Source organism: Equus przewalskii, chromosome 10 (genome assembly GCF_037783145.1).
Source record: "Equus przewalskii isolate Varuska chromosome 10, EquPr2, whole genome shotgun sequence".
Lineage (NCBI taxonomy): Eukaryota > Metazoa > Chordata > Mammalia > Perissodactyla > Equidae > Equus > Equus przewalskii.
In genome coordinates this window covers 21,954,855-22,069,544 of record NC_091840.1, presented here as the reverse complement: position 1 = coordinate 22,069,544, position 114,690 = coordinate 21,954,855, and the positions used below count along the sequence as shown (strand labels likewise).

Sequence of the window (114,690 nt, the reverse complement as noted above, 5' to 3'; positions counted from 1 at the left end):
AAAAAGATCAAAACAAGGATCATACTGTGTATGGCTTTCTCTTGCACCTTGTTTTTTTACTCAAAAAATCCATAATGGACATCCTTTCTTGTCTTGATTCCTAATGTACCTATTCCCCTTGTTATGGGTTGAATTGTGTGTCTCCGAAAGATATGTCGAAGCCCTAATCTCTGGTACCTGGGAATGTGACCTTTTTGGCAATAGAATTTTCGAGATGTAATCAAGTTCAGATGAGGTCATTTTTGATTAAGAGGAGCCCTCATCAATATGACTGGTGTCCTTATAAGAAGACAAGAGACAGAGACACAGGGAGGAGCCCACGTGATGGAAGAGGCAGAGACAAGCCAAGGAACGCCAGGGATTGACGGCCACCACTGGAAGCTAGGAAGAGGCAAGGAAGGATGCTACCCGGGGCCTCAGAGCCAGCGTGGCCCTGCTGACACCTTGGTTTTGGACTTCTAGCCTCCAGGATTGTGAGACAATGAGTGTCTGTTGTTTTAAGCCCCTCAGTCTGCAGTATTGGTTACAGCAGCCCTAGGAAACGAACACACTCCTCTTGAAGGATGTTTGGGTGGCGTCCAATGTTGAGTTATTATAACAGTGATGACTCCTGCCGTTTTCTGAGCAGTACGGCTGGGGCCTGGCCTGTTTGGAGGGGGAGCCCTAGGATGTGTTCTTTCTCTAGAAACCCCTTGGAGCAATCATGGACCCCAGCCTTGCTGCCTCAGCCTCAACTCACACCTTGGCAGGGTTGCCAGGTTAAATACAAGATGCCCGTGTCATACATGGAACCTATCTATTCTAAAAAATTATTTGTTGCTTATCTCAAATTCAAATTTAACAGCTGTATTTTTATTTGTAGGCATCTGTATTTTTATTTGCTAAATCTGGCAACCCTAAACCTCAGGCTTCCCAGTTGTCATCCCAAACAGTGGGGCTAAGGACAACCCACCTGAAGGAGCCCAGAGATCCTGGTTTTCTGCAGGAGCTTTGGAAGATCTCTCCTAGTTCTGGATCTCTGACTCTCCCCAGCATCCTGATTGTTCTCAGTGGAACCTGGATGTCCTGTAGCCTCTGCCTCCTCCAGAACCAAGCTGAGCCTCTTGCCCACCTACACCAGAAGCAATGTGCTCATTTGCTCAGCCCCACCTTTACACCAGCAGTTCATGTCCGTCTCTCTTCAGCCTGCCCTCTCCCTTCCCCACTCACCTCCACTGGGCTTGGACGAGACAGATGTGGACCCAGCCATTAGGGAGGTAACTAATCAGTTCCAGGTGTGCCCAGTGAGACGGGAGAATGAAGAGTGCTGTGAGAGCCCCGGGCAGCGGTGTGCAGAGTCTTCCAAACTTCTACTTTTTAAAAAATCACTTGGGGGCTTGTTGGAAATGCTACTCCTGGCCGAAATCAGAAATCTCCAGGGAGGGGACCTGGCCTAGTCTGGAGGCTCAGGGAAGGCCTCTGCAAGGAGGTGGGGTCCATGCTGAGGCTGAAGGCTCAGTAGGAGTTAGGCAGGTGAAGCTTTGGGGGCAGAGCTGAGGGTCCAGCAGAGGAAAGAGCACAGCCAAATACAATGAGGAGAGAAAGGCCGCGGTGGGGTGTGGTTGAGTGTGGACAGCTGAGAAGAAAGCCTTGAATGAGCCTGGAGAGAGTAAATGAGCCACATCTGGCTAGGCCTTGTTGGTCCGGTTAAGAAAAAAAAGCAATGAGAATGAAAAGAAAAAGCAATGAGAGTGCCCTTGAGGCAGGGACCATGTGAGCCTTTTTAATAGGTGGGTGATGGGTTCCCTCCCTCCTCTGACACTTGGCTTCTGGAAGTGTCTATGTTGCGCTCATGCTCAAACAGCTGCTCCCTCCCCACAGTCTGGCACTCACTCACCTAGCTGGGGCTTTCTGCTAAGTCTGGTGGGAATGAGATGCCATGATGCCGTAGATGTTAGCTTCACGGGCGGAGGGGACAGGGGGACTGTGGCTTGTGAGAAATGGGTGTGGGAGTTCCCCAACCGATTTAGAAAATCTCCATATTAGACAAGTAACATTCTAAAATGCTGTTTCTGTTATTGAAAAGACACTCTAAGTGTTCAAGTATGTAGTAGGCATACCATGTGTTCTCGTGTGGTCCCTTCCCTCTGAGTGTGGGCTGGACCCAGTGACTTGCTTCTAATGAACAAAATATGGCAAAAGTGAGAGAATGTTACTTTTGTGATTGGGCTATTAAAGGCTGTGACTTTCATCTTGCTTGCACTCCCTGTCCATGACTTGTTTCTCTTATTTGCTCTGATGAAGCCAGCGGCCGTGTTGGGAGCTGCCCTATGGAGAAGCCCATGTGCCAAGGCACGGAGGGTGGCCTCTGGCCAGTGGGCAGTGAGGAGGAAATCGAGGCTTTCAGTCCAACAGCTCACGAGGAACTGAATCTGCCAACAACCACCTGAGGGAGCTTGGAAGTGAATCCTTCCTCAGTCAGGCCTTGAGATGACTACAGCCACGGACAATGCCTTGATTGCAGCCTGTGAAAGAGCCTGAAATAGAGGACTCAGCTAAGTTGCACCTGGATCCATGACCTTCAGAAACTGTGAGATAATAAAAGTTGTTTTAAAACGCTTAAACTTTAGGGTAATTTGCAGCAATAGGTAACTAACACAAAGTATAATTTGGAAAAGGCCAGTCCCGCCTGTCACCATCAGAACATATATATTCACTAATTTGGATGTCTTCTTTTGTCACTATTGGTATGGGGGAGATACCATACATCAGGGTCCATGGTCTGTGTCTGTCAGAGTCTAGCGAGAAAACAGAAACCACACCGGTTATCTTCACAGAATTTAATATCAAGAATTGTATCACTTAACGGTCAGTATAGTGTGAAAAGTGAAAATCACCAAGAACCAATAAAAAAAATCACTCTCAGAAAATCCTATAGATCATCAGGACCTGGGCCTTGGAAACTCAAAAGCCAAGAATTATTTAGTTTGATATTGTTTTTGCAGCATTTCAGCTTCTCTTCCATTTCTTTGGGGCGGTGGAGGCTAAGAACCTATTTTGAACATGAACAGAGAGATTTCTCTCTCTCTCTGTCTTTGATCATCATGATTAATTGAATTAGCTAGTTGGGTGGGAGTATGATGGTTACACATTGTGTAGTGAAAGCATTTTCCCCATTCCCGACAGTCATACAGCTGTGGTTTTTCCAGGCCTGACTGCCCATTGTGTTGATGTCCCAGTTACTAAACCACTTCCCTAGTCTGGTTCCCAGTTTTTGACCTTTAAAGAAAGACCAGTGTACGCATTTATGCAGATAATTCTTGGCTTCCATTTGAATTATTTCCTTACAGTAAACTCCCAGGAATTAGATTATTGGGTCAAAGAGAGAGGAGCAGCTTTATGGGTGTTGCTAGGAATTGCTTTATTGCTTTTAAAGGAGCTATGCCAACCCAACCTCAATGATTTAGAGGGGAGCGGGTAGCTTCAGGGCAACAAGTTATTCACTCCTAGGAGATCAGCTTCTAGGCCCTTCAAAAACTACCTGAAAGGACTGAGACAAGGGGAGTAGAGTCCAGTGCAGGTCCTGGGCTGAGAAGTTGGAGGTCTGAAGGTCTAATGGCAAGGGGGCAGAGTGAGCAGTTGAAAGCATCAAATATGGACAACAGGTCCTTAGTTCAAATTCTGGCTTTGTTTATCAATCTTTCTGAGACATTTGTTTTGTCCTCTGTAAAGCAGGAGCTATAGTAATACTGAACCTCACAGAGGTGAGATGAGGAGTAGATGGATTACTACATGTTAAGTGATTAGATCAGCGCATAGGACCAGCACAGGGTAAAACATTGAACGCAAATTGAAAGCGATCATTATTACTTTTTCTACTATTTAGTGATTGAGCCCCAGTTTCAGTCTCTTGGTTCTGTTTCCCCTGTGGCTGACCATCTCTTCCTCTTGGCTTCTGCACAAGACCCCATCCAGGCTCCCCAGTTTGGTCTCTCTGAGGCCAAATCAGTAGTTGTCTTGGCTTTGAGGCCTTGAGTCGGATGGTCTCTGGATGCCCCCTTGTGGACAGCTGGCTTTCTTTTGCTCTCCTGCTAAAGGTGAAAAACAGTGTTGTACTTGTGAGAGACCAGGTATGTTTGTGTGTTTTGGGGTTGGGGAGTCCTTGTTTCTGCAGATAAAACAGGAAATAGCACATCATGCCATCCTCCTCACTGGCTAGGAAGGGGATGGATCTACATGTCTATATACACTTACACACGCGCACGTGCACGGATGGGAGCTGCGTGTGCTGGTCTGCATGTGTGTGCACATGCGTGTGTGTACACTTGATGCGGCTCTTCTTATCACAGGGGTCTCATGGAGTTCAGCTGAGACTATGTGGTTTGAGAAATAAAGCACTGTGCTGATGTGAGGCCGTTATTGTGTATAATAGCATTATAATCACTCGGTTTATCCTCACTCTTTTGCACATTCAGTTCCATAGATATTTATCGTGTGTACTATGTGTCAGGGCTCTGAGGTCTGGGGAGGCAGCAGTGATAAAGACAGAATCTGTTTCTGTCCTCTCCCAGTCACCTGGGTGAGACAGATATGGGGGCCTGGAATTGGCCCCCAAGATATGTCTCTTTGGCATGAGGATTTAGGGCTGGTTACTTTGCAGACAGGAAAACAACTGAAAAGTAGAATTTACTTGCCCTTTGTTAGGAGACATTTACACAGTAAAGGAAATCTCCATCTGTAAAGATGCTTCCCTCTCTGTACCAGGAAGAATGAGGATGACCTTATCTTTAGAAACTCCTATCAATACAGAATGCAAGGACTTAAATCTGCATACTAATCTTATTCCTGTTTCTGGTAACCTCCTGTAACTGACTTCCCCCACCCCCAACATCCTCCTTTGTCTTTAGCTGGGTATGATATTTAAGGTGGGGGCTTCAGCCATTTTGGCGAGTTGCTCAGCTTGCCTGGGCCTCTCCCATGTATACATCTTATAAAGCTTTGTTTAATTTTCTCCTGCTATTCTGTCTCATGAGTTTTTTAATTCGTTCTCCGGCCAGAAGAACCCAGAGAGGGTAGAGGAAATGTCTTCCTCCCCTACACAGACAAGTGAGGAAACCATTGCAGTACAGGGGAGAGGTAGAGATGCTGAGGAAGGCTGCCTGGAGGAGGTGACACCTGAGCTGATCCATGAAACTGGGTACTCTAGCCTCCCTCAACTTTGGGCAGACGGGTTGGTATAAAGAGCACTGGTGGGGTTTCAGAAGTGCAGGTTTAGGGGCTGGCCCGGTGGCGCAGTGGTTAAATGCACATGTTCTGCTTCGGTGGCCTGGGGTTCACCAGTTCGGATCCTAGGTGTGGACATGGCACCACTTGGCAAGCCGTGCTGTGGTAGGCATCCCACATAGAAAGTAGAGGAAGATGGGCACGGACGTTAGCTCAGGGCCAGGCTTCCTCAGCAAAAAGAGGAGGATTGGCAATAGTTAGCTCAGGGCTAATCTTCCTAAAAAAAAAAAAAAGTGCAGGTTTTAACCCCAACACTGAGCAAGTCCCTTTCTTTGGGCCTGTTTCCTCCTGGGTCAAGCCAGTGGGTTGGCCGTGTTACCTACAGTTGATGTTTTCTGACCTTTTATTCCCTCAGCCTGAGGAATGCTCTTTCCCTGCACTCTTTTGTCATACTCCACCCCCTTCCCTGAAGAAATGAAAACCAGACTGAGTGATGAAAAGCAGTGAAACATTGATATACTCACGTGGGACACGTGTGTGCGTGTGTGCACACCCACCCACACCCACAGGCTCATGCACGTGCACACACACACATGTGCTCCTCCATTCCCACACTGCCCTGCTAGAAACCCCAGCTACCTTCCGGCTCACCAGTGAGCTGACAAGGGAGGGTGGAAGGGAGGGGAGACATTCTCCCTGGGGCTGAAGGAGGTGAGGGCTCCACAGACCCAGCTCCTTCCACATGGGGCTGCTTGGGCAGGTCACCTTGCTTTCCAGAGCCTGCTCCAGGTCAGCAAAGTAAACACCCATCTGGCAGGGTTTCTGTGAGGATTAAAACAGACAGATGTACAGTGACCCCCACTCTGTGTAGGACCTAGAAGGCTTTCAGAAAATGGGAGCTAAAAAGCAATTACGTTAAAAAACATCTACGAGGTCAGACACTTGTCCCTGCAGGAGGGACAGATGTGACAAGAACACCACTCTGACCTTCCCAGTGACGATCTGGGGAAGGACATCAGACGCGCATCAGACTCACCATAGGTGGCTCTGCACTCTGCTTCTGGGAATGCAGCTTATTAACTGGGTAACTTCGGCCAAGTTGCTTAACCTTTCTAAGCCTCAGTTTTCTCATCTCTAAAATGGGGACGTAGTAGCTCCCTCATGGAAGTGCTGTGAGGATCAACTGAGATAGTGCATGTAAAAGCACTGAATATGGTTTCTGGCATACGGTGAACACTCAGGAAATTGGTAGCTCCTTGTATTGGTCAGGATAGGTTAACTGGTTAACAAATAGGCCCAAGAATGTGTAACGGCTTAGAGACAACAGAAGTGTGTTTCTTGCTCCTGTAATGGTCTCAGGAAACACCGGGTGAAAGCACAGTGGGAGCCCAGGAAAGGGTGTGATGTATTCTGACCAGGGTCGGAGAGTGGGATCTGAGGGGACCTTGAAGGAGAGGCAGGACTTCCACAGGGTGAGACGGAGAGAGCAGGGCGGGAAGGTCACTGCAGGCTGAGGGAATCACATGAACAGTCAAGAGGCGGGAAAGCTCAGGGAGGGGGAGAGTCAGAGGCGGGAAGGGTGGAGAGGTGTGCTGGCAGCCCACAGGGAAGGTCTGGAATGTCAAGATAAGGGGCTGGAAATTCAGAGTCATAAGTCATGTATGGTCTTTCTGCAATGGAGTCTGGGGAGGAGGTGGTCCTGGAGATAAAGGAGGGAAAGAAGCGGGAGGAGGAGGTGAGGAAGGAGAGAGAGAAAGGAGGTGGGGAGGAAAGTCTGGGCTTCACAGTGGAGAGGAGAAGGGGGAAGGGAAGGGATCTTTGACCCCTCCCCCCATCCTTCTCCCCGGGGCCCCCAGGACTCCCAGTTGTCACCTGGCAGCCTCCTTTCTCGGAGGTCTGCCCACTGGGGGCCAGTCCTCCATGCTCTCCATGTAGGGAGAGGTTTTATCTCCTCTTTCCACTTTGTTCTCCTTCCAGGAAGGAAGCGGCTCCAGATGCTGTGGGTGGGACATTCCTTGGCTCTGCTTGCCGTTCCCACATTTCTCATGATTCCTGGTGACAGAGCTGGCACCTCTAACTTCCCTCGAAGAGGGGCAGAGTCTTGCTCAAGAACACCCTGTACCCTAGGAAATCCGAGCCTTGTTTTGAGCCACCCCAGCCCTCTACGTGCAAGACCTGCTTCCAGAGACGTGCTGTGGCAATTCAACTCACACCCAGGCCTGCAGGGCACCTGCCATATGCTCAGCACGGTGCCGGGTACCTGGGATGATACACTGAGAAACAAGACAAGACTCTGCACCAGGAGCTCATAATAGACTGGGGGAACGAGATATTCTTTTTTTTGGGGGGGGGGCTGAGGAAGATTCGGCCTGAGCTAACATCTGTTGCCAATCTTCTTTTTGCTTGAGGAAGATTCACCCTCAGCTAACACCTGTGCCAATCTTCCTCTACTTTGTATGTGGGATGCCACCACAGCATGGCCGCCGGCGAGTTGTGTAGGTCTATGCCTGGGATCCATATCCAGGCTGCTGAAGTGGCGTGTGCAGTATTTAACCACTAGGCCATGGGGCTGGTCCCAAGATATTCTTTAGATAACCATAAACCCTGTGAAGTAGACCCCCAGGGAACTGAAAGAAGGAGAGTTCCCCTTAAAACATTACTTGGAGGAGGTGGCTTTGGTAATGGGTCACCAAAGGAGACATAGGATTCTGACAGGTGAAGATGGCTGGGCGAGATTTCAGGGGGGAAGAAAGAACATGTGCAAAGGAAGAGAGGAAGGGAAATGCAGGCCTCATCGGGGGACATAGACCAGTCCAGTTTAGCTGAAACAAAAGGAGTGTCGGGAAGTCATGGGGGTGCTGAGGCTGGGAGGTAGTTGGGGTTAGTTGGAGGAGGGCTTGTATGGGAAGTTTGTGTTTCATTGAGCTGGCAATCGGGAGCCTTGCAAGGTTTCTGAGCAGAGGAAGGATAATAAGGTAACTGGCAGCCTATGCTTTATGGGGAACACACCTTCTCAGCTGCCTTTGCCCTGTTGTGACATCTTCCAGCCCTCAGTGCGGAAGTCAGGCCCAGAGCAGCACTGACCACACTCACGGGGCCGAGGACTTGGGATCAGCAGGCTGTGTTTCTGGTGTCAAGAATTGTCAGGCTCACTTTTAAAGGACTGCTGTTCTGGAGGAAGTATCAGGCCAGAGAGGAAAGAGAACCAGAGAGGCCTGGGCTTGCCTCTCAGCCTCAGCACTACCAGCTGAGGGACTTTGGGTACATTGGTAAACCCCTCTGGGCCTCAGTTTCCTCAAAGTGACATGGGATAATAGTACCTATTACTCACGGGAAAATGAGACAACCACCCTGGCTTACTTCAATAAATATTAGTTTCATAAATATTGGGATTGGCATGGGTGGGGCAGGGGGAGAGGATCAGATATTCAGTGCTGCTGACAGCTCAGCCTGGAGAGGCCGTCCTTGTTCCTTTTCCTCTTGTGCCTGCCCTGGCTGGGGAAAGCAGTTCGCAGCTGTAAGCCCAGCCCTCTTCCCAAGCTTAGTTGTCTCCTTCACCTGCCCTCCTGCCTACCTGGTAGGATGGTTAGGGCCCTGGGGTCTGTGCCATTCTGGCCATAGTCACATCAGGCCAGTAGGAGCTCCACAGCACCGGAGCTTGTGGTCTCCCGGGAATGAGACTGCATGTGGGGCCAGGGTCTTTGGGCCCTATGCCCATGCTGGCACAGCCACTGGATCCAAGAAAGGGGCAGAAATCCAGGTCCCAGCAGGAGCTAGATGGGCTGGCTTGCCATCTCCCTTTCCTTTTGTTAATTTTCTCCAGGAGGAGAGAGACTGTGGATGAGCCTTCAGGACGGGGGCTCATTTTGCCAGTTTTTTTCCGAAGTCCATGAGGGGGGAGGCATTTGAACTGCCCACCTCCTTTGGCTGGTCTCAGAGTGAGAGCAAATGGTCTCGTGGCCTCACCTCTCTGGACCTGGCCGGTAGTGGGGAAATCAGACAGATCTTGGTTCTAATCCTGGCTCTGCCACTTATTAGCTGTGACTTTGTGTGCATTATTAACCTCTTACGGCCTCAGTTTCCTTGACTGTAAAATGGGAATAATAACAGTACCAACTCACAGTGTAGTTGTGACAAGTGAGCTAACGGTTACACAGAACAGTGATCAACACATATTAGGAGCCTCTTAAATGTCAGTTTCCTGCTCCCTTCCTTCCTTCCATACTGGGGAATATGATGGCTGCCTTGCAGGCAGAGCTCTGTGATGGGACACCCTTGAGTAGGTGGAGGCAGCCCCCTTCCTCATGGAACCCCTCAAAATCCCAGTCCAGGACACAGGGAAAAACAGGAAACTGGTGATTTCACTCCCAGCCGCAGACCTCTGGGGTGGAGTCTCCTGCCTCCCTTGCTCTAGGATCCAAGTGAAGCCGAGAGATAAGCGGGAGTGGCTAGCTGGAGTAGGGCCGGAATGGTGGAAACCAGCTGGACCTGTGCTTTCCCCTCTCTGAGGCCAGCATCTTCTATCAAAACTTAGCAGTCCGCATGTCCCATCCCGCTCTCTGCCAGCCAAGTGAAAAAGAGCCAGTAGCTAATTCACATGATGTTAATAGCAAGAAATGAATCAATGATATTCACACCCTAGGGGTGTTGATAGCTGTTAATGGCTTCCTGGTTCAGCCAAACTGCCTTCTTACCAACACAACTCGCCTCCCTGAAGCTGGCTGGGGCTCATCTGGAGTGCTGCTTGCCTGTGGGCAGTGGAGGCCCAAGTTTTGACTTTAGTCTGGGGCTGGGGAGCCAACTGGGAGGATCTGGAATAGGGCTAACAGGGGTACACAATCCAAAGGTCAAGGGCAGACACAACTGGAGAAATGGGTCACCTTTGTGACTATCAGCTGCTGAAGAGTGGGTGAGCCAAAAGGCCTTAAAAGTTTAGGTCAGACTAGATGAGACCTTGCATGTGGCCCACTGCTACCACTGCCCCTAACTTCAAGAAGGGAAATGTCTGGAAGGTAGAGAGGAGGTAGAGTGGGAGGCAGGGTAGGACATGGAGCTTCTTCATGCCCAGGAGGAGACTGGCCATCTTCAAAGCAGGCAGCTAGGACCCTCTGTGGTTATGACCATGTCAACCTCATCTGAGTCTTTTGGCTGGAGAAGGAAGGCAGTGGTGGCTGAGGTGGGCTGGCTGCAGCCTCTCTTGGGTGTAGCTGAGTAGCTCTTTGGGTAGAATATAGCTCCCAGGAGGCCTAGGCCTGGGCTGAGCTCAGTGTGGGGGAGCAGCACCTCTCAACCTTATTGGGCTCAGAGTCAATTGGGATCTGGTCAAAATGCAGATTCTCATTCCAAAGGTCTGGGGCCCGAGCCTCTGCATTTCTCATAATCTCTCAGGTGCTGTGGTGCTGCTGGTTCAGAACCACGCTTGAGTAGCAAGGGTGGATAACTGGGAGCTGAGGACTTTCCGGGCCTCAGGCATGTCCCTCATGGGCTGGCCTGTGACCTCTGGTGTTCCTTCCCACTCTGACACTGTCCGTCTCTAAGACCACATGTTGATAGGTGGCCAGAGTGCTGAGTTCATCCAGTCAGCTGCTCCTCTGGGTGCTTTCCCAGGTGGGCAAAGGAAGGTGGCTGCCCTTCGATGGTGATTAATAAGAATAGTTAACCACTGGTAAGAACTCACAGGGATGAAACCTAATCACTTATGAGTGGTAGAATCTGGCCCCAGGATATTTTTGAGGCCTACGGGACCCTAGGTTTAGGGAGAGTGCAGCGATGGGAGCCATTTGTTTGTTTGGCAAACATTTCCAGCCAGGACCTCTCAGGCCCTTTTAGGGGTTGAAGGTCTTATGAATTCTTTTGTCGGGGCCTAGCACAATGCCAGAGCTGTGGCATCTGCAGAGGCTTGGCACACAGCCCCACCTGCTGGAGCATATGGCCCCAGCGGGAAAGCAGACACCTCAAGACCCTCAGATGGTGTTGGAGGCCCTGTCCCCCAGCAGGGGAGGCAAGTCAAACTGGCCGTGCTCATGCAGGAGGGCTCCAGGAACTCAGGCCTCTCACGGCAGGTAAACACCGAGCTTTGTACCCCAGGAAGCTCCTTGTGCAGAAGCTTCAGCCTCCCCCTCTCTCTCAGGGCTGGGTTCCTGTCAAGGAGTTAGAGAAAGTTTCTAATATGCATGTGTGTGTGTGCACATGACTGTGTGTGCCTGTGTGCATACGTGTGTCTGTGTGTGTACTTGTGCCTGTGTGTGTGCCTGTGTCACCACCCATGTGCAAGTGCTCTATTATCTTTTCCTTTTTGCAGAAAATCAGGTCAGTGGTTTGACTGTTGTCGTTAACCACATGGTGCAGTGGGGAGGGGGCCTGAGCTGCTGTGACCTCCAAGCACTGACTGGTGGAGGGCAGGAGGCTGAGGGCTGGGGTCTGGGGCCACTGGGTTTCCACCGCTTGGCTCCGCAGGCCATGGGGTCCCCGGAAAGCAGCAGCAATAGCTGCCAATCTGGAGAGAGGACATCGCCGGCCACATCCTGTTTCCCTTTTGCATTCCTCTGCCTTTCCTTGAGGCCTAGGCTGCCTGCCTGGGGCTGAAGCCTCCCTGGTGGACGCTGTTGAGTAATCTGGGAACCGGGAACCGGGCCTGAGGAGAGGCAGTGGCCCTGTCTCACGGCTGGGGGCTCCGCAGGAGGGGTAGGAAGTGCAGAGAACCCGGGGTTAAACCAGGGTGGAGTGGAACTCTCCCCGCAGGTAATAATAACAACAACACCAAGGCTCCAGGCACCGAACACTTTCACACCAGTCTCCTCACCTCGCCCACAAGGCCCTTGGAAGGGGAGAGAGTGGGCGGTATTGTTACGCCCCATGTTGCTGACAAAGGTGCTCTGAGAGAGAGAGTGAGGTCAAGGACCTAGTTCAAAGGCATCCAAACTCCAGCCCCGGCCTCAGACTCCCCTTCTGGGGCCCCTGAGGGTGCCTGGCCCATTGTGCCCTGAGGGCCTGGAGAGGGAACTTTCCCTGTTGCTGCTGTGGGTGGTAGGAGGCTGAGGCCGCAGCTGCCATGAGCCAGGGATCCCGGCAGGCTTAGCTGGGCCCTTTGGCTGTGGGTCTTTTGCAGGCTGCAGTCAGGTGCTGGCCAGGCTGCAGTCATCTCAGGGCTTGACCGGGAAAGGACCTGCCTCCCCAGGCCCTAAGCTTGAATGGGATGGGGGACAGAAAGCAGAGCATCCTCTGGCAAGGACAGCCCCTCTACCGTCTTCTCATCCTGTCCTTGAAGTTCACCATTGCCATGTCCACCAATCGGCCCCACCCCCCCCAGCTCCCCAAGTCCATCACCACTCTGCTTTTGCTTCTGTGGCTGTTTCCTCGAGGCTCAGACAATAGAGGCTGATGATCCAACTGCTGAGAGCCCAATTTCCCCTCCCCCTGCAGCCAGAAATCATCTGTTACCCATCGCTGGGGCCCAGGCTGCCAGACTGAGACCTTTTCTTTCCCTCCCACTTCTTACTGGAAATGAGCCCCCGTCCACCCCCCGCTACTCCCCCCAACCCCCTAGGCCTCCCTCAGGGAGGTTCAAGGACTCATCTCTGGCTCCACCCCTCTGCTGGGCACCCCTTTGCAGCAGGAAAGCGGGTAGGGGCTGGTGCCCAGGGCCTCGGGAGGCCCTTCTGGGAGGGGAGCCTTGTTGTGACCTCTCCCGGTCAGCTGAGTTGCCCTGCGCTGGACGCAGACTCGGAGGAGCAGCTCGCCTCGAGGTTCTGATGCTGACGTTGCATAGACTGTGCTGGAAATTACAGAGTGCCTCAGAGGGAAAAACAAACTGGGGTTTCAGTTCCCATGGAAACGGCATCTGTTTGCTGAGGGCACGCGTCAGAGTCTGGATCTCGTGCTTGGAGGGGGCGGGGGGTGCACATGGGAGGGCAAGGTTGTCTTTTTACTGTCTGGGCCTCTTCCAGGATGGCATGTCTGGAAGGTGCCCATACCTTTAGTCTTGACTAGCAGCTCTTCCCACAGAGAGGCGTGTCTGCCTGGGCAAATTTCCGCAATGCAGGGGTTTTTGGGTAGATTTTAAATTTATGAGTCAAAGGCCTGGGAAGACCCTAAACTCAGCATTCATACACTTATTCCGCAAACGTTTTCTGACCTGTTCTGTGACAGGCACTGGGCTGGGCCAGCCAATCAGGAGTTGGTCTGTACCTGCTAAGTTTGGTGTGAAGCTTCCCTTCCTGGAAGGAGCTGTGGTCCGAAAGAGGCCTAATGGGGACCTGGTGGGGATCATATGATATGGGAGCACACAGGTGCAGCCATGCCCTCCCTTCATTCTGCCACTAAGCAAGTGACTTTTGTTCTCCTGTGTCAAGGGAGCAAATTCCTACATCTCCTGGGAAAATGACCCCTAAAAATTTGGTCAAGGCAGGTGCCCACACGAGAGGGGATTTTTCCGGTGACCGTTGTGGGAAGGGTGTCTACCTTTGCCCTTTCAACAGACTGTTGTCTAGGCTGGAGCTTTTCTGGTCTGGTCAACACCAAAGTGACAGAGGTCTTTGTTCTCTGTTAATTTCTCAGATATTAAGCAAGCCCATAAGCAGAGTGTTTATTTTCGCATCACTTTGGAGTCACAAAGAGCTCCTACATCCGCTATTGCATTTAACGGAATTGTCCCGACAGCTCTAGGAAAGTTGTTGAAACAACATCACGCCTGTTTTCAGGTGGGGAAACTGAGGCTGGAGAAGACAGGGCACCTGTCAAGGTTACACAGATGGTAAGTGGTGAAGCTGGTGAGGGAGTCTGGCGCCGGATCCTCTTCCTCCTCGTCAAGGGGCACCTGGTGACCAGAGCTCCCGCCCCGGCTGAACTCCAACCCGCCTGGGGAATGGGAAGCAGCTGTGTGCTGGACAGACGGGGCGGTGGGGAAGGACCGCCCTGTATCTGGTCTCACAGGGGCTGCATATCAGAAGGACCACAGGCCCCACCTTTCACCCAAGTCAATTCGCTCTTCAGTGCCTCAGTTTCCTTCTCAGTTAATCGAGGGAGTGTGTGTGGGGATCTGAGGGATCTATGTCCTTGTGAGAATTCCAGTGAAATCAAGGGTCCTGTTGGTGGCCACTTTGGTGGCCGTTTCTCTCTCCACGTGGGTGACTGTAATGGGCACAGGGCATGACGGTGAGGTAGACACCTCTTAGAGCTGGTTTGTTTCCCAATTAACTCCTTGGTGTCTGGCACCACCTCACCAGATTGTTGGGCCCTCAGGGAAGGGCCAGAGCCTGGAACAGTTTTAAACAGGGAAGGTTAGGGTTGGGGTGGAAAGCAGAGGAGGAAGAAAAAATCCCAGGCCTTGAGGTCCTGCTTGGTTTGAGGGGGGATGTGGTGGGGTCAAAAAGGCCCTAGGGACGTGAAGGTTCTGAAAGGATGGTGGGCGATGGATGGTGTCCACCTCCTATATTTGCATCTGGCTAGGAAGGAGGGGAGGAGAAGACGAGAAATAAACACGTCTGAACATCTGCTGTTAAGGAGGGAGTCTGGAGTTTCTGAACCAAGGATCAGATTGCAAGGCCTGGCCTGACCAGGAGACAAGATGTTAAACGTCGGGGAGAATCCAGGAGGCAAGGCCACAGAATCCATGCATCCCTCACAGCCCTGCAACACGGCCATTGTTATCCCCGTCCCACGGAGAAGGAGGCTGAGGCTGGGAAGTTAAGTGGTTTGCCTGAGAAGGAGAGGTGGGGCTCTGGTGACTGTCCCTCCAGGGCTGATGGAGGGGTGTGTTTTTGGGGGAGGACAGGGCCATTGTTCTTACTTCTTTGGGTCTAAGATCTTCTAAACTCTTATAGGACCATTGCTCAGGCTAACTTGCCTGGAGACTCGGTTCCTGCCTTTCTCCATTTTTCTTGCTGTCTCTCTCCCTCTCCACCTCACCATGCCCTCCCCCTGTGCTTTGTTCTGCTCTTCCCCAACGTTAAGTCAATCAAACTGTGCCAATGGGCTGTAGGTGTCTGAGTGTTACTTGTGAGTGTCCATGGCCTCTGGGTCATGTGTGTGCTACAGTGAGTGTGCATGAGGGATGAAGGGACTTTTGCTGTCTGTGGGGTATGTGTGCACATATTTGTACTTCTGTGTGTATGTACTCTTGTCTATAAATGTCTGTGTGCTTCTTAAGCATACTGTGAATGTATGTATTTATGAATGGATGCCAGCAGGACTGGCTACAGAACTTGCTGGACTGGCACAAAATGAAAATGCTGGACCTCATATTCAAAAGTTATGAAGAGTTTCAAGATGGAGATAGCCAGGAGTTAAACCAAGCGTGGGCCTTCTGGGTGCAGGGCTCCACGTGACTGCGCAGGTCTCAGGCCCGTGAAGTGGTCGTGTATGTGAGTGAGTGTGCTACGTTGTGTGTGTGTGTGTGTGCTGATTGTGTGACTGGTGTGTGTGTGTGTGTGTGTGCGCGCCCCCGCGCTGGGGCACGAAATCTGAGCCATTTCCTCACAAGCCCCGGGCCAGGTCCCCGGCAGCTGCTGGTGCCCATCAAAGGAAAGGTGTGTTTTATTTTTGGCGCCTATGCCGCCTGCTCCCATGGTGCCCCGGGAGGCTTTTGTTTTACTGCCTTTGTTGGAAGGGTGACAAACACTTCCCTCCACCTGCTGCCACGGTGGCCCCACCAGAAACCACAGCTGGGGGTGGGGCAGCTTCCTCAGCCCCTCACCCACTCACCCTGCACCCCTTCCAGGCATCAATATGCCCAGAGCCCTGCCTGGCTGACCCCACCCAGACAAGGTACCTGTAGTACATCAGAGCTGGAAAGGAGGGGGAAATGACTGGGTCCAGCGCCCTCATCTCACAGCTAAGGAGATGCAGGCCCAGAGAGGGAAAGTCACCCACCCGTGTTACCCAGTGAGCCTGTGGCAGAGCCAGGATGCCTGCCTCCGGTGCATACAGCCCTGCAGGGCTGGCCTTGGGAGGAAGCCCAGCCAAGAAGCAGAGCCCAGAGGAGAGAAGAGGAGATCAAGCTCCTGGGGAGCAGGAAAGACCTGGTTGCTGCCTGGGGTAGGGTCACCTCCCTGTGGCAGGTGGGGGCTGTGTCGTTGTTATTTGATTCTCCTCCCCTCAGGTCGGAACTGTGCATCCAGCAGGTTTTGAGAAATGTTGGCTGGCACATTTTGAAGATCTTGACACAATGCCTGGCACAAAGTAGGGCTGCATATATACTTGGTCATGAATAAACAGCTATTTAGCTGGCCTGTGGAGTGGTGGGGCAAGAGCATGGGCTTTGGAGGCCACCTAGAACTGGTTGAAATCACCAAGTAGCTTTATCACGTAGTAGCTGTGTGACTTTGGCAATGTAACTCAGCCTCTCTGAGCCTCAGTTTCCTCACCTGTAAAATGGGGCTCTACTAGGGTTGTTGTGAGGATTAAATGGAGTAAGATATGATGCTTAGTACGATGTGTAGTACATGATAAAATCCTAATAAGGTTGTAGTTATTCTTGCTAGCTGTGTGACCTCTGATAAGTTATACAACTCCCTAAACCTCAGTTTCCTCACCGGTTGTCCTAAGAATTCAGCGGGAGGCGCTGTACCTGGCACATCATAGGCGCTCGGGAAATGTGAGCACCTCTCTCCTGCTAGGTTAGCCCCCTCCACTTCCTCAAGGCCTCTTCCATTCTGAGGCTCTGTGATTCCTGCCACCCCTTCCATGACACCGAACCCCCCACCCCACTGTCACCTCGCCTCTGTCTGACTATCCCAGCGATGAAAGTTCACGAGCTCTAGGCAGTCCACGGTCTCCCCAAGTTTGGGGGGTAGGGGGCATGGGTTGGGGTAGGGTAACTGAGAAGGAGGCTGGGGGCGGGGCAGGTGTAGTTTTTGGACCAAAATCCAAGTCCTGCCTTCGGCGAGGGATCGAAGGATTCCAGGTGGGTCTAGGCTGCGTCTTGCTCTGAAGATGAAGACGAAGGCAGAGCGATGTCTCCCTGAAACAGCCAGGTTCAGAGCTACCCACCGTTCTCCCTGCTCCCGTTTCCCTGGACTCTCAAACTTGGAGGTTGCCAGCCCCAGCCCTCCCCAGCTGGGCCTCCCTGGAACGAGGGCGTGCAGGGACAGCGGTGGCGGGAAGAGGAGTTGGTGTGGGCAAGACGGCGGTGTCCAGGGAGTCAGCTGCGGGGGAGGAGGCAGAGCCGGTGCCGTCGTAGGTGACTCTTGGCTCCTGGCTTGACACAGGCCTCCGACCACGCCACAGAAAACTCCCCCCAGGCCTGGGAAGAATGCACCACTTGTTCTTTGCACGTGATCATGTTTCTGCTTCAGTCGCTCAAGTGCAGTTTGCATAAACCATACAAGAGAAATGTGCATGCATTTCCAGGCCTTGTTTTAAACACTGGGAAGAGGTTGGGGGCATTTCATCTGCAGCATCTGTTAAACCTCACAGTGTCAGATATTTACTTAGAACAAATATAAACTGTTCTGTCCTAAGCAAGCTGACACACGCATGAGAGGACTCCGGGCCAAGATGTGTTTCCTCACCGGCCCTCTTGCTAGCGGGCACGCATGTCTGACCTCGGGACATGTTGCACCACGAGGGAATAGAGCCGGTCAGAACCAGCAAAGCCTGACCTCTCCCTGCCCGTGCAGGGAGATGTTCTTTACCCGGAGACGAGAACCTGGAGGCCAAACCGTGTAGTGATTACTGTGACACATGGAATAACCTAGTGAGTGAATTCCCTGGGGTTACTGAACAATAGACAAAAATTAGGTTATATCCATCTTCAAGGGGAGTGGGGAGGGAAAGAACTCACAGCAGCAGAGAAGTCTGAACCGGGCTGGCCACACACACACACACAGAGGAGCCCATGGGAGAATTCATGTCCCCTCGTTTCTGATTTCAGACGAGATCAGTTGAGATTCATTAGTCTAGAGCTGCTCTGCCTGGTGAGCGAGGGGCTGCGTAGCCTTTTCTGCAGCAGACTCCTTGTCTGTGCCTCTTTCTGGGCCTGAGACAAGACAATGCGGGTGTGGGGCGTGAGGGGCGGGTATGAGTTTCTCCTCCCTGCGCGGCCTCTTGACATCTGCTCCCACGGGGGGAGGGCTGGGAGGGCCGACGGCGCTGCTCTTTAGCGTTGAGGGAGAGGCTCTCTCTCATTCTCTCCCTGGGGTTTTTCTAGGGGCTCAGATCAGGGAAACTGGGCCATTTCTAACCCGCTCCTGGCAAAGAAGGCCATGGGCCCACCTGTCTCTAAGACTAATATAGCTTATTTCTTCCCACCTGAGATTGGGAGGCCTGGGGGAGCTGTGTGTGTGTGTGTGTGTGTGTGTGTGTGCGTGCGTGCGTGTGTGTAGGTGTGTGTGTATAGGTGGGGCATCTTTCTCCCCACTGACAGTACTCTCCAAGTCTGGCCCTGAGCGGTTCAGTCCCTAGAAACCGCCCCTGCCCCACCTCCCTCCCCTCTGCCTTCTGCTCCCCACTCACAATTGCTCCTTTTCTCTCCCCATCTCGTTTGCCTTAACCCCCAGCCCCACACGCCTGTTTTTTCTCCCTCCAACTGTTCGCTCTCAACACAGAAATGCAACTGAGAACCTAACTCCTGAGAGATCCTTTCTTAGGATCAGTTGCCTGATTTCCTTTGGGCCTGCTGCCATATTTCTTTTGCACTTTATTCTCCTGGACAGAATGGCAAGGATGAGAATCATCTAAAGGGGAGAGGAGAAGTTTTCCTTAGACAAGAGGATAGTGCCTGCCAGAGAAAAGCTAGACGGTCTGGGATGAAGGTGGCATATGCCAGGGTGGATGTGTGGGGGTGTGCAAGCAAGTGCAGGAGTTCTGGGGGAAGAGCTCTGGAACCCAGATTCAAGTACTAGTGTTGCCAAGAGCTCCTGAGAGACCTCAGGTGAGTAATTTCCCTCTCTGAGCCTCAGTTGACTCACCTGCACAGTTGGTGGGAGGACAGACTAGCTAATCTCCAAGTCGCCCTCCAGTTTGATTTATAAATTGTATAGGCATGGAAATGGGGCTAAGGAATTGAATTTCGCTTCCTTGCAGTTAGCTACCATTTATTAAACATCTCTTAATGGTTACCAACAACTCTTTTCCAAGGATTTCTAAACATTTTACAGATGGGGATTTACTTTCTCCTCACAACAACCCTGGGAGGTAGGTCCTACGATTATCCCCATTACACAGATTAGGAAACCAAGGCACAAAGAGACTAAATAACCAGCCCAAGTGGTGCAGCTGAGATTCAAATCAGGCAGTCTGGCTGCAGAGTCCGTGCGCCTCACCACCACATCAACATTCCAGGCACTGTGCTCAATGTTTGCCAAATCCTCTCCATTTTGCAGTTGAGAAATCTGAGACTCAGAGCAGTTGAGCAACACTGAAGGTCACACAGCTGGGAAGCACTAGAGATGAGAGTCAAAACTGGCTGGCCTCCAGAGCCTCTGCTCTCTCCACCCCCCTCCCGAAATCCTGCCAGATCCTCAGGCCCCCAAAGCAAGTTTACCCAATATCCCTACATTGCAATGTCTCCTTAAGCAAGTCAGTTCCTCCCTCTGGGTCTCAGTTTCCCCATCTAGAGAATGAAGGGGCGTTGGACCAGCTGATCTTTGAGGTCTCTTGCAGCTCTGCGAGTCCCTGATTTGAGAGGTGTGCTGCTTTTGGCTGAAACGGCAGATCTGTGGCCTGAGGATGCAGCTGGGGTGGATGAGTGGACAGGCAGCTGGTGGTGGAAAGAGGGGACAGGGGCCATGAACCCAGGAAGATGGACAGTTGTATGAAGCAGGCGAGAAAGAGAGAGAGAGAGAGAGAGAGACCCTGGGGGGCCCGTGAGTCCCTTCCTTCTTCCCAGGGGACCCCCAAAAATCAGGGTAGGCACGTGAGAGTGTTGGGCCAGGGAGCAGGGGCCAGGCCCACAAGGAACCGAGGTCAAAACTTCTGAGATACAGCAGTTTGGGGAATTGACATTACTGGGGGTTTTGTTGTCTTTGTAAATACTTGGAGATGTCCAGTTATTTTAGAAAAATTTATTTGAAGCCGAGGTGGCGTGTTTGTGCGGTTGGCTGAGCTTCCTGTTCACGACCGCTCTGTTACATTCCTCCCCTTCAGGATCTGAGGATCGTGTTCCCATCTGCAACCTCATTAGGATGTACACACCAGGGGGGCTCCACACCCACCTGCACCCGGGCACGTTCCCCGCAGGGCCACACACGCATGCTGGGATGGCCCCGCTCAGCCCACGCTTGCACACACACAGCTGCAGCTGCACTTTTTAATATTTGATGCCGCTTCTGTGAATGCCAGGCTCATTCTTCTCAGGGTGCCGGTTCCTGGTTTGGAGGCCAGCTGACAAATGCCCAAGGCATCCTGCAGAGGAGGGTAATGTAATGTGCTTATGAGAATAGGGAATGGGAATAGGGAATGGAATCATTACCAGGCAGGCTCTATTTCCATCGAGGCTCTTTTCACTTTGGAAAATTGTTGAAACTACCTTTTGCATGGGTGTCTCAGCCCTCCCCGTCTGTGCCCTGCCCCAGTCCCCAGGCTATTGCAGTGCAGGGCCCTTCGGACACCTCCTCATACATCACAGGTTGGACTAACCTTCTCTTTGGCTTGGAGAAATCACGGTTCTGGGCAGGCATCAGGGCACCCTGTGATATGGATACTTCGCCTGGTGGGGGGGCAGTGGCTATTCCTTGATCCCTGCCCCTCCACGATGGGTATCCACACCATGAAAGGCCATTGTGGCAACAGTGAGGGTCATGGGTGGTCCTGGTTCTCAGGCATCCAGCAAAGAGTGCAGCCTATCACATGGGTCTCATCGTAAACCCCTTTAATCCAGCATGCAGTGGTCTCTGAGCCCTGGGAGAGGCCCTCCCTCTCAACACCAGTTCTGAGAACCTGAGGAGACTGACAAAGGGCCAGGGGCTCTAGTTCCAGACTGAGTTGGGACAGATGAGCAGACCAGCGTGTAAATGTTGTGAAGGGTCAGGGAGAGTTCCTAGCCATAAAGGTTACAGGGATGACTTGGTTCTTTCCAAAGCTTGGCTCAGACCTGTGTCTCTGCGTCACTGCTGACTGCACAGGCTGGGGTCCTATCCCATGAGCTCTGGTAGGGTATTTGCAAGATGGACACCCTGTACTTCCCCTCTTTCTAACCCCTTCAGCTTCTTGGGCCTGCGTCATTGGATGTGCTCAGAGCATAGCTCAGCAGACCTCGTGGCTCTGAGCGTCTCTGAGAAACGAAGACTGGGGAGAGGGGGGGTAGGTGGGGGTGGCTGGGTGGGGCGTGGGGGTTTGCAAAATAGGAACACACTCATTTGCCATTTACCAGAGATCTTTTTCCTTTCTTTTAAAGCTGTTGTTTCCACAAGGGAAAACTTTTATTTGTGTATGAGTAAAATGTGCTCTCTTAATGAACTGAAAGCAGAATAGGATGAGAGATTTTTGTCCCGTGACAGAGAACAAAGAAGCAGCTCATGGGCTTTCAGCAGCCAGCGTTGTCACCCACCCCTGGGCCCCTAACCTTTCTCCCTGGCCTCTCCTCCCATCCCAGCAGAGCTGAGACCTGAGAAGGGCTGGCCACACGTCATCCCTGCTCCAGAGCGCTGGCTGGGAACACAGTTTTGGCGGGGCTGAGGCAGCTGGCCTGGCCTGCAGGAAACACCACACCCCTTCGCTGTGGAGCGCCTGGGAGGGCAGCAGCCTGAGGAGAGGTGGCAGGCGGGGGCAAGTGTGCTTTTAGGAAGGCTTGGAGGCTGTCATTTCTTGTTGGCTCTGACGACAGTGGAAAAAGAGAGATGGAGGGAGGGATTCAGAGTTAGTTTGACCCATTGGCGTCCTCCTTTCCCCGCCGAGCCAAGAAGTCTCCCCATCACCTCTGTTCTTGGAGTCAAAGCCTTGTTTTCTGGAAGACCTTGCCTTAGCCCTTGAGTCTCAGAGAGGACTTCTTTCTAGGTGGGAAGAAGCTTCATCGAGAGGACTCGCCAGGCTCCTTCCACCACCCTAGCTCTCGACACCTGTTCCCTCACTCCAGGAGGTGTGAACTGTCTCTGGACTTTCACTTTTGGGTTTTGGTTAGAGGGACAACAACCTTGGTTTTGGAGCATTGCCGGATCTGGGGTAGCTTATCAGCCATGTCTGTTGGCAAGTTTGATTGAGGTAGCTGGGGTTGGGGTTAGCCTTGTCTGTGGCATGTATTTTCACCTTGAGATAAACCTTAATGGCTAGAATTGCCTTTCCATCTGCCGTGCTTGGGTCCTGAGTCATTGCATCTGCTCCCCATCCCCAATCCAGGGGCCCTGGGAGAGGTCCTTCTAGTCCAGACAGAGGAGCCTTCTATGGGGAGAAGGTGGTGGTGGTCTCAGCCTCCATACTCATCGAGGAACGCCGGGTGTGCCGGCAGGAAGACCACTGGCGGAGCCGCTCCTGGCTGAGGCAGCCCAAGTCCTTGAAGAGCTTGAAGAGGTCGTTGCGGAACTTGACGCCGATGAACGCGTACAAGAAAGGGTTGACGCAGCAGCGGACGCAGGCCAGGCTGTAGGTGACATCGTAGGCAATGTTGAGCTGCTTGCTGAGCTCACAGCTGCCGCTGTTGGTGATATTGAAGTTGGCCACTGTCTGGGCCAGGACCACCCCATTGTAGGGCAGCTGGAAGGCAATGAAGACCACCACCACAGCGATGATCACCTTGATGGCCTTGTTGCGTTCGAAGTTGCGTGCCTGGAGCAGCGTGCGTATGATGACAAGGTAGCAGAAGCTCATGGCCACCAGGGGGATCAGAAAGCCTACCACCATCTGAGCTACCTGGATGGTGATCAGGGCCTCCACATGCTCGGTGATGAGAGAGCACCGCAGGGTTTGCTCACTGCTGCTCTTCTGGATGCCGCTGTACAGCAGCTCTGGGATGGAGAGCACCATGGCCAGCATCCAGATGCCCACACAGGAGAGCTTGCTGATGAGAAGGACGCGAGCACGGTGGCGGTGGGCCGAGACAGCCTGGACGATGGCAACATAGCGGTCGATACTGATGCAAAGAAGCAGGAGCATGCCGCTGAAGAAGCTTATCTTGTAGATGCCAAAGATGAGCTTGCAAACGTGGACACCGAAGGCCCAGGACTTGGCTGCGCTGTATGCCCAGAAGGGTAGGGTCAGGAGGAAGAGGATGTCTGCCACGGCCAGGTTGAGCAGGTAGGTATCAGTCATGGTCTTGAGCCTCTTGAAATAGATGTAGGTCAGCACGACCAGCCCGTTGCCCAGCAGGCCCAGGAAGCAAATGATGGAGTACATGATTGGGAGGAACCAGGCCTTAAAGTTCCGGACATCCTTCTTGAAGCACACAGACTCATACAGTGTGTAGTCCACCGTGGTGTTGTCGCCGATGTAATCGTCCGTGACCTCATCTTGGCACAGGCACACCTGAGGGGAAGGAAACAGAGGAATGCAATCCAGTTCAGCTAAGCAGCTCTAAATCTCACTGCCTTGGATTGCCCAGAGCAGCGGTTTCAAAGCATGGCTCCCATCAGGAGCAGCATCTATATCACCTGCAAACTCTTGGGCTCCACCTATGACCTACTGAACCCAAATCTCAGGGGGTGGGGCCCAGGAATCTGTTTTTCTAAGCTTTCCAAGTGATTCTTTGGTCTGAAACCAGTGCTTCTCAGACTTTAACATGCATATGAATTACCCGGGGATCTTGTGAAAATACATGTTCTGATTCAGTAGGCCAGGGTGGAGCTGGAGATTCTGCTTTTACGGTAAGTAGCAAGGGTCTTATTTTGCCAGCTCTGAGAGACTCGACCTTGTATGTGCTGACGGTGGACTGGAAATAGTCCGGGCTTTGGGGTCTAATGAGCCTTGAGCCAGTTAAACACACTTCATCTCTCTGAGGCTCGGTTTTCTCATCTGTGAGTTGAAGATGAACTATCTCCTTTACCTGGTTGTTGTGAGGTACCCAACCCAGGTTCTGGCACCATTTCATCTCCATGGAGGTTTTATTTTGCCTGCTAGAAAACCCAGGAGAGTGGGAACATGTGTCTTTCTTCTTGAGCCTCCTTTAGAACCTGGTAGAAAGAGCTTTCCAGGGGGCCTACAAAATGCCTTGGCTTTTGAGGGAAACTCCACCTTGGGATTAAGTTGAGGAGGGCCTGGGTTGTGAAGAGAGGAAGGCAAAAGCGCTGTTAAGAGGCCATGAAGCCCTGGTTTAGGGCAAGCTGCTGTGATCATGGGTGGTGAGCGTCTTGAAGACTTTTACAGATCCCTGGGGCCTGTGGCGCAGCTCCCGGCGCAGCAGGAGCTCAGGCCATGTGTGCTCTGAACTCCTTGGCTATTGTAGGAATGGGTGACGGGGCCATGGGGCCATCATCTGTGACTGAGGCCTCTTGGAGCCCCTGGAAGGAAGCACAGCTCTGTCTCCTTCTTTCCCTCTGTGCTCCTACCCTCCCCCACCTTTCTGCCTCTCTTCCGGCAGATCCCGATCAGCAGGGCTCAGCTGCTCAGGGCTTTTTTTAGCTTGTCTGCAGGGCAGAGTGAAGGTTCAGCAGCCTGCTGTGATTTTATCAATGAAGGAGGACACATGCGCCTCGGGCCTCTGTGCACAGCGACAGGGACTGCTGAGTTGCGCAGGGCTGGGAGCTGGGCTGCAAGACTGCCGCAGGAAACTCATGGTCCCTCTTCTGGGCAGCTCAGCTCAATGGATTTTCATACAACTGGGGAGCTAGAGAGACGTTAGAGATGAAGAAAGGGAGGCTCTTGAAGAAGTAATGTGGCTGGATGTGGCTCGCTCACGGTTACGCAGCCAGAAGTGGAACCCTGTATTCCTACTTCTCTGTATCCTGTCTTTGTCTTTCTCACTTCCAAATTCTGGAGTCATCACTGTTCTGCTTGGGGACAGGATGAAGATGACATAATGCCAGGAGTCTTTTCTTTGGGCATTGATTGCTACCTTAAGAAGAAAAGTCAGTGGCAACCCCTTTTCCCTCGTCCGGGCGTGATTGCAGCCTGGGAGTCCTGGGAGAGGCTGGCTGCCCTCTGCCACCCATGGTAAAGCCCGAGGCCTTGGGTCTGGAGTTCCTAATCATAAGGGTGTTTGGGGCCACCCTGGAGGCAGTGCGCCCAGCCTCTATGAAGAGTGCTCCCTATGACTCCGTCCTGCCTTCTCTTCCCCCTCATCATCCCTCTCCCTCGCCCCACGGGCCGCTAGGCTTGATGCCTCTGCAGCCCACAGCCCCACCACATCCTGCCCCATATGAGCCACCCCTATCCCCCCAAGTAAAGAGAAGAATGAGACACAGCTGTCCCTTCCAGCCTCCACTTCCGGCAACACAGCCCCTCCGGAGTCCTGGAAACAGGGGGGAAAGAGGGGAGGGAGTGGTGATGGGGAAGGGGACCCAGCCGCGGGCTGTAGCCCAAGCTCCGGGGGGCCTCTGGGATGGGGTTTTGGGAAGAGCGCCCAGCTTGAGGCCTGTCTCTGGCCAGAGCTCCTGGAAAGCTGCCCTTCTGGCCTCCAGACCTGGGGAAGAGCCAAATTCTGAAGCACTGCCTCTCCAGCTCTGGCCTCAGTCACTCCCCTCCCCCTCCAGGAACTTCCACCCGCAACAAATGGGGGAAAGTCGACTCTGTGAGTTTTAGTTTCTTCTAACTCTGGCGCTTGGTAGGGCAGATTTCCTGTCTCCATTTCTGGGACGGAGAAGCAGAACCTTGTACATTGGGGGCCTTTGCTCCTGCAGACTTCAGGCTCCTGCAAAGTATCTGTGCCGTCTACCCCCCTCCCCAGTATCTGGGCCCCATCCTTTTTTCCCTGCCCCACCGTGGGGCTCAGATGGGTCTCTTTATTTCACAAAAGGGAACCAGGGCTTGGAGGGGAGCCTTTGGCTGGCTGGAGGTTGAAGATGGGAGACAGATTTGGGGTGATAGGATAGTAACCAGGCCACCTGACCAAGGGTTCTTTTCTCAGCTCTCATATGAAGTTTTACACGTGTGGGTGTGTGCACATAGGTGCAAAACCCAGTAACCTCACAACCTTTGCTTTTTGCTGCTCCTCTCTCTCCAAGAACTCAGACAGAGCCCACGTTTCTGTCTCCTGGATGGAGATATTGGAAGTGGGGTGGGGAAGGTGGTGTTAACTTATTTTCCCTTATGTTTTAATTTAAATAGAGTAAAGGAAGTTCAGAGGACATCTGTGGCTTTCTAGGGTCACTCAGCAGATGGAAAGGGGCGGCCATCAGCTTAATGAATGGTGAATGGGTTTGTGTCTGGGTCTATTTCCTTCCAGCAAATGCCCAGCTCCTCCACCAGAACCTTGGGAAGGGGAGGGCTTGGGGAGGGGGGTGTGGAGGAGGGTACAGAGCTTCCCTTGGCAGGAGAACTCACCTGGAAAATGACAAGGAGAGCCACCACCAGCATGCTTTTCATTGGCTTCCCTGCAGGAGACAAGGTGAGAAAGTTATTGCTTGACAGGGACTGCTCTTGGTTATTAAAGAAAGCTGAGGAGACTGGAGACACTCTTGGGAACTTCCAACACAAGCTCCAGGTACCACGTTTGCCGAAACAGAACATCAGAACCAGATTGTGCCTTGGAGCACCTGGCCGGCCGCCCAGCCTCACTGCCCTCACCTCCTCCACTCCGAGGTCCTGGAAAAGAGCAGGATCAGAATGCAGGGCAGCCCCTCCCCGCTTCTTGGCTCTTCAGGGCCACTTCTGGAGTTGGAAAGTCCACCCTGGCCCACACCACCCCCCAAGGCTGATCTTCAACTGACCTTGACTCCTGGGTCTGAGTAGCCCCCTTCCATGTCAGGTTATGCAGGAAGCAAGGCACTGAGGTGGTGGGGATGGGGTGTGTGTGTGTGTGTGTGTGTGTGTTCTGCACTGCTCTGGTGTCAATAGCCATCGGGGAGCATTTTTTCTGCAACCAGGTGGGTGGACAGCCACACATGAAGCCTTGTGTCTCCTGAGGGAGGCCCGCTGAGGGAATAGGGTGATTTCACAGGGCTGGGTGGGGCAGTGAGGTTATCGGCTTCTCGAGGATGGGAGAGTGCTTTGGGGTTCCACCAGCCCCCCAACACGCCCTCATTCAACTGATGTTCATTCATCACTGACTGGTGGTTCGACTGGCCCATCCCTCAGCCTGCTTTTGAGGCTGGGACCTCTTCCCGTTTACCTGTGCAGGCTCAGAATGGAAGGGGTGCCTAGGAATTGTGTGCTGAGGAAGGAAGTGAATGAAGTGAATGAAGGAAGTGAATGAAGGAAGGAAGGAATGAATGCCCTGTTTGCCCTTCTTCCAAGGGAGGGAGCACCAAAGTGGCCTGAGGGGACACTGCCTTGTGGAAGGCATGAGGGATGGAGACCGTTCCCTGAGGTAACCACTGGCTTTTTGCTGCGCTGAAGTGTGTGTATGTTTTCTCTTCTTTCACTTGTTTCCGGCCCAGCGCCTGGGAGATGGGCGAGAGGGGAACCTGGTCTGCTCTGGGGAGGGACCTCGGCCAGCCTGCCCAGCAGGGTCAGAGCCTGGGTCCCTTCTGGAGGTCAGGAGGCCCTCCTGGGGTCTGAGCAGCAGGTTGAGGCCCCAGGTTAGCACAGCCCTGCTGTGCTGCGGACAGAGGATGGGTGCTTGGCTGCTCAGTTCTGCTTTGTGGCTGAGCTGGGGGCTGCACCAGGAACTTATTTCCTCGGAGGGCTGAGCAGGGAGAACAGTTCGCAGGGTTATTTAGGGTGAAGTCTTATCTCTCCTAAAAGTCTGGGAGCACCGTGAGGGCAGGAGCTGTGCCCTCTTCACCTCTGTAGCCGCCTCCCCATACCCTGACCCTCAGTTCCCAGCTGAGGCCTGGCCCACAGGAGGGTCAGTAACTGCAATGCTGCAAACGAATGTCAAGGCAGGACTTGCAGGCCCGTCGCACTTCCAGTCTCAGTAGCGACAGGGAAATGCTCCGGACTCTGCTTCAAGCCCCTTCTGGAGGCTGAAGGCCTCTGAGCTTGCCAAGAGGAAGCAGCGCGTTCCCAGGCATTGTGTCCTTGGCCACAGCACCACCTGCTGGAAATCCCGCCGCATAACATTCAATCACAGTTGTGCTGAAGGGGGACCACCTAAGGAGGGGGATTCTGGGTTTGGGGATTCCTGGGGGAAGGAGGAAGGGCATCATGCCACATAAATAAACAAATATTTTTCCTGACTCAAGGAAGTTATACTGCATGCTGCTGCTAGACACATCTTCCGGAAGCACAGCTCTGATGCCAGCACTCCTCCTAAATCCTTAGAAGCGTGCTCCCCAGCCCTAAGGAGGAAGCCCCTGATGCTTAGCATGGCAGTCAAGCCCTCCACTGTCTACAGGAACTGCCTTCCTGGCTGGATCTTCTGTTTCTGGGGACACGCACCCACTGCCCCATCGTCCTCAGCTTGCGCCCGAGTATTTGCCCCCGGGTGGGCATGGATCCTCGTGCAACATCGTAGCTCCCTTCTCTCGTCCCCTCTGCCTTGCTAAGTTACCCCATGAGCCCCTGAGCTTGAGTCCACATCTCCACCCTTAACCACACTCTCTTTAGGGTCCAACGCACCGCCCATCCTCCACTGACTCATCTTGGTGTCAGCGCTCGAGGTTTCTTTGTACACGTACAAGCCTTTCGGTTACTCTAGAGAAAGCCCGCTCTGACTGTTAGTGAGAACCGAGAAACCTCAAAGTTTTGATAAGTCACAACAGGTGAAACACGAGGAGCAGGAGCTGTGTTTCTGTTTTACTCCATCAGCCCCTGCTCCTGGGCTCGGTTCCAGTCCTTCGCCACTGGCTGGGGGAGGGGAGGCGGGTGGCTGGCGTGTGTACATGCGCGCGCGCACGTGTGTAGGTGACTTCTCATTCCAGGTACGTGGAAGATGGTGGATGAGCAGGGATCTCGTAGGACCAGAAGGGGCCGTTTTCAAGAACGGGAACTTAGGGGAACTCTGGTGTGTGGCAGAGGGCGCCCGGTCAGCGACCGTGAGTCAGATCATTTCTGTCTGTTACAGAGTCATAAAGCAACTGGCCTTGGGCAGCAGCTCGGTGGGACCAGCACAGTTGGGAATCTCAGGGGGTGGGGGTTGGTGGACTTAGGCGTGGGGTATTTTCTGAGTTCTTGAGTTTCTAGTAATGAACAAAATGAAAAGAAAATTCCCTAGAACTCCAACCTGAGCCCTTAGAAAGAGGAGCTTCCTTCTGGGCTGGGAGGACCAGATTGCTAGTTGACTGCTCCCCCTCAAGCCAGATCTTCCATCCCCACATTTTCCAGGCCCCCCAGGCCCCCCAGGGGTTCACGGCTGCACAGCAGCTGGCCCCAAAAGACACCCCAACCCTTTTCTTCTCTGGAATTCCTCACTGCCAACACGACTTTTCTCTTTTTGGGGGCCGAGGAGAGGGGGAGGGAAGAAGCAGCAAAGTGATACAGGATCTGGAGAGAAGGGGAGAGGCCTGGGGACCCTCTTTTAGACGACAGGCGGGGACGGATGACAGCTAGAGAATCTTACACTCTCTGCACGCCAACTGCTTTATCTAACAGCATAATCCATATTCACTGAGCTCTCACCACACACCAAACTGTTTCATCCTCGCAGAAGCCTATGAGGTGGTACTGCTGCTATCCCCACTCGGCAATAAGGAAACCGAAACACTTCAAGATTAGTAACTTTCCACCGGCCACACCACTGGCTTGTAGTGGAGCCGGGCTTTCAATCTGTTTGACTCCAGAAACCACACTCCTAACTGCTCTTCTATGTTGCCTCTTAGTCTTCATGTATCTCTCCCTTACAACATGCTGTGAGCTACCTGTTGTGATTTTCATTCTATATTCCAGAAAATAGAGGCCCAGAGAGGTTAAGCCACTTGCCTGGGGTCACACAGCTGCTAAGAGATGGATCTGAGGTTTGAATGGAAGTCTCACTACTGCATCACGCTACACTGTTGATGAGCCTGCTGTGTATCGGGACCTCAGTGGAGCATGAAGGGAACTGTCACTCTCTCACATCCCATTGGTCACTTAGTTCTGTTGCCTCTATCCCCTAACATCTCAGAGCTGGCCCCACCTCTGCCCTGATATAAGGCTTTGCTGCCTCTTTGCTGCCACAGAGCTCCTTCTGAAACACACCTAATTGAAAAATAAAAATTTGCTTCCTTTGACTCACCTAATTGAAAAAGAAAAATCCTCACTGGCTCCGCCTTGCTTTCAGGATAAAGCCCAAACTCCTGCGCAAAGCCACACAGTATCTTAAGGTTTGGCCCTGCCTGTCCCTCCCACCCCCACTTCTCCTTTCCTCCTTACCATGGCCAGCCTCTTTACACCCACCTCAACTTGCTTCTTTCTTCTCTACTAGCTTTTGTCAGAGCTGGCGCTCTGGGAGCCTGCAGGCTGAGCTCCCAGGATATTCTGCTTGGCTGCATGGAATTTTCAAAAAATTGCACCCACTGGTCTACTCTGCCCGCCTCCACTTACTAGATCTTATGTCCCTTCCCTCACTTAACCTTGTTGGTCACTGATGGCAATTGAGTTTGCTATCCCTGCTACTTCCTGGGCCCCTTGCTCCTCCTTGTCTGGTTTGATAACTCCTACACATGCTTCAAAACCCAACTTAAATGCCCCCGACTCATGTTCACTGTTCGTTTCTCTGAACTTCGCAATCACCTTGGCTTTGCCCGATCCACACTGTATCTTACTCTGTTGCAGTGGCTTATTGACGTGTGTACGTGCTTGAATTCCTCAATCAATGATAGTTGACTGAAAGAAAGTGCCAAGCAAAGAGGAGAGATTCTTCCAACGGCTCCCCTGGGCTGCAGCTTTCTCCTCCTCCCCAGCCAAGGTCCCCAAAGGCCTGGAGGGATGGCCCTGAATTCCTTCAGCACCCCTCTCTGCTGCCCCTTCGGGCTAAACTTCGAGTTGAGTCTGTCACAGATTCATTTTTCTTTTCTCTGCTTTGGAAAATTCTAGCTGAAGTCTTAGGCCCCATCTCTCGAAGGTGGGGAGGGCACCTCAGGGCTGCTCATTCAAATCATGAAAAAGACCAACTCAGCCCTGGTTCGACGTTTTCATTTTGTGTAACAGAAACTCTGCCCCCTCACTCACCTCTTGCTCCCTGACGGGCAGATGAAGAGAGAAAAAACAGATCCTTCGTGGCCCACCCGCCCGCCCAACGGCCCGGAGTCCGTTCTGAGCAAAGCTTCTCAGTGGCTTCCTTTCCTACCGGTATTTCAGGCTTGGCCGTTGGGGATCTCTCGAGTTGAGTGATACAGCAAGGACATCCCTTTCTCCTGGACCAATGGTTGCCCTCCTTCCCCTCATCAAAGCCCGTAAGGCTAGCATCCTCAAACCTAGGTCTGGGGGGGGTACCCTCGGTGGTGTGCTGGAGCTGGCTCTCACAGGCTCGTTGAGCCAGTGGTGTACATTTCTTTCTGTCTTTGTGCTCAGTCATTTCATGACTTGAAGTCGTCGTCTGAAGGCTTGAAATCAGCTATGGGGGGAGAATTTACACTCTGAAAATTGGCAAACACTACAAATCGGGGCCCTTCCCCCGTCCTGGGGAGCTGGTTTTCCAACATTTACCAGCACGCCACTGGGACCCTGCTTGGTTTCCTCCCAGAGGTCAAAAAGAGAGGCGGGAGTGGGGTCTGCATTCTGGGATGGTGGGCAGTGGGGGTGGATGTCTGAGGAGTGGGGCTGGAGAGCAGGCTGCTGGGAGGAGAGGAAGCTGGGAGAGATTTTAAAAATCTCAAATCACCTCAGAGTTCTTGATGGCATTCATTCATTCCACAAACATTTTCTGCTCACGCCCACAATGCACCTGGCACCGAGATGCAGGAATTAGAGCCTGCCTCGGAGAGTGCACAGTGGTGGGTGGCGGGGTGGTGGGGGGGCACTTTAACCCTTTCACAGCTGTTTGCTGGGTCCACCCGGGGTTCCGGGTGGGCGGGAAAGGCAGAGATAAGGCAAGAGGCTGTGGTGTGGTGGGGAGGGGTGTGAGGACAGCACAGGACGCGCCAGGGAACCTTCACTTTTTAAAGCCAACCCCTTGCGGCTTTGAGGCCGCCGCGGTGCTTTGCTTGCTGCTAAGAGCGAGCCATCCAGGAACCCGGCCTTCGTAGCCTCAGCAGCCTCTGACTCCACAGCTGAGATTTATAAATGGGGTGTTTGGGGCTGGATGAACCCCTCAGAGCCCCCTCAGGGTTTCTCGTGTACTCTTTCTAGTTAAGTCTGAGGTTAGAGCAGAGGGCGGGCTTTTTAAAGGGAAGAGTGAGACAGGGGGCTCTGCTGGAAGCCGGGGCTGTGACTTCTCCAGGCCAAATGCCCCTTGCTGTCCCATTTCATGTTGCTCATCCAGACTTTAACCTGCAAGAGGCAACAGCAAAGCTGGTGCGACGTGTGGCAGAGAGAAAACAACCGCAGCTTGCATTTGCATTGCCTAGAACCACCGGCACAATGCAGTCACCTTTAATTTCCTCTCCTCATAACCCCAAGAGAACAGAGATTCTAATCTCTATTGCACAGGGGAGAAAAGTGGGAATCAGAGAGGGAGTGGAGGGTCTGGAGCCCTTTGAGGAGAATGTCCCCGCGATGAAACAGGTCCCAGAAGGCCTCACCCATCACCCCAAGCTGAGACGAGAACAGGTGCTGTCCAGATCACCACTGAACCCAGCCCCGCCGCCTTCTTGGGTCCCTACTGTTCCAGAAGGACAGAACCTTGATGTCCTTGTCTTTCTTGGTACCAGTGGTTAGCCTCTTTACCTGGATCTGAAAGGGGCACCTTTTGTGCCTGGGAGAACAGGGTGGCATTCTCTGGGAGCATCTGCCGATGTCACCATACCAAAACCTGATTTCTCTAGATGCTCCCCCACGCCTTCCACCCCTGCCCCCTAGCCCCATTCCACAAAGTCAGTCTGGGTGTCAAAGTGATCCTGGGACTGTTCTTTCTCATACAGGGAGGCTCACTCACCCAGGTCCATGACACGCTTGGGACGGCTGAAACCACACAGGAAGGCTGCGCCGGGCCTCGCACTCCCCCTGTCTGGGGAGGAAGTGGTATGAGCCCCTTTTAAGTTGTGAGAGGAGCCACCCTCTTCCCTGCCCCTCCCACCTCTACTCCTCCCTCCAATCACCCGGGGCCCCTCCAGTGCCTTCTGGGACCAAGGAGAATGACAGGGTGACAGAAAGTGACAGCTCACTCACTGGTCACAGGATAATGAATCATTGGGTCATTTATGTTCAAAAAGCCCCCTGTGCAACCTGGCAGCGTCCAGACGTCAAGACGAGGGGCCCTGCTCAAGGCAGGGAAATAGGGCCATTTATTGATTCAACAAATGTTTATAGCCTGAAGACCCTGTGCGGGGGAGTCAGAGATGGGTCAGGGGTATATCCCCGTCCTTCCCCTGCTCTGCTCAGTGTCATAGGGGACTACTTTGCCCTCTGGCTTCTGGGCAAGTTTGGCCAATGGGAGGCACTGACAGGTGAGGGAAGGTAGAAGGGAAGGGATATGCCAGGATGTATGTTTTTAATTTTCTTTCCTCTTCTCTTCCTTTCCTCGTTTTTTTCTTAATGAACAGCTTTATTGAGATACAATTCACATATAAAATTTACCCTTTTAAAATGTACCAGTAAATGTTTTTTGTATATTCACAGCATTATGCAACCATCACCACAATCGATTTTAGAATATTTTTTGGTAGTAATTTAGAGGGGAGAGACAAAGGAAACTTCTCACCACCATGAGGCTGATGTCACTTCCTGGTAACATTTTTTATCACCTCCCCCCAGCAAACACCCTCATACTCATTAGCAATGACTCCCCATCTCCCCTTCATCCCACCCCCCACCCCTGGTAACCACAAATCTACTTTCTGTCTCTATAGATTGACCTATTCTGGACATTTCATGTACATAGAGTTATGTGATATGTGGCCTTTGTGTCTGGCTTCTTTCACTTAGCATAATGCTTTCAAGGTTCATCCATGTTATAGCATGTATCACTTCCTCATTCCTTTTTATGGCCTAATAATAATCCATTGTATGGATATATCACATTTTGGTTATCCATCATCAGTTAGACATTTGGGTTGTTTCCACTTTTTGGCTATTATGAATAATGCTGCTATGAACATTCGTGTACAAATTTTTGTGTGGACGGTACTCTTATTTCTCTTGAGTATATGCCTATAAGTGGAATGGCTGGGTCATGTGATAACCACATGTTTAACCTTCTGAGGAACTGTCAAACTGTTCTCCACGGTGGCCTCACCATTTTACATTCTCATCAGTAATGTATGAAGATTCACATCCTTGACAAAACTTTTTATTGTTTGTCTTTTTTATTCTAGCCATCTTAGTGGGTATGAAGTGGTGTCTTATTTTGGTTTTGATTTGCAATATCCTAATGACTAATGATATTAAGCACTTTTTCATGTGCTTATTGACATTTGTATATTTTCTTTAGAGAAATGTCTATTTAAATCCTTTGCCGTTTTTAAATTGGGTTATTTGTTTTTTATTGTTGAGTTATAAGAGTTCTTTATGTATTCTGGATACAAGTCCTTTATCAGATATCTGATTTGTAAATATTTTCTCCCATTCTGTGGGTTTTCTTTTCACTTTCTTGATGGTGTTCTTTGAAACACAAAACTTTAAAATTTTAAGGCCCGATTCATTTACTGTTCTTTTTCCACTTGTGCTTTTGGTGTCATATCTAAGAAACCATTGCCTAATTCAAGTTCACAAAGATTTATTCCTATCTTTTCTTCTAAGAGTTTTATAGTTTTTAGCTCTGACATTTAGCTTTGATTCATTTTGAGTTAATTTTGTATATCATGTTCTCTTCTGTTCTTAGTTTGCTGGATTTTATCAAATGCTTTTCTGTGTCCATTAAGACAACCTTGTTTTTTTGTCCTTTATTCTATTAAATATAGTATATTACATGGATTGATTTTTGTATGTTGAACCAACCTCGAACTCCTGGGGTAAATGACTTGGTTATGGTGTATAATATTTTTTTAATATGTTGCTGGATTTGGTGTGTTAATATTTTGTTGAGGATTTTTGCATCTGTTATATAATATAATATATTCTGTATAATAATAATATAATCTGTATAATAATATCCCTTATAATATAGTGTCTGTAGTTTTACTTTATTGTGATGTATTTGTGTGGCTTTGGTATCAGGGTAAGTCTAGTTGAAGATTTATCAATTTTGTTGATTTTTTAATGTACCAACTTTTGGTTTTACTGATTTTATCTACTTATTCCTATTTCTATTTCATTTATTTTCACTTTAGTCTTTATTATTTCCTTTCTTCTTCTTGAGTTATGTTTACTTTGCTCTTCTTTTTCTTTTTGTTTTTTTTAAAGATTTTATTTTTCCCTTTTCTCCCAAAGCCCCCCGGTACATAGTTGTGTATTTTCAGTTGTGGGTCCTTCTAGTTGCAGCATGTGGGATGCCGCCTAAGCATGGCCTGATGAGTGGTGCCATGTCTGCACCCAGGATTTGAACTGGCGAAACCCTGGGCCGCTGAAGCAGAGCATGTGAACTTAACCACTCGGTCATAGGGCTGGCCCCTGTTCTTCTTTTTCTGATTTCCTTGAGGTGAAGTCTTTGAGATCTTTCTTCTTTTTTTTCTAATATAGGTGTTTATAGCTATAAATTTCTCTCTAAGCACAGCTTTAGCTGCATCCCATAAGTTTTGATATGTTGTGTTTTCATTTTCATTAGTCTCAAAGTACTTTCTAACTTCCCTTGTGAGTTCTTCTTTGACCCATTGATTATTTAGCAGTGTATTGTTTAATTTCCACATATTTGTGAATTCTTCAAATTTTCCTCTGTTATTGATTGTGGGCAGAGAATGTACTTTGTATAATCTCAATTCTTTTGAATTTATTGAGATTTGTTTTATATCCTAACATATAGTGTACCCTGAGAATGTTACATGTGCATGTGAGAAGAATGTGTATTCTGCTGTTGGGTGAAGTATTCTGTAGATATCTGTTAGGTCCAGGTTGGTTCATAGTGTTGTTTAAGTCTTTTATTCCTTATTGATCTACTGCCTAGTTGTTGTGTCCATTATTGGCAGTAGGGCATTTAAGTCTCTGGCTATGATTGTTGAATTGTGTATTTCTCTTATTTCTCCCTTTAATTCTCTCAGTGTTTGCTTCACGTACTTTTGAGCTTTGTTGTTTAGGTTCATGTATGCTTATTTGTTATATCTTCTTGATGGATTGACCCTTTTATCATTATAAAATGTCCTTTGTCTCTAAACAACTTTGTCAAAGTCTATTTTATCTGATATTAGTATAGCCTTTCCAACTCCTCTTTGGGTACTGCTTGCATGGTATATTTTTTTCCATCACTAGGATGTTTCTCTTCTTTCTCTGCTTCCAGTGGCATCCCAGCCATGAATACATGTCTTTGATCTGAGTCCATCAGCCAGCCCCAACCTCTATGGTGCCAGAACCTGATGAGTAACTCCTATCTTGGCTCCACGTCCTGCCTTAGTTTCTGAGCTCTGGTAACCCCATCTTCTCCCTGGGTCCCTCCAGCTCCAGGGATGATGGCAACTTCTTGCTGTTATTAATCTCTGAGTGACCTCACCATCTCCTGTTTGACTTCTTACTTCTTCTGTCATCTATATAACTGGCTCCTTATGTTAAATTCCTTTTGTTTGAAATACCTAGAACGGGTCTTGTTTGCTTCAATGCTAACTGATACAAGGTGATTTCTGTCCCTAAGGAGTTTAGGGTAAAGAAGAAGTTAAGGTTAGATTACACCCTTGTTGCCTACAATTATGACCAAGACCAAGCATGACATGATGCTTTAGCTAAAACAAGGGAAGAAAATCCAAGATTGTATAGGGCTGATGACAGAGGAACAAGTAGATAGAATAGCTTTTCTTCTCCCAAGAATTATGAAGAACATTCAGTTAGGGTATAGTGCAGTGAGCCTAGCTCTTCACCAGCTCCCTGTATGATCTTGGGTGAGTTGCTTCCCCTCTCTGGACCTCTGTTTTCTCAAATGTAAGGTGAGGATATTGGACTGCCTAGGAGATTCCTAAGCTTTGGTATCTGAGACTCTGAAGTGTAGGACTTTCTTGTGGCCTCCTGCCCATTGTTTAACCACTGTCTGTTATTCCAAATTCCCCAAATGGAGGCATGAGAAGTCCTTGTGGAACTTTCCCTCCAGCTTCAAGGTTTCAGCTGCTCTAATCATTGGCATTTGGAGCCCACCTGCTTTTAGGGATATAGGCAATCTCTTTAACTAAGTGCAGAGGACTCTTAAGGGTTATGTCTGGGCAGGGTGTTGGTAAGGATGGGCAGGGCAACTTCAGTTTGGAACTATTCCAGAAACTTCCTCCTGGAGACTTTTTCTATGTGCCAGATGCTTCTGAGACAAAATGAGCTTAGAGGCAAAAGACCTGTGTTCCAAACTTGCCTCTGCTATAACTTACTATATGACCTTGGGCAAGTTAAATCCTCTCACTGGTTCTTGGATGCCCATCTGAAAAGTAATGGAATTGGACCACATAAGCTTCAAGTTCCCTTCTCAGGATAATCCTTGTTATCCTCAAGGATTTTCTTGGTTCTCCAGCTGGTATAGGTCCATATAGAAGGTCCCAGATCAGGAGTATCCACAGTGTTCAGGGCAGGACTGGTGAGCTTTGTGGTAGATGCACCATGTTGTTGGGGGGCACGGTTAAGGGCTGTTTCTGATTCTGATCCCTTTAGTAGCCTCAGCCTGATGCTTAAGTGGTGGTGCCCACCCAAGACCCCTTTTGTTCTCTCACAGTTCTTTCCAACCCCTCCAACTCTGGCTCCGACTTTGGCCTGCGAGCCTTCAGTTTCAGTTTCTTGGCAGGTCTCTGAGTGAGGCAATGGAGATTCCCTGTATCTCTCAACACTGATTGTGAGCTTTCCATCCACATGTTAGCATACAATTAGTGACTATTCACTGCAAATCCATCCTCTATGATAGGGACAGTATAGCAGGAACCCAGTATGATTTTGCAAATCCCATCCCATCCTTCAAGGCCCAGGCAGGCCCATTTTCATTGTCCTCCCTCCTCTGAACTCCCACAGCACTTGACTTTAGGGACACCCAAATTGACGTATACAGCAATGGCATGTACACTATTTTCTGTTCTGGAACAGACTTTATGCTTCTTGAAAATAAGATTGTGCTGTGTACTTTTTTGGTGGTCTTTACATTGCCTCAATCAGTTCTGTGATTTTAAAAACAGATTTTTTCTTAAGTGTAGTTTGGTGTAGTTCAATAATAGTTCGATAATGGATCCTGTGGGTGATATCTTATATCACAGAAGGTTCTGTCTCAGCCCACTTGTTAAGAGCATATATTCTATGCCTAACAAGAGAACTGAAGTCAGCTCCTCGAGACTGCTGCCTCTTTCTCTCTAGAGAATCTTAAAAGTAAAAGCAGGGATTCTAGAAGTGAAACCCCATATTGAGGCTCAGGGCCTTGTGAGAGTGGGCACCATCATGTTCAAGCTGTGCTGAGGATGTGGTTTGTTTTATAAGAGAAGGCAGACTCTCTGAGTTCATGTTGTCCAGTTGGAGTGCCATGGATACTCCAAAGTGTCCATACAAAGGTCATGTCCATAAGAGGCGTAAATTCATTGTGTCTGCTTATATCTGGGGCACCTTTGGACCACTTGGTCTTTGGTCTTCCAAAGATGGATCACCTTACATAAATGAAGGCTGTTCAACACTGAATACCTAAATAAATTACATAAATCTAAAAAATTAAATAAACATTTAATCGATTGGTGAAGTGACTTCAGCCTTTTCCTAAGATGCCACCACTCCCTTAACCTCTTTCTTGGGAATCCTTTTCTTCCTTTTAAATTTAATTTATTGGTAGCTGACTGCATATCCTGATCTCAGCAGCAGCTTGAATGGGACTAGCATCATGTCAGAGCAGAGAATACCTTGGTCCCAGGGAATGGAGCCTAGGATAATTGTTTTGCTTCTGTGGTGACTTCATTCATTCATTCAGTAAGTATTTGATGAGTACTTATGTGCCAGGCATGGTGCTGGCCTCTACAGATACAAAGATGAATCCTCATGGTTTCTGGTCTCGCTAAACTCACACGGAGCACGGTGGGTTTATCAGTCGGCTCTGGCTGCCGTAACAAAATACCGCAGGCTCAGTGGCTTAAACAACAGAAATTTATTTTACCACAGTTCTGGAGTCTGGAAGTCCCAAATCAAGGTCCGGCAGAGTCAGTCTCTCTTCTTGGCTTGCGGGTGGCTACTTTCTATGTCCTCACATGGCCTTCTCTCAGTGTGTGCCAGGCCAGAGAGAGAAAACAAGAAGGCGAGTTCTGTGATATCTTTTCTTATGAGGATGTTGACCTTCTTGGATCAGGGCCCCACTTTTATGACCTTATTTAACGTTAATTACTTCCTTAGAGGCCCCATCTCCAAATGTATCCACACTGGGGGTTAGGACTTCAACAGATGAATTTTAGGGGGCTCAAACACTCATTCCATAACAGTGGGGAGATGGAAAAATAAAGAGGCAATTACCCATAAGCAGTGAAAGTATAAAGACATACATGAAAAAGTATACACTAAATTCAGGATGGGAAAGGAAGAGGATGTAAATGCAGAGGATATCCAGGAGCTTAAACTGTGTTGGTAATGCTTTGTTTGTGGCGGACAAAGGTCTCATTGTATTATTCATAATATTTAAAAAATAATGGAAGACAAAATTATGGTACAATGTAGTAAGAGCTAACGGGGATGGTGGGCAAGCCCAAGATGACATAGTAGCACATAGGAGGGTAATCAGGAAGGCTATGGAAAAAATGGGGAATAGCATCTATGGGGAATAGCAATAACCCAGACAAAGGGAAGAGGGTAGTGGTGAGTGGTCAGTAGCAAGTGCCAAGGCCAGAAGTCTTGCCTGACAGAACTTGAACAGGTTGTTTACTTTCTCGGAATTGCTCAATTTGGGAGTTCAGGAGACAGAGAGAACCACACTGTGTAACTTGGCCTCCTTGTAGGGTAGACATGGCCTGTGGGCCAGGTTTCTGACCTTTGTTACCTGCTCTACGGATTGGCTGAGTTTGGCACATGTGATATCTTTTGCTTTTGCTGTGTCTTTGAAGTGAATCTCTCCCTGCTGCTGTGCATTGTGAGACAGATGGTGTGCAAAGCATTTCTCAGAGTTGACTGTTCCCCACTACTCTGCTTGTCCATTTGTCCTTCCGTCCATTCCCTTGTCAATCCATTCTTTCAGCATCTACCTACTGAGCACCTGCTCTGCCAGGTATTGGGCCAAACGCTAGGACTTGAAGGCCCAATAAGCCATGGTCAATTAATGACCAAAGAGCTTGTCAACTAATGGAAAATAATGTCTCCACATTTGTTTGGGGTTTCCATATTTCTAAGCACATTCTTATATCTTATCTCATTTAACTTTCAGCACTGCTCTGTTTGGTAGGTTTCAATTTTCTGATTGAGGAAACTGAGACTCAAAGAGAAGTGACTTGACCTTTGACTCCAAGCTAAGGGGCTTTTCCCACCATGTCAGGCTGACGCTAGGAATGACCTGAAGGGCTCAGACCATGGCTGTCCCCTCCCTGCCTGGAAAACATGCCCTCGGAGAAGACATCCTGTACCCTGCCTTGTTCTCTGAGAATGTGCGCACTGCCTTTGGGGAAGTCTTGCCCATGAACAAAGGTTTCTGAGAAGGAGCAAGGAGCAGGACTGGAAGAAACCTTCATAGTCATTCAGTCTAACCACCTACTGACGGCTTGGTGACCTAGAGGATAAAGAAAAACTTAGCCTACTGTAAACTCAGCCTCCTGTTGTAAGAAAGAACAGGGCATGTTTTGAACAGGGCGAGAAGGAGCAGAGACCTTCTCTAGAAGGTCTGGTCTGGAGAAACTCAATAGAAGGAAGCAGACCCAGAGTCCCCTGGAGGGAGTCAGATCTGCAGAAGCTCAGCCCTGCCTTTCTTGCAGATGGAGCCCTGGTCAAAGTACCAATTTCTTGGCTCTACCCAGAGTGTCCTATGGCTTCTAGTCCCTCTGAGCATGTAATTCAGTGGACAAAAGTCCAAGATCACACCTCTTACCCCTGCCCTCATCTCCAATCCCTGTTTTATTTCACTTGGAAACAATCTATTCCCATGTGAAGCCAAGGAGAGGGGGCCTCCACCACAGGCAGATTTGTCATGGATTTAGGGCCCCAGCCAGACAAGGACACTCCAAATTTGAGAAGGGTTCTGTGTTGAACTTACCTAGAATTTTGTAATCAGAAAATCTAAAAAAGCAGCTCTTAATTTCAGCATCTGTGTACATCTTGTGTTGGTTGGTCAGTATCAGGAATTATATTTGGAGAGAGGCTATAATCTTTTTAGGGTTTAGGGCCTTTTAAGGTGTTAATCAGGCCCTGGGCCACCAAGAGAGAGAGAAGCAACAAGTGTGAGGTGAGGGGTTGTCAGGCTGCAGGGAGGAAGGAGGTGGTGCTCCAGGAGGACGAAAAGAGAAGGAGGTCCTGGCAGAGGCTAGCAGGAGGTCTCAGGTCACCCTGACACCTGTTGCCACGGCCCGGTGGCAGTTTCCTGCCACTTGTCAGGACGAGTGTGCACAATGGGCTTGCCTTGACAAGAAGATGCTTCCTGTTTTGCTGCGTGGGTTCATTGTTGGGCATTGAGAGGAAGGCTTTATGGGTCTGTGTTTTCTATGTCACCAAGCTCCCTGAGGGAAGGGGTGAGGACAGGTGAGGATGGGGGTGTGAAGGAAGGGGAGAGGGAAAGCAGGGGAGCAGAATTCTCCCAGAATAGCTCAGCAAAACCTCATCCCATTCTAGTTTCAGCCAACCAGAGAGGGAGGGGCTGGCTGCACTGTTGTGCTGTCCCCAAACAGCACGAAGCCAGAGCCCCTGCGTGTGACTGAGGGTTGCCCAGAGTCCCCCGGGGCTCCTTTTGCCCCTCAGTGAGACCCAGTGTTGACTTCAATGGTGACCTTTATCCTGGCAAAATGGCAAGGGCGACCAGAAAGTTGGACTAAAATAGCCTCTGTCGTGAAAGCAGGGGTGGAACATGACGAGGTTGGTCTCATGGCAAGTGATGAGTGAGAATCCAGAGGGCTCGCTCCCCACCCCCAGACCAAGCCTACTACTGGGCCAATCCTGCGTATGTGACAAGTGAGTTTGTACGTTTTGCTTATTAGAAAACCCAGGTGTCTTTATGTTTGCCTAGCTCGAGACCACCTGTTACGGTAGAAAAGAGTGTGGGTTCCAGTCTCGGCTCAGCCAGCCAAGTTTCCAGGAGCACCCCCCCCACCTCTTGTTTCCTCATCTGGGGATTGAACCAGATGATCTTGGATGTCCTCTCTGGTCTCGTGTTTGGGGATTCCATTGATCATCTCCTGGACAGACTGCGGGGTTCAGAGAAGCTTGTGTTAAGCACATTTAGGAAATCCTAGCAGAGCTTTGGTCAGGAAGAAAAGACAGGAGGAGTTCTGAAACCATCCTGTTCCTTCCCACACAATCGTTTAAGGAGGGCTGGCTGCTTCATTGTCCTCTTGTGCCTTCTTCACGGCATTCAAAGCCCTTCTCACCCTGGCCCATTCACCAGCTCAGGCCTTAGTCTCTGACTCCCCACCTATGTACTCCAACCTTTCTGGCCCAACTTTGAGTTCCCTCCAAAACTGTGCATTTTCATTCTTCTGGGCTTTTCCACATGCTGTTCTCTCAGGCTAAGATGCCTATGGCTCCTTCTCCCCCTTTTAGACTCTAACTCATCATTTAAGACGCAGCTCCGAGAGCTCTCACCTCCTAAAGAATTTCTGACGCCTCCAGCCCACAGAAGGCTGCTCACACTGCTAAGACAGCATCTCTCAGTCTAATTTGTATTGTAGGCGTGTCTGCAATCTTTCTCCCTCCATCAGGTTAAAACTAAGGGCCGCCTTTCTTATTTCTTAGATGCTTAACACAGCACCCGGCATATTCTTGGTGCCCAACCAGTGGGTGTTAAATTAAAGCGAAGCATATTTCTGTTGATTTGACCCCAAACAGGCTCCATCTAGAGCTAATGAAATAGTGGCCTCTTTGGTACTGCTAGAGAGGAGCGGGGCAGAGGAGTGGAGCCTAATGGGGGATATCTCTAGTTATGTGCATGGCCACCTGTCCCTGCTCCTCAAAGATTAGTTTCAGCTTTGCCTTCTGAGTAAAGCTCATGGGGTCCCTGCTCTGGGGAAGCTTCCAGGCTGATAAGACAGGTCACCAATTTCAAGACTCTTACCTACTGTTTGAGGAAGGATGACAGCTAAGACTCATTCAGCACCTATTGCATGCCAGAGCCTGAATCACCTCATTTAATCTCACAACAACCCTGTGAGGTAAGCAGTGTGCTGCCCATTCTAAAGATGAAGAAACAGACTCAGAGAAGTTAAGGACGTTCCCAAAGGAGACTCACAGCCAGCCGCAGAGAGTGAGGAATGGAACTCCCTCGTCTATCCTCTTTCCCCTACACAACACTAGTTTGTAACCAGGAACTCAACTTCACAAGCACTGAAAGCCCCAAAGTCAAATGCCTCTGCTGCCCCCACACCAGCAAAGATGGAAGCCCCATGTAGCCCTGTGCCTGTACAGTGCTCACTTCTGAACCCATGTCTTATGAGTATGAGTGCTTCTGATTGGTCGAGAGTAGATCACATGCTCATATCTTAGCTGCAAGGGAGGCTGGGAGTTTGAGTCCTTGACCTCTACTTGGGGAGGCAGGACCATAACAAGGGCATTTCCTCCAGAAAGAAAGGCTATCTGTAAGACGAATGTGACAGGTGTGCACTACACTGACTTACTCTAAATGTCACACCAAAGGAAGATAATTTAGATGCTTTAACACATTCCTTTTTCAAGTCCTCCTCCTTTCTTAAATGAGGTTTGAAGAGACAATTTTTATTACATCATTTTTTTTTAAAGATTGGCACGTGGGCTAACAACTGTTGCCAATCTTTTTTTTTTCTTTTTTTTTTTTCTCCCAAAATCCCCCCAGTATACAGTTGTACATTCTAGTTGTGGGTCCCTCCAGTTGTGTCATGTGGGACGCCGCCTCAGTGTGGCCTAATGACTGGTGCCATGTCCGCGCCCAGGATCCACACTGGCAAAACCCTGGGCTGCTGAAGTGGAGCGTGTGAACTTAACCACTTGGCCATGGGACTGGCTGCCAATTACATCATTTTTCGAGATATAATTTACATACATGAAAATTCACCTATTTTAGTGTACAGTTCTAGGGGTTTTTACAAATGTGAACAGTTGTGTAACCACTAGCACAAACAAGACACACTATAGGACAGTTGCCTCCCAAAATCCCCTCACACCCTTTTGTAGTCAACCCCTTCCTCCACCCCCAGCCCCTGGGAACTACAGATCTGGTTTCTGTTTATAGTTTTTGGAGCAGACTTTTAAAGCAAAGAACAAACAGAGCCAAGGAGATTCTATGTGTAAATGTCAATGTATGCGTGCCAGAACCTCCCGCTCCTTGAGCCCTGTCCCAGGGGTGGGGAAAGACAAATACTGCAGATTGACTGAAATGGTCAAAAGCATCATTTCCTTTCAAATGTCAGGTTTAGGGCTCATGGCAGGTAGAAGGATGAGGTAACAGTTGTGGCTCCAGCTCACTGCGTGGATCCTGCTTAGAGTGATGGGCAAATAGTGCCTGCAACAAACGCAGTGCTGCCCTCAGATCCAGGTGGAGGGACACCCGTCTTCTTCTGACTGCACTCCTTTCTGTCAGGTGAAGGACGGGCCCACCACTGGTCTGTGTCTCTACTTCTGTCATGCTCTGGGACCCAGGACTCACAAACCCTAGGCTCAAGAGGTGGCCAAAGGCTGGCTATGGATTGGTGGTGTAGACGGAGCTTACTCCAGGCTGGGGAGTAGGAAGAGAAGGAGAGTGAGCTGCAGGCCTGGGCAGGGGGCTGGAGGGAAGCTCATCAGGGAATCTGAGAATTCTACACATAAACAGGGCCTCGTAGGTCATTATGAAAGATATTTTTCCTTACGGAAACATATTTTCAAAATAGAATATGGCCTATTTTATTTTTTAGTTAATTAATTAATTTTTTTGAGGAAGATTATCCCTGAGCTAACTGCTGTCAAACCCCCTCTTTTTTGCTGAGGAAGACTGGCCCTGAGCTAATATCCGTGCCCATCTTCCTCTACTTTATATGTGGGATGCCTACCACAGCATTGTGTGCCAAGCGGTGCCATGTCTGCACCCGGGATCTGAACCGGCAAACCCCGGGCCACTGAAGCGGAATGTGTGCACTTAACCACTGTGCTACCTGGCTGGCCCTGGCCTGTTTTATTTATTAGTTTATTAGCTCGATTTATAACATGAATACCTGGGCAGGCAGTATGTAGGCCTCTTTTGATTTGTTGGTCTCTCTTTTGGGGGAAAGAAAACTCTTCAGTTTCCAGAACCTTCTCTGATTGACCCTATTTTTGTTCCAAAGCTGAAAAGGGCAAGGTACAGGTAGCTGGGGCAGGGATATTGCAAACACTCAGGTAAAGAAGGTACATGGGAATTTGCTGTGGGAGCACAAGAGAGAACAGGAGAAGGGGAGGGTTCAACACGAAGAACTCTGGCTTTTGAGTTGGTTCTGGTTTCAAATCCAGGTCCCACTACTGATTGTTTGACTTTGACCGAGTCGCTCAGCTACCCAGAACCTCAGTTGCAATATCTGTGAAAATACCTCCGATAATGGGCTTTCTCCTGAGAGTCCCTGTGAGGATGAAATGAAGTGGAGTCAGCAAGGCACCTGGCCGAGAGCGGGTTCTCAGCCGGCTCATTCCCTTTCTCCCTCTCCTTCCTCCTGTCGGCTGAATCGCCCGAGCCCATTTTGGCATTTTGTAGATTTCTACAGCTGAGAAATCTAAAAATAAATTTGAATTATGGTGGGTTTAGTGCTGAGGTCTCTGGTAGGCACTTCTGTGTAAATAGCAGAAGTGAGAAAAAAAAAAGGCCATTTCATTTCTAGTATTTGAAACTCGAGTTAACCCCCATCGTGTGGGCGACTCAGTGGAGGGGCGGGAGTGGCAAGGGGGAAGGTTTGGTATTTTTTCTTTGTTGTTTTTGTTTTTATTCTGTGATGATGTCGGGGACTCTCCAGGGACATGTGTCACAGAGCTATACGGAGAAGGGGGAGGTGAGGGCAGGGAGGTGGGAAATTTGATTCTGTCCCTGACGTTATAGGGCAGAACAGCGGGGAGGAGGAGTGTCGGTCAGTGGATGGAAAAGGGGACCCCGCACTCAAAGGCCCCGTGGCCGTCATGCCCTTCCTACCTCCTGCTCCGAGTCACCGTTGGGTAAGTTCCTTAATTCACTTTTCAGTGAGCTTCTGAAGAAAGGCCATCTTTGGGGACTTGCCTTATTCCTGAAATGCTAGTAACGTCAGAGACTTGGTTTAAAGGGGGTGTGTGTGTTTGTGGGTCACAGATACTCACAAAAAGAGAAAGCAAGAGGCTGGCTAACTTGACCATGGGCCCACGTTGATGGGAGTCACAGGTTATTCTTATTCTCTTTATTGTTATTTTTAACAAAATGCTTTCCCATCCCTCAAATCTGATTTTCGCTATTCCTATAATCTATGTTTTATAGGCTCAGTAAGATGAAGTAAATTTCCCCACGGTCCTATGTGGGACAGCCAGGACTTGAGCTGCCCCCTTCTTTATACGGGACTGGCATTGGCCATCCTAAGAATGATGTGTAACTTGGGCTCAGGTCTTGAGGCCTGGGGAATCCATCACCCCGACTTTTGCCCCATGGTCTTGACTTCTGTAACTCTTTCTTTTTTAATGGACATAAGGACATTGTATGTCAATGTAGTTTTTTTTTAAAAAGGAGTGAATAATCCAAATAGAAACATACCATACCATGTTTGGGATTTGCATTGATCTAGAAGTCTCTGAAGGTGATTTTATGGAGAATACAACCAAGTTGTCTCCTGTTTCCACTACAGAGAACCAGAGGGAAGGGATTTAAGCAGTAATAAGAAGCTGTGGGATAGATCTGAGGGGAGAGCTTCCTGACTGTAGGGGGTTGATGAGTGTAGGAGCCACTGGTGGATAGAAGTGACACTTTTCCTGTGCCCTGAACCTCCAGCACCTTGCCGTTTGCCAGTGCCTGCTCTCATCCTTCTCGAGCCAGCTCAAACGCTCCCAGCATTGCCGTGAAGAACCACGGGTTTTCCCTCCCTCTCTGTGGTGTGACTCTGGTACTTCTTCGCACCTGTGTTGTTCTCCCTGACTTAAAGCCAAGCCCTTGAACTCCTCCCTTCCCTGAGTTCTCAGAGGGCAGGGAGGCGCTCCATTCATCTTCGTCAAACCAGTACCTAAGGCAGCACCTGGCGCACAGTCAGTGCTCATTGAAGGTGCACTGAACTTCACAATGATGAGGTGCCTGTTGGTGGTGGTGGGTTTTTTTTAAACCTTGTTAAATTTGATAAGGTCAATCCCCAATGCCAGCATGCATAAAAACAGGTGCTCTCATGCGCTGTTGGTAGGAATGTAAACTGGTTCAACTCTTCTGGAGAGTAATTTGAATTGCTTAGAATTTTGTATGCCTTTTGACCTAATTATTTTCTTTTGTTTTCTCTGCCCCCTCCCCTCCTCTTCCCTCTTCTCTTCTCCCAAAGGGTTGGTGAACAGCTTTTCATAAAGATATTGCTATTGTTATATTCATAGCAATGTTTTTTAAAACAATAGCAAAAATGGGGTCAATATTAGTATGGATTTGGATAAATTGTGGTTTATGTATGAAAGACTACCATGCAGGCATTACAATTGATGGTAGCATGTGAATATTCTTTAACCAAAGAAGCAAAGTGACCAAAGCCGGTTACAAAATAGGCAGCATAGTATGATCCCAGTTTTGAAGAAAACATAAGGAAGTATCCTGGAGAAAATCTTTGGAAGGATTTACACCCGAGCCTTTTAACTCCTTACTTGGGTGGTGGGATTTTAGGGGCTTTTAAATTTCTTCTTTTTATTTCTCTGAATCTTCTCAATTGTCTACAATGAATGCATTACGTTTAGAACGTGGAAAAACATTTTCAATGTCTTGACTTGATTCTCTAAGTAAACTACTTGGTCCTCAAATTCTGAAAACTGTAGAAACCATATCAAAATGCAGGAAGTTGGTGTTGGAAGAGCTATTGGAAGGCCTTTGGGCCAGAGGTTCTCAAATTTAGCTGCACATTAGAGTCACCTGGGGAGTTCTCAAAACTCTGCTGCTCAGTCCACACGCTATGCCAATAAATCGGAATCGCCAGGGGTGGATCCGGGCATCAGAGTGTGTTGCGTCTCCCCAGGTGATTCTAATGTGCAGCCAACTTTGACAACCACTGCTGTTGAGCGGCTCTGTCTAACACAGCAGCCACTAGCCACACGTAGCTATTTAAATTTAAAAATGAAGTAAAATTCAAAGTTCAGTTCCTTAGTCACACTAGCCACATTCTAAGCACTCAGTAGCCAATGTGGTTAGTGGCTACCGTTTTGGACAGCATAGCTGTAGATCTAGCCCTCGATTTTCCGGAGAGGAGACCAGAGAAGCTCCTGGCAGGTGGGTGCCTTCCTTCTAGCAGGCCTGATGCTCACGGGAGGAGAAGGTCCCTTTCCTTGCCTGCTCCAGGGCTCAGAACACATCTGCCAAGGCCATCAATAATTGTGTGCCTAGAAAGTTCCTTCTGCTTTCTTGTGTCTACCCCATCTTCCTCCTTGAGCAGCGGGAAGCTTTATGCCACATGTTTATTTTCAAGGGCTTCACAGGACCAGGCCCTCCAGAGCTGTTCAGCATGGTCAGGCCAGCAGGCGAGCTGTTTACTTGGAATCCAAGTGCACAGAGGAGAGCAGAACAGAGCTATTTTCCACGGCTGCTGAGAAAGGTGAGTGAGCTGAGGCAGAATAACAAAAAGCCACTTCAAAAACACACCAGAAAAAGTCAGAAAGCAGAGACAATCAAAGGTTTGAGACACACACCCCCCCCCCAAAACCCTGACAAGAGAGCGAAAACAAGTCACGGGGGAGCCTCTGGCCCTGAAGGTTTCGAGACTGTCGCGGTTGCTGACTTGAGAACGGGCCTGTCCCAGCAGTTCCGAGAGGAGCCAGGAGCTGAGGCTGTGGGGGCTCAGAAACCTCACCTGATTCTGAGAACTGTGTGACCTGGGTGGTGGGACAGTCCCTGAGCCCTCTGTGTCTCTGGGAAGACAGGGGTGTGTGGGAATGGCAGGGTCAGATTGGCTGGGTGAGTGTGGGGGCTATTTCAGCCCAGAGACTGGCCACCGGTTAGGTAGCAGAATCTTACCTGGCCCTGGGCTCCCGGGACCTACTGCCTCAAAGGGTGGGGTTCCCATGCACATAGTCCATCAGGGAATTCAGTGGCATAAGGCCACCCATGTCCAGGAAGCTCCTACTTCAGGAGCCAACCATGAGGATGGCGAGCCAGAAAAGGAAGCCTGATGCTCTCCTCACCTCATCCCATTTCCCAAACTCTGCCACAGGGCAGTGAAGTACAACGAAGAGAGCCCTGGCGTTGGAGGACTTGAGCTCATGTCCCTAGCATTGTGACTACTTGCTATGTGACCTCGGGCAGGCCAGTTTACCCCTCCAGACCTTAGTTTCTTGCCCAGTAAATCGTAGGGTGGGTCTAGACCAATGGGTCTCAACCTGGTGAGCTGTACAAATCAATGAGATTCTAGCTGTTCTGAGATCCAGCCTGGGCATCAGGACCCTTAAATGCTCCTTAGATGATTCCAATGTGTGGCCAAGATTGAGAATCACTTGTTTCTCCAGGGCTCCTCAAGTTTAGCATGCATAGGAGTCACCTTGTTAAAATTCCGATTCTAATTCCACAGGCTTGGCGTAGAGTCAGAGAGCCTGCATTTCTAACAAGCTCCCAAGTGATGCCCACGGACCACACCTTGAGTAGGAGCAAGTCTATCTTTAATGTCCACTTCACTCTAACCAGCAAGCTGAATTCCAAGCTCCAGCAACTCAATTTGTTTTTGTTTTGGTACCTGGCAATAGTTGCATATTTCTGCCAATAGACGTGATTGCTTCTAAGTTCTTTCTTTTTCCTCCCTCTCTCACAAGAATCATTTAAATTCTCACTTATCGTTTGAAATCTGACTCGATCCTATGAAGATGAATCAGAGATCTTCCCTTCAAGGGCAGAAAATGAAAGATAAAGCCAGACTGTGATGTGAGTTCAAGGAGGGGCAGAGGCCATTTTTATTGGGAGGGTTGGGAAAGACTCTATGTAGCTGATAATCAGTTAACAAGTATTGAGCTTCTGTGTCTGCTGGGCACTGTTGAAGTGCTTTACATAGTTGTCTCATTTAACCCTCATAACAACCCCGTGGTAAGTACTGAGAATGACCCTCAAGTTACACGTGAGGAAACTGAAGCTAGAAGAGAAACAGAGACTTTTCCAAGCAAGGAGCAGTGCTGGGCCTTGAACTCAGGTCTCTGTTGACTGCTAGTCCACACAGAATGTGGGCAGTATTTCAGCTGCATGCTTGACCAGATCTGACCAGATCCAACCAGACTCAGCCAGATCCAACCAGACCCAAGCACACCTGACCAGACTGGACCAGACCCAACCAGACCTGACCAGAGTCAACCAGACTCAACAGACCCAACCAGACAAGACCAGATCTGACCAAACTCAATCAGACCCAACCAGACCCAGCTTCTGGGCACCTAGTTGTTGTTGGTAGGGAAAGGGGTGGGATGGGGTTTGCATGAGTTTAGGCTGCTTAAGCAATTTCTCCACTTACCTTCCATAATTCCTCAATCAGAAAAGGGCAGGTGGTAACAGTTTTCCACACCCAGCCCCTGGGCCCAGGAACTCAGGGCCCTTGCACGGAGCCGGGCACCTGGCTTCACACTTTTTCTCACTTGGCTACCTGTCCCAGCATAAATCTCTGCTGCCTGCATCTTTTTATACTTGTATCATTTTCTTATCTCCTGGAGAACAAGCAGCGTGTCCAGCTTGGTGACTGTTTTATTTTCTTTTTATAGGCTTGTCCCTTAGTCAGAGCCTAGAGTATAACTCCCAAAATAGTGCTGCATAGAAGATAGTCCGAGGCTACCAAGATTGCTACAAATTCTAAACTTCTCAGATTCCACTAGGTTCTTAACCAAAATGGTAGTCAGCAGCTCAACCCAATAGTTTTTCCAACTTGGCTTCATCCGTTTTGTCTCACTTTTATGGGACTGGGGTGGGAGGGGGAGAAAGAAGGAATGGAGACTTCCTTGTTCCCCTACCAGATCTTGGGTCTTGTCTTTCCATTTTTGGTATCCCCATTACAGGATATTATGCAGATAGATGCATAATAATGTTTGTCAGATGAGCAAATGAAGGCAACTTGGGTGTATTTTCTTATTACATCGAACGCACGGCAGCACTGATGGCTTCTCTTGCTTGGCCCTCAAGCAGGAGAGTCACCTAGCACAGGCTTTAGCTTGTGAAGGCCCCGGAACCCTGTGGGCACAGTTACTGGGAAATCTTTCTCTTTCACCACATCTTCTCAGGTTCTGCAACAACAGCTCAGGAAGGTGAGATTTTCTTACAGGGCCCAAGTGCTTGATATGCCAGATGAGTTGTAGAATGCCAACCTTGAGAGCAATCAGGAGAAGCCCAGTCCTACTTAGGCAGCCCTGGGATTGTAGAATGGAAGACCTGTGGAAGGAGGAGACTCCTCTGTTCTCTGCCTTCCGGAGAAAGGGTCATCTTATTGTAGTGGATATTCTTAAGATCATGGATATCTAACCTTGGCGGCTGGGGTGAGAAATGTGAAGGGTTCAATGCACGTGGAAGAATTTCCCTTCTCCAGATAGTTTTTGTCCTGTCATTAAAAAAGAAAGAAAGAACATACAAAGAAAAGAAATTAAAGATGTACCAAGGAGCTAAATGTGCTCAAGAATCAAAAGTAGCTTTGAGTTGGTCAACTGGACCCAGTCGGGGGAATGTGCCCATTTATTCAACTTGTGTGCTTAAGTAAGAAAATGTTGTCAGGCCAACGTCTGAAGACTTCCTCTTATTTCTTGAGTCTTACAAGAAATAAGCCAATGAGAGGTATGCCCCCACTGCTGAGGTGACTGTTCCAGCGGGAGAGGGTCCAGCAAGAGGGGCAGCAGTTAGGAGAGGCCCCCACAAATTCTAGCTCTGGACACAGATGGGTGTGCTGTTGGTGTCATGTTATTGCTGTAGACCCAACCCTCTTCCTCTGTCTTTCCCCGGGGGCCCGTGTGATTAATGCGTTTACATCATCTCCTCTGAAGGCATCATCCATCCCAGGGGAATAGAAACTGGTGATTGGTGCTATTTCTATCCCCTCCTTCAATAAATAGCTGCTTTTCTTTATTTATTGCTAGTGTTTTTCATTGTGTGGAACCACGAGGTGAGCCCTGGGGGCGGGAGAGGCAGGGATCTTCACTGAAATCTCTCATTTAGCAAACAACTTTCCTTGAGTGTCCATCTGCTTCCACAACTTTTATCTATATGTTGTTGACTTTTAAACCTATTTCTTGGGGCTGGCTCTGTGGCCGAGTGGTTAAGTTCGCGCGCTCCGCTGCAGGCGGCCCAGTGCTTCGTTGGTTCGAATCCTGGGCGCGGAAATGGCACTGCTCATCAAACCACGCTGAGGCAGCATCCCACGTGCCACAACTAGAAGGACCCACAACAAAGAATACACAACTATGTACCAGGGGGCTTTGGGGAGAAAAAGGAAAAATAAAGTCTTTAAAAAAAAAAAAACCCTATTTCTTTGCTTTGACCTCTCTCCTTAAGATTAAACTCACATTTCTAATTTAAAAAAAAGAGAGAGAGAGAGAATGGAAATTGGATGTAGGCGATTGACGTTAGCCTATGGAAGTCATTCTGCAATACATATTCAGTGACTCCATTTCCAGGTGCAGTCTGGTGTTGGCGGTGTAGTGGTGAGCATAGCTGCCTTCCAGGTGCAGAAGTTGAGGCCACAAGACGGGCTGTGATTTGCCTAAAGTCTCATAGAAAATTAGTGGCAGAATTGGAACCAGGGCTTTCCCCTCAAAGCCCTGGATAGAGCCTTAAAGCCATGGTAAGGTAATCGATTCATGTATTCTTGGGTTGCTATTATTAGGCACCAATCTGTCTTCCCCAGGAGACTGAGTCCTCCTGGGCAGGGACCTCCTCTTCATCCTCTCTGCACCCCAGCACCTCCCAGCCCAGTAGCGGGCACTTACTGGGGGCTCAAGAGGGGTGTGGGGAGTTGAATTGGGCGGTTGAATCTGACTTGTGGGACTCCTAGCCGTAAACAGCATGAAGTGAGGCAGGCTGGCCCCACCCCATCCTCTCCACTCAACTATGTCCGAAAAGGCTTAGCTCAAAGCTCACCTTATTTAAGAAGACCTTCCAGACCGACTCAGTCTCTGAATTTTGGAGCAACTCCTGTCTGTTGCCCTCATTTAACACCCTCCATATGCTAATTTATGTGGGGACGGGGCAGTATGACATACCGGTTTTAATTATGGGCTGTGGCTCTACCATTTTCTAGCCATGGGATCTCAGGTAATTCCTTTGGGCCTCAATTTCTTTATCTGTAAAATAGATCCAGTAATAATTCCTCTCTCATAGGCTCGTTGTGAGGATTTTCATTGGGACAAGTCATGCAAAGTGTTTAGTGTGGTGCCAGGCACTCAGTACATTCTACCTATTATTGTCATAAGTTTTCACAACTAACTGTTTTGTTTCTCCACCTTCTCTGACGATGGTTACCTCACCTGTGAACCAGAGGAAATAATTTGTAATCTTGGTGGATTGTTATGACAACCGAATGAGAGAATACATACAAAAATGCTTTGTAAACTCTGAAGGTTTGGGTGTGAAGTGTGACTGCCTCCACAAGATCACACAACTGGTAAGAGGTGGCGCCCTCCTGGAACAACCACACCCTCCCCCAATACTCGTACACACAACATGCACACAGCAGCAGCCGCACCGCCACCACCAGGAAACGTCTAGGTGGTCTGACCCCTACTGGCATCCCAGGGAAGTTGCTCTCTTGTTATTTTGATAGCCACTGGTTGAGCACCTCTGGGCTATGTGAGCAAGCAGTGGTGGAGTGGAAAAAGATGAACGAGACATGGACTTCATCCTCAAGAAGCTTACAAGGCAGCAGGGGAGGAGTGTGAGCAAATGCTAATCTAAAAGAGGCTGAATGACACAAAAGTGGTAGCCACAGAAAGATGGAAGGAGGGTATGGGAGCAAGAGGAGGTTTTGTGGCAGGGTTGGCATCTGAGCTGGTCTTTGAGATGGGTGGTGTATTAGCTCGCCAGGGCTGCCGTAACAAAATGCCACAGCCTGGGTGGTGTACGTGACAGAAGTTTATTTTCTCACAGTTCTGGAGGCTGGAAGTCCGAGATCTAGGTGTTGGTAGGGTTCGTTCATTCTGAGACCTCTCTCCTTGGCTTGCAAATGGCTGTCTTCTCTGTGTCTTCATATGGTCATCCCTCAGTCTGTGTTGCCTGTGACCAATATTATCTTCTTATAGAGATGCTAGTCCCATTGGATTAGGGCCTACCGGTGTGACCTAATTGGACCTAAATTACCTCTTCAAAGGCCCTATATCCAAATACATTCTGAGGTACTGGGGGGTTGGGCCTTCAACATATTAATTTGTGGGGGGGACACAATTCAGCCTATCATAAGTAGGATGTTTTCTTTTTTTTACATTTGGCAACTTACAAAAGTACTCATAAAATGTGAAATGTTGAAACGCACAAAAAGGAAAATAAAACCACTAAGACATGACCGTATCTGCCCAATCTTTTTTTTTTTAAAAAAATGAATATATACCTTTCAAAATGGGTTTGTACTTCACAGCACCTGTTGTTTTGTAACCTGCTAGTTTCTCTTGACAAATCTATCATGAACTTTCCACCTTGTCATTAATTGTCCTTCCACAACATCACTTTGAATGGCTGCATAGTGGTCCATTATAAGGATGTAGTCAGTGTATTCAGTGAATGGTTGGTGGGATTCTGATTAGCCAACATTGGGGTAGAGAAGGAGCAGTCTTATGGGAGGGAATGACGTGAACCCCAAGGACACGATTGTTGGCTACACTTCAGCAAACTGGAACCAGCCAAAAGAATTCTCAGAATCAGGTAGATTACACTTACAAGAATGTAATTGTGTGTGTGTGTGTGTGTATGTGTGTGTGTGGGGGGGTAGATTGTGGATGTGAGGGTGCTGCTATTTCTGAGAAGTCCTGGAGGATCCCAAGAATAATCCAGCTGTACAATTGATGTCTGACTAATTAGAATCTCAATTAGACCCTACAGGGCAACTGAAATTCAATATTTGACTCTACAGGGTGAGACGGAACTTAATGAAGACTTCATCATTTTAAGTGAGATGCTGCTTTTTTATGAGTGATTTTTAGTGACTACTGATGGTAACCTTTCCCATCCCTCATTCCCCTCTTTCCTTCCCTACTGTCCATCCCCAGTGAGGAGAAATCTTTGGTAAAATGAAGCCAAGAGATAAGGACTTAGTGATGAAGATTTGTTGGTCTTGCTTCGCACTGAAGACTTGGGGGGACCCAAAAGGGAAGTTCACGTTGTACTGAGAGGAATTCTAGGGGAGACAGGAGGCAGGGAGAGGGGAAAGGGAGCACGACTCCACCCTGCCCACCACGGCAGATTTTAATGGACCCAAGAGGTGATTCAATAGGAAAAAAGATGCTTAGTTCTGTTAATTTCGATAACTGAGCCTTTCAAATTGTGTTTATAAAGCTCACAGAATCTTAGGATTCTTTTTCTCCATTTTGCACATGGGAGAAGAGGAAAGTGCAAATGACTTTCTTGTGATTTGATAGAGAAACAGTTTAGGAATGCAGAGATTCAGCCACCATATTATTTCCAAGACAACCCATTCTCAAGTGAGAAAACCAGTCAGAATTACAGCTTTTTTCTTTTTACAGGACATGGCAATTTCTAAAGCCTTAGGAATCTTACCAGACCCTTTTGTTGAACCAATACGTCCAGGGACTGATTTATTCTAACCAAGTCCAGCCAGGAACAGAGATGAATATTCACACGTGTCCACACATTGCCCGGGAGGACAAGATGTATATTCTTGTGAAAATCTTCAACCTGATGCCTTATCAAATCTGACTCTTGGAACTGATTTTTGATGTAGGATGGCACTTCTCCCTCCCCAGCTGTGGGAGAGAGAGGCCATCTTCTGCAGTTCCTTCTAAGGTACCCGTGTTCACGATGCCGGATGGTACTTTGGAAGTGATTTCATCAGTTGGCATTCTAAGGACAAAAGCAGGCCTGCTGAGTTCAATTTTACTGGCAGAAACAGATAAGGAATGGAGAGGATATTACTTATTAACTGTGAAATGTGGAGAGTATGGCGCTTTTGTTTGCCGACACCAGCCTTTGAATTCCCCGTGATTGCGGAAATTGTAAGCTTTCTTTCGGTAAGGGATTATACTGACACTCCTCCCGATGCTGTGGGCGTGAAGAGGGTTACGTAAATGATTGCTACTTTTAGGAGCCTCCAGCCCCTCAACTTTAGCCACGACATAGGAAAAGCGAATTCAGGAAGGATGCAATTCACTTCAAACCTTGAACAAATCCACATCATGAAAACCCAATTCAGATTATTTGCTATAAAAAAAATATTATCATTTTGCAACAATTCACTACGTGATGATTTTAAACAGACAGTTCTCATGCGTTTTATATCTTTTTTTTTTTCAAAATGAATCTTTGTTGAGACTGCGCTGTGTGGCTAGCTCTGTAGGAAAACCACATAGGCCATGTCTCTAAAGCAGACGCACGCCCCCTCATTCTGTGCAAATGAGTCTTTTGGTGTCTTTCAGCACCCACCTCTAGTGCCTCGTGAGAGAGTCATGCCACCCAGGAAAGTAGAAAATGCTTCCTAAGAAATGCTTGCCAACAACATGTACAGGGGCTAACAGATGCCCTGCTGGGGACCAGGGAGCCAGAGAAGCAAGGCATGCACCTGAGGAGGAAACACAGGACAACGATGAGCCAAAGGCCCAATGCCAGCGAGGTGCCCAGGGCAAGGGTGGCCATCAGGACATTTCTGTGTCATGCAATTATGAAAGCCACCTCTATTTAATTCACTTTAATTAAAATAGGAAGGCCAGTTCCACCCCGAAGTGAAAGACGCTCTCAGGAGATGCAGAGTGAGCTCTGAGGACCAGGAGGCAAAAGTACCAGCTCTCCTGAACCCGTCACTGATGACTGAGGTGGTGCCATTTCACTCTTCTGGTTACCCTTCACTAGTCCCTGATCTGTTACCCTTCCCGAAGAGTGAAGTTTCTCTTGGAAGGAAGAGAGAGGAGGGTAGCACACTAGCGCCCTAAAGTGCTAAAGCCCAAGGTGGGCAAGGAGAAGGTGTAAAGGGAAGGACAGGTGTATATGGCGCAAAAGACAGTTCGTCTCGTTCCCCATTGGATGTAAACTCCCTGATGACAGGGGTTTTTGTGTTTTTTCATTGATGTGCCCCCAGCGCCTAGAACCCAGTCTGGCACATCGTAGGAGTTCAGTAAATATTTGTTTCATGAGTGATTCTCAAACATTGAGATGAGCTAGTCCTTCCAATGAAGCAGTTGCTTTACTGCGAAGCCCTATGGGGACAAAAGTGGTGTAAGGTGGGGTGCCCGTCCTCAGGTCTGCCCCAGGCTAGCCCTATAACCACTTGGTATTCATTCAGGAACATTTCCCCAGCCCCTTTTCCGTAATACACTGTGTCAGTACATATTTCTTTAACACTCACCGTGAGCCAAGCTCTGGGGATACCATGATGACTCAGGTTGGGACCACGCCCTTTGGCAGGAGACACAGACTGCTAAAACCACAGACAGGGGAGTATCTCACTCCGCCTGGAAGTGGAGGCACCAGGAAAGTCCTCACAGAGGAGGGCACACTTGGGCTGCTGTTATCAGCCTGGGGTGGGGCTGGGGGAGCATTCCCAACTACTCGACCCGCTGAATACATCCTTCCCTCTCGCTGGTCCTTCTTTGTTCACTCCCGGCTCGGCTCGCCCCAGGTCCTGGTGCCATAAGTATACAGCACAGATACGCGTTGTCGTTAATCCCAGCAAATCTAAGAACTGTTCTGAGAGCTTGGTGACATTATTGGTGCTGGAATGGTTAGGGGACCGTGACTCCCATTTGGCTGTTGCTCCTTGGTCTGGCTCCCTTGGGAACTTGTTGTGGGAAGGGGAATAGGCTGGGCAGGATTGGGGTCTTCCCGGGTCCTCTGAACCGTAGAAATTCCACTGGCCCATACCGAGGACCAGTGGATGGGAGGCCCATGTAGTGTAGCATAAGACAGTGATGATGTCTTCAACAAGGCTCCCTGAATATGATAACCGTGACTTCCCTTCATTTGGAGACATCCATGCCTAGGCTGGAGGGCCTTTGACACGGCAATATGGTGGCACATTGGACGAGAAGGCATTTCCACCTACACAATTTGTCCTGATTTAGTAATTCTTTCACGTTTTTGGGTCTGAGACATCAGAACCCCATCGCCTGACTCCTACCAGAAGATACTGTTAAAATGCAACTAGAAGAATGTTGTTTTGGTACTTTACACATCAGCTGCTAATCTTGGCAGGATTTTCCCTTCCCAGGGTATAGAGAGAGAAGAGGAAGTGAAAACAGGAGGGGAGAATTCTCTTACAGCACCTCTTGCCTTGCAGAAAACAACCAAAAACCCCCTCGGGTTTGAACAGGGCTTTGTACTTTTTTGTAGCTGGTCCCCATCCGCGGATTACCTCATTTGGTTCTCAGAGCTCCCCCAGGTGGGAGGCACGATTCTGAGCTGCTCCAATTTCGCTCTCATTTGCAGACAGGAGGCATTCCTGGGGCTGGAGGTGAGGGCTAAGGACTGGCTATTCCAGGAGAAGGAGGTAATTCTTCAGAGGCCCTGGGGTTTCTGAGCTTTTTCAGGAAAGCTGGGAGAGGCTCATCCATACCTGGTGGAGAAAGGTCTATGTGAACAGGGATTGGAGCTGACTGTCGTCTGGGTGGAGCTTTTCGGCCATGGAAGACAGAGGAGCTGGACTCCTCGGCGCTGAGTCACCATCTGCTGATCTCTGCCAGCTGTGGGACTCTCCTGGCTGCCGGGGATCTCCCACCCTGAAGCGTGGGGCCTTTGAGAGCTCCTGATTGTGGTATCTGCTGCCAAGAGAGGGGTGTCTTCCCCAGAGCCCAGTAGGCATGTCTCTATTCTTTCCTGTTGCTTTAACAGACTTCATCGATAACTCGGGGTATGCAACAGGCCGGTCGGAAGGTGGGGAGAATATGGAGGCAAATGGGATGAGGCCCTTGTTCTCCAACAGGCTGTAGTCTCCTGGTACAGACAGACATGGACACAAACACAACACAAGGGCTGAATCAAGGGGCTGTGCGAAGGGGACGCAGTGCTAGAGGCCACTGAGGCAGCCTCACATTGGAACCCTGATGCCAAGTCCCAGGGCAGAGTCTCCCGGACGGTGCCCCCTGTTCTGGGGACCATGAGCTCTGCACTGAAAATCAGCAATGCTTGATAGGGCAAGTGTGAAGTTGCAAGTGGGCCAGAGGGTCTGTATTGGGATGGTCCCAGGGATTTCAGGATGCCATTCCCATTCTCCCTTGGGAAAGACTCCGTAATATGGCTTAGGTGAACTGAGAATAAGAGGCTGGGACATGGAGGGCAGACAGAGGACTTGCTGGGGAGGAGACATCATGGTGACCCTCTCCTGCCTCCTGTGGGTTTTGGCTTGGCTGGGGTTCGGGAGCTTGGGGCCTAGGCAAAGCTGGGGATCAGGGCTGCTGAGAGGGAAGGGATAGTCCTCACTTTGTGGGACAGAGGTCAAATGCAGGACCACTGGGCATCCCAGCAGGACTGAGAGGCAGCATGTCGGAACAGAGAACAAGGCTGTAGGATCGTCATGCAGGGGCCGCCCCCTCACACATCCCAAAACCCATTCTTATGCCTCCTGGTCTAGAGGATTGAGTCGAGGCTGAGATTCAGTCTGGGCTGGGAGCCCTGTGCACAAGGCCCTCCAAACAGGCCGCCCCTCCCCCCCCCCCGCCCCCCCCCGCCAGTTCCTGGTTTATCACTGCTCCTTTCTATCTCTGCTCTCACTCCCCACCAGAGCTTTCCTTCCCTCCTGCAATGCCCTTCTTTCCACGCCCAGTGCCCTTCACTTCCATGAAACCTCCCCTGGTGTCCTCAGGCAGGAGTGCTCACCTCCCTCCTCTGAGCATCCCTGGCTCATGGGACCATGCATGTGACACCTGCTGGAGGTGTTCACATTCCGACTCCGTCTCCGAGATTCTCACTCCTTGGGCCTGGGCCCAGGTCTCCCTCATCTCTGAGCACGCCCCATCACGGGGTGTCTGCTGAGTTATCAGTACCTATTGAATGAACACATGGCAAAGATCTGACACTGGCTCCTTTGCCTCTGTCTGCCGCCTCTTTTCTGGAGAAGAGGTGGTTTGAGGAAGAGCCTGGGGAGAGGGAGATGGGAAGGAAAGTCACAGCAAATTCCCCTGGGATCGAAATCTCATCAGGGTCAGGATCGAGGGCTCAAGGGGCCCCCTGCCAGGGCAACTGGGAATGACAGAGCAGTTTGCTGGCCTGGGACATGAGGAAGGGGGCAGAAATCTTTGCAAACGGGGCCCTGGCATTGTAGGAATTTGCCTAGCCTACGGGCTTGGGATGGGGTCGGTTTTTGGTGAGGCCAGGAAAGTCCTACCTAGGTATATTCCAGCCTCTTCTGTCTTTCTAGGGTACAGCGAGTGGGGTGAATGACAAGGAGCCAAGGGGCTGGGCGGCCTCCGAGTGTGGCCACCTTTGACCCCAGAACCGTGTTTTCAAATGGATAAAGCTCTGGCACAGGGTCAGATCAGCAACTATTCAAATTTTATACAAGCTAATACCTACTTCCTTCTCCTCGGTCCATGCTTGGCCTTCCCCAGGGAGAGGCCCTGGCTCCTAGGCTAGGCCCTGAGTGGAGAACTTGATGTGATCGGGCTTCATTGGCATCCGTGGAGGCTTGAAACTGGATGAACAGGAAGCATCTTGTTTAAAACTTACATAAACAATCTCAGCCTTTTCTGAAGTACCATGGAGGGGAGCGAGCGGAGCCTGCGGTGCCTGTGAGGGACTGTGGGGGAGGGAGAGCAGCTGGGTGGCTGCCTCTTGTTGGCACTAGACGCACCTCTGATCCCCAGAGTGGGCCCTCGGCAGCTGGGAACCTGTCCTGGTGGCCTCTTGCCCCTCCTTAGTCATCACATGCTCACCCCGAATGCTGTAGGAAGCTGCCGCTCAGTCTAGCCCCGCTGTCGATCAGTCTCCCTCTCTTCATTTTGCTGGCAGCCTGGATTTATTATCCTTTAAAGATCATCTCTTGGAAGGACACCAGCCTCTCATTACGTCTTCCAGCCTGCCAGGGGGCAGCTCAGCTAATCCGGCTTTCTTGCGCCGGTGTATTCGCTTCTGGCCTGGGTGTTCTGACGCCACCTCTGGCACCAGCAGGGTGGGAAGACGGACGAAATAATTAGGCCCCATAAGTTGAAAGGAGAATTAATTCCCCTGTACAAACTTTTGTTTCTTCTCTTCCAGAATAACTTCAAATGTGTTAATCCAGGACTGTTCTTTTTTCCTTTCGTAACACGTCTGATTTATTGCAGTAGTGTTTTGTGTTTTTTTCACCGTATTTTTCACTAGAATGTAGTACATGTGAACTTTATAACATTAAAGATATTTTCCCTTGTTTGTTATAAAATGATTTAACTATATTAAACTCAGTTTTGAAAAGAGAAGAAGAAAAAAAATCACCCCTAATCTTACCACAAACAGTTTCTCAGCTTTTCCTTCCGGTCTTGGTCTGGATGCGAATTTAATCGTACACAAGTGTGATCTCCACATACGTTTACTTCTTGAAAGAGCCTAATCTGATAGCGTACGCCTTGCCCCATGTTGTTACATCGCATTAACACACAAAAAAGCTTCAGTATTATCATTTTTTCAATCAACCTCCTGTGGCTGGAAGTTTGATTGCTTCTTCTTTCGGGCTTGGAACAGAGATGTTCATCTGTCTTGTCTGGGCTCTCTCAGTCCCTGGGGGCCAGAAATGAAGGTGGTCTAAATTGGGGGTCTAGCAGGCTCCCAATGACTCCAGTGATCCTTTCTTGCTCCCTCCCCGCCCCAGGCCCTGGGCCAGACTCCTGCCAGTCGGCTCCTGTTGTGCTCAGGTGCCCACGAGAAGGAGCTCCCACCACCGAGTAGGGTAAGAGCATTTCCAGGGCACATTGGTGCAAAGTTTTTCATCCATGGGAGCACTCACCATCTCCTCTACCAGTCCAGAGAGGGGGACTGCGTCCTACTGGGTCTTTGTCCCTGGTGCCTGGGAGGGTTCTTGGAATGGAACAGGTGCTCTGTGGTTGTTTGTTGAGGAATGAAAGTCGAAGAATGATGCCCAGCTCACAAGGAAACATGTAAGCCACCGACCCCTGCTGTTTCCCCAGGCTGGGCTGCCAAACCTGACAACGCGGCTCTGCTTTAGGGGCTGAGGGGCTTAGACTCAGGGCCAAGGGCCCCTTTACTCGACAGCTTACTTCTACCTCCTAGGTAGCCTCGCACCTCTTTCCTTAGAATCCTGGTCCGTGCTGTCCCTTCCCTATTCTGAATTCAACTAGAAAGTGATAATGGTTTTATAGAGCAGGGTCCCCATCCCACCCCCTACAAGCAACTTTAGGTGCCCCTTTATTTAATATGGTGACCAGCTTGTCTCTGCCTGCCCAGGACTTTCGCAGTTTTGACATTGAAAGTCACCCCTCAGTCCCAGATAAAGGGGACAGTTTTGTCTTAATTCCCTGCATCCAGTTAACAACGTCCTGTAGAGGGCGCTGGAGGCACAGCACAGGCCACAGGTTCCTGCGGGGACCCAGCGTTTGTCGGCCCTCCTGGGTGGGAGGTAGGATCACCGGACACCCTCAGAGTAGGGATTCTGCCTCCCGCCAGAGTGGGTCATGAAACAGCACACCTCCTCCCCTGCGGCTGGAGAACGCCCGTTTAGGGAGCTGACGCCTGTTGGAGAAGAGGCAGTTACCCCGTCAGACAAGCCTGGTGCTGGGAGCCCTCTGTTTCTTGCTTCTGAGAAGGCAAATCATAGAAATAAATTGCATCATTTCAGACCATCAAGCTACCCAGGGTGTTTGAGCTCTAAGTACCCTGACAGCAGGACACTCCAGGTGCATTGACCTAGAACATCTTAGGCCACAGGAGAACAAATCTGCTTGCTTTTCTTCAAGTGTGTCTATCACCTCTCCACCTTCCCCTGGTTTATAGACCTACCTTAGGAGATTAAGTGGGAAATCATAAAATTGACTTTCAAAGTGGGTGGCGATAATGAAAAAAAGAATCTTGCTACAATGATTCTAGTAAGAGAGCAGATGTGCACAGATCTTACTTTGGGCGTTAGGCTGGCTGCAGGCAGCGGCAAGTCAGCTATTGTGATCAGCACAGGTTTCTGGGCGCTTCACACACATCAGCCCCCTGCTTTGATGCATAACGCCTATTGCTGCCATGTTGCTGTGTTCAACTAGGTTGCAAAGTGTTTAGAACAGATACCATGTGGTGGGATCCTTTACTAATTCTCCTGCTTGCTCACCCTTTGTTGTTAAGCTACATACTTTGGGCAATAATTACAATTCATTAAACGTGCTGTGAAAACTGTCTTGTAAGAAGAGCCTGGCTGAAAGCACCAATGAAATGGGTTAAAAACACAGAGCTGCTGTTTATGTTATTTAACTTCCCAGAACTCCAATTTGTCCATGTTTAAAACAGGGATGATGGTCGTCATATCCTCTCATTAGGTCGGTGTAGGGGTTAAATGAGATAATGTGTGCAAAGCACTTAGCTCTGAGCCTGGCATCTCGTGGGGGTTCAACAGCAATTTGCTGAAGGATTGAGTGGCTCCATTTTTCTTAACTCCAAGCTGACTGCCTATTCTGTTAACCCAATGTTGCTTCAGCTAAAATTGTATTGGACTTGATTAAGTTATGGCTTTCTCCGTATTTAGATATACTCACTGAATGGGTTTGATGTTTCCCAGGTTTTCTCAGGTACTCTATCTTGAACTGTCATCATCATCACCATCGCCATCACCACCACCACGAGCTAACGTTTATTGAGTGTTTACTATGTACCAGGCTTTGGGCAAAGTGCTTTTCGCACACTCTCTCATTTTCTTCTCACAACCACTCTGGGAAATTGATGCTGTAGTCATTTTATGCCCCTCGTGCAGGTGAGAAAACTGAAAAGGCCAAAGTGGACTTGAACCCAGAGCTGCACTAAAGCCTGAGTTCTCAGCCACCACTCGTCACGTGGCTAATTTCATCCTTTACAGATTGGATTTTCTGAGTTTTGCTTTTGGAAACCATTTCAAACTCTAGGTTCCTGGGTACTGGTTACAACTGGTTTTGGATTTCTGGTGACATTGACAATGATAAGACAGCTAATGGTGCTGTCACTTGCTATTTGGGGAGAGAAGTAGAGGATTTCATTGCAAGGAAAGTGATCCCAGTCTAAATAAACTGGCATAATGGGCAACCTTAAAAAGTACCACATGGTGAAGGATGTCAAATTCTTGGCAAAGTTTCCACCTAGGTTTGAACAGGTTTTTGAATAGCCCAAGGATCTGCTCTCCCCAGAAGAAGCTGAAAAGAACAATTCTAGTCCTGGCTCTGAGACAGTTGGATCTTAGATGAGTCACTCACTTCTCTTCCTTGGGCCTTGGTTTCCCCTTTTGGAAAATGAGAGGATTAAAGCAAATTGGTGGTTCCCAAAACTTTGATGTGCTAGATTCCTTGGCTCCAGCCTGGGAGACTCTGATTCAGCAGGCTTGGGAGCACCCAGGCAGCGTCCCTGGGGAAATTCTGATGCCCATTAATTTGAGGGCCGTCCACCTAGATTGTGTCTGACATTTGATTTTCAAGCTAATGATTTTCAAGCGAACCCCAGGACATGTGGAGTGTTTTCTGAGGAGGAGGAAGATCTATCCAAAGCACACACAGTGGAGGAGGTGGGTAAGGTTCAGAGAGTGAGTAACTGCATAACAGCCGTCTGATATCAGTACTTCCGGAAATTTTTGAGACTCAACCAGGGAGGTCTTTTAAAAGGTTCCCCAGGGCTCACAGACTGACAGGAAACCGCAACAGGGGTAAAATGCAAACATAACACACCCTATCAGACATGAGGGCAGTTCTCTACCCAGCACAATAACTTATATCATCGAAAAGTTTATGAGTCATTTGTTTTAAATCTCTGTGTGTGTATTTTTTCATTTTGGTGGTATGGAGATATCTAAGGAAAGGAGGTGGGGATTCAAAAGGGAATAATTTTTACACATACCTCTCCCATTACAAGAACACTGATCTCTAAGTAGATTCTTTTGTCTTGAGTCTTTTGGATTATTACTCCACAGTGATGAAATCCGTAAGGCAAGTCTTCAATCTCCATATCATTTAATACCATGAGTGACAGCCTGAGGCCAGTTTGTTTTTTCTCCAAGAAAAATGATTTGTAGGAGCTGATTGATCACCTCAGGACCAAGATTATAAATATAGATTTCATTGGTAAAGTGATCTACTCTAACATTAAATCCAGGAATTAGAAAATAAGACTCAAAAGTACGAAAAGCACATGGTAATATAGTAAGTGCTCAACAAATGCTAGGCTTTTATTGTTATTAGATGATTGTGGGATTAACCTTCATGAATTTGCCCTTGAATTTTAAGCTGCTGTTGACCCAGCATGGTTTCTAAGAAGACAAGGTTCCTGGAGCTCCAGGGAGCAGGAAGCGCACCTTCTCTTTCGTGCAATCTTCCCCAAACAGCTTTATCCCCACTCCCATGTGGGATCCTTCAGATGATTTTGGATGGTGTGAAGACTGTTTAAATAATGTTCTTTAAAACAGTATGTATTTAAGTGTAAACATAACTAGCAAAATATCTGTCTTTAAGATTATTTTCCTTTATGACAACAGACAATGGTTTTGTATTTATGCTGATACAAAGTTTCCTTTTTTTTTTTTTTACGATTTTATTTTTCTTTTTTCTCCCCAAAGCCCCCCAGTACATAGTTGTGTAGTTTTAGTTGTGGGTCCTTCTAGTTGTGGCATGTGGGACGCCGCCTCAGCATGGCCTGATGAGCCGTGCCATGTCTGCAGCTAGGATCCGAACCAGCAAAACCCTGGGCTGCCAAAGCGGAGTGTGTGAACTTAACCACTGGGCCATGGGGCTGGCCCCCAAAGTTTCCTTTTAAAATAAATTATTCAAGTGGAATAAGTAAGCTGATTCAAAGAAAGCTGTTAAGTTATAATGGTACAGATGTTACCGAGAAAAATTGTGGCGTGGTATGCAAATGACTGAGATTTGAGAAATACTGTGTTAGTGAATTGTACCTGTTTTCTCCCCTTTTTGCTCCGTGTGAAAATAATAATCGACATTCATTTCACAGAGTTTGCATCCAAAATATAGTTATAAAAATTCTGTGCTGGACAGGACCCTAAGATCATCATGGAACACCCCTCCGTATTTTAGATAGGTGGTTTCTGAGGCCCAGAGACGCTGTACCTTGATTAAGTGCAATACACTGCAGAGGAACTATGCTTTTACTCCATTAGAGAAAATACTAGTGCTTTCTTGTGGTCTAGACCTCAAAATAGAAAAGGGATAGTCCTTTACCCCAGTTCACCAAGAGAGACACTGGAAGAGAGGAACTGTCCTACCGCAGGGTCTCAAGGGGCACCAGTCCTGAAATATTTGAAGGTCTTTTCCTTGGAAGAGGATTACATTCAATTCTCTTTGACTTCGAGGTGTAGAAGTAGAACCAGGGGTTTGAAATTATAGGAAGACGGATTTTACCTCAATGAGAGGAAATAATTTCAGTTAACGAAAGAAGGAATGAGCTGTCTGACAAAAGGATGGGCTCCCTAAGTCTAGAGGTGTTTACTTGAGCAGTGCTTGACAATCCTAAGGGACGTGTGGAAGGGAATTTCTCTATCCAAGGGCTCAATGGGTGCTTGAGGTGGTGGACCTAAGGTCCTTGCCACTCCTGAATGTCAAGGAGTCTGAGGCAGGGGCCAGTCCCCTGGCCGAGTGGTTAAGCTCGCGTACTCGGCTTTGGCAGCCCAGGGTTTCACTGGTTTGGATCCTGGGTGCAGACCTAGCACTGCTCATCAAGCCACGCTGAGGTGGTGTTCCACATGCCACAACTAGAATATACAACTATGTACCGGGGGGCTTTGGGGAGGAGGAGAAGGGGGGAGGGGAAGGCGAAGAGGAAGAAGAAGAGGAAGAAGAAGGAAAAAGAAAAGATTGCCAACAGATGTTAGCTCAGGGCCAATCTTCAAGAAAAAAAAAAAAGGAGTCTGAGGTGGCCTTTCCAATGGCTCATCACAGGGTGCCAGTAGCCGCAATTATTGTCTCAGTTTTATGTAAAAAGCAATTAAATCATTCAGGAATGTCTCCTCCCCACATAACACTTTTTACTCCTGAATACACGCAAAAAAATTATAAGAAACTTTTTGGTGTTAAATGTGAACATAAGCCAGCTAGTTTGTTTACTGCAATATATTTTTTAAAATCAGGTTAAATACTTGACCGTCTGGGATTTGCATTTTAATCAGTTTTACCAATATCCAGTAATTGTTAGAGAAACATATAGGTCACTCTGGTAAATGGAAAGTTCCACCATTTCACTCAGAAAGCTGCTATTACAGGCTTATATGTGAACCATAAAATGTACAATTATGAGGTAGAACCAGGTGAAATGGTCATTTTGCACATAAAAACCTACATTGGCAATTTGATATGGTTCAACCTAATATTACAACATTTGTAAGCCGTTTTATAATTACCAACACATTTAGACGTCGTTTTCTACTAAACTCAGAATTTTCCTTACCATACTGATCAAAGAAACATTATCACAGTAAGCCAAATTATAATCAGCACGATTTCTTCTAAAAAGGCTGAGTTCCTTTTAGCTTGTCATCGCGCAGGGATTTCTCATTTGTAGAGACGTTAAGTCCCTCTAATGTGCAAATTATTAAGAAGTCAATTGTTGTTCCAGCGAGGTTTGCCCAGCGGTGAAAAACAAGATAAAACTCCTGCATTCCCTGACACCAGGCGGGGAGACTGTGTGTGGCAGAGCTGGGGGTGGAGGGGAAGTATTTCTGAAATGAGGATTTAAAGTGTAATCCCAGCCTCATTGCTCGTTCACATGAGAAACCAAAGCCTCAATTTAACTGCAGGCAATTGGAGTTTCACACTGTCAGCACCAACTGTCTAAAACCTCAAACGAGTGTCTAAATGTGAAGGCTCCAAACTAAAAATCTGGAAGGATTTAACCTCAGATTCTCTTTTCAAACATAGGGAATGAAGTACTCTGTCTTTTCCATAGGACATTCAGATTATCACGTTAAAGAGAAATCGCTCCTAGTAATTTTTCCTGAAAGCTCTGCTTTACAAAATACATAATTTTCATATACTATAGGAGAGCTGTTTAAAAGACATGCTTGTTGAAAGATGGAGAAAGATATGAAATTTGAAACTCCTGTACAAAAACTGGGGGACTATCGGGTGGCGACACAAATAATCTATAATCAATCTATAAATCAAAATTTTGGATGAGTTTATTATGAGCCAGGTCTGAGGACTATAGGCTGGGGGTCTTCCTTCCCCAAGGAAGGAAGTACACGCAAGAAGTGGGGTGTACAGAGAGGTTACATACCATCCTGGAACAAAGGGCATCTGTCACATATGACAGGAATATGCCTTTTACAACAGTCATGAGATTGCTAGCAAAGCAGGTCAGTGGTCACAAGGTGAGCACAGCAGGTTGGTAATTAATCTTTAGTTTCCAGGAAGAGATGCTTGTCCTTAAGGAGATGCTGGTACAGGGGGGAAGCCATAGCCCTATCTTTAAAGAAATCATTCTTCTCAGGCCTTTTTGGAAAAACAAGGTCAGGCTGAGTTAGTTTTAAACCAAATGGCTTTACAATATACTCCAACATATCCTACAGCTTTTCATTTATTCATCAGGGGGATTCCCTCTCTCCCATTTGTTAAAAATCAATAAAAGTAGATTTTTATTGATATTTTTTACAAGCTTTATGCATTCATACTCAAAATAAACTAAAAATCATGGCTATCTGTAGTAGTAAGGGGATTGAGATAGAAAATAGTTCAATCTATTTTACAGTTGAAACAGGCTGTTTGTGACTTGCCCAACGCCCATGGGGACATGTGAAAAAAAAAATCAAAGATGTTGACTATATTCCACATTCTCAAAGAAACTAGGGAACATCTCAAACGTTGGTGGTTTCTACGTCTATCACTCTGACAACTGGGAATTTTAATTCACTCTTTGCCCCCTGCAGTTAACAGCTGTCTAGTCTCCTGATTAATTCACCTGCAGCCAATTGCCCCAGCATCGTATGGGCAGGCTTGGTCTAGACACACTTGTTTTCCCACTGCCATCTCCAGCTTAGCAAAGGACCACTTTCATCCTCTTGGAGACTTCAACACCATAGTAAGTAACCTGATGTCTTGCTCTGGCAGTTTTCCCACCCATATCATTTAACAACTTCTCTGCCCAGTTTTGACTATTAGAGAATGTAACCAAGATACTCAATTTGTCAGGGATGAGATGTCTGAAGCTCTTTTAGCCCTACAATGCTGACACCCAGAAACAGTCCTACTTGATAAATTAGTTCTTTGATTCACAAAGAAGCAGGAGAAAGATTCCATGCATTGTTTAGAAAAACAGGTATCAAGTGTTGTTTCCATGTGACATCAAATTTCCTTTCCTCCTCGCTCCCAAGAGGCTGAACAGAGTGCAGTCGTATAGTCACCATGTGCCGTGAGCTCAGTAGCACTAAATTCACTGTAAATCAAGTCTTGCCCATTTAGAGAAGTTATCTCTATGTAAGCACAGGGCTTACATTTATTTATTGAGCCACACTTTTTTCAAAGATAACTTAAATGTCATCGGTTCCTTCATGCTTGTACGTAAATGTAGAAACATTATTTCCTTTACTTTTGGAGTCAAAGACCAAGCCCCATATGTGACATGACTACAATGGAAGGAAACTAATCTTCCCGAGTGTCTTGTACAAATGAACCTCCTACTGCGGCGGTGCACGCCCCCGGGCGAGACAGGGCCCTAACCGAGCGCGTCTATAACCGCTGCGTGTGGCCATACCACAGTCACTGCAGTACAGTAAAAAAATTATATGCTAGTTTTGCACAAAAATATTTAGTGCATTAAAAACACTGAGACTTTTTTTTCCATCTTTTTATTACATTTGGACTTTTAAGAAACATATACCATCAGATATACCACTATTCAGTAAAAATCTATTCTAGTTTTTGGGACGCATATATGTCACAAACCGTCTTGCTTCTGGTCTCTGAGACTTTACTGAGTTTATCAAAAAGGTAGGCTCTGATCTATGGGATCCTGAGCCTTGAGGTTTTGAATGTTTTTGATTATTGTAAAACAATTTCAAGTGGATGAACTTAATTCCCAGCTGCTTTTCTTCGAGCACGGGCTAATCATTCTGAAGTTAGATGCTCCACTGCAAGAATATTCAATTCCTTAAGCCTTATGATCTATTCTGTCTTTGGAAAACTTGGTAAAAAAGTAATCTCTTTTTCTGTACAATAAGGATGAATTTACAGGAACACACCCACTATTAATTATAACAAAAAGCAGTATAGTGTATATGTGCCATGTTCACTTCAATGATGATTTCATCAGCTAGTAACTACTTTAACTATGGAGACTATTTCCGGATCAATACGATCCAAGTGTAGGTGCAGGTACACTCAACACCTCAACACAACTCTTGGCATCTGACATTGATTAAAAATAAAAAAAGGGTCCGTGAACAAATACATACTCACACGTGATTACGTGTTCAAGAAGCTCCTCTGCGGAAGCAGACAGGAAAGGGGGCTGTCGGGAAGCTGTGGGGGAGCTGGGAAGGTTTAAAGCTATGGCTTTGGTGAGCACCCGAGTGAGCTGAAGGAAGGCATTTGTAAGAGCAGATTCTGCAGCATCAAAGGATAATTTTCTAAAAGAAGTGGGCATTTCCTCAATTAATTTAAATTCTGAGGCTTTCAGCAGTTGAGGACTAAAACAATTCCACAGCAAAGAACCATCTTCACCAACCCTTAGAAAGGTGACTGTGCCACTCGGCTCATGATGCTAAATGGTCCAAAAGCCTTTGGTGCTGTGACATGGACAAGAAAAATATTAATACACAAACCACATGACACCATTAAAACTCAAAAAACATTTTTTTCATTTAAAAAAGTATTTAGAACACATAAAACAAGGCAACGTTTATTCTTTTTTCTCATCTTCTGGTATGGGGTCTGTTGGTGGCTCCTCCACTGTTGCACTGTTGCTCTCCGAGCCAGTGTTACTATCACTGGTCCCTTCCTCTGCCATACTGTCCACCCCCTCCTGCCCACTCTCCTTGTCCTCAGGAGTAGACGTGCCTTCTTCACCATTCTGTTGGCTTTCTGTCGTTTCTTCAAGGGGTGTCTCCTCTGTAATCACACATTTGTCACTATTAGTTCCAAGACAAAAATTTCTTCTTCTAATTACGCTGACAGTCTAGAGCTGCGCTGTCCAATATGGTAGCCCCTAACCACGTGCATCTCTCAAGCAGCTGAAATGAGCTGATGTGACTGAAGAACTTTTAGCGTGTTTGAAACAATTTGGGGTTTAAAAAACTACTTTTTTTCTTTTTGAGGAAGATTAGCCCTGAGCTAACATCTGCCACCAATCCTCCTCTTTTTGCTGAGGAAGACTGGCCCTGAGCTAACATCTGTGCCCATCTTCCTCTACCTTATACATGGGGTGCCTGGCATAGCCTGGCTTGACAAGCGGTACGTAGGTCCGCACCTGGGATCTGAACTGGTGAACCCCAGGCCGCTGAAGCAGAACATGTGAACTTAACCACTGCACCACTGGGCTGGCCCCTAAAAATCTACTTTTTAACTGCAAATTTATGTAATCTAAATACAAATCAAGTATTTCTAATGAAAATTTAGATGTGCTATAAGTATAAAATACATGTCAGATTTATGCAAACAATTAATACCTTAAAAACTGGTGATCACATGCTGAAATGATATTGTTTAGGATATACTGGGTTAAGTAAGATATTATTAAAGTTAATTTTACTTGTTTGGCTTTATTTTTAAGAAATGTCATTAGCAGAAAACGTAACTACACAGTGACTTGCATTTCTTTCTATTGGATAATGCTGTTGTGGAGTGCTTTGGATTTAAGAAGCAAGAAGGGAGGTGTGGAAATGATGTAAGGTCAATGTTTCAGGTACTCTGTTAAAGTCACGCTGGGCTGTTTTCTGTAAGAAATAAGAGCATGAGGTTTTTGCTCTAACAGTCTCAAACAATTTTCCTCACTTTTTTTTCTTCAGCTAGAAGGATAAAATCTGAGTAGAGACCTATAGGCACACACTACTGACAGATGACAAAACAGAAGCAAAGGACTCAGTGTTGTCTAGTTGCAACACGAGCAACAAGCCATACTCGATTTCTCAAGCTCTTGCCTTAACCACAAAAATGCCCTCAAGCTCCAAATTTAAGACAAAAAACATGTTCACACAAAACAGAAAAAGGCTCAGATAATGAAACTTAAAATCTGACTATCTGAAATGTTAATCTGCTGAATTAAATTTTGTAGAAATATATGGTAAAGATATTTATATTCCATTAAATGTTTTCTGATGTTAAGTCAGAAGTCGGCAGTTGAGGACTAAGTATGACTCCTGGCCCCTCCACTTCTCGCAATGATGGTCCGGAGAACCTTTGGTTGTGTTTCCTAAGATACTTTTAGCTTAGTCCTCTTTACAGAGTGCACTGGGCAGGGTCAAAATAGTGCCGGAAGGTAAGGTGATCTCAAAATTTCAAGTAATAATCGATTGAATCAGTATTTTATGTAAGTTTTACATGTTACTTTTTGCCTTGAGGAATGCTTTTAATCAGGAAGATCAGTATACCTGGAAGTAAGAATTTTTTTAGGATGGGATCAACAAACTTTTCCCGTAAAGGCTAGACAATAAATATTTTAGGTTTTGCGGGCCAGGCAGTGTCTGCTGCAACTACTCAATTATACTGTGGCAAAGCGAAAGCAGCCACAGACAACATGTAAGCAAACAAGTGTGGCTGTATTCCAATAAAACTTTATTTACAAGACCAGGCGGTGGACAGGATTTGGCCTGCAGATTTTACTCACCCAACCCTGTCCTAGGACACCAAAAACGACTCATCTTAAGAGAAATGACCATATCTTATTTAAACAATTTTAGCAATAAAGGTTAAAATACTGAGCGCCAATACCATGTCAAACCCAATACTAAATGATTTTATGTCCATTTTCTTCTCTGTCCTTTGGAATTCATTGTTGGAGGCAGGTACTAGGATATGTACAAATGAGGGAACAGATTAAATAACTTAATCCATGTCATAGTGCTAACAAGTGGTGAAGCAGTATCAGACCCAGATCTGTCTGACTCCAGGGTCATCATACTTCATATTCCCAAGCCAGAAAACGACATGACTCAATCTGGGCAAATAACCAAGACCTCGAATAGGAAGACTGAAGACAACACACCACTGCTGTTTTGTACTGATACCAACATTTTAAGCGAATCTACTGTAAGAGATTAAGGTTTAGAAAGAAATAGGTAGGTCATACAGAGAATAACTCAAGAGGCAAGATTAACAGAGTAACCTCTGAGAAGCATTGAGAAAGAAAAATCAAAATTAAAGAAAACTATACAAACTGTTGACATTTCCTTTGGTGTCAACTGGGAGGTTACCTGTCTCCATCGGAATGTTCTCATCGTCCTTCTTCTCTTCAGTCTTCCCGGCCGCCGGCTCTTCCTCAGGAGCCGCGCTGCTCTGGCCGCGTTCCGCCTGCTCTGCTGCCTCCTTCTCCCGTTCCTCCTGCCTCCTGCGAGCCTGTTCTTCTGCCTGGGCAATTTCAGCTGCGATTTTTTCCATATCCACTTCTACTTTCAAACCGCACAACTAGGAGTCAGAAAAAAATAAAACTCTCCTAATGATGTTCTTTCAATATTTCAAAACTATGCAATATTGACAAATTATTTCAAAAGTGAGTTTTCTTGGCTATGAACTATATACAAATATATGGGAGAAAAAAATCATGGTTCTAGGTTCTTCTCTGGAACTCTTGTGTCTAGAGGAAAATAAAGTTGCTCTAGTGGCCATGTAACAGCAAATACCATGGAACAGCTGGCGAGGCAATGCTGAAAGTACTGGATTACAGACAAGCCTTCCATTTTCTACGTTAGGCCACCAAACACTCGACTTACTTGTTTTAATACCAAGTGCAAACCGTAAACTACACCGAATGACGATATTTGAGAACTAAATCTCAGAAAAACGAAAACAATTCACGATTGCATGAGTTTAAATTAAAACACGAGAGGGTTCTAGAGTCTGTAGGCCTAGTACATGTGTGTATACTATATGATACTTCAAACCTACTGTAAGTTCGCCAGAAAATGGGAATAATTTTAGACAGCAAAGATCTTACCAGTTATAGCCAAGTTAATCCTGTTTCAAAGCCAACAACATTCAACAAAAATACTATTTTGGAAAAAATAACGAAAAAAGGGTAACAGACACAGTGATAAAAGTATAGTGAACATATTAAGTTGATACCCTTTTAAGTTCATTGTTAAATGAATCCGTGCTTTCCAGGAATTTCCTCTTCTTTTCCTGGTGTCGCTCCTCAATTTGAAGAAGTTCAGCTTCCAGTTTTCGCTGTAAGACATATGATGAGGCTTTATAAATCCTGCAGTATTTTCTCTAAAGCAAATGTCAAACACAGAAAATCTGTCTCATTTTTTTAATGGTCCACACTTTCTCACAGTGTGACAAATGTTTCGAATTTTTAAATAACTTTTTACAGAATGTGTCTAGCTTTTACAATATAAAATGCAGCATACAGGAGTGACTAAGATTAACAAACATATGTTAAAGAATACTGTCTCAGGCCCAAGCAATTTCTTCAGGAAAAAAATATTTGGTAAAGCAGTAAAGATTGATTGGATATCTCAAATTCTTAATGGATATACTTCCCATCACAAGGCTCTATGTCATAGTCTTTTTGAGGAAGATTGGCCTGAGTTAACAACCACTGTGGAGGAAGACTGGCCCTGAGTTAACACCCGTGCCCATCTTCCTTTACTTTTCATATGCGGGTGCCTGCCACAGCACGGCTTGATCAGCGGTGCTAGGTCTCCGCCCAGGACCTGAAGGGGCGAACCCCGCCACGCCGAAGCAGAGCACGCGAACTCAACCGCTGCACCACTGGCCGGCCCCTCTCTGTTACAGTTTTAATGACAAACTTATTAAATCTCTGGGAAAGGTCCACTCCCTCAAGCCTCTTCCCTGAATCAGGAACAGGTTAGACTAAACACAGAAATACTGAAGAGGCACACTGATGCGTGGAATAGAATCAGGTCACCTGATCTGTGGCATAGGCCTATTTTACTAGAACATATGTTTTGTGACTTTACCTGATGAACCATCAAGGACTGCACCTGCCGTTTGAGGACCTGCATTCTAGCTGTTGTGACGACTGACCGAACGTCTGGCACCACACTCTCACTAAGGATTTCACTGATGAGGCGGTGATTTCTCTGGAAACGGGCAGTGGCTGTATGCTTCATTGAAAAGCCATCATCATAATCTGGAATAAACAAAATGTTCTGGAAATTAGGTCACCAGTAATCATAAACAGGAGAGTGTAACACTTGACCAAGGAGCCATGGCTCTCACTGGTCTAACAAGTGGGCCTACAGGGCATTAACGGAGCACTGGGGCAGTCACTTGATAAAAACCATACAGAGGACCTAATGTGTTCATTGGCCAAGATGCTGGTTTTTCTCACAAAATCTTTAAGTGACGACATGTGTCTGAGAAGAATTCAGCTGAAACACAAATGAGATAAAACCATGTGTCTTTTGGCCTGGAAATCAATGTGAAGGCTGCACGTGACGACAAAAGCGAAATTCTACCAAATGTTTCACTCTCTTGGTAGCAATTTAAGGCGTTTACAACCGATGACAACATACGAACGGGGCAATGTCCTTGTCATCGCAGCACTTCAATATTAAAGTAATGAAAATGCCCACTGCAGAGAAAACATTATCTCTAGCAATATTCAGTTTCCCACACCAGCAAATACATTTTATGAGATTAAAAACCCACTAAGGCCCTAAAGTAATTTTATAGGAAAAAAAATAAATGTTTAATACCAAATTTTACTTTTAATTTTTATCAATTTACACATGTATACAGTTGTTGTCAGTGCGTAAATGTACTGCGTTGCTTTCATCCACTCAAGCTCATACACATATAGCACGGATCTGGTGTATATGCTTATTTCTAATAGCTATGCAACAGTGTTTCCTAATCTCAACCTGTGCTCACCACCTCCACAGTTTTTGACTTACCTGCTAACAACTTGTACTATCATTTACTTAATATTATTTAAATTAACTCACTTAAAAAAAAAAGAGCTCCCTCTTAAGCAATACATATTAAAACAAAAGTTCCTCTCTGAACCACCTAATCAACGTCGTGTCCCATTAGAGGTGGAGGGACCACTCCTTAGGAAACTCAGCTACAGAGGCCCCAGTTGTGCTGCCATGTCATAGTTCAGTACATCCCCTGTTATTTGGTATTTAAGTAGTTCCTAAAACTCATCATCCATAAACATCACCACTACAAACGGTTGTAGAAATTACTTTCTGTTTCCTTTTCAGGTAATTTCTTTAGGATATACACTTCTGAAATTAAAATTATTGGAATAAAAGATATTATTTAAAAAAAATTCTGGGCCTTCTTACTTTTTAAGGAAGAGTTTTTCTATTCACATTTAGATTATATCTGGTATATTTGTGCTACCTCCATCTAACTTCTCTCTTCTGTGGCTAGTTTTTGCTCTCTTCTTTCATCTACATGGCACCAGTGCTGGCCGCTGGTAGGGGAAATAAAGTCTTAGCAATCTGGGCCTGTCTTTCCTTGTACTTTAGGTGTCTGATTTTTTTTGGTGGGTGGGGAGGGAATAGGCTTATATTTTTTATTTATTTTCTAACTTACCAGCTATTTACTTTATCTCATGAACATTCTCTAAAACATCATTTAAAAAGCCTTCCCCGTCTTGTGTGTATAAATGCATGTTTCTCGTAGTCTTTCAGTTGTCTTCGCAGCTGGTGGACTCACAGTCTGCTACCCTTCTCTTCGTTTTATGGACATTTCCACTTCTCAAGTCTCCCTCTTTCTACCCAGTTCTGAGGGATAAAGTCCAAGGTCTAAAGTCATTCTTATCTTGGCATCTTAATTATTATCTGTCCTTTCTTACTAGCAGCTTTAAGATTTGATCTTAAACTTAGAAAACACAGTTGGCAGAAGTTTGAGAAACAGAGAAAAGGATTCTCTTTTGAAGACTGTTCCTGAATGAATCTCTTCAGTCTTTCTCAATGTTCATGCTGCTATCTTTCACCTAATGAAAACCTGACCTATTTTCTACTTATGGCTTCTATGTTGCCAGCCTGCTTCCTCTTGTACTGAGCCCCATCCTTCCAATTATTTGTAGACTGGGTCTTTTCTACTTTTTAATTCTGCGTATGTTTTTCTTGCATTAATCATCCAATTTAGTAGTTAAGGTCTGCATATGCTCGTGTGTCTTTAGCGCTGCCGATTCTGTTTAACATTCGATACTGTTTCTATTCCATATTCTGTTCTCTATATTTATTACTATATCCTATTCTGTATTTATGAGAATATTTGTCAATATCCGAGTCCATTCTTTTAAAAAATCATTTTTTCCTCTCCTTTAAAGTATATCATGCCTTTAGGTGGTATTACTGCTTCCTCTCTCAATAGCATCTTCTTTAAAGTTCTTACAAGCTTCTTTGTTACTGCTACTTTAAAATAGGATCTTAAATTATTTTCTTGATGTTTTTTGTTGCTTGTAGCTAGAGCTTCCAACCTTTTCCACATCACAGCAGCACACAGAGAAAGCACTACTTGGACAGTACGCTTGGTATGTGGATGATATGCTAGCTGGAGGTGTCTAGTTCTGGTGCTCCTCATAGCTTCAGACCCCGCCTGGCTGCAGGGGACCAGGGGCCGAATATGCACACCTGCAAACTGTGGAATGCCAATTAGGAAGCTCTGCTATTTGTGTGTGTGTGTATAAAATTTCCATGTGTGCACCCTCATGAGTGTTATCCTAAGCTATATTTATAAATTCTAGTTGGATTTTTGAATTAACTGGAAAAGAAATTTCAGGCTTCTTCCCTCTTATTAACTTTCTCCCTTAAGAGCCTTTAATTCAGCAAATCAAGGGACCCAGTAAGAAAACAGGATATAACTAGAAGGCACTTAGCTTTTTAAAAGCAACTGAGGCAAAATCTTGATCTGATTCAAAAACCTTTCATGTATTCTGAGTACAAAGATTTTGATAAAAAATAAATAATTTTAGCTATTTTCTGCACTAAAAAGGACATTTCCTTTTCTTGTGGGAAATTCACATACAAATCTTACTCAAAATAACTATTCAAAATATTGAAATGGTACTTAATTTATGCTTTGTTTTCCACTTAGGATATCAATTAAAAACAAGAGATTTTTATTTTACTTCTCAGAGAAAGCATAAACGAAACCCCACTTTTCTTTTACCATCTGGATCTTCAGCAGGCTGAATGCTCATGTAAGGTTCTCCTTTCTCCATGCGAGACTGTCTCTGTCGACTTTCTTCCTCTAAAGCAGCTTCCGCACGACTTTTTGCATTTATGTAAGCAAGGTACGCTGGGGAATTATGATAGGCCTTCATAGATTCATTGTACTCTATCTGAAATTCAAATGTTTTTCAGTTTTATAATTAACATTTTGCAGGTTATAATGAATACCTATATTATCTCATTTGAATATCAAAAGACATGACAATTATCTCCGTTTTACAGACAAGGAATCTGAAGCCCAGAGAGATTAAGTGATTTGACCCAGGCAGACAAGGCCCGAGTGCAGCCTCAGCTGTCTGATTAGATCTTATGTTTCTTGTAAAATAACAAGCAAATGTTTGTGCATTTCACATTGTACCCATCCCTTTGCAGGCCCCATTATACCTTTTCTGCTTCGTATTCGTTTAAATATTCTTGTTTTTCTTCATCAGTGAGATCTCGCCACATGCCACCAATAATCTTGCCAATCTCCCACAATTTTAGGTCAGGGTTGGAAGCCTTTACTTGGTCCCAGACCTTAAAAAGGAAACAGATGACATTTCAGTATTGATGCCTAAAAATAGAGACCTTTAAAAACACTTTTTAACATGGAAATTTTTAAATAAAACAAAAGCAGAGGGGATAGTGTCATATCCCTGTGTTCTCATCAAGCTGCTGCAACAGTTATCAACAGCTGGCCAATCTCATTTCATCCAGACTCTGCTGGCTTACTTTACGGCAGGTCTCAGACATCTCCAATCCCTGCAGACACTTAAGATGAGCTAACTCAATAACCTAGTCTGTGTGTCTCTAAAAGTTCACGATAATTTAGAAGGAAAGTGGTTAATTTGTATAATACAATACACCATATCCTCAAATATATACAGATAATTATGACCAAAAAATTGAAAAATTTCTAAATAGTGTGAAAATAGCCAAATGCTCTTCTTTCATAAAGATATCAGCTATAATTGTTATTTTAAGAGTAATGTAGGTTCATCATTAGAAAACAAAAAGAGGGAGAATTCAAGGAAGTATAAAGAAAATAAAAATTACCATAAGCTTATTGTTTAGAGATAACTATTGTCTTTTAGGCTTTTTTTCCTTTAAACTAACAATGCAGTTGCTATTATTTTTATAAAAATGATATTAACACACAGTCTTGTATCCCTTTTCTCAATTAACGTTTTTCTCATGTCATTAAATATTCTCCAAAAGACTACATAGCATTATCTTAAGGATTTTAACAGTTTAACTGTTCTTGTTGGATTTTAGTTCTGCAATATTGAAACTAGAACTAACTTCCTTGAAAACCGCAATTCTTTATCCTTTCCTCTGGCTCTGCACAGAAAAGCTGGCTAAGCCTATCTGAAATCCAACGTAAAGCCAAGAACAAAGACGCAGTGCTCATTCCCTTCCAGCTCCTGGGCACCTACCTTTCTGCTGTACCTCATGTAGGGCATCAGCGGCTTATCTGGTGGCTTTGGGGGTTTTGGAATCGTAATACCAGAGGATGCCTACAAAAGAGTTAGACACATTCATTATTCAATTGCAAAAAGTTCATCAGCAAACTGAAAAGAGAGTCCCTTAAAAAATTCTAATGCGCCTTTCTTCTACTCGTCCATGGATACAAGATTCTTATATTTTCTCCACTGAAAATAGCTATCACTGCAAATTCAGAAATGTTCACATCAAAAGAAAATAAAGAAAATGACTTTAAGCACATAATTTAAAAATATTTTACTTAGCAGTTTATTGCCACTGCTTTGACAACCTGGCTGTAAGAACAAATAAAATATTACATAATTATCCATACATCGAATACATGTGGTTATATATCAATTGTCCCACATTTAGGACATTACCTGGCACTCTTTATTTTGCTCAATTTACCATTACACATACAGTCAACACTTGATTATCTGCATGAGTCTCTAACTCCTTCAGCACTGACCACACGCTCACTGTCTGCAGGAGACTCCATCAATGTGTACTATTTAAGGGATGCTCCCCCACGTAAACACCACCACCACCGCCAAACTACTTCCTAGATTCAACAACGGAAAACCAAAAACCTTATCTCCTTTATCACGACTAGAGCTTCTACTTTTCTTAAGGTTCTATGTCCATATCTAGGGTTTTTTCTAAAGGGGATCAAAAAGTGTGAACTACAGTCATACCTTTTTTGTCCTAATCACAGTGTAGGAGTGAACAAGCTTACCAGGAACAGAGAAATGGCAGACATGGGGCTTGATTAAGTTATTTTAAGGCCTTATACCAAGAAACTCCATTTGATTAAAAAATTTTGGTTTTGTGGGGAAGACACAGAAAGGAAAAGGCAAACAGAAAAAAGGAGGGGGGAGACTGAAAAATCTTTTAAAAAGGTAAAGAAAAAAGTGAGTTAGAGGAAAAAAAGGGAAAGAAAGAGAAAGATGAGAGATGTGTTCTTCTGCGGGCAGCTACCTAGGCGAGAGACATCAGATGGCTTCTAGAGGGCATCCCAGATAGCTCCATCCAGGAGCGCCTATTTCTGAACTTAGTCTCATCTGAACGTACATGATTGCATCTGATCAAGGAGCCAGATGTCTAGGAGACTCCTGATACTGATTCTCCTTGCCAGGCTAGGGGGCAGAAATGCTGGCTTCACTCTAATTATCAAAAGACGGGGGTTGGCAAATCCTTATAAGAAAACTTAAGTGACATTTTCTTCCTTTGCCCTTCTATTGCTACTGTGATAAAACCCCAGGGGAACTCCTCCATCCTGGGCTGGGACCCCAACCATAACTTTATTTTTCATCCAAGGGCTCAGGGATTAGCATGATTATGCCACCTTCCACTGCTTCAGTGTTTCCTCTTCCTACAAGGAGTGTTTCCCTCCATCCCTATATACTTGTCACTAACTCTGCTTCTTCCAACATGAACTTATTAGAAAGTATTTCACCTTTGCAGCAGCAGCTCCTCTCTTTCCACTCCTCCCACGCACTCTGACCACACCTCCTGCTGGTGCCCATGCAGACAGACCCTGTTTTCAGCCAGCAGGGGCAACGGAGGTGAGTCGTGGGGGATGGAAGCTGTCAACAGCGGTGGTACGAACAGCCAGTAAGAGGAGATCTGTCTCAGGGCTGCAGGAATTCTTGTGTGTGTGTGTGTGTGGGGGGGGGGGGGGGGGCGGCGGGAATTCCTACAAAGCTAACCTTATGTCACATCCGACACAAACATTCACAATTCCATGAAATGGGTTACAAAGAAAGTTGGAATTGTGCCAATAATTGAAGTTGGCAGACCACTATTAACATTTTTTTTAAAAAGAGGCAAAGAATTCTAAAATGTCTATGTTTTAATGTGTTGAATTAAAACACTGTAAAAACAAATTATAGTAATATTTGAGCTTTGATATTTTTCAATGAACTGCATTTTATAACATTAACAGATTTGCTTATTTCTTTCTCTCAAAGGTAGGCACCCAGATCATCTACATACTGAGGTCATATTTTTATTACATTGACCAATTTACAAATACAAACAAAACAAAACCCAAAACATAATGACAAAGTTAAATTCTAGCTGGTTTTCAGGATACTAAAGATCTATATCACTCAACACCCCTATTTATTTACCATCTCAGACAGACATCTTTCTACAATGTCTTAAACATTATTCTGAAAAAAAAGTTAGTTTGCACTGAACATACTTACAACCACTGCTTTGTTGTAATCCTCTGGTTTGAGATGTGAAAGATCGCTGGCCCCTTTACTAAATGGCCCGGGGTGATGCTTTTGGAAAGCTTGTTTCCTTTTTTAGCTGTTTCTTTCCTTGCTCTATCAGGAAACCTACCTCTAGGCAGCAATTGTCCCTCTTTCCAATTTTCTGCCTCCAACTGGCAATGAGTTGGGGGAAAACAAGTAATTAATTATGTTTGTTAAAACTGCTTACGTAAGAGTAAGGTCCTGGGAATCTCCTATGAATAAAGTCCATGATTTTGTGAAACTTATTTTGACTCTCAAGAGTTTTTGTTGTTTCTTCCCAATCCTCAGCTTATTTAAGGGTTTTCTTCTGGGATGGACTTTCCATTAAAACACAGAAATAAGCTGTTTTCATATTCTATCTCAATCTGTTTCCACACCTGTGCTTAAGAGAAGGTTCATCATCATCTGAATGAAGAACTGGCTGGGAGTGAATCCCATCTCACAGCTATCATAAGCACTCCAAAAGGTTTCCACAAGCTATATAAAGAGTTTATTGCTTGAAAGCGATTCAAGTGTCCTGGGGACATCAGGAAAACCAGATGTTCTGCAGAGCCTACAGGAAGTTACTTCATAGAGCTTCACAGAACCATTCCGTCAAATCACTTACTTAAGGAGATTTGCAGACAATAATACCAAACAGGAGTCAAAAAAAAAAAAAAAAAGGCAATACATAATTGGGGTCATCTTAAAATAAAATGCTTTTAAAATGGTAAAAATCAGATCTATTGAGTTCTAACACAACTTAAATTAGATATCTTAAAAAAGTAGCATAAACCTTAAGGCATAACTAATTTTCATAATTTTCTTAGAGAGTGACTCAATGACCTGAGAGAGAGGTCACTAAAAGTCGAAGGCGCTGCGATTAACACAGGCTAAAGCCTCTCCATTTTCTAGGCCCTTCAGGTGGTTAAGTCTAAGCAGTCCTGAAAAGACTATAATACGAGAAAATAACTACAAAGAACCAAAACACCAACTTTTCCATGCCCAACATCCTGCCTATACCAATCTACCCTGAAGCTAGTGCCTACTCCAAATGTTGGGTTCTAACATCCCCAAGAAGGAATGGGGAGAAAGAGATAACCGCCCGAGGCTCGGAGACAGCAAGGACACTTTCCTTTTCCTAGTTAAGTTTCCACGAACAATCTCACTTTATTAACAGAGAATTCCCACAGATACATCCAAGTTGAGAAGAAAATGCTCACACAAACGGAAATACAAAGGATTCTAATATTACAGTTAACCACCATTTCTATTCCATTAACATAGATAATCAAGAGCTGACTGTATAGAGCTATTAAAATGTAATTCTCTTTTTCACTGCCCATGAATAATTTTCTCCATTAACATGAACGATCCAAAACTGATTTTGCTCCTTGTTTAAATTAAAATGTTCTTTATCATTTGATAACCTTGCCACCCATTACACTTGTGAAACAACACATTTAGGCCAGGGAAAAACACGTACCGATGCACATAAAAACTGTATGCATTGTGAAATGCATACAAACACACACTTTGTCAGAATTCTTTTCAGATACCATGAAATATGCATGGCACATAAAACTTGATATGCTTATGAAGTACAAATTATGCAGAAACAATGAAAAATTTAGACAAACAAAACCTATCAAGCTAAGCAATATGCTTACCAAGATAGACATAGTTTGATAGTTACAGGCTTTCTGCTTTAGCTTGACTACAGGGTGAGAGGGCTTTTTTGAAGTCACATTAATTGAGTTATTTAAGAATACAGCAAACAAAAACCAGTACTAAAGAGTTTACAGCCATTCTGGGTTGTATAAATTCTCACCAATACCACATTCAAATGTATGTAGGTATTTGGCTTTTGGATTTATGTTTTTAAATTTATTTTTGGTAAATCATTCTTACAGTTATTTGTTTCTTTGGTACTTAAACTTCTTTGAATGGAGTTTATAATGATTCTAAAGTAAAAAGTCTGAAGTACGTAGTCCAATTTTGATATCTTAGATTGATCATTTAAATGAAACATCCTAAGTTTCAGAAATCATATCCCTTATCCTATGGATTATTAATGTACTTCTAGTTGTAGATATCTAGTCTGGTACTTCAAATTAATTTCATTCAACTTCCATTCTGCAATTCTTTGAAATGACATAAATTTTTTTTCTCTTTTTAACGAGAGAGAAATGAATCTCAATTAGAAGGTCAAATATTAAATCCAAAAGACAAATAATTATGTGTAGCAGTTCAAACTGCTAAGCCAGACAAAAAAAAAACCAGGTCTGTAAACCCAGCCTTTACTAGGAAACTGAGTTCTTGAGCCTAATGCCAATTACCTTAAGGGAAAGATACTCTTCATCTCAAAAAGGGTATTTTAACCATAAGAAACTCTAGGTTTGTCTACATATAGTATAAGCATTAATTGCCCAAGGCTTTATCTCTACCAACCACCAAACAGAATGAATTCTTCTTTTCTTCCATATACATATCCAGATCTCACTATTTTCTTTTCGGTGTAAGATGGTACAACGAATGTTTAAAATAGTCAAAAAGCCAGGTTAAAAAATTTTTTTTTAATGGCTGTGCTGATGATTCAAAAGGACCTAACTCTGAAGGCATTTCTGGTCAATTCCAGTTGTTTGCCGGATGCTGTAATAGTTGATTCTCCTACCGTGACCCGGCTGTTGGTGCCCGGGTTCCCTCCCAGCCTGTAGTTGTTGTAGGCGAGATGACTGTATGGATTGTATCCCACAAACCCTGGTGTGCTGGGCATTTGCTGATGGAAACAAATGAGACAAAAACACGAATGAGAAATGAGCTCAAACGAGGAAAACACAGAAATGAAAAATGATCTGCATATGGCATGCAAAAGCAACCTGAATTTAAACAAGCAATGATGTGTTGTAATTGTTCTTTTTCTTTCATTGAGAAACCAGTCTGCAAGTGGTTTTTTTTTCTCCTTCCTTCTCTTTGCAGGGGCCAGTGGTATTTGTGTGTGTGAATGTGAGTGCTTGTTTTTTGGGAAAAGCAGTACAGTGAAGTGTCTTAACCATTCAGGATTAAATTTATAGTCCACAGTATGATATAACACTTGGCGATATGTCTGAGATAGGAAAGCTTGAAATGTTATAAACTAGAAGTCTGAAAACACTTTACATGCAAAACAAAACATGATTTATTTGACAGTTATGTGGATGCTGCCAACGTATTTATCTACTAAAAACAAATAAAAACAAGAAATGCATCGCTTTCAAAGACAGTTTTAAATCATTTTATATAATGTGATAAATGAGAAGAGACTCCAATCAGGAAGCCAGAAGTTGTCAATAGAAAAGAACATATGTGGGATTTAATGGATGTCACATACATGATTTCAAAACAAAGACTTGCAAGAAATGCATGGATATCATAATGGGGTACTGTCTCATCTTTTTAACCCAGTCATTCTTTTATAGGCTTTCTCTTCCATCTCTTCTTGATCCATCTTCCATAGGTCAATCATGGACAATTTCTGCATTTAGTTTTAATGTGACAGTTGACAGATTTGAACTTTATTTTTCCCTCTAGTTTCCTGACAGTCTAGCCCCTTCCAAACACAACAGCTCGTTGCAGCAATGGCATTCTTGGCTTTTGTGAATTATGTGTTAATGTGATCACAAATGGGCTCTTGTATAGCAGTGCCCTCATGCTTAATACAATGACATCCAATGTTAATGAGAATCAAGGTATAATGCACAAAAAGGATGTAGCAGAGAGACCAAAAGTATTTTACCTAATGAAATTCAATCAAAACAAGTGAGAGTAATTTCATTTGAACATGCAATTAAGAATATCAGACCTGACTTTTATAATATAAAATACACTTAACACATCCCAACTAAGCTGTAGCTGTATAAACACAACTTTCTAAAACATGCCGCTGCACAAATCCTTAGTGTCCGAAAGTCATTCAAGCAGATATTACATTTGATACTCTTTAGGAGAACAACTGATCAATTTCTAGTCTATTTAGTTATAGAAGACGCAAATTAAGCATATTTAAGTAGGCAAAACACAGATGAAGCATCAAAGGCACAAAAGAAGTGTATGTTACTTGGAGTGGTACATTTAGGGCGGGGGGTGGTGGTGGTGGAGGTGGTGGTGGTGATGGTGGTAGAAGTAATGGAAAAAAAAAGGAAGGAGGATAACTCATTTAATATCCACTCTGTTGGATGTCCTGATCCCTAGTCCTCTGTATTTTGTGTCAATGTGAAATTATAATGGTACAGAAATATGACTAAAGAAAGGCAAAAAAAAATCCCTTTCTACATTTGAGAAGTCATAAGGGGATGCTTGGTTTTTGAGCTGTTTTTATTATCTCAAAAAATCAAGTTTGTCTTCAAGATACTATACACTGTCAGAAGCAGTATTTACGTCAAAATGACTTATTCAAAGGTTGCGTCAACAATGAGAAGCACTGTTCAACATTATGAGGCAATAATGTAAGGGAACTAAAAAAAAGAGATTGAAACTAAAACATTACAATGATACCATTTCCAAGAATGAAGTACATGATTAGCTCTGAGGTCAGGAATCTCAATTGTTCAACTCCATCTGTATAGCCACTAGCAGAGTGCCAAGGAGATGGTCATAGGAAATGTTCTTTGATTTAAGAAAGAAAACAAACCAAACACAGGACTTTAAGATCTACTGGAAGTAACTTTAGAGACTGTATATTACATAAATTGAACTGAGAACATGTGATACAGTATCTCTTTTTAAAAGTATCTTACTAAGGAAAAGCAAATTGTTGATAAACGTAACTAAAACATATATCTGAGGGTTAGTAAATAAGAGTAGTTATCTAATGGAGAAAACAAAATCACACAAGGACCTAATTAGTAAACTAGGTGGAAATTTAGGGGGTAGGAGGTACGGAAGGAGGGCTAGGAGCTGGTAAAGAACTGCTTTTGAAGGGTATGGCCAATGTTAACAGTGTTTTTGTTTGTTTTTAAAAAAACAACAACAAGGAATCCATTTCAGCAAGGCCTGAAAAATCTGTTACTGTTTTGTGGATCGGACAATTATTTTACATGCTGACCAAGCTGGGCTAGAGCTTGCTGGGTGAAAAAACTAGTTCACAACTGTTATTTAGATACTTTGAAAAATATCAATTCTCAAACCCATAAAATATTATTTATGGAGTGGAATAAAATTCAATAGCAAGATCTGACCCACAGATAATGAAATCCTTGCTTGAACAGCTTGAAAATAAAGATTTACAATGAGTGTTATTATAGAACTGGAAGCTTTATTGTTTAATACGAAAATTATATATAGACAAGGAGAGAAAAATGTAACCAGTTGAAGGCTAGGTTTAAAAATAATAAATGCCAGAATGAGTATTCATTCAATATCAGTTTTAAAGACTCTTAATAGAGATCAACAAGAAAGAAGTGTTAACTTGTTGTTTATTTCCCATTAAAAAAAAGAAGTGAGCAGGAGGTTGGCATTTCAGCAGTATGTTTCTTTAAATGTTGGGGTTGGTTCAAGGTAAGATGCAAAGAGTTATTTTATTTAGTAGGAAGTGCTGTTTTTCAGCTGAGTTTTTCATCCTGTTGCTGTGATGACTGAGTGACTGTCACTGGAAGACATCTGGGTTTTTGTATCAAGGCCAGACTTGGCTATTACATTAACAAGAAAATTAAAACTTACTGTTGCAGGAGCTGGGGTGGGAGGTGGGGCATAAGATGGTCTTTCTGTTTGAAAGAAAATAAATAACTTCTTGTAAACAACTGAGATATAATACTATGCAACAAAACTACCAATGGTCCTGTTTTGAAGAAAAAAAATGAGAGTATTTTGGAATTCCCACTTGCTAGGGCATTAGTTTCTTATTAATATAGATCGATAAATATAAAAAATGAAACTTACTTGACATTTTGGAAGATTAAGTTCTCAGTTCCTTAAGAATGAATCTGAGACACTAAAATAAAAAAAAGAAAAAAAAAAGAAAAAAAAAGAGAATCAAAACTCAGCAAGCATAAGAGAATGTTTTCCTAAAGAATAGGGTAGTTTATAATTGGTACTTCTTAGTAAAATTACTTTATCTTCTAGTAATCAAGTCTTTTGCATATTTTAGTAATTCTTTAGGTCATTTGGTTGATCAGAATTAAATGACTAAAACAAATCACCGGGGATATTAAACGTAATATTAGACATATACTTTCAAGTTTTTTCTTATGATACTGAGCCACCTCTTGTATGGAAAACATTTTGTGGATGCCATGTAAACATTCAATAAGACCGATAAAAACTGAATGACAATAGAATGATGTATTATCAGGGCCCACTCCAACAAGGCCTACCAGATACGGACAGCCCCCAGACCAGCAGCAGCTCTACCTTCCTTTTAGGATAACAACTCCTATTAAAATGGAGCGGCATTTCACTCCTGGAGGTAGTGCAAAAGGTACTTGGTATGATAATGCGCTTTACATTCTCTTCTAGTGGTAAAAGAACTTTCTAACTGCTGGGAATAAATTTTGGGCATCTACCTGAAAAACTATCAAACCTTCGCAGTCCATTTCAAAATATATCTCCTCAATGGAGCTTTCTTGATAAATCACCTGGGCAGAATTACTGCTTCCTCATCGAGACTCCTACCCAATATACATAGATCTATGATATTGTTTACTGTATTGTATTATACCTGTTCATATGGCTAGATGGTGTGCTGCCTGGGAACAGAGACCATCTAATTCATTGCTGTAGTCCCAGCACCTAGCTCCATTCTTTATAAATTTTGCCCTAGCATTTACCAGCTCACAACATGACCACACACACGAGCTTGTTCCTGACATCAATATACATCACACACGGTGCGTACAAAGACATTCATTTTTAGAAAAAACCCAGATAACTTCTAAGACTACAGGAGTACTTTCATCCAACATTATGTGAAACAAACAGGATCTTTTTGCTTCTATGTTGCATTTTAAGGGACTTCCCTGGAGCATAGGAATAAGAGGCCTGGTGTGGAAAGAAACGGTTTACTTTCTCACTGGCCCAAACTGGGTCTCTCCCCCTTTCCTTAAGGAACAGGCAGAAACCATTGATTCTAGTGGAAATCTGCACATTTAGGGAGCTGTCAACCAACATCCAGTAGGCCTTGCTGTGGGGAGCCCTGAGAATAACCGCCACAGGCTGCCGGGTACATCACACTTGATTGTTAGCACATTAAAATTATTACTCTCCTTTGCTATCCTATAAATTCTAAGAGTGGGTTTGTACATTTACCCACCACTGGATCCATCCTCGGTGCCTGGCATAAACTACTAGATAGGTATTTGTTGAGTACCTTACACGGAACAGGCTTCTTACCTACACTATCTTGTCTGACAGTCACAACTACCAAGGAGATACGTACTGCCATCCCTATTTACAGATGACAAAAAGGAGTCTCGGCGAGTTTAAGTAACTTGTCCAAAGACACACAGCCAAGAAGTGCCAGAGTCGGGTTTTAAACCCAGGTCAAACGGTTTCAGAGCTTTCGCTCCTCCCTCTAAGCCACACCGCGAGTCCTCCAGCCGCTGCCTCAACCGAGGGGAAACCAGCTTCCGGGGGGCGAGGACCACCGGCTGGCCCCCAGGGCTTCCTCTGCGGTCCTTTCCTTTAGGCTTGTCGCGGAGGCTGCGCGTCACCAGCAACTCCACCAAAGCGGGGTACGCACAGGCGCTCTGACCAGTTCCGCGGGGTGCGGGGAAGGGGCAAACCTTGCCGCCAAGGAGGGGCCCCAGATGGGACTCGCTCCCAGCCCTCGCTCCGCTAGGCCTCAGGGAGGCCGCCATCGGGCCCCAGCTCTGGCCCCACGGCCAAGCCTGAACCCCAGCAACCCCTGGGAGCTCGGGTTCCAGCCGAGCCGGGACACCACGACTTGCCACCCTCCCGACCCGGCCAGGCCCGGTTGGGAACACTCACCCGCGGGCAGAAGAGGTGCCCGCAGCTCCAGCCTCGCTTCCCTTTGTCCCGCGCACGCCCCGCCCCTCGCGGCCGGCGCTTCCGCGCTCGCACTTTCCACACTCCTCCGGATCCCTCTCTGCGCCCCCCCCGGCTCTCGGCAGAAAATGCACCTTCTAGGGAGGATGCGGGGAGGCTTCGCACACTCAAGGATTTTTTTTCAGGCCCCAGACGTTCCTCAAAACTCCCGAATCTGGGTCCTTTTCCGCCCGGCCGCCGATTCGTCACGGCGGCGAGGGCGGAGGTGGCGCGACCGCGGGCTAGGCCGGGGCGGCGGCAGGGCCCCCCGAGAGCTGGGGGCCGCGGCCTGGGCCTCCGCGCGGGCCCGGGGGACAACGGGGCGCCCCGACCCGAGGCCCCGGAGCCACTGTGGCCGCGCGGGCCGCGCTCTCTCCCAGGCTCCGTGCCCGCCAAGCGGCTTGTTTCCCCCGGTCTTTTTCTTTCCTCTTTCTGGCTGAGAGAGCGGGTTATCAGGCGCGGAGGGCTCGGTTCGCGGGGTTTCCGGCCTCGCAGGGCGTCCTGCCCTCACCGCCGGGCATCAGCTTCGGCGAAGAGTGACGCGCGCGTCTCAGTTTTTCCCGGCTCGAGCGCGGGGCGATTGCCGCGGGTCTCTGAGCCGAGGCCCAGAGGTGTCCATCCCTCGCCCGGGTTGTGTGCCCTGCAGCCCGGCCTGGGCTCCTTCGCTTCCCTCTCCGGAACGACTGTCCCCCACCTTCAGCTTAAGTCACCCCCGCCGCCCAAACCCTCCCCTGATCTCCCACAGCTCTTCGATAACTTTATTGTGGTCTCTCTCCCACTCGTTGTATCAGACTCTGTTTGTCACCTCCAATGCGTTATGAAAGCAAAGGTTCAGTCATCTGCGTTGGTCGCCTTCCTATCGCCAGTACCCATTAAGGCCTCGACCCGCTGTTAGATGCTCGGTAACTGTGTGCTGAGGCAGCCTCTGGTCCGGTCCCGGGCTCTTTGCACTAGATCGTGAGTACGCTGGTTTACCAGTTAGAAGCCCGTTCCTTGGATCTATAGACACCTGGCTATGTTATGGGCCACTGTGGAGGGAGAAGGAACAGATAGGGTCCCTGACCTTTGATGACTTGAAAGCAGTGTTGACGTTTAGAGCGATTGATTGAATTCTTGGCCTGCCCTTAACCCCCATCCTGGGTGTACCAGCAGGGACTAGGGCATCTCCAGAAGTCTGTAAAGCCAGGGGCAAGTGACACTGTCCAATTCTTCCACCTCCAATATTTTTATACCCATGAATAGAGATTAGAGAAATTGAAGAGCATATTGAAGGGAAAGACTAAAAGAGAAGTCATCAAAAGATAACAGGCAGCCTGAGTGGTGCTCGAGATAATGTACATCAAATTGCTTTTTTAGTATAAAAGCATCAGAGACATGTAAAGGATTAATGTAAGATACACGAAGGCCTCGGTAGGGATCCCAATACCCTCTCTCTCTGGCCTTATCCAGCAACTCCTGCCTGGGTTCTTTCCTGCCTTTGGGTTATGGTGGGGGATGGGCAAGTGAGGTGCTGGGGCAGATGCTTGTTGTGTCATCTCTAGGCAGTCCTCTTGAAGAAAAGCTGCAGCTGCTGGGTGTTAGGAAGAAAGTCCACTGTAATGAGAAAAGGGTGGCGCAAAGATCACGAAAAAGGAAAGGAGGAGATCTGAGTGGAGCAGTGACATTGATAGACTTACCTCCTGGTCTTTACTCAGATGTCACCTTCTCAGTAGGTCTTTCCTGACCTATTTAAAATTGCAATTTATTCCCCACCCTCCACTCTATTCATGGTCTGTGCTTTGTTTTTTCTATAGCACTTACCACCTAACATACTATATTTATTATCTATTTATTTTGTTGTCTTTTTCTTCCCAACAGAATGAAAGCTCCCTGAGGGTGGGGACTTTTGACCTCTGGAAGAGTGCATGGTACATTCAGTTGTTCAATATTTGTGGAATGAATAAATGAATGGCTATCTCATTGTCCTCCCTTTGGTTTACTCCCCAAAATTTGCAAAATTAAGAAAGGAAGAAAAGAGGCAAAATATAACAGAGAAAAAAACCCTCTTCCCTTGTCCTGAAGAAATTAAGACTACAGAGTGAAATATTCAGCAACTGAGGCCAGCCTTGTGGCAGAGCAGTTAAGTTCGCACATTCTGTTTAGGAGGCCCGGGTTTTACAAGTTCAGGTTCCAGGTACGGACATGGCATTGCCTGTCAAACCATGCTGTGGTAGGCATCTCACATATAAGGTAGAGGAAGATGGGCACGGATGTTAGCTCAGGGCCAGACTTCCTCATCAAGAAGAGGAGGGTTGGCGGCAGATGTTAGCTCAGGGCTAATCTTCCTCAAAAAAAAAAAAAAAGAAAAAAGAAATATTCAGCAAGATGGATTCTACTTATGTGGGGTTGTTAGTTTGTTTTTTCCCCAAGCAAACATCAGAACGTATGATCTTGCATGTACATAGATATTTATGGGGACCACAGGACAGACTTTTGGAACAGTGATTATTCCTGGAAAATACGGGATACATCATTAATATGACTATTTAAATGATATGTAACTCTCAAGGTTGTTGGGAGCCTCACAGGGCCTAGCTGTAAACCCCGGAGATAGACTTAGACCCAAGGAGTTTAGTTTCCTTTCTGGCAGCAGGATCCAGGAACTGGCCTGCTTTCCTCTCTGGCACTACTCATACTTCCTTGAGCTTCTTCTTCCTCCCACACAGGGAAACCAAAACCAGTAGGTGACTCAGCTGAGATTCAAGTCCAGGTCTCTGATTTCTTTTCGTGGTACTGTGGGAAGAAGCTGAGGAGGGTGACAGAATTGGGGACAGAAAGAGAATCATGCCTGGGAAGGAAGAAGAAAAGGGAGAAAATGGGAAAGAAGAAAAAAGGAAAACCCACAGTCCTTGGACACCTGCTAGTCCCTGCATTGGCTCTAGGAGGTCTATGAACCCTTTAAAATTGTACACAATTTTTATGTGTACCCCTCCCATAGAGGGTTAGTACTTTAACAGGCTTTCGAAGAGCTCTTGCCTCAAAGATTTTGAACCAACCACTGAGCCAGGCAATTTTCTGTGGTATATTTTAAAGAAGCTTTTTGAAATGAATTTTTTTTTCTTAAAATAGAGAAAGGGAGGACAGAACTCTGCCTTGAGCCAAATAGCTTATGAAAGTCTGGTTGTAGGCAAAATGGTGAAATAGGCTGATTTTCTCAGCTGTTTCTGTGAACGCAGAACGTATGGGTATTCAGTTCTGTCGCTAGAAATAGTTGTGAAATATTGAAGCCGAGCAGATTTCCAGGACAGAGTGGATTCACAGTGTTTTGTAGAACTTGACGGAGTGTGGTTTGTTTTTACAGCCTCTGTGTTACCTTCAAAATACTTCGATGACTTGGAACATGAGCTTAGACACATGGTGTGGAAAAAGATGAAAGTAATTGAAAACAGGATAGTCCTGGAGAATCTGGGGTGTGACCTTTCACCCACAGATCTGATTTGCGAGTCCAGGGCAGGTGTCAGCCAACTCAAGCTACAGGTCAGATCTGGGCTGCCTCCTGTTTTTGTAGTTTCATTAGCCCACAGCCGTGGCGATTTATTTACGTATTATTTGTGTATTAGCTGCTTTCACCTACAAGGGCAGAGTAGTATATGTTGTTGCTACAGGGATCATATGGCCCCAAAAACCTAAAATATTTGCTATTTGGGCTTTTAGAGAAAAAGTTTGCCAACCCTAGTCTAGGGTCTAAGTGTGTGAGGGAAACTGGAAAAGGCCTGTCCTGATTTGCACATATACCTTAGTTCACAATATTTATTTGTAGTGTGGCCATAAATATTGTCAATCTGTGTGTACATGCTGGCCATAATTTGTAAACATAGAGCCAAATTCTGCCCTGTGCACAAACTTTCCTTTGATTTCATGTGTTCATGTGTGTGTGCATATTATTTAACTAAAATTTAATCTTGGCCTATGTCCCGTAATACATTTCCATTTGAAACTTTCAAATTAATTTAAGCATTTTTTGACTTTAGAGAAGATTTTTGTGCTTTAAAAACTAGCATGTTAGAACAATTTAAATTGGGTAACTCACTGGAAAAGAATAATTCTTCTGACAGCAACTGCAGAATTAAAAAATTCCCTTTACCTGTTGTGTTTTGACCTATTACTTAATCATTGTCAGCTACAGTTGTCCTCACAAATTCTTCTCTTGCAGTGACAATTTTCATCCACATAGTACTGTATATTTGAGTATTGCTCTGCCGAATATATTCACATGTATTTTATTTCAAACAACTCTGTGAGGTGGGTGGGGTAGGAATTATTACCAAGCACCACCTTTGCCTTTAAGTGTGAAAATTGAAGCCTAGGGAATTTAAGAGATTCCTTCCTGGTTACGTGGGTAATTAGTGACAGCTGCAGGGCTGAGATCCTACAATTGTTAGTCCTTGGAATTACTCTTTATTTTTGTATTTTGTCATGGAAGCATGCATTTGAACTATTCCAGAGAGACTGAAGAATGCTTTCTATTCATCCATAAAATAAGGATAATATTATGCATCTTGTAGGATGGTTGTAAGGATTAAAGATTATGTATGAGTATGCTGAGTACAGTGCCAGGAGCAGGGTAAGCATTTTGCAAATGGTGGCTACTGTTATTATACTTTCCCTAGGATTATGGGATTGTTTTTATGTTGATTTTTTATTAAAATATACCATTTATTAGAATATACCATTCTTAATTGTTTTTGTAAAAAAAAGTATAAAAACCATTATCTCTCCACTGTGGTTGCAGTTGTCCTGGTCCCCAAGTGAGCTAACCATTTTGGAACATTTAAACTCAGAACAATGTATCAAACTCAAATACAATGTAGCTTTAGAGTTCATGTTTCAAGTTTTTTTTATTGTAGTGGTATCATTTACTTTGGTAAATTCATATCCCCATTTAAAATGTCCCAAAGCAAAGAAAACTGTTATAAATTCAAGAACTGTATTTTAAAATGTACATGGTATGCACACAATAGCTGCATAGTGGAATTACTTAACAAGCAGGTACATTCATGATGCTCAGCACTAGGTTTTTAACACTGCATAAAGATTACACTAGATACATTGTTTTATTATGATTACTGTTGCTTCCTACAGTAACTTTAGTACAGTAGCTTATATGATTGCACTTTTCAAAGCTTTAATAAAGTTAGTAGCATTTAACTAATATTGAATGAAAACACTTTTACATAGAGGATGTATTTTAGGTCAGATGCTTATGCAAGTCTAAGCACTTAGCATGCTGCTATATCCTTGACAGAACAAAATCATCCCTTTCACTAAATAGAAAAAGCCAAGCTAAAAGGAATCCGAAGTAATTGAAAGAAAATCTAAAATTTTATATCCCTGTATTATGTTAAAGATTACTTAACATAATTTTCTTCTAGTTAAAATATGCAGTTTTCTTCTGGTTGAAATAAAGGAGAGAGAGAGATTGGGGGCAAAGGCTGTACTGAAATGTTAACATAGCTGTAGCCCTTTAGCTTGGAAAAAAAGTATGGTGAGTTGTACTCAACATTTTTTCTGCTTAGAAAAAAATTAATAGCTTATAAATTTCTAATGTTTTAAAACAGGTATTTATTATTTAAGGTCTTAAAATAAATCTACCTGTATTAAACAAATTAGGTTGTTTAAAAATCTTTGCAACAATACTTGACTTATTCACAAATATATTTTCTGTCCATATTTATTACAGTTTGAACAATTTAAAAACATAAATCTTGCAAATACTCTTGGCTTGGACAACAATACTGTTATCTTAATTCACACAAATGATTGCAAGAAATATTTGTAATACTTTATAGAATATCTTATCTAACGCTCACATCAAATACTCAAATTAATCACATTGAACTTTACAGATGGGAAAGTTGGGATGGTGAGAGGTGAGATAGCTCTGTTTTAGTAATTGTAGTAATTTCTTGTTTTGTGTGTGCAGCTGGCCTTCTGATTTTCTGTGGGGGAGGACACAACATTGAAACTTCTTTGAATAAAGTAAACTCTTCTGGAAGTCAGATAACGATTACAAAAACTTTCAGATGAAGATTAACTTAATCGTCAATTAGCCCTGGGGCATACTCTATAGTTTGCTCAGAACTGCTCGTGGAAACTTATTTTTCTAAGTGTGCCAATGATTGTCTCAAAGGAAAAATTTTGGTTAAGTAAATAGTGAGTCCTATTTAAAAGTTTGTTTCTAATTGCTTTCTTTTTTAAGTAGAAAAATCTTTTGAGATAGAACCAGTCATCAGATAATGATGAATAACTCAGTATGATTCTTAAGATAATACAATCATATTTAAACAAACTTCCCTTTTCCTTAGAGTATTCAGCCATAGAGTGAAATTTCAAAGACTTTGCTAAGCCATCTTCATGTGTATAATCTCTGATAAAATTTCCAGGGAAAAAGAAGACTATTTGAAGAATGACTAAAATAGAAACTCTACTGAATTTCTGATTTTATTTTTAAGCTTCCCCTCTCCAAAAAATATACCCATAATTAGGTTCAGAGAAATTTTGTCCTTTACTTTTTTTTTTTCTGAAGAGAATCACACATAGATCATAACACACGTACTTAATAACTTACATTTTGGGACAGAAGGCAGTCAGCATGGCCCACCTTGGTCCATCCCAATGTCATTTTCAAATCAAGTCACATCCTGTCTTTGGGTTAGTTAGCTGCTGATGGAGGTTTGATAGAGGGGATACTGCATGATCTTCTCATGATAAGCCTGACTTCTATGTCTGGCAGATTATCCTGCTTAGTCTGTAAACACCCTTCGTCGGTGGCTGCTAAATGAAGGTCAAATCGAAGAGAAACAGATTTTTTCCTTAAGCGAGGGTTATCTTTAAAGAAGGAACCTTCCCATTCTTTGATAACTTCATCCACTTTCTCTGTCCTGAAATGATAAAATAAACTTTTCTATATGAAGAAGTATAGATATATTTTAAAAAATGTAATATGTATTCCATGTGAAAAAGAAATCAAGAAATTTGTATAATTTGTATTTTACATTTTAAATTATAACTTACATTTTGGAATTTATAGTTTACATACTTTAAAAGTCATGTGAATATAATTTCTAGGGAATTCAATGGAATTCTCATGGTTTGGTTATATTTTTAGAGAAACGGTGAATTAAGTACTCAATCCTTAGTTAAGTACTCCATCTGAGTTTTCATTTATATATATTTATTCACGTCAGATTAAAAACCATGGTATATTAAAATTATCTTTGGAAATATTCAAAGATTACTGAGATTACTCAATTGAAGTTAATTTCTTTGCATATGTTTATTATTATTTCTTGGTCAAAATTATTTTACTTACTGAATAGTACCATGAGCTTCAGTGCTTTCCTTCACGATATTTCCATTTAATATTGCCTGTTTGGTCACTGTTTCCACTTTTTCATTCTCATACTTTTGTGGGACTTTCGTTGAAAAAGATATTTCATTTATAATGGCTGTGAAAATGTTATTTATGAAGTATTAAATTACAGTGTGGAAGTGCTATTCACAGTCAACTTATGTCAAACTTTATTCAAATATTGCTTGGTTTTGCTACTTTAGAGTATTTAATTTATTCATAATCCCTATAAATGACATTTTACTTTTCAACTTAGTTTACTTATATCAGAAACTCACCTGAAGGTAAAACAAAACCAACTCTACTTGTGGTAGGTTTTTCTTCTTTTTTCTCACCTTGGATACAACCATAATATCTGAAATTGGAAAGAATTACATTATAGGAGCAACATTGTATTAGCATATAATTGAAACAAATGCTCACCAGTAAGAGAATGGATAAATTGTATGTTCATACATTGTATATTCAATGTATTAACTGTATATACAGTGTATATTCATACACTGTATATTAATACAATGGAAATACTATTTAGCAGTGAAAATAAATGAACTAAGTGTACACTGTATGTTTATGGATGAATCTTCCAAGTATAACATTGAGTGGACCAGAAAAAGATAAGTTGTTGCTAAGATTATAAAGGTTGGGGGCTGGCCCCGTGGCCGAGCGGTTAAGTTCGCGCGCTCCGCTGCAGGCGGCCCAGTGTTTCGTTGGTTCGAATCCTGGGCGCGGACATGACACTGCTCATCAAACCACGCTGAGGCAGCGTCCCACATGCCACAACTAGAAGGACCCACATCGAAGAATATACAACTATGTACCGGGGGGCTTTGGGGAGAAAAAGGAAAAAATAAAAAAATCTTTAAAAAAAAAAAAAAGATTATAAAGGTTAAAATAATATGCAAAACAATTTCATATTTTGCCTAGGGATATATACATATTAGTATAAAGGAATGTATGAGGCTAATAAGCATCAAATTTGGGAGCCAGATTAGACTGAGGGAGGAGGATGAGGTGGGGGTGATGTGGTTTAGGTGTCGGGGTAAGGGTGGGTGGGGGTGGGGTTGGGGGAGACTTCAACAACATTGTAACTGTTTCACTTCTTAAGCTGGGGGAGGTGCATACATGAGAGTTCACTATACTTTTTTTGATACTTTCTTGTATATCTTTTTTTTTTTAAGGTTGGCACCCGAGCTAACATCTGTTGCCAGTCTTTTTCTTTTCTTCTTCGTCTCCCCAAAGCCCCCCAGTACATAGTTGTATATTCTAGTTGTAGGCCCTTCTGGTTGTGCTATGTGGGGCACCGCCTGATGAGCAGTGCCATATCCACACCTGGATCTGAACTGGCAAAACCCTGGGCCGCCAAAGCAGAGTGCATAAACTTAACCACTTGGCCACGGGGCTGCCCCATGTATATCTTAAATATAGCATAACAAAATTTAAAAAAATACTGTTAAAGACCACTTTATCAACATCTTGAATGATTAAGCATTAAATAAAATTTACAACCATTTATTTTATTTAATAATAAATTATGTATATATTTACATAGCACTGTCTTAAGCACTTTACAAATGTTAATTCACTTAATCCTCACAGCAATCCTATGAGGTAGCTAACATTATTCCCATTTTATAGGTGAGAAAACTGAGGCTCAGAGAGGTTCGGTAACTTGCCTAGCACCACTCAGCTAGTAAGTGGTATATTTTGAATTTACGTTTTTCAAAGATTTAGTAAATGTCTTATTGTAGGTTAAAGTAGTTTCGTCTAATTTTATAGAGGTCTCAGAATTCTGAAGCAAGGAAGAATAAAGTTTTCTTTTTATGAGAACATGGAAAATTGGAGGTTGTGCTGTATTCAAAGCCATGTGACCTTCTAAGTGATTATGGATTATGAAATTTTGTGAATTAATAAGGATTCTTCTTTTGATACCTTTTGTTATCAGGACATCTGGAAGTCTTTTAAGTCACGTACTCCGAACAACACTGCTTTCCATGGTTGTAATATAATCACATTATTATTATTATTAATTACTATTTGTTTGATGTTTGATGTGTGGTGGGTGTGGGCTCTTGGGTGGGGGCGGGGACGTAGTAATAGTATGTGAATTTTCCAAGCTTTCTTTGTGTGTGGTCCATAGAAGGCACTGACTAATTCTAAAAGAGATGAATGGCAAGGGAAGTGAGAAAGTTAAGAAAGGTCATTTTTGTAGCAATTGAGAATTGTTACATTTTGTTCCAGGCTCAGTGTGCTCTTTGTTGTAGCTAATGTCCCTGACTTCGGTTGTTATGTTCATAATTTGGGGAGGCTGATAATAGTTCTTCCACATATTCTTTGCAATGGCTACTAATCCTACTTTGTTGTAGGCGGTCAATGAGTATGCCGTGGTGATGATGGGTTTTTAAGATTTAATTTCTCTGACTACATCAATGACGTCAGTGGTGCTGTATTTCTGGCCACTTGTTATTAACCATATGGAATTAGGTACCTGATTTCTTCCTTTTCTAGGAGGCGGCGATAAGTTGCTATTTCTTGTTCTAGCCTCATCTTTGTGTTGAGAAGCATCTCATGCTCTTGAAGCTGCTTTTCGATGCCACGCCTTACTTCCTGTAGCTCTTTTTCTAGTCTTTCAATCACGGCCTCTAAGTCTTGCAGCTGCGTCTGGTAATGTTGCTCGCTGGCGTGTAGGGAGTGTTCAAGGCCCCTTTCCTGTTTTATATAGATCTTCATCAGTGAAACAAAATGTGTTTCTGAAATCTGATTTGCAATGTCTTCATCCTGTTGTGTTCTTTCTTAAAAAGGTTGCAATAATTGTATAACACTTAGGCAAGGGGTTTTTCTTACAGCTTTATGAATAACCCAAGTTAAAAAAAGTTATTTATGTTTTATACATGTAGCTAGAGAGCTTACTATTTCAAAGGACTAGTGTGATAATTCTTATGGCAAAAAAAAATTCTTCAGTGTGAACTTGTTGTATCACTCTGATTTACAGTCATCCCTCGGTATCCACAGGGGATTGGTTCCAGGACCCCCCAGGGAGACCCAAATCCAAGGATGCTCAAGTCCCTTAGATGGCCTGTCTTACCCAGGGATTCCACCTCTATGGTGATGGAGGGCCGACTGTATTTGATTTTTTAAATATTGAAAGTATAGAATATTGAATATCAAAGCCAGAGCAGACTGCTTGTAAAAGACATTTTAGGAAAGTGTTTAAATATTTTTCTATTAGAAGTCTCAATCTCACTGTTATGACTTTGGTTAATGACAAAGGCTCTATTCCCCTACTCCAACAATTTGAGAACCCCAGCCTGATCAGGAAAGATTACTTCATTTTTATAGGCATGAGCTAAACCTTGAATGAATTGATAATAGCCCTTGTCATGATGGAGGCAGGGGTGGAGGGGCGGGTAGATGAACTAGGACCAGGGATAGAATTCAGTGGCCTTGATTTTTAGCTTCTCACTGTAAAGTAATGGACATGATTCCTTTCCCTCTCTTAATCAGGTGACATCTGGGGACTCAATGGGCCGGTCACTTTTGAGATCATTCTCACCACAGCATGGAGAGATTCAATTTCCACTTGCAGGTGGTACCACTGGCGACGGGCTTCCTTGAGTTCTGCTTGAGCAGCCTTTAAAGCCTCTTCATCTTTGTCCATTTTTTTGCTTATATCTTCTTCTAGCTAGAAGAAGGCCAATAACAACAATAACAAAAAAACAAAGAGCGCTCTTGAAAATGAGACATTTAAAGCAAATATAGAAAAATAATATAAGAAGTGAATCATTTTTTTCTTCAAATTGTTAGATTACAAGTGTATTCTAGTGCTTAGTTACTAATATGTGAGCAAGTCTGTCTCAGTTTTCTCAGATGTAAAATGAACCTCAAAAGTCCTTTCCGACCATGACAGTCTATGAAATGCAGAAAAACACATCTGTTTGAATGAAAAGTAACAGTTTGCAGGACGTAAGTTTGAGACCTCTGATTCTTAACTTTCCATTATTTATGATATCATTAAGGAAGACAAATTGAAAATTTGCTACTATTTCCCTCCCATATTTTCCTGTAGGTTGCTTTATAAAAAGCAGCTATAAATCCTAAACTGATCAATTCTGGGACTGGGTGTATGGACAAGGAGTAAATACTGCTGGAAAGTATATTATGAATAATTTAGAGAATTAAGGCATTAGAGGTTCTAAAATAGACTTCAGTATTAAGAAAACCCATTGTTGATTTACCTTTATAAAAAATGTTCTTTTTAGAAGGAATGTTAATCTTGGCTATCTAGGGTAGTAGCAAAAATGACATCTTTAAAGATTGTTTTCTAAATGTCCTCATATTAAATAACAAGAGGAATATTGTTTCATCTGTAAATGTTTTTATGCTGATGTTGGAATTAAATTGTCTTTTGACAGAACTCTTAACATTTGGCCCCAAGAGCAATAGGAGCAATGCGTGGAATTGACTGTAGTATTTTGAAGCAAAATGACAACTTTTTACAAAAATGAGTTTTAAAATAAAAAAATTAATTTGATGATACAATAGATTTTTTTAAAAGGATACGTTGGAGTCAGTGAAAGTCTATGAATACAGTTTAGGGCAAGGTATTAGAGAACAAAATTCCCATGTTCTTTTGGTTTATTGTGTCACTTGTTCTTAGCGTCACTTGGTAAAGGCAAGCAGAAGCACATATCAGAGCAATGACAGAAGAGAATGTCAGGAATTTAGGAAATAGCAGAGCATAAAAATGCTGATATCTACTGGTCTTTTGATTTTGAGTGTGGAACCACAGCAAGGTTGTGTGGTAGCTGGATTCCAAAGATGGCCTCCAATGAACCACATCTCCCAAAATTCATGTACTTGTTTGGTCCCCTTCCACAGTGAATCTGGGCTGCCCTGCATCTTGCTTTAGCCAGTAGAATGTGGCAGAAGTGCCAGTTTTAGGCCTAAACCATAGGAAGTCCTGGACAACTTCCACTTCTTTGCTTTTGGGAGCCCTGATCCAACATACAAGAAGTCTGGATACCCAGTGGGAGAGATCATATAGAGAGGCCAGAGGGAGAGAGACCGTGAGGCCACATGCAGAAAGAGAGAAACAGGCCTCGTTGTCTCAGCTGAGCCAGACTTCCAGAAATCTCCTGCCAGGGTGCCAGACACATGAGTGAGCCACCTTGGCTGTCCCAGCTAGGTTTTGCCCCAAGATGACTGCAGTCCAGCCAATGTCATATGTCCCAGAAGAATCACCCCCACTGAACCCAGTCAACCCACAAAATCATGGCGGGGATACAATGGCTGTTTTAAGCCACTAAGTTTTGGGGTGGTTTGTTCTACAGAAAAAGTAACTAAAATAGCTTATGTTTCCTTATTTTGTAGCAATTAATGAGGCTTTCTTGAATTTATTCCAGCTGACTTCCTGACTTCTTTAAAGAAAATCCCCTAAAGTAGGTTTATGTTAAAATGACTCTGAACGAAACTTACTGTAGTCTTGCTTTTTCACTTTAATTTATTCATTTCAGCATTGTGACTTGTAAACTAAATAACTTTTATTTTTACTGTTGCAAAAGAAAATGTTTTTTGGTTTATAATTTTCAGAAATTGTCATCTATTAATTTTTTTTTCTGTAAAAGGTAAGTGAACTATTCTGACACTTAAATCAAATATCCCAGTGATTTTGCTTAATCTAGGATACTGACCATTCTTTATGAAGACTGAAAATGTTACCCAAAGGTGAAATTTATAATGTTACTAAAGGTGAATTGTTAACGGAATGAAGACCTATGATTTCCCAGCAATATCTTTTTTCCTTTTAGTTATATTCTCTAGTAAACTCTTTGCTCTGTCTGGGTACTTGGAATAGAATTTGAACTCAGATATAATAGGTAAACTAAAAAAAAAATCCCTGAAATTCTGAATCTTTGTTTCTAAAATATTTGTTTGTACATTTGTTTAAAGATTAGAGACCTTAATTAATTGCTAAAGGTGATTTTCACTTTAAAACAAAGTAAGTCTATGAAATCAGGAGTTAGCCCTTATTTACCTGGGCACTCTCTTTTTTCAATACTTAAATATTGCATGCTTAGTATTGGAAATAAACATTTCTCATCTTATAGTACAAAAGCAAAAATCTATAATCTAAGTAGAGAGTCATTATCAATTTGGGGAATTTTGATCATTCCAATTTATATCATTGTTCCTAAATGCTATGTTCACATACTCAGATGATTTCTATTTATAACAATCTGGTATAAAACTGAACTCATTACAAAGATGATGGAAACCTTTTAGACCTATTTTACTTAGTTTTTTCTCTACAAAGTGTGCAAGCTAATAAATCTTACCATAAAGCTTGTCATTTTAAACATGTTATTTACGTAATCTCTATAAATAACTCCGTAATATCTTTGAAGGGTATTTGAAATGCTTCCTTCCTGAAGGATGTCTAAAAGAGGTTAGAGTGAACCATTTTATTGTATGTTGACCCCATGTTTTGTTAATGATAGTCACCTCATAATTTACATAAAAACCAAATGCATCAATCGACATTTATCTGCTGCTAGTTTGACAGTATAATCACAGCATTTTCCCCTGTAGCCCCAGTCACACTGCAGTAACAGCTAAATTCCTTCCCCAGTATATGCTGCATTGAAAAGGAAATACTGTACCTCAGAGAGGCCGGGGCAGGAATTGGATAGACATGGATTGTCTCCTTATCCTGGAAGGTGCCTGTCTATGAAATCATTACCTGGATCCTTGTTGAGAGCACGGTCTCTATCTGATTTCTGGTGAGGAGCTTTTCATAGTGTGCCCTGATCTCATTGAGTAGCTGGGACAGCTCCATTCTGTTCCCATCCTCCACCTTGGCTAACTGAACCTTATCGATAGGCTGAGTCGCTGCGGCAGAGCCTGCTTTGTCTGCGTCGCCAGCGGAGACAGCCTGTGGAGCCTTAAAGACGCAGAGCTCCTTTTTCAGAAGCCACGGATATTCCCGTGTTTCTAATCAATTATTCAAATAATAGGTAAACCCTTTTCTCCTATTGTTTTTGGTATCGTAGAAATGTCAGACTCTCCATAAAGGAACAGGAAAACGAAAACATCCTCAGTATTTCTAAATTGGTTCTTTGTAAAACTGAGCACTTTTGGGGGAAAAATTAATTCATCTTGTAGAAAGGAAATGGGGCATAACAAGGAAAATTATATTTTGTTTTCTGAAGATATTGCGTGGAATAAATCTGGGCCCACAACATGATAGCTAAACTGTTCTTTTACAATTTTTCTCACCATTTGGATTATTTAAACAGAAATCCTAAGGGAGGGGCATTAGAATATGTTGTAAATATTGAATATTCTGACAGTTATGGGAAAAAGCTACCATCAGATTAAGTTGACAGTTGTCATTGGCCACAGCACTGTTTGACTGTATTTCTCTCAAATGCGTATAGTGTGGCTCCTGGCCAGCTCCTGGCCTGACAGCAGGGCTTGACGTACTGAGGTGAATTCCTGAAGGCATATTATAGGTGAAGCTATAGCTAGAGATAAATGCTAATAGAGTATGAGAGCTGAGAGTTAAAATTTCCCGCGTTTTAATAAGGTTGAAGAAATGGAACCAGATGGTCCCTGCACAGGGTGTATTCACCGCGGTAAGATTTATCGTGGGGTTGCTCCCTCATTAGTAAACATATGGTTAATGACAACTCACACTTGTAAATATAACATTTGTGCAGCTCTTCTAACTTTAAAAAGCACCTTTACATCTGTCATTCCGTCCAGTCTTCACAATCCCTGTCATTTTGTAATCTGTAAAGATGCCAAACCTGAGGCAGGAGAGGTTAAGGCGTCTTGCCCAAGGTCATATGGCAATGTAATGGCATCCTTGGGATTAGAACTTTGCTTGTTTCTCTGTATTTCATATATTGCCCTGTCTGCCTCTGCGTTCTCTCTCTCCTAACCTAAATTCCTTGCTTAATCTGGCAATCTAGTTGCCAGGTGTGACTGAAATATTTTCGAGAATAGATCTATCATTGTTATTTGTAGAGTGACTTGGCTGAGATTGTATCTAGAGCGTAGTTCAGGAAATAATCAATCTTTGGCTCTAGCACTCACAGGGCCTTTGAATGTGCATCGTCCTCCTTTAATTTCTGAATTAATTCACTGCTGGCCAGCCCAGTCTGTGCCGGGCATTCCCGTAGCTTCAGAAATCTTAGCAATGCAAATAAGGAAGGATGTCATTCTTATAGGGATCATCTTGAATCCACTCTAGTTATTAGAAAAAGAAATCACTTGAAAATGTTGTACTTTATTAATAGGAACAAATTCATTGTAACACACATCACAACTCCCAAAATGCTGAGGTTGAGGACACCATCTCTAGGGACATTCATGAGAGTGAGTCCCCAGGTCCTTGGGAATTAGAATTCAAGACCGAAGGCCATTCATTCATTCATTCATTCGGTTATTTGAGGGCTACTGTCTGCACAGCAGTGTGCTGGGTGCAGATAAAGTGCTAGAGGAGTTCTGAAGAGGAGAGGTGACCTCCTAGGGCATGTGGTGGGAAGAAAAGATGCAGAAGGCATTATAGAAGCAACAGTAAAAAAAAAGAAAAAAAAAATGGCTCAGGCCCAGATCATGGGAAGGCAGGCTATGAAGGCTGGATTTTATTTGGTAGGTAATGGAGAGTCATTGCTGGTTTATGACATGAGGAGTCATAATGGTCACATGGTCAGATTAATTTGGGAATAGTGTGAAAGATTTCAGAGTAAGGACACTAATTACAGAACCGCTGTTCGTGAAAAGAAACATAAAACTATTTTTGAAGTTCAGAGTGAGAGATCGTGGGAAAGTGAATTTGAGTAATGCCATGGGAACTGAGCAGAGGGAGCATGCATGAAATCAGAAAGTTTTAGCAAGTGGCAACTGATTATGAAGGGAAAGGGTGGAGAGGTCAGAGATGACTCAGATTTACACTCTCTGCAGCTAGGACATCTGCGGTTCCATGATCAGAACAGGGAAGGGAGGAAGATAATTAGATTAAGTCCAGACCCTTAAAGCCACATGATGTAGTGGGAAGGACCTGGGTTCAAGCCTCTGCCTACCAATTACTGGCAAAGTGAGCTTGGGGAGTGCACTGATGCTCTTTGAACTTCAACTTCCTCATCTGTAAAATGAAATTAATGATGCATGCCTCATACCACTACCACTGTCATTGGTGGTTACCATTATCACCATTCTCATTTTGTAGATAAGGATACAGAAGTACAACAAAGTGCAGAGCCAAGATTCAAAGCCAGGCAGTCTGACTCCAGAGCCTACCCTTCAGAGCATACCTAATTTGAAACTTCTTAGTAATCAGAAGTAGAACACTTGGCACATAATAGAGGTCTTCAAATCCCTGCTACTTAGAGTGGGAACTTGTTAGAAATGCAGATTCCCAGGCCCCGCCCCGGACCTGTTAGATCAGCAGCTGCACTTTAACAAGATCTCTAAGTGATTTGGGTGCACACTAAAGTTTGAGAAGTGCCAGTTTAAATCACTGGTTCTCACACTTGTTTGCACATTGAAATCACTTAGAGAACTTTAAAAACTAGTGATGCCCCCCCCCCCCCCCATATTCTGATTTAATTAGCTCGGGATGTTGCCTGGGCATCAGAATTTTAAAAACTTCCTGGGTGAGACTAATATGCAGCAAAGTCTAAGAATCACTGTTATAAACGTTGTTTCCTTCCGCTCATTTCCCTCTCATGCTTCACCCAGAGGAGGTGGGTTGTTAAGTGTGAAGTAAGACTCCCAAATTTAAACTCTGGCAAGTCCATAGCCTCAGGTAGAGAAGACATATACATTGCTTGATTTTTCTTTAACAAATCAATCTTTATTCTGGGCTCCCATTCCGTAGAGGATGTATAATTAAATCTCCTCAATGGGACTTCCTGCCTTTTCTCCAAAGTGATGCATCTAAGTTTTGGGGACCCTCTGTAGTTGTGACTAGGGGGCCTGTATCGTCCTTGATGGATCTGTCCAAGTCTGTGTTCACTAAGTCAATTATTATTCTTCCCACTTGTCCCATTCTCATTGTTGGGGAAACAATTAAAAACAAAATCTCCCAACCGGGAAATCCTCTCCATAAAGGTAGCAGAGAAACAAAACACTTTTATAATTAAATAAACATTAAACCAGAATGCGATGCACATCACAGGCAATCCGCTAAGAGATTGCAAAGACAGAAAGAAATCTCACCCTTTTATACAGCCAAGCAGACAGAACCCATTACATCCCTGTTCTCAAGATAAATGGTAACTAGTCCTCAAGTAAGAGAACTTGACAGCACCATTTGTCATGCAGAGTTCATCCTAACTTTCCCTGGTAATTGGGGTCACTGTCTGTGTTAGCTAACGGGCTTCATATAAAGGGAAACAACACTTTATAATGGGAGGTAGGTTTGGAGAGAGTCTCCTACCTTCCCACAGGAACTGGGAGACCCGGGCGCTATTTTCCTCTGATGTTGACATTCCAAAGATATGGTTCCTAGGTCCTTGAGAAAGACATTCCTGGGTTGTAAAGCTGGCCAAAGGCTTACTTAGCTTTTAAAAAGATTTACTTATATTTTAAAGAGACAGAGAAAGAATTTACAATTACGAGGTTTCTAAAGTAAAAGCTCTAAGAAAAGGGACTGGGAGGGTTGTCTCTTCTCTTAGTTCAACAGGGAGAATTAAGCCTATTTGTTTAAGCTTGTGTTTGGCCTTACGGCATCCAGATGCTCTCTTCCATACTTCTTTCCACACTCAAAGGCTTGAGAATCACTGTGATGCTTCCGTGTGCCAGTGGCATGGAAATGCTAGGTAGATTGTTTGTGGCTCCATCTGCCCAGACACACTGCGCAACCGTAATCTATTTGGCTCTTGTCCCTTTCCTGGGGCCACAATCCAAAAACCAGGGCGCAGTGCTCCTGAGCAGTCAGGTCCCCAACTAACCTCCTGTTGACTCAGAAGCATGGCCTGGGGCTCCTCTCTCAAGGACCCTCCGCTGCCTCTGTCTCACCACTTCTTTCTCCCCTCTCCCTTCAGTCAAGGGAAGCTCTTCTGTTCGTCAGGGTTCTATTCTACAATGCAAGCCCTGAGACCTGTCTGCCTTGTTTATGGCTCTGTCACCACTGTCTAGCTCTGTGCCTGGCACGGACATGGCAGACAATAAACATGTGCAGATGGAATGATGTTTCTTCTGAATGTTTTGCCTGGGCCCTGAGTCCTCCTCATTCTAAGACCAAGGACTTGGTTTTTGTTTCACTCTCCCCTCAGGCGATGAACCCAGAGTGACCTATTTGCTTGAAGGAGGTGAGGGGCAGGGAGTGAAGTACTAGGAGACAGATAAGTTCCGTAGTTCAAAAACCTCACGCTGTCCCCATTTTCAGTGTTTATACATCCAAGCAAGTCAGGCATGCACACATCCTCCATCTTGGTAGATTTTGGGGACTTTGGTATTAACCTTTGACATAAATAACATCTTTTCTAATCAGCTTGTACTTAAGATTGGCTTGCTGCTTTAAGGAGGGAAACAAATTTTGAAAGGAAAAGAATGGGCTCAATTATTTTTATGCAATGCGTGTGGACACATATGTATGCACTTTTTATGCAATGCACTTGGGCAACCTTTAAAATTCCTAATTTTATTGTATACAAGGGTCACATCTTAACCCATTTAATGTTCTCCTGTCCTACACATAAATATTGTGATTAAGTTTTATTCTAAAAAACATACCAGATACAACTGATGGCAACACAATTTTCTATTAAATGGCTTTCTCGTCCAGGCAGTTGTAAATAGGAATCTCTTTTCTTTGGACAGATGTATCAGTCCAACTGATTTTTTGATTTGGGGGATAATTCGTAGAGCTGGGGTATTATTTTGTTTATTAGGTGTAATTTCTTTAGCAGCTTAGGATATTGTGAGTCTGTCTTTTTAATCAGTCATGCATTTTAATAGGATTATAGATGCATAATTAGTCAGCAAATAAAGATGGATCTTTTTTTGTACTTAAAAAAATTGTTGTAAGTGACAGGCCTTTATTTTCCTGGTTTGTCTCCTTTTAGTTGTATTGTTGATTTTTCTACTTATAGGAGCATGCCGGCACATGGTATGGTTTAATCTTGTGTTTCATGTATCAGGTAAGCATATAATTAGGCAGAGATTTGTGTTGGAACGTGTTTGTCAGCATTTTTCAGCACGTTCCAAGGAGCATGAGTAATGCTCACATGCGTTTCCATGTGTCCTGCACACACATTTCAGATGGAGTGATGAAGCAGGGTATAGTACGCACGCAGGCTCACGTGTTCATGGTGGATACTGAATTCATTCTTTGCTGCTGTAACTCAAGAGTAAAAGGCAGAGTTATTTCTCTAAACAAGGACTTTGCCTTTGTGTCCTATTTTCTCTGGCATCTTTCGCAGCGCTTCCCCTTTCTACCTTGTTCACAGCAGCCCAACACACAGATGTTTCAGGCTCAAAAAGTAGCGTGAGTAGAGGGTGAGGACATTTTAGGATCAATTACTCTGTACAGTTTCGGTGTGTTACAAATACAATTCATGTTGTTATATTGTTACCTTTGCAGACTCTAAGCACTGAACAAAACTATTCAGCAATTCAATTTCCTTTTCTCCGTCTCCCTTTTTGTCTGAAGGTGCCTTAATTAAGTCCCAACCTTTGAAGTTGTGGTTCTTAGGCTAAAACTGTGCACCCACCCACCGCTTGACTTACAATATTCGCCTTTCTTTTCTGATCCTAGGAAGAGAAGGCTTTGTTGGGTCCTAAATACAACTCCCTCACCAGTTTGGCAGGTGTTTCCTTCACTTCCCTTCCTATCTTCGAAAGACTGATTTTTCTAAATCTTCTGTCTCTAGCTGATGACCTTGTCCCTGCTGCCTTCTGTTAAGTGTCCTGGAGAGTCCAGTCTTAGTTTATTCTAGACAATTGAATCCCTTGCCTTGTAGTCATCTTTTCCTGGCTTTTATCTTTGTTGTCTTCTTTTTCTCTGTCTTCCAAAAATTTTTTATTTTGTGTAAAAATTTTTTACTTAGGCCATTCTCACAGGCTTTTTGCCTTGCACAGCACATTTTAGCATCCTGACAGGTATTCCCCAAATTTTCCTAAAGGTCCCTTAATCCTGCTCAACTCTTCCCCTGAATGCAGCTGTGAATATTCTTCTCTTCAGCTTCGTCCATGTTTCTGTTTATAGTATTCTGTCACTATTATTCAGTGGTTAATAATACATATGTGTTTATTCATTGAAGGGCCTTTTTCATTTTTAATTACACTTTGTTTTCAGATAATTGTAGATTGAGTTGTAAGAAATAGTACAGAGAAATCCCACATTCACTTCGCTGAGTTCTCCCAATCGTAACATCTTATAAAACTAAGGGACAATATTACAACCAGGATGTTGACATTGATACAGTCAAGATACAGAACATTTCCATCACCATAAGGTTCTCTGCAGTTGTCTAGGGATTTTTCTGAGTGTTGGCTCTGGGTGGTATTCTGGGTACCCTGAAGGATGCAGAAAGGAACCGGATACTGATACTGTCAAAATTGTTTCAATTCGAGGTAATAAGTGGGGAGTGCTACAGAGAGGCACCTCCAAAGATGGAGTAATTACTTTTTTTTTCAATTATTTTATTGAGGTCATATTGGTTTATAACATTTTGTAATTTCAGATGTACGTTATTATATATCACTTTCAGTCTAGACTGCATCGTGCTCACCACCAATACCCTAGTTTTTATCTATCACCATACATATGTGCCCCTTTACCCCTTTTGCTCACCCCTGCCCCTTCCCCTCTGGTAACTACTAATCTGTTCTCTTTATCCATGTATTTGTTTATCTTCAACCTATGAGTGAAATCATATGATGTTTGTCTTTCTCTGGCTTATTTTACTTAACATAATACCCTCAAAGTCCATGTTGTTGCAAATGGGATGTTTTTGTCTTTTTTGTGGCTGAATAGTATTCCATTGTATATATATATACACCACATCTTCTTTATCCAATCATCAGTTGGTGGGCACTTGGATTGCTTCCACATCTTGGCTATTGTGAATAATGTTGCAATGAACATAGAGGTGCATAAGTCTCTTTGAATTGTTGATTTCATGCTCTTTGGATAAATAACCCAGTAGTAGGATAGTGGGATTGTATGGTATTTCTTCTTCTATTTTTAATGTTTTGAGAAATCTCCATACTGTGGTCCGTAGGGGCTGCACCAGTTTGCATTCCCACCAGCAGTATATGAGAATTCCCTTTTCTCCACATCCTCTCCAACATTTGTTATTTTTTTTGTCTTGGTAATTATAGCCATTCTGACAGGTGAAAGGTAATATCTCATTGTAGTTTTGATTTACATTTCCCTAATAATCAGTGATGTTGAACATCTTTTCATGTGCCTGTTGGTCATCTATATATCTTCTTTGGAAAAATGTCTGTTCGTATCGTCTGCCCATTTTTTGATCGAGTTGTTTGGTTTTTTGTTGAGTTGTATGAGTTCTTTATATATGTTGGAGATTAACCCCTTGTCAGATATACGACTTGCAAATATTTTCTCCCAGTTGGTGGGTTGTCTTTTTATTTTGTTCATGGTGTCCTTTGCCTTGCAGAAGCCTTTTAGTCTGATGTAGTCTCATTTGTTTATTTTTTCTTTTGTTTTCCTTGCCTGAGTAGACACAGTATTTGAAAAGATGCTGCTAAGACCGATGTCAAAGAGTGTATTGCCTATATTTTCTTCTAGGAGTTTTATGGTTTTAGGTCTTACATTCAAGTCTTTGATCCATTTTGAGTTAATGTTTGTGTATAGTGTAAGATAGTAATCTACTTTCATTCTTTTGTGTGTGGCTGTCCAGTTTTCCCAACACCATTTATTGAAAAGACTTTTCTTTCTCCATTGTATGTTCTTGGCTCCTTTATTGAAGATTAGCTGTCTGTAGATGTGTGGTTTTATTTCTGGGCTTTCAATTCTGTTCCGTTGATCTATGTGTCTGTTTTCGTACCAGTACTATGCTGTTTTGATTACTATACCTTTGTAATGTATTTTGAAGTCAGTGATTGTGATGCCTGCAGCTTTGTTCTTTTTTCTCAGGGTTGCTTTGGCTGTTTGGGGTCTTTTGGTGTTCCATATAAATTTTAGGTTTCTTTGTTCTATTTCCATGAAGAATAGCTTTGGGATTCTGATTGGGATTGCATTGAATCTGTAGATTGCTTTAGTTAATATGGACATTTTATCTATGTTTATTCTTCCAATCCATAAGCATGGAATATTTTCCATTTCTTTATATCTTCTTCAATTTCTTTCAATAATGTTTCATAGTTTTCAGTGTATACGTCTTTCACCTCTTTGGTTAAATTTATTCCTAGATATCTTATTCTTTTTGTTGTGATTATAAATGGGATTGTATTCTTGACTTCTCTTTCTGCTAGTTCATTACTAGTGTATAGAAGTGCAACTGATTTTTCTAAGTTGATTTTGTACCCTGCAACTTTGCTGTAGTTGTTAATTATTTCTAATAGTTTTCTGATGGATTCTTTAGGGTTTTCTATGTATAGAATCATGCCACTGTAAATAGTGAGAGTTTCACTTCTTCCTTTCCAATTTGAATACCTTCTGTTTCTTTTTCTTGCCTAATTTCTCTGGCTAAAACCTCCAGTATTGTGCTGAATAGGAGTGGTGAGAGTGGGCCCCCTTGTCTTGTTCCTGTTCTTAGAGGAATGGATTTCAGTTTTTCACTGTTAAGTATGAGATTGGCTGGGAGTTTGTTAAATATAGCTTTTATTGTTTTGAAGTACTTTCCTTCTCTACCCATTTTGAGAGTTTTTTTAAAAAGGTTGGCACCTGAGGTAACAACTGTTGCCAATCTTCTTTTTCTTTTTTTCTGAGTTTTCTCCTCAAAGCTTCCCAGTACATAGTTGTATATTCTAGTTGTGAGTCCTTTTAGTTGTGCTTTGTGGGACGCCGCCTCAACGTGGCCTAACGAACGGTGCCATGTCCGCTCCCAGGATCCAAACTGGGGACACCCTGGGCCGCCGAAGTGGAGTGCATGAACTTAACCACTGGGCCACAGTGCCGGCCCCAAGAGGTTTTATCAGAAATGGATGTTGGGTCTTGTAAAATGCTTTTTCTGCATTTATTGAGATGATCATGTGATTTTCATTCCTCATTTTGTTGATGTGGTGTATCACATTGATTGATTTGTGGGTGTTGAACCATTCCTGCATCCTTGGTATAAATCCCACATTATCAAGCTGTATGATCCCTTTAATGTATTGCTGTATTCAATTTGCCAATATTTTATTGTGGATTTTTGCATCTATGTTCATTGGTGATATTGGCCTGTAATTTTCCTTCTTTGTATGGTGCTTGTCTGGTTTGATATCAGGGTAATTTTGGCCTCATAGAATGAGTTAGGAAGCATTTCATCTTCTTCAATTTTTTGGAATAGTT

General features: G+C 45.0%; 4 protein-coding genes and 1 long non-coding RNA gene across 19 annotated transcripts; 1 reads left to right on the top strand and 4 right to left on the bottom strand.

Annotated features, from left to right (window-relative positions):
- Window positions 1-19,218: 19,218 nt before the first annotated feature.
- Window positions 19,219-20,544, bottom strand: LOC139074051 (uncharacterized). Its single transcript, XR_011523364.1, has 2 exons — window positions 20,355-20,544; window positions 19,219-19,900 (listed from the first exon to the last, which is right to left on the bottom strand). It is a non-coding gene; the product is annotated as an uncharacterized lncRNA (long non-coding RNA).
- Window positions 20,545-21,516: 972 nt separating this feature from the next.
- CCR7 (C-C motif chemokine receptor 7) lies at window positions 21,517-33,202 on the bottom strand. The gene is made up of 3 exons (XM_008518929.2): window positions 33,119-33,202; window positions 26,548-26,597; window positions 21,517-23,595 (listed from the first exon to the last, which is right to left on the bottom strand). Exons 1-3 carry the CDS (start codon window positions 33,126-33,128, stop codon window positions 22,516-22,518), a joined length of 1,140 nt encoding a protein of 379 aa, XP_008517151.1. The 5' UTR covers window positions 33,129-33,202; the 3' UTR covers window positions 21,517-22,515.
- On the top strand, window positions 27,648-58,237 carry LOC103550182 (uncharacterized). 5 transcript variants are annotated; one of them, XM_070562022.1, is made up of 5 exons: window positions 27,648-29,141; window positions 33,105-33,204; window positions 46,394-46,506; window positions 48,957-49,082; window positions 56,167-58,237. In XM_070562022.1, the coding sequence occupies exons 1-5, from the start codon at window positions 28,989-28,991 to the stop codon at window positions 56,245-56,247; spliced, it is 573 nt and encodes a 190-aa protein (XP_070418123.1). In that variant the 5' UTR covers window positions 27,648-28,988; the 3' UTR covers window positions 56,248-58,237. The 5 variants fall into 5 exon arrangements, 3 of the variants coding, with proteins under 3 accessions (XP_070418123.1, XP_070418122.1, XP_070418121.1); XM_070562021.1 differs by lacking the exon at window positions 56,167-58,237 and adding an exon at window positions 50,052-52,564; XR_011523363.1 differs by lacking the exons at window positions 27,648-29,141; window positions 56,167-58,237 and adding exons at window positions 31,357-31,478; window positions 50,052-52,564.
- A 13,333-nt stretch (window positions 58,238-71,570) lies between these two features.
- Window positions 71,571-91,521, bottom strand: SMARCE1 (SWI/SNF related BAF chromatin remodeling complex subunit E1). 4 transcript variants are annotated; one of them, XM_008518931.2, is made up of 11 exons: window positions 90,773-91,521; window positions 88,727-88,778; window positions 88,508-88,551; window positions 85,485-85,589; window positions 80,522-80,602; window positions 79,491-79,622; window positions 79,045-79,216; window positions 75,873-76,045; window positions 75,013-75,114; window positions 74,145-74,355; window positions 71,571-71,844 (listed from the first exon to the last, which is right to left on the bottom strand). In XM_008518931.2, the coding sequence occupies exons 2-11, from the start codon at window positions 88,731-88,733 to the stop codon at window positions 71,636-71,638; spliced, it is 1,236 nt and encodes a 411-aa protein (XP_008517153.1). In that variant the 5' UTR covers window positions 88,734-88,778; window positions 90,773-91,521; the 3' UTR covers window positions 71,571-71,635. The 4 variants fall into 4 exon arrangements, with proteins under 4 accessions (XP_008517153.1, XP_008517152.1, XP_070418111.1 ...); XM_008518930.2 differs by having other exon boundaries at window positions 85,422-85,589; window positions 90,773-90,877; XM_070562010.1 differs by lacking the exon at window positions 85,485-85,589 and having other exon boundaries at window positions 90,773-91,320.
- A 4,166-nt stretch (window positions 91,522-95,687) lies between these two features.
- KRT222 (keratin 222) lies at window positions 95,688-105,162 on the bottom strand. 8 transcript variants are annotated; one of them, XM_008518932.2, is made up of 6 exons: window positions 104,959-105,162; window positions 101,773-101,901; window positions 100,708-100,928; window positions 98,498-98,574; window positions 98,181-98,316; window positions 95,688-97,749 (listed from the first exon to the last, which is right to left on the bottom strand). In XM_008518932.2, exons 1-6 carry the CDS (start codon window positions 105,052-105,054, stop codon window positions 97,521-97,523), a joined length of 888 nt encoding a protein of 295 aa, XP_008517154.1. In that variant the 5' UTR covers window positions 105,055-105,162; the 3' UTR covers window positions 95,688-97,520. The 8 variants fall into 8 exon arrangements, with proteins under 8 accessions (XP_008517154.1, XP_070418114.1, XP_008517155.1 ...); XM_070562013.1 differs by having other exon boundaries at window positions 100,708-100,943; window positions 104,959-105,145; XM_008518933.2 differs by having other exon boundaries at window positions 104,879-105,130.
- Window positions 105,163-114,690: the final 9,528 nt, after the last annotated feature.

What these genes read in the sequence shown, in the direction of transcription:
- CCR7 (XM_008518929.2), bottom strand. An exon ending in CTCTCCTTGTCATTTTCCAG is followed by an intron (nt 23,596 to 26,547) that starts GTGAGTTCTCCT and finishes CCTTCCCCTCAG; the next exon opens with GTGTGCCTGTGCCAAGATGA.
- SMARCE1 (XM_008518930.2), bottom strand. An exon ending in CCACCCCAGCTCCTGCAACA is followed by an intron (nt 85,590 to 88,507) that starts GTAAGTTTTAAT and finishes TGTTTCCATCAG; the next exon opens with CAAATGCCCAGCACACCAGG. An exon ending in ACATGAGGTACAGCAGAAAG is followed by an intron (nt 79,623 to 80,521) that starts GTAGGTGCCCAG and finishes TTCCTTTTTAAG; the next exon opens with GTCTGGGACCAAGTAAAGGC.
- KRT222 (XM_070562013.1), bottom strand. Translation starts at nt 105,054, where the DNA reads ATGGAGCTGTCCCAGCTACTCAATGAGATCAGGGCACACTATGAAAAG. An exon ending in CTAGAAAAGGAAGAAATCAG is followed by an intron (nt 98,575 to 100,707) that starts GTACCTAATTCC and finishes TTCCAATTTCAG; the next exon opens with ATATTATGGTTGTATCCAAG. An exon ending in GAAGCTCATGGTACTATTCA is followed by an intron (nt 97,750 to 98,180) that starts GTAAGTAAAATA and finishes TTATCATTTCAG; the next exon opens with GACAGAGAAAGTGGATGAAG.
- LOC103550182 (XM_070562020.1), top strand. Translation starts at nt 28,989, where the DNA reads ATGCGCGCGCGCACGTGTGTAGGTGACTTCTCATTCCAGGTACGTGGA. An exon ending in AGGGCGCCCGGTCAGCGACC is followed by an intron (nt 29,142 to 33,104) that starts GTGAGTCAGATC and finishes TTTCTCATACAG; the next exon opens with GGAGGCTCACTCACCCAGGT. An exon ending in CCCTGTCTGGGGAGGAAGTG is followed by an intron (nt 33,205 to 46,393) that starts GTATGAGCCCCT and finishes CTGACGTTATAG; the next exon opens with GGCAGAACAGCGGGGAGGAG.